The sequence below is a fragment of the Falco cherrug genome, chromosome 8, assembly GCF_023634085.1.
Source record: "Falco cherrug isolate bFalChe1 chromosome 8, bFalChe1.pri, whole genome shotgun sequence".
Taxonomy (NCBI): Eukaryota; Metazoa; Chordata; class Aves; order Falconiformes; family Falconidae; genus Falco; species Falco cherrug.
In genome coordinates this window covers 44,140,943-44,251,635 of record NC_073704.1, presented here as the reverse complement: position 1 = coordinate 44,251,635, position 110,693 = coordinate 44,140,943, and the positions used below count along the sequence as shown (strand labels likewise).

Below are 110,693 nucleotides of genomic sequence, written 5' to 3'. Positions count from 1 at the left end.
TGGTCTTCCTTGCCCGTGCCACCCAGATCCTGCCCAGGATCTGGCTGACCCGAGAAGCATACAGGCCACGCGGGTCCAGTCAAACCAGTACAGCTTGTAACAGCTCGCTGGCAGTTGTGTGAACAGTGTCTGAGAACTTGTGGTCGGTCAGCTTTTGTCTCGTTTTGGGTTTCTTCTGCGTGTTTCGTTGTTTCTGGGGGGGGGTCTTTTTCTTTTCTTAATGCACGTTAATGTATGTTTTAGGACTTGATGAATGATCATAATGAAAGACTAAAATGACTGTAAAGGTTTGTGTGATTTTGCTTCTGGTTTTGCTTTTTGTTTTGATTTACTTTTGGCTTTTTTTAATTATTTTTTTTCCCGGAGGTGCTCGGTGGTACTTTACCAAGGCTCTAATATCTCAGTATTTAAAACCAAGTACAGAAAACCCTGTTCAATGTTGGAAGAAGAAAGGTATATTTGACCATATGTGTTGCTTTAAAAAAAAAAGACAGTATGCTCAAATGTGCCAAGATATCTAATTCCTGAGAAGTATGCCTTATATTTTCCTTGATGATATGCTTTTAAATGTCTTGTAGAATAGGTCCGAGAGCATGATAAAAACTACTTTATAATGACTACATGCAAGAAAACTTGAAATTCATTGCAATACTGACATTATTTTATTTTTAAGGTTAAAGGGACACTGTCAAGTAGTTTACTATTGAAATACAACCGCCCTTTAAGTGGTTTTATGTTAACAGAGAAATGTCCTCCAAAATCAAAGTCCTTATTACTTGTTTTTTTCCCCTTGGTTGGTTGGTGTGGTTTTTTTTTTAAAAAGAAAAAGGTAAAATTGCTCTGTCTCTGCGAAGTTAAAGAAAAAAAAAGAAACGAACCAGCCATTGTTGGTTCCTGCCTCTTCTTTGCAGTCCCTCTGGCAATGCTGTCCAGCGGCAGCCCTCCAGCTGCCCAGGAGCAGGAGGGGACTGGCCGACTGGCCTGGGCACAGCTGCCACACCAGTGGTCAGACACCCAGCTGTGCTGAGCTTTCAGCGAGGCATACCCCTGTGCAGTGGAGAGCTTTTTTGGAAAAGTCAATTTAAAAAAAAAAAAAAAAGAAAAAAAAGAAAAAAAATACTTGACAGTGTCACTTTCTTGCGTATCCCTTGCAGGGGTTGAAATGTGCTCGGTGTAGCGCTAGCTGCTGTAAAGTGCGGAGGGGCTGCCCACAGTGGGCAGTGGGTGTGAGGCAGAGCCCACCCTGGCGGGCCAGGCAGAAGAGCTGCCAGTGATTTTAACCCCTGCTCAGAGCCGACCGATAACTTCTTGGGGTTTGGTTGTTGTTGTTTTTTGGGGGGGAGGGAGTGGGGGGTGGCGGGGGCAATTACTTTGTTGCCTTTAAAAATAGCACTGTAACCACCTTTTTTTATGATTAGCTGTAGTATAACTTTTGTCCCTTCAAACTATGCAAGCTATGAAATGTAAATTAGGTATCAGTTAAAGATAGTTGATTATATTCAATCAGATGGCATTCATGCACTAACTGGAGTATATACAGATAAAGCTATTAGTGACTTGTATGCTAACAGCAAGATATAACATACCTACCTATTCTAAAAAAAAGACTATTAATATTGTATAACAGGACTGTGGGGGTTGGGAGGGGATGTTATCTCTTACCTTCTTAAAAGGGGATTTAAGATTTTTATAACTGTTTTTTCCATCAAACTTTAATATTTTTGTCAAATTTTTAGGTATTTAATTTGTAAAATAGATTTTACTTTGTACTGGCGTACAGAAAATAGGGGTTGATTTCAACTTTTTTGAAGCCAAGTGACAAGTACATTTATAATAAAAAGTCAATGGATCTATATCAGTTGTACTCACTGTTTTCATTTCTTGTACGTTCTAATGCAGTGGCGCTGTATGTCTCCCAAGGAAAAAAAAACGGGGAGGTGGGTGGAAGGAGAAGGCAAAAATGTCAGCATTGACGCTGCATATTGATGCGACTTTACGTATGCAAGTGGCCCATGGTCAGTGGAGATTTGGTAGATACGCATTTTTACTAAAAACACGGTGCACTTTTTCAAGAAGGGTTTATGAAAACCTGGCGGTTTTGCATGTCTTCTCTTCATGCTTCCACCTTGGTGCCCGTAAACTCTAAAGCCACCTTTTGGGAAGTATGTTTCCCTGGCACTTAAGAAAAACAAAACCAAACAAAGCAAAACTGATTTCTTCTAAGGTGGTGAACTATGGCACATTATTATATTTTTGCACCCACACACTTTGTCTCCTTTCCTAAAAGGTCTGCCCCTTTCTTCTTTTCTCTTAAGTTCAACAAGTTAAACTTTTTTTTCCCCTTTTTTTTTTTTGGTAAGTAAAATTTCTGAGTGTTTTGGATTGAAGACTTCAGCAGATCCACCAAGTTTGGATCCAACACTTTGCAGAGCACTGACATAATTATTTTTTGTTTGCTTTAAACCCAGACCTCCCATTTCCCATTCTAGGGCATATACCAAATCTGATTGACTTGTCTGTGGCAGAAGCTGGGGGAGCTAGAAGTGGAGAATCGTGACATTAATGTACAAGAATGCTAAAACAGGTTTACATTTTGGGGGGCTCTTGTGAAACACAAAACCTCAAAGTATAACTAGAACCAACCAGTTCCCTGAGTTTTGCTAGTTGAACAGGTAGAAAATGAGTCTCAGCCGAGTTGAAAAGAAGGCAGCAAAAGCAAATTCCTCCACAACTGTGCAATTTGCTTGTTCAAAAACCTGCTGCTTCTTACCAGCTTTAATTGCTTTTTGAGAGGTAGAGCTCTGCCTAAAGCACTGGAGAGTTTCTCTGTTAAAACAACCGTCGAGATTTTTTTATTTTTAATTGCAAATTTAAAATCCTGGTTTGCACTTCCCCCCTACGCGCCCCCCCACCCCCCTTTTTTTTTTTTTGCGCTTTGCTTTTTGTCAGGCTTGCCCAAACTTTCCTTTTATTTTCTTGCTACCCTCCTTTGCTGGCTGCCTGCTCATTGTTATCTCAGTTTGTGTAATTGGAGGGTCACTGTTCGTGTTGGTGTTTGGACTATCTGGAAAGGGAGTCCGATGTAGCTTTAAGTTCTCATGCTGGGCTTTGTATTTTTTGCACATGCACTTCTCTCCCTGGAAGTTTTACTCTTCTCGGCTTTCTTCTGTAACATGTGAAGATAGGTGAAAGAATCTGAATTTTTGGTAGTAGAACAGAGAAGCGGGCTGTGTGCTAAGTAGTGTCATAATGTTTTGACAAAAATGACAAGGTAAACAAGTGAGTTCCATTTTTATTCTTGATTCCTTCTGCTGTTGCCATCTCCTGTGCCACTTGCAACAATGAAAGATAATTTCAGCCCAGGGCTTTTTTTCAAGCCTGTGGTTCCTTTTACTCTGCACACTTGCACATGATTTAGCTCGCTGGCACTGCGAAACGTTGTGCGTGGGTTGCAAATGTGGCAAGGAGATACATGTATATAGTTTAAGGCTAGTTACGGTTAATCTAAATGGACTTTCAAAATTATAACCATTTTAAAAGCCTGTTTTAACCAGAGCCTTATCTTTGGGCCTGAAGTTCATGGCATTTGGGGTTTTTTGCCCTTAAGTGGGATCTTAAGTGTTGAAATTAGGCGACAGCCTGATGGTACAGGAAGGATGCTCCTCGTGTGGCAGCTGAAGTTCCTCTGCCAGTCAGGCTGCCTGCTCTGCTCCCATCAGCGGTACTGGCTCCCTGCTCCCACACCGTTCATGCCAGATGGCCTTGGAACTGCTCTGGGAGCTTCTTTTAACCTGCCTGTACCTTTGTTTTTTACTTTTTATCTTTTCAAAGCATTTTGGCTCCCAGTGGGACTGTGTTTTAGCAACACTACAGTCTGGAGGCAAGTCAGCCTACCTAGAGTTCCACAATGCATCCTGCTTCTGGTGAAATACAGGTGGGCTGTGAGGCTTTACAGGGCTGTCCATTGCTTGTTAATGCAGGTCTGAACAGCTGTAGATGGCATAGAGAAGTAAATGCCAAGTCATCCATTTTTAGGGGTTCACAGAGTTACTTCTCCCATGGTATACTGGGTATTTTATTGCAGTTTGGACAGTGTAAAAGTTGCTGCTGGAGAAGTACATTGGAAAGGAAAGAATGGGCAGGTTTGCTTTTGGTTGTGCCCTCCTGCTGGCAGGTATGGTGCCGTTGTCACCAATGAAGATGTTTCCTGAGCTGGCGGACTCAGGCAGGTACTAAGCCAGGTGAAACGAGTTTCTCCCAGGGAAGAAGCCCCCAGCAGCCACAGCGGAGGAGGTGGTGTCCATCTGGAGGGTGGGAAAAGGCTGTCAGAGCAAGGCTGGGAGGGCACGGCTGGCAGATGGGGGCAGCTGAGATACGCCTTGGTCACCGACCGGGTGCTTCAGCATCTGAACGGCTGTTGAGGGTGGAGGGTAGGTAGGTGGTGCCGCTTGTGGAGAAGCACCTAAGATCCAGGTGACAGCAGCCCTGGCAGACCCTTTACTGTGGGCAGCCGAGGGGTGTTGGGCAGCTGATCCCAAGGGAGCACTGGGTAGCAGGGGTGGGGGGCTGAGCTCCCCATCTCCCTGCCTGGGGTAGCTCTGCTGGTTCTGCCTCTGCAATTCGATGCCTGTACCTGGCTGAAGCCCAACAAGCAGTTGTGGTTTTTTGGGAGAGTTGGAGCATGTCACACCTGCCTGTATAAAACTAGTAGAGTTGTGTAGCCTGTTTGAGGCAAAGTATCACAGAAGAGGGAGAGATGGATTCATACAGCAAGGAACGAGGCATGTTTCCACAATAAAATGTCAGCTGGAGATTAAATGAGAAAAGATAAAGATAGAGGACTTCTGGCCCCGCTGTCTGTCTTGAGTGTTGACTGATTAAAACAAGACAGTGAATGGCTGGATATCCCTGAACAATGCTTCACTGTCGCTCTGTGGGTTGATACTGCTGGCACTCCTTTGCCTGCAGGAGAAGGGGTTTGGTCCTGAGCCATTTTGCTCTGGAAGGCACCATGTCCAGCTAAGATGGGCCCCTGCTCAAGCTGGCTGTAGGTTTTGCCTGTTTGTGGGTATTGTCTCGTTCTGAGTGACCAGGACCCTGTGCTGGATGTTCCCCGGGCCATGGCAGTGCCTGTGGTAGCTTTGCAGCTCAGGTTGGGCCTGCGCTTCTGCAGCAAAGTGCTCTGCTGTCCCGGCATAGCATACCTTGCTTTTATCATGGAACAGTGTAAGAGCACATGACCTGATTGGTTCTGTGTGTAACTAAGCCAAAAGGCAAGCTCTACCAGCTGGTGGGCATTAGGTCCATCCGACCAAGGTAGAGTTCATGGAAGAGTAAAATCCCTGAAACACAGATAATGTGATGGTCAGATCCTGAGCAGTGACTCCTTTGCTGCAGAACTTGACTCTGCCTGTGATGATGGCTTGTGTAGACATAGCCCTAGATAAAACAGGAGATTGCCTGTGAAGACGGCTGCCCGTATTTGCACCTCATTGTCTTGAGGTTTAGGTTAATGACATGTGGCGTCCTTCAGCTCCTTTCTGGTTCAGCCATCAGCTGGGAGAGCGCTTGCTTTGAATGGGGGTCTTCTGGATATCCCTGATCTTAACTCAGATAATGCCTTGATTTTGCTGGTGATCAGTTGGTTTGCTGTCCATCCTGACATTAGCTTTGCAAAAATACAGACCTTAGCCTTTTCTTTGGCTCAGGCCATGTAGGAGACTGAAGTGAAAAGATGACTGGCTGCAACATGGCAGTGGGAGTTTGTACTGAGCCTTCCTGGCTGTGGCACAGAAGGGTTTTTTTCATGAAACACTATCTTGAAATATGCAGGAAGTGAAGAAAAGCTTCATTCTTTCTTTCACGGATTGGAGAGGGGAGAGGTGTGGAGTTACATCTGCAGCGTGGATGTGCCCTCTTGACTAGCGAGACCTTGGAGGGAGGTGTCTGTTGTGGGAGCCGATCCTCTGTGTGCCAACAGGAAGCCAGAGTGCATGCCTTGGAGAGGTTTAGACAGCTTTTCAGGGAAAAACTTCTACACATTGAAATGTCATCCTGGTCAGCAATGTTGACTTCTACAGAGAGCTGCTCATGAAGGTAGCTTGTAAACAGCATCTGAATCCTGTTGACCCCAATGGATTTTGTACTGGATATGTTGCAGAAACCATGTGGCAGCCCCCATGGGTGACCATCTTGGTGCAAGAGATTGTGTCTCACTGACATGCAGTTTTCACCTGTGAGGTGGCACTGTCATGCTCGCTGGAAGGTCTGGAAGCTGAGCCTGGGGTCTCAGAGACATCTCATCATGCTGCTGGACCAATGCACAGTCGCTCTAGGGTGGGTCAGCACAGGCACTGGTGGCTCTGGGGCTGGCATGCAAGGACACACAAGCTGCAGGGTCTGTGCTGTGGGTTGGACACTCATGGGTGTGTTTGTAGCTCCTCTGTCATCAGCTGTGCTGATGTGGCCAGCGCTGAGATGAAGCTACAGGCTTCACACGGGAGCTGGAGGAGGCTACTTCTGTATGAGATACATGCTTGGGTAATTCATATTGCTGCGTGTTGAGAGTGGAGAAAATGAGCAGTGGTGTTTTTTTCTGTTGCTGGTGAATGTCTTGATGTGCAACTCGAGCTCAAATCACTGGGTGCTCATCCACAGTGCCCTCCAGCTGGTATGTTAGCCCTGGCCAAAGACTGGGGTGGGGTTTGTTCTTCTGACTCTGGGTAGAAAGGCGGCACTGTCATGTGCCGAAGTGCAGGACAGCATTTGTGCATCTTGAGCAGGACCTGTCTGGATAGGACGTTGTGGAGCAGCGCTGTCATTTGAAGGTTAGCCGCATTGGTCTGAGTGTCTTTCTCTCCCCCAGGTTGGGCTTGCGGTAGTATCTCGCTAGGGAGTATGTTTTATTTCTCCGTGCTCTGTCCTGGTTGCGCAATAGTTTGTGAGTGCGATGCAAGCTGCTGGCTTTATTGCCTGTAGTCTCCTGAGGTTTGGAACTTGCTTTTCCTGGGCTTGCCTTTCGCTGAGGCATTTAGCATGAGCAGAGGAGCTCAAACCAGCAGCTCCTTGGGACTGTACATCAGCACACTGGTGTCAGCTGGTCCAGACTCCTCAAGGCTCACCTGGGGGTCAAGAGGTGGGTGCTGGGTTTTCAAGGGCCAGCTCTTCTCTTCTGCCTCAGTCCAGCAGAAGCAGGTCCAGCTGTCCTACTTCTAGGTGAACTCTGACGGCTTGGTGATATGTCAATACTTCAAGAAATGCCGGGACTAGGGAGTGTGGATAAAGGATTTTGTGAAATTGGGTATTTAAACCTCCCACTCAAGTGACGCTGAGGAGAGCTGGCAGTGTAATATTGGCTTATCAGGAGCCATGTGGGAAGGGCAGTTTAAGAAAAATGTTGCATGAGCAGCACCAGGATCTTGTCCTACCACAAGAAGCCAGTGTCTTGTCAGGTACAGAGTTATAAAAGGGGTCAAAATTTCTTTTTTAAAAAAAGATTATTTTATTTCAATAATAAATGATGGTAGAATCACCATTGCCAGGGGCTGCTGAATGGCAACCAGGCAGGTCTTTTTGCAAGATAGGGACTAGAGACTTTGAATTATTTTCTAGCATTAATAATTCTGAATTAAGGACTGCAAATTCATGTAAATGTCATCTCTGCTGTCATGCATGCCAACAGTTTGGTTTCTGGATAGGTCTTTTGACAGTGCTATGTTCAGAGGCTTATTCAATCCTGAAATAAATAAAAAATTTGGCTTCTGAGCAGCAACCGTCAATAAAAGTCCTGGTAAATGAGTCCTTGCAGACTTCTGCAAGGCCATATGTAACTCACCTTGTCCAATGGAAGATTCTTAATTGGTGGTTTAAAGTAATTAAAAAAAGAACCCATTACCAGTCAGTCTGTTTTTAAAGATGGACTTTACGTGGTTGTAAAGTAAAAATTCTAGTTTAATTGTGGGAATCAAAGAACATTGGCTTAATTGCATAGGAACTGCGCACACAAGAGCAGAGAGGACACACTTCATTGGCAATTATCTTCTGGTAAAATACTCTACAGCGCAACAAATGGAGGCACTCCAAGCTCCAGAAGGCGCCTTGAGGCCAAAGTTGCTGAGCTGGTGAAGAGATGGCATTAAATCATCTGCAGATGGCCATGGTCCATCCTCGCCTCAGCACTGGCTGCCCCGCCTCTTATTTGTGGAAGCTTTACTTGCAGCTGGACAGGATTAAAGAGGTGATTTATAATTTCATACTAAAGCCTTGGTTGAGAAGTTGTTCTCGAGATGCCTCCAGAAGCTGGGGAGGGTAGCTCTGGGAGGTTTGCATGGCAGAGGATTTGGTTGTGGGAAGTACAGGCTCTGCTCCTGATGATTAGGAGATCCATCTGATGAGTTGCCTGTTGAGCAGAAAGGCAGATCCTGGAAGATATCAGAGCGCTTGGGGCAAGCCTGGAACTGTCGTCCCTGAAGCTGAGATATTGGGGAAGCTAAATTTCAGTGCCTGGGAAGAAGGCAGAATTTAGGACATGGCAGGGCGTGTTCCCAAAGTCTTAATGCGTTTCTGGGAAAAGGGTGGAAAGGGTATGGCAAGTAGAGGAAGTTAAGAGTCATGACTTCGCAGCACAGGCTGGTTTCGGCTTCAGCCAAAGCATCCCTAGACAGGTAGCATAGAAAGTGGACAGGGGTTTGGGAGGACGGACTGAACACGGTGCTGGTGGACGACTTGAGGCTGTCAGGGCTTGGGCGAAGGCACTGAACTGGAATGCTAGGAGCAAAGACATGTCCCTGTTTCTCCTGGAGGGCCAGGGGTGACTTTTCGGTGCAGGGTAGGAGGAGGTTGAGGGCAGAGCTGTGCGTGCAGGAGGGGCAGCCAGCTGTGGGGTGGCATGCTAGAGTGACAAATGGGCACATGGTCCAAGGAAGAAAAAAAAGTCTGTGTATCAGTGTGGAAACATGAAACAAAAATAGTCATCGTAGGCTGCTCGGTGGTGTAAAAAGACCTTGGCATAGCTGGTCTGATTGAAACGTGGCGGGGAAAGTGGTGAAAATCAGTAAGATACTGCATTGCCTGCGATCAAACTATACTGAGTAGGCATGTGAGGTCATAAAGGTGTGAAGGAACACTAGATCTAAAAAGTTGCTGTAAAATCCGAGAGGAAATTGGAGTAGTTATGACCGCACAGACAAATTTATGTTGGATATTAAAATATCCAACATAATAAAACCCATATTTTAATGACATGGAGGTATAGGAAAATTTTTATTCCAGAAAAGAAGGTGGTTATGGGTTTCACAGGGTTTGGGAGACAACCAGGCTCATGCATCTTCATAAACCTGTAAGAAGAAGTAAATTCAATTATGTTCATGCTATCTCACTGGATTGCTTGCGAAGGAGCTGGCTAACAATTTGGTGAACAAACATCTTGATTTACTCAAATGATCATTTCTTCTAACAGCCTGGTATAGTTAGCCATGATGTAGGAGTAAAATGTAAGAACAGGTTCAAGATATAATTACTGTTGAGTCATTAAATAGCAGTGACCACAGTACAATTACAGATTCAGCATCCTCAGGGGTGGAAGGTGCTGCACTAAAAATGAGTCTTCTGTTATAAAGTATTGCAGGGGAGAAGATCAGAAAAATAAAGTCCTTGGACTTATCAAGGCAGCCCCATAGATACTTGGAAGTGTTACAGATACCCAAGTTAGGCAGAGCTCTGTCATGAAGGAGCTTCAGAGCTGAAGTGGAAATTAGTTAGGAAGTAAAATAGTTATAAAGTTACAAAATAAAATAGTTACAAAGGGAAGGACTTCCCGAGTCCAGCAAGACTTCATCAAAAGACAGAAGTCCAGCTCTTGCAAAGTAGATTGAAAGAGCCATGCTGTATGGCAGACATCCTGTGATCTGGAAAGTAAGGGGTTTAGGACGGGCTTTGAAGAGCCAGGGGGCCTTAGGGAGCAAGTGCTATCTTCAGCATATCAGAGAGAAGGCTGGGGAGAAAATCTGAGTGTGCAGGACTAAAGGCACAGTTAATTTTCTGCACTGCTTCATACTAAAGTGACTTCTCAACGTCATTCTGGAGCACAGGGTATGTTTGAGAGCCTACCTATCCATCACCTAATCCTTTCGGACAGTAAAGATAAGGAGCCTCCATCTGAAACTCGAGTGTTTGAGGCAGAGGTGCTGGAGCAAAGTAGTAAATTCAAGTGGAAGAGCAACAGGTCTGCCTAGGAATTTAAAAAGACCTTGAGACTGAAACACTAAAGTTACTTGCAAAAATAGAGCTGTTAAAAAATAGCTTAGTATTCTCCATGACTAGATAACATCCTAATGTTGGTTTATTATTTTTTTCATTAAAGTATTTAATGGGGCACTGGGAACTGCAGATCAGCAACAGTGGATTCCAGTCTGAGGAGAAACTGAAGTGCTGTAACTCTTCAGTATGTGATAAGTTGAAGGCAATGTACTTTCTGCAAAGAAAGGGGGCTGGACTAGGTGGTCTTTGAAGGTCCCTTGCAACCCCAGCCATCCTGTGATTCTTTGTTCAGTCTTCTTTTCTGGGTAATCTACTGGAATCTTTGAACATGCTGACAAACAGCAGGAGGTGGAGAATCAGCTGATCTTTATTTGGATGTTTTAAAAGTTTTTTATCAAATCCTTCCAGGAAGGTAGTAAAGAATTATGCTTGGAATGAGAAGACAAATATCATGGAGTCCTCCTCTGGTTGCAGCCAATGTTGGTCACTTGAGCAACACAAGGTAGACAAAAGTCTGGTGGGAGATGGTGATCAAAAGCTTCCAGGTCTGCATCTTAAGTAGGTCTTCAGCCTTTGAGCAAATGAGTTTCCCTTGGAGAACACCAATTCACTAAAACCAAAGTTGTCATATGGAGAAGGGTTGATTTTCATTCAGCTTTTCTGGTGAGCACATCTAGGTCCAGGCTGCAAAATCTGGTTGTGTGAAGAGGGGAAACAAGCTCAGAGTACAGGGTAGCATGGCATCTAGTTTTCTCCTGTAATGTTTCACCCCCAATTCGAATTCCTACCCTGAGCTTGACTTGCAGGCCTGCCAGATCCCAGAGCATGCCTCAGCAACTAATGTTGTGGGTATGTTCTCTTTTCTTTTGTTTTTACCAAGAAAAACCTAGAAGGCTTTGGCTTTGAAAATGGGCTGAAAGGGAAGAAGAGGAGAGAAAGGTCTAGTCAGCATTTTCCAGGTCTCGTCTGTCTCTGTTCTTGAGGGAGAACATACACACAGACCTGTGTTACCTCTTTTCCTGAGAGACCTAGGAGGACCTACAGCTAACTGGTGTGAACTAGAGCAACCCTTTGCTGCTCTAGCTTAGTTTTAGGCTTCTTAAAAGTCTAGAAGTCTTGCTTTTCGCACCTTCCCTGTCCCCAGTACATCATGGTACCAAAGAGTAAGTACTTCGGTAAATCATCAGATTTTGCAGTATGAGCAGGTTAACTGCAGGCATCTCAAGGCTTTTGATTAGAGTTAGTGTTTAAATATAAGAATTGGCAATTGAAAGAGCAGAGTGCTTGGTTTATACTAGAGAAGTGACTTCAGCCTGGCCATGACTGGAGAATTCAGAAGAGTGTAATAAGGTCTGGTACTGTGAGCATGCAGTGGTGGGAAATGCAAGACAATAGGTTGCGGGGGGTGGGGGGTGTGATGTATGTGCAGAAATTTAATGCTCCAACAATATTGCTAGGCTTTAAGTGATTTGCTCATTCAGGAAGAACATCTGATTCTGGGTAGCAAAAGCAAATGAAGTGAAGGTGTACGGACTGCTGGATAAAATAACTGCGTATTACAGATTAGGTGCTAAGGTCTGAGAGGCTGCCATGCGTGAACTCTCTCTCCTGTGACACTGTTCACTAGAGCCCCATGGTGTCCCAGTGCTGTTTTCGCTTGGTAATCTGGTGATTGTCACCAGCACAGCCTTTGTCCCCTCCTAGAAATACTAATTTCATTAGATTGCTCACTTCTAGTTAAATTATACCAGCTGACTTTGAAGTACTTAATATAAAAACATTGTGGTATGCTTGCATGATAGTTATTTGATGTAAGGAAAAAAAAAATCTCTTGTGCTCTCTCTTTAGGAATTTGGGCTTTGAGTTTTACTGGGAGTTGTATGTACCCAACTGCACGGGATCAAGCCCATCTCTTTTTAAAAATGTATTTCACATCTGAGATTAGAAACGTTCTAGAAAACAAATCAGAAGACAAAGTTGTCTGTTACGGGCTCAGATGATAATAGCAACTTGTGCTACAGCCTGTCCGTCCCCATAGAAAACTGCACGGCTGCTTCTGTTTTAACTGCTGTCAAAGGTCTGGCATTTTGGTAATAGTATTTTTTTCTAAATGTACTAAGTATACTTGCCTTTAAATCCTGTTAGGTACAGATTATTATCGTTGGTATTCTGTAAATTAGCTCTATACTAGCATTCACATTGGCCTAGATTTAATATTGTGAGTGTCAAAGATGACTTGAAAAAGGAAAATTAATTTATACCCTTTTAATGCAGTTCTACCCTGTATAGGGGCTTGTTTGTAGAACTACCACGAGTGCTACATCTGTCTTCCCCCTTTTACTTTCTGTGATTCTCTTCAGGAGAACACACAGATTTGAATCTATTTTTCCATCCTTTGGAGACACTGAGATATTATTGTGGTAAGGTCCATGGAAGTGTCTTGATAGACCAGGCCATAATGCAGATAATGCATCTTTTCCATGTTTTTTTCTTCTGCTGCCAATCAGGCCTCCGATTTCAATGTAAAAAAGTGAATTTTTTTGTGTAAAAATCACTTCCCCCATCTGTCTGGTGGGACACCCTCTGATACCATAGCTCTGTTCAGGCTGGATTATATGTGGTCTTCCAGAAAAGGTAGACAGAACTGGAATTACTAATGCCAAAAATTGCCCATGGCAAGGGAGGGAAGTCCTTGTTTTGAAGACAAAACCCATCTGGGCCCTTTTCAGAGCCCCACAGCATACCATAGGGTATAAAAATCTACTTTTTCTTTTCCAGGTGATCTTTAAGGCCAGATAACATTGGGCAGGGTCATTGCGTCTGGACAGATAGGACAGGGGTCCTGCCCTGCAGATTTGCCCTGCTTTGGCATCAGACCTGATGGGTTTTTAGGCTGGGCTTTTGTCCTGCAAGCAGAGCTCAGCCCTGGCACAGCCAGCCCTCAGGGTTGCCAGTGCCATTTGGCATCCACGCTGTTTCATGCTCCTTGCATCTTCATGGGTACAAGACCCCTGGCATCCTCACAGGTGATGCTGCCCGCGCATTGCCCAGCTGCTTGGTGTACATTTAGGGAGATACGTGTGGTTGGCCTTCACCGTGTCCTCAATTTTGATCCCCAGGGCAGAAAAATTAGGACTTTCTCAGTTAAAGAGAAAACAAAAAATGAAGCAAAATGTCTGAAGAGTGGTGTTTCCCCACGGTAGTGACAGCCGTTCACCACCCACTTCTGTTCAGCCATGACCCCTGGTTTGGTTCTGCTGGGGTTTTAGCCATCTTGACCTCATGTTTGCAAATATTATTGGTAATATAATGCTCTATGTACAAATGTCTGTGTGGCTCGTGTATGTTTCTGTGGTTCAAGTCAGCCACAGACTTCTGGAATTTCATTGTACTTTGGTTAAATGTTGACTTCTAACTCTTTTACTGTATGGCTTCTTGATTTCTCTTGTCCAGTGTGGACCAACTCTATTTTTGGAAATAAATAAGCATGTAAATAAAATGAATGGGTTTATGCCACTTACAAGAAAATGCTTTATTTAAAATATACACTCAGTCTTGTATATTTTATGGTATCTCAGGGAGCGGGTGAGGCTTAGGCACCAGCAGCCTTGGCGATGAGATACCATATTATGTACAAATTCATTGCCAAGTGGTTTCAGAAGAAGACTTTCCATCTCCTGAGCCAAACCCCCATAGGATCAGCCTTGCGGAGAAGAGGCGGGGGGGGTGGAGGGGGAATCCAGAAAGGAACACATAGTGTTAAGGGGAGTAAAGGAAAGAAACACAACTTTTCTCTCAACACAAGGCTTCTGGTTTGAGGTGCCCGGGTGCCAAAGATGCCACCAAGGGTAGGGATACCATGGGGCAGTTCTCAGCTCCTGCCCAGGAGCATGTGGAGATCAGGAGCACAAGGACTTTTTTTTTAAAAAAAAAAAACTTCTCCATATAAACCAATATTTACCAGTAATCCTGTGTTTCTGTTTTTGTTTTTTGGCAGACTTTTACCAGTAAATATCGGTTTATTCCTGAAACCAGAAGCCCTAAACATACCTTTGTTTATAAGGTCAGTTGTCATTTTGTCTCTCTTGTTCCCCGCTCCCCCCCCAGTACAACCCAGCAGGTGATTGAAAGGTACCGAGTTTTCTTTCTAGTTTTCCTGCTCTGCATCTCTGGGAACTGGAACCCGCAGGACCTAGAGCCTTCTGTTGGTAATGTAGACCCGAGTTTACAAACTATTCTTTTACCATTTTAAAGCCTGCTTTTAAGGACAGAGGTGTTCCTGGCTGCCCACTATGGGAACTGGTAGAAACCCCTGCAAATGCATAAATTGCTTCACCTCTCTGAAGCCTGCAGTCAGGTCTCTCACAAGCATCTTCAGGCTTGGGGCTGAGAAATTAATTTATCCAAAAATATACATTAAAAATGCCATTTCTGTTTTACAGTGAGCAGGACTGGGGGAGGGAGGGGTGGGAAAGGAATTTGAAAATTATTTTTCTCCCCCCATTTTTTTCTAATTTACTGCTAGAAAGAAGGTGTGGTGTGGGGCAGAGGGAGAGGATTTGAACATTGTCCTTCCTAAACTTGTTGTAAACTCTTCCTCCAAGGCTGGGAGAAAGGTCAAGTAAGAGGTCTGATCCTTAAAAGGACATTGCTAGGTGTCTAGGACCCCAGAAGCAGCTGGCACTTTTTAATGACGGGAATCACTTTAGGTAATTTTTTCAGAGTTTTGATTTATACCAAGACAAATTGACTTCGGAGTGTTGAAGCCTCCTTTTTTTTTTTTTTTTTCTTTTCTTTTTTTTTTTTTTTTTTTTTTTCCCCCAAGTGTTTGTTTGTGGCCCAAACACAACAGTGTTATGCTAATACTCAAGAAACAGAGAAGCTGGTGAGGAATAGAAAATGAGTTGACTGCATGGTCCCAGCCAAATTTTTTTCTCCCAAGCAAACAAAATGGAAAAAAAAATCCAGACCCAGCCCGGACCCAAAAAAATCATGCAACCTCCCAAAAAAGCAAGCTAAAGTGGATCTCAAATGCCTGCTTTGATTTTATCGTACGTGGTTGGCGAGAGTGTTTTTGGCATAGCTGCAACCTAACTATGTCCCTTTAAGGAGCACCAGTATTTCCTCCTAATGAACCCAAAAGCTGAGGTTTTTGCAGTTTTTGAGTGCAGGTCAAAGCTCCTGCAGCCTTAGTTGGAGTCCAGAATGAGGGGAGCCCTTCCAGCTGTGCACTCTGAGCTGAAAAATACCTTTCCTCCCCTTTTGCAGCCTGGGTGGTTCTGATTGCTGGCAGTTCTGTAATACAACTTTAATCTGAGCAATTGAGGCTGGTCCTACATTATCTTCAGACGTCTTGCGGAGGACTCCTGTTACCCGTTTGGTACTCAAAAGCCACACGCCACCATCAGAAGTCACTTTTTTTTTTTTTTTTTCCAAAGGCAGTGATAGATTAACCTCTCTAGATCTAATGGAAAAATTATAATTGCAATGCAACTTTCTAATAAATTGTTCATATATTCATAATTCTGTTGCAGTCCCAAATTGGAGAAGAGATCTGTTAAAGGTATATATTAGTCTAGATTTTTTCTTATTGTAAATACTGTAATTTTATAATACTGTCAATATTTTATTAACTTAGAAATATTTAACAGAGTTTAATCTATGGTAGTTGATTTATTTATAGGTTTATGTTGCAGCCAATATTGCATTACATTCTAATGTAAGATTAACTTTCAGCATGTAAACATTGATTTAATATATCATTGGAAATATTAAGAAAGAAAACTCTCATCTTAATCTGTAATATTGATCCCCCTATTTCCACTTTGGAATTATTTAATGAAATATTAGGAAGTTTCAAGAGCTCGTGAATCTAAACAACTGCAGTTGGATTTCAAAACTTGAATTTTGAAATGTACCTGGCTCTTTCACCCTGTGAACAAGTTGGCTTCAATATCTAGTTTATATAGTACAAAAGTCTTTATTTTGAGCAAAGGGACACTGTCAGATCAATTTTAGATTCTTGTTTTAGTCGGGGGGTGGGGGGAAGGGAAGCTGAATGGGGAAGCAAAACTTACCCCCAGTGCATGCGTGTTAATTCCTTTTCAATCACAAGGGGAAAAATCCTTTTCTTGTTGGTTTGGGTATTTGGCTGGAAGCATTCCCGCAGCAGTTTGCATCCCTGCAGCCAGGGCGTGGGATGGGAATCCAGCTGCTACGAGGAGTCTCTCCAGTCCCGGTGAGAGGCGAGATGCCCGGCGGTGCTGCCGCAGTCCTGCCGTCCCTAGCACTGACTGCAGTCGGAGCTCCGTGAGATGGGTAAAAGTGCACAAGGTTTAAAACTTGCCAATTTTTAACCAAAGGTTTTGCTTTTTTAAAAAAAAAAATAAATCTCTCTCTCTCTTTTAGCCTGATGGTGTCCCTTTAACAGCTTAAAGATGTTCACGTTCTCTGAAAAAAACATTAGAAGTTATTTTCTTTTTAAGGCAGGGGAGAATTAGTCTGTAATATGTTTGCAACGTAACTTGCATAAAAATACCAAAAATATATCAAGGGTCTTCACAGGAGTTGGTATTTTTTGAGTGTAAAAGTTAATCTTTATTAGAGATGTGCCAATCTATACTGCTTTATTGTAGTGTTGTTACACTTAGGCATTTCAGTTAACTTACGAATATATACTGTAACAGTATACTTTGTACAGATTTATTTAAAATTTATTTGAAAACTGAAATAAAGTAGGCAGAAAATAAAGATATTTATTTTTCATTTGACTATGTAAGAAGGTATCATTCTTTTGGTTTTAGTGCACTGGTGTACCAAGCCTCAGAACCACTGCTTTCTCCAGCTCATAGGATGCTTTTTCGAGACTGTGGATATGTGTATGTGTACTGCTGTGTTGATAAGTAAATGCCAACGATGGAGTTCGTTGCTTTTATACATCCCAAAGAGAAGTTCCTCACCGTTCATTTTCTGTTTTCTGACCGAAAAGGCGTGTGTTTGTGAACAGTGTTCACGCAAGTTCTGCCATCCCACTCCCACATCAGCTTATACCAATGCCAGGATGGGAGGATTTGCCTGTGTACCTTCCCCAAAACACCCTGGTCCGCAGTGGCATCGTCAGGGAGCAGTTCAAACGTGTCCTTTGGGCTTTGTGTAAAGCAAACGCAGAACAAGAAAAATCGAGATGTTAAATCCATTAGAAAACAAATTCCTTATTGTACAGTAGTATGGAGATCTCTAGTCAACCTGCCATTAATAATAGATTCTTATTTTTTTGAATGATCTATTTAAAAGAACAGCAAGCATTGTATTTGCTAGTAAATCTGAAGTGTTTACATGGAATTACTAAATAAATTATTTGATCTAAGATGGCTCTCAACAGTGCTGATTTTTAATGCTGGAAATTAATTTTGGCAGCTGCTTTTTTAGTTTGTGCTGTTCTTTAAATCTTCCAAAGCAGTTTTTTTCAGTGCATCCTTGTGTTTTAAATTAGCTTCTGAGGAAGGTGCAAAGCATGCCTCTCCCTGAGAGGTCTGACAGGAGTGCTAGCTAATGTTTTCCAACCCCCTTCACATCTGCCCCTTCATATCCCAAACAACTGACTATATTGCTGAGACAGAGCAGGATGCTCTGAACTGGAAGCCCTGCAGCAAATAGTATGGCTTAGCTGCTGTTTTCGCTGATCTGAGTCCTGGTTCATGTAAATATATATAAAATTTTATTTTTTTAGCAGAAAGCATCGGGATAGGAGTAAAACATCATCCTTCAAGGTAACACATTGCCAGACTCGGTTCCAGCACGACTTGGTCCTGCTTTTTGCTGTTACAAGGCTGCAGGAAAGCCCCGTGCTCCTGGCCCCGTGACCCTGCTCGAGGCTCTTGAGTCCACAGGCAGTCATGAGGAGCTGAAGCAGAGGAATGCTTTGGGTCATCATTGAGGCTGAAGGCAAAATTGGAGGACTCTCACCCCAGCCAAACATCGGAGGACTGGGGCTGCTCTCTGATATGGGGAGCAGCTGCCTTCAACAGCTCCCAAAGCCCTCCAGCGCTCCTGGGGGGAGGATGGAGTGGGTGATGCCCTGCCATGAGGCTCCAGCCGGTATGGGGCGAGGGTGGCAGGGTTTCTGGCTGCAGGTGGAAAGCAGCAGGAGTGCAGTTAGTGAGAGGCTGGGTGGAGAAATCCATGTAAAAGGACCAGGCAGGAATGGCAGGCAGCCGTTGCAAATGCAGAGTCTGGCCACACTGTGTCCCCCTCTAAGCACTGCATAGCTTGTTCTTAGGCGTTCCAAACTGGGGGGTGGGGGGGGGTGGGGGTGGGGAAATGAAGCTATAAATAATGCAATCTATCCCTGCATTTCTCATTTCCCAGGCTTTCTTGTACAGCATGCTAAGTCACTTCCTAATGTTTAATTTAATGTTCTCAGTGCTACAGCCCTGGTTAGAAAACCCATTGAACACTTACATTATGCACTATTTGAAATTTTTTTGGGACAAGGATTTCACGCTTCATATTCGGGGCAGGATTCCCATCCTCCCCAAGCATGCTCACACCCTGGCAGCGCTGTGGGCTGCCTGGTGCTTGCAGGAGCTGTGACTCAGCTAGGGAGCAGTGAGCCCAGACCCTGCTCCATGCACACAGCCAGCATCTCCCTCAGCCACCTATGCCCCCTTCCCACTCTTCTACCCTTGCTGGTTTGGAAAGGTCCAAGATTTCCATCCCCTGGCCCTGCGGTGCCATCCCAGCTCTCCCTGAGCCTTTCACCCCCAGCTGCTCGCTGATCACAATGCACTGCACACAGCACTGCTTCCATTGGAAATAATTCCGCTGTCACTTACTCTTCTGAAGAGTGAATGTATACATACCTTTTTCTCGTATGAGAGCTAGCACATGGTTGAGTAGTATATTCCTAGCAATTTGCTTTCTGTTTTGGAGGGAAATTGAGTACACTGATAAAATGGCTACGCTTATCTCAGTAACATCAGGAAACTTATTTGGGACAGATGTTTCTCCAAGCGATACCTACCAGCCCTGGCCAATGGTTAATGCTTCAGAAGAAGTTGGGAACAGCTGCTCTGCACCTTGCCGAGCCATGCAAAGCCCTTATTTTGGAAGAAAATACTCCTCATTAGCTTTATTTCCCACCCTTATGCCCCCTGCTCTCTCTTTAGCATGAGGAATTAGAAACATAGCTCAGGAAATGATTCAACTCATGGCTGAGCCTCACAGCTCTGATAATGCAACCAGAAGAGAACAAGGTAGATGGCTCGACCTGCTCTGGGGATGTGCCTGCAGCTGCAGTGCCACTGCCTCTGCTGGCTCCTCTTTTCATTCCGATACTTAAAGCAAACGCCAAACTGAAACATTAGACAAAAACAATGATCACAAACTTGCTTTTTAGTAATTGCTTGCATTTGTTTGTAACTGATGGGGCAACACTCCAGTAACTCAGATACAGAGCATCTCGAAGCAGCTTTGCCTCATGTAATGGCTTCCAACCAAAGCAACTCCTTCTGCGCTGGCTTGTTTGGCATTTCAGAGAACCTGCTGCCTTCTTTGTAGGTTAACTGAGAAAAAAGAGATGCCATAGGGTGGCATTTTCTGACATAGGAAACCAGAGCAGGTACGTCACCACCACTGCTCGCATGGAAGAGTGACTTGAAAGCCAACGGATAGCTCCCCCAGTACGGCCATGTAGGTGCTGGAGTAGAGACTGCTCTTGATTTCAGGAAATGCATAATTGCAATGAGGAGGCATAGATGTGAACTCGATCCATCTCCAGACAAACAGCTTCCCTTTCAACCCAGCAGAGCATGGTAGCTGTAGAGACATAATCTGAATTACTTCACCCCAGATTTGTTTCTCCAAGTCTAAAATACAGAGATGCTAAAAGTGGGCAAAGAGAGGAGCTTGAAAAGGAGAAGCAATACTGATGATTACATCAAATAGTTGTTCAGATGGGAAACCAACCTAATCCTTTGTTGTAGCCACCCACAGGAGGAGGGGGAGAGTCTTGTCTCCTACTGTATTTCATTTTATAACTCACCCAGCATTTAAGTTGGCCTGGGAATCAAAAGCCATAGTGAAAATGGATGGTGATTTCTGCTGCTGGGCAAGGAAGAAGGTAGTGTGACTCCTGGCAAGCCATTGCTCTGCACTTCCCGCACAAACTGGTGCACAAACATCTCCAGCTGCTCTGGAGTTTGACCAGGGCATTCAGTGGCAGCTGCCTGCTTCTGGGCAGCTGTCAGGCAGACGCTGCTGCAGGAAGTTGATTTCGTGTTGCAGTGCAGCAAAAGCCTATCAGCACTTACACTAAGCGCTTGATGCTGGTAGATGCTCAGAAGACCTTGACACCTGACAAGGATACCCTGGGAGAGCAGAAAGCACTGAGGGGAAGAGGATGAGGATGGTTTTGAACAGCAGAACTTAGCCTAGCCCCACTGCCCATACAATACTTGGTTTCCCTGCGCCTCCTTTCACCCTTCCTCCCAGAAGTGTCTTCTTGAGTAACCTGCACCCATCACACCCGGGCTGCCCCAGAGGGAGGAGAAAATGCTTTGAGGATTGAACAGAAAAACTCGATTGTACTAAACCCAAAAGCAGGAGATCCTCCGAAGTGCTGTCTCTCTACCCTGCCAGGTGAGATGAACAGTAACTATTACTAGACTACAGTAAAGATTAACACTAACCTTCACTGCAGCCCACCACCCACAAAGCATTTCCAGTTGGGGCTGTTCACCTGGGTCATGAAAATGAACCCGCCTCAAGCAACTCTTCCAGGACCAGCCATGGAGAAGGACCTGCCAACACTTTCTGCTGCAGTAGCAGAGGGGCAGAATGGCCTCCCAAAGGTAACAAGGGCAGTCAGAGGCCCTGAGTGCCTGCTGTGCTCCCTGTGAGCACAGGAGGAGCTGCTTTACCCTGAGAGCAAGCAATTCCTGGTGTTACAGGATCTTTGAAGTTTTTCTTGGTGAGGGAGATCAGATTTATCTCCATCAGCCTAGTGATGCTCATGCTCCCTCTCACTTTGCCCAATTAGTAAGCCTATCCCAAGATAATACCATTCAGCCAGAAGATTGTGTCGCTCCTCAACAAAAATCACCTCTAGCAGCAGCAGCAACTTTCTATCTGGTTGGGGTGTCCCCCCCCGACCCTTTGTTTGCTCTGGCTCATGGCAGATGCTGATGTCCCCAAAGACTTTGTGATTAACACATTGTTTTGACTAGTGACTGCAGGGAATTTGAGAGTTTAATGGAGGGTGAAGCAGGGATTGCTGGGGAAAAACGAGCCACCTCCGTTTGTTGAGATATACTGTGTTCGGACTGAGTCACAGTGATGCCTCGTAGGAGTGGCTCAGCCCAGGGCTGCCCAGTACCAGACCCAGCACCCAGGAGCATCCCTGCCTGATCAACTGGGAGCTCAGCACCCAGGTACCTCCCAGGACAGGGCTCTCCCCATCATGACTCCTCCTCTGTATGGAAAACCTTGCAGATGAAGTGTTTGGTGGAGGTGCAATTCAAAGGAGCTGCAGACACACACACGTTTAGCCAGACACTTGTCTAAGCACACTTAAAGTAATGTCATGTGTGGGGTGAGCTGAGTCCCATTGTGGAGAACAGTAGGGGCATAGGGAATTCCTGTGCTCAGCTTCGGTGTGCTCTGGCTCTGCTCTTCTCCTGGCCCTTCCAATGCCCCATGGCACTAAGTGCCCCTAATACTTGCATTTTCTGTCATAGACTTCCCTTAGTTCGTTTTTAGCCTGGAGCTCAATGATTTCTCAGCAAACCTCTGCTTCTCTGAGATGGAATTAGTAACAGTGGATATAGCAATAGCAAATAAATATTCAATAATTAGTAATTAGTAAACTAAATACCAGCTTAATCTGCTTTATGTAGAAAATTATTATTACATTTTGTTACCCCCCTTGCACACCTACTGGCAGCAAAAAATAAATGATTGAGGTTTCTATTATTTTAATAAAAGCTAGCATCCCTTCTGTAAATACCATTCAAGGTATGGCATGTGTGACACACTGGGGAACTTAAGAAGCTTGATGTCTTTAGTGAGAGAGAAAAGCTGACCTAAGCATCTCTCCACGTACCTTCATAGGAGAGGGTTCTGGCAGCAGATGAATCATGCATAAAGTGTAGAAAGAGAGAGTGGCCTGAAGACAACAGCACCAAGGACACTCCTAAGATGACTGAGCAAGTAATATTGGATTGACAGTCACCCAAGACCTTGAAATAGAGAGCAGAGCCCTGCAAGTCAGCCCTGTCGTGTGAAAGGTGTGGGTGGGTGTTTCAACACCCTTTCTGAAGCCAGAGATGGCATGAAACACCGCTAGAAATGATCTGATTTTAAAAATCTGTGGCTCTATCAAGGGCTAAACAATCATGAACCTAAAGAAGCTTCTGAAGCACCACCATTTGAGTAATAGCAAAGCACACCTGGGAGAGGTGAACTACAGATGGGAGCAGCACTGGGTAGTCTTCCCAGTGAGCAAAGGATCCTGGTTGGAGCCAGGACACATACCCTTGAGCCCTGTTCATGTCAGAGCCAGGGGACCACCTGGGTGCCACCTTGGGCCATGGTGTCCCTATCCAAGTGCAGACAGTGCTAGGACATAAGAAACCCTGGCACGGCCTTTGCAGCCCCTGGCTGGAAGAGCAGCTCTTGCTGTGGCTTTTTGGGGAATGGGAGGGATTACCAAGTCCATCCTCCTGAAAGGTCTGTGGGTAGACGGCCATTAGACATAGGTCTACTGGTGGGAACATCTGGCAACCACCACTGCCCATCACAGGACTTTTGTCAGTCTTAAGGCCATCAAACTTTATTGCAAATATGTCAGCATGAACCTGGCACCTCTCTTGGCCACAGCAGGAGATGCCAAGAGGAACAGAACTTCTGAGACCTTCTCAGCACCAACTTATGGTCTTCTCTCAGACCTCTCAGCTCCCAGTGCAATTGAATTGGAAGCGTGTTGGGCAGGCAGGGTCTGCTGAGCTCCACTGTCTTTCATGCAGACTCATTCCCTACAAGCAACATGGTCTTCCACCCTAATTTTGCCTGTAATGGGTAGGGGGATGCCAGGACGGCATGAATAGCCAGCACCTCTGAGCTTCTTGGGAGAGCCCACACGCTAATCAGGCCCCTCTGGAGAGGAGAAAATGAACCTCGGACTGAAGAGCTGGTGGCCTATGTGTCTCGCAGTTGTCCAGCCCCTACAGAAAGAGAGAACTCAGTGTTTCAGCAGTGGGTCAGGAAGCCAGATGAAGGATACATTTTTAGTTCTTTTTTTCACTTAAATCACTAATGTGCCCAGTGAGGCTCCTCATGGATGCCTTGGTGTGATGGCCCAGGTGTCCTTGGCCAGCATCCCAGCTCACCTCTAAGCCCAAGTTTGGCAGCAGCGCAGTCTTGCAAGAACATATGCAATTAAGGTCGCTTGTCAAATGGAAAAACCTGCATCAAACAGCACATTTCAGTCCATACCACAGCTCACCGTGAGCAGAACAGGTGACTGGCCCTGTGTGCTTACCTGTAACCCAAGCTCTCCCTTGCAGTTTGTTGGAAAAGATGCAGCCTGAGCCCTGGCAGTGACAGACAGATCAGTACAGCCCATGGAGGCAGGATCACTGGACCTGAATGAAGGCACCCGAATCACTGTTACTGGGTGAAGTTGGATGCTGTGGGGCAGCTCTCAGTCTCTTTAGGAGAGTGGTACCTGAGGAAGAGGAGGACGGGGAAGGCAGTGCAGTGACGGCCATGCTCCTGCTGGGCCCCTCTGTGGTGCAGAGCTGGGTCAGGGCCCCTAGCTCGGTCAGAGCAGAACTGGCTTGTTGGCTCTTTTGCCTTTCCGTTGTGCACCCTAAGGTAATTCTGCTCAGACAGATCCTTGACATGAAATGAGAATCGGTGATTCAGAAAAATGTAAACCATCTGTTGAGCAATGTAACAGCAGAGACCTCTTGGATCATTCACATATGTGAGCTCTTGAGAGACCTGCTCATTTGGGCAAAGCAGCATTAGCTACAATATTTCACTGCTGTTTTGAAGGGAGTAAACCCTTTGCTTCCTTTGCGTGTCCAGCACGCGTGCTTTGATCTCAAGCAGAATATTGACAGTAATTGTTTACAGCACAGAAATAAAGGCATGCTGCTGCCCCTCCTTCAGCAGCCCCCATCTGGGGTGCTCTGGGAGCTGCTGTGCTGGGAAGGGGCACCCACTGGGATCGGACAAATGCAGCAGGCTCTGCCATGGGGTACACTGCCCTGCCACCTCCACACACTGTATTTTGCCAGCCACAGCTCAGCCAAACCTTTGATCAGCACCTTTTCTTTGCCATAGCCTAAGAGGTCTGTGGGGCTGTCCCAGGCCTAAGGGGACTGTCCCTCCACCAGGATGGAGGAAGACAGTTTTCCTGGGGCACAGAGTGCAGCCCTCCTGCCATGTCCCAGCATCTAACCAAGAAGCTTGGCTACAAAACGCTTTTCTTTCTACTCTAGGAAAGCTGATTTCCTGTTCAAAACAATGTGATTTTCACCTTATGTCCACATGGGAACATTTGGCTTAAATAGCTTTGAAATGAGGTAAAAGTTGTGTTTTCCACTCACTTTAGTAGCTAATCCTGAGCAAATCATGTGCGAAACCAGCATTTCTAACCTCAGCCAGTGGGTGCCCAAGGTGAACTTGGAGAGGAGAAGGAGACCTGCAAGGTGCTCAGCCTGGGTCAGGAGGTAAGAGGAAATTGAGACGACCTGGGGCTTTCAAGCTCAAAAATGTCAAAGATGGGAAAAAGATGCCCTGTGAAGCTTGGTGCGTCCTGCTCTTCAGGCCCTGACAACCTGGAGACTTCCCTGCCCTCACCTCTGCTCCCGGCTGCACTCCTGACCGTGAGCAGCTGGATTTGGCTCTCCTGAGGTGCTTGTGTCTGGTCTGACTCTGCCTTCTTTCATCTTTTCTTTAATCCTTTTCTTTTTCCTGCATTTTAAATCTTTTCCTCCAGTTTCAGCATCTCTAAAGGATGAGTGAAGCTGACCACTGTTAAACAGCTGTTTACTAGGCACCAAACAGCACTATCGTGAGTATTGAAAAAACACCTATCAAAGCTTTTCAGGTCTCTAATCCAGCTGAAGCACAAAGGATTGGAGATTTTGGCAGTTCCTGGGCAGTCCTGAGCTCTTCTTCCGTGCAAAGCCAACACATATGTGCAGAGATCCACCAAAGTAGTGTCTAAACCCAGCAATATCCAAATGAAACTTCATTACCATGACATCCCTGCACCTGTCTCCCTAATACCTCCCAGCAGGAACAGGGCCTCCCTTTTGCTTCCCAACAGCTTTTGGCTGGCATGCAGGTTTTCCACCAGTGCTTGAAGACCACCATACAGTGCAATCACTTCAGCCCTCCCTCCCCCACCAAAATGGCCCCATCCCCACTTTATTTCTGCCTAGATCTTCCACCTAGCCCCAACATTTAATGGTTGTGAGATTAAATAAAATGCTCATCTATTTAAATAATTCCCAGGGAAAAGTACAAATCCATTTACAAGATTTATGTTGGATGCAATCAGGTTCTAAGCCTGGGGAGAAGGAGAGAAAACTTTGCCTTTTAGATTAATCAGCTATAAAATACTGTGGGTTTAGTAGACATCCTTTAGTGGTTGCACTGGCATTCACAAAGTCTTGGGTTCAGCCCCTTTCTCCTGGCAGTCTGATGCAGGAACTTTCAAGAAAATGTGAGAAAGCTGTGATTTACTGGGAGCTATACTGGAGGACCCTGGAGCCGAGGCACTGTTAGACTTTGCTGTAATGTTTTAACCACTGATGTGGCCAACGCCTCCAGCCTGTGCCATTGTGTGGCACAGCAGCCACACTCACGGCTCACCCAGGTTTGCACAGTGTCTGCACGCCCGTGTGCAGGTATGGGCTGGGGTGGACAGCTGCTCGTGGTGCCAAGGCCATGAATGCCCATGGCAGGAAAGCCACCATTGTCCCTCTTGAAGGTAAATTCCTGAAGAAATGAAACATCCCAGGAGGGCTGGATCGACCTGTCCTGTCCTCTGCTCAAGCACCATCCAATGGCAGATCCAGATCTGGGGCAGGCTGTGAACTGAACACATCCAGGCAAGAGGGAGGGAGCAGCTGCAATGAGGGGTAAAGGTTTCCAACTGCACGTTACTTCGTGAATCAGCTTTCCCTGTTGAGTTGTTCAGGTAATCTGGGAGGGTTTCTTACATTCCCGTTCTCCAAAACACTCTGCAGAGCAAATGCTCAAATATGTATGGTTTGCATGTTGGTTTTTCACATCCTTCCCTGTTCGGGGTTCCTCTCTGTTTCTCCTGGGCTTGTCCACAAGGAAGTAGGGGGGTCTTTCCTAAGATCATCCTATACCTCTTGTTGCCACCACAGTTCACTTTCTTCCAGAGAGTAAGACTGCTTTAGTGAACAAGACCCTCTGCTGAGACCACTTGCAACAAGCCCCAGCAGGGTTTAACTTCCTCAGAACCTGCACGGAGGTTTCCCATGGAGCCAGGAGCAGGGGCAGTGCCAGCCACCCTGCTCCCCGAGTCTGCCCTTACCAATTCACCCCATGACAGGGGTCAGGATGGCTCCAGGGGCCAGGAAATGGCAGGGCTGCCCAGCAGTACTCCCCATGGTCCTGTCCTGCCAGCAGCAGTCAAGGAGACCCTGTAACATTGCTCTCAGTACCCTGGCCCTGGGGAAAAGCCAAGAGTACCTGGGCAGTGGGATGGCACACCCAGCACGACAGCTTTGCAGAGCAAAATAAATCAGGGCACCTCCAGGAAAGCTGAGATGCAACAGCCCCCCCCTCCCCTCCCCGCTGAAACCCCAGTGGGTAGGCCCTCCAGGACAACAAGTTGCACCCCCAAAATAACCCTCTGGCTTTTCTGCCAAGACTGGTGGAGGTGCCTCGGGACAAAATGGTGCCCAGCACCCAGTGTGATGTGTCAAGGACAGGACACAGGGAGTAGAGACAAGGCACTGTCAAAAGAGACACTCATTAGTACTAATTGCAAGTAATCAGCCAAACCTAAGACCGTGAAGGAACCTGGCAAAGCCGATAGCTCCAGCTGGAATCAGGAGGGCACTTCCTTGGCAGTTCATGGTGGGAGAACCTCACAAATGGGAACCCCAGACAGTCTCCCCACACCGTCACCCACTCTTCCCATGTCCCATCCAGACAAGTGCCTACATATTGCAGCGCATGTGTGGCTCCCCACAGGCTGCTGTCCCACGTTCCCTGGAACCAACTCCCATAGCTGGAAGGGTTCACATTACCCATCTTGGGGAATCCTGCTGCAAAACCTCGGATGGGCCGCCAGTCCTCCCTAGCCTTCTGGCTACTTGAAATGCAGGAGAATCACTGGGGACATTATCCAAGAAGATGCTGGGAGATGCTACATCACAAAACAGGCCTTGCTTCTGCCTTCCCAGCACTCTGGGCCTAACCAGGTGGGATTCTCAGTGCGCATGGGTGCTCCTGTGAGGCCTTGGGGCCCCTCTTATCTCAACAGGGTCAAACCCATCTTGTCTAGATATTTGAAGATGTCAAATAATAGCATTTCCAACACAGCACCTGCTTTCTGTTATCTGCAGTCTTCTTTTTCCCTCTAGAGACCACACTTCCTTCAGTTCTCAATCACCTACACCTGCAGCACCTTCAGCTTTTGGTGCTTTGGCCGCAGGGTCCTCACGAAGCAATTTTGTGCTCAGAGCAGATCTCCAAGCAGGGCACCAAGACCTGTAGCAGCACTGTGACCCTGGCCATACCATGACATCCCCCTACTGAGCCCCAGGGGACCTCCCTGAGACAAACAGGGGTGATGAACCGGGTGCTCTGGCTTGCTTTCAAAATAAGAATGGAAGTTTTTATCTTTCATCCTTGTAACGTGATTCTCCACTTGCAGCACATGGCTGTCCTCACATCTGCAGACTTTGTTTGGCCACCAGATCCTCATGAGTACTGAGGAGCTCTCAGAATTGGGTTTGAAATCCTACCCAACTCCTTCATTACCCATTACCTGCAATTTCTCCTAGAAGACAGATAATATTTCTATCCCTGCCCAGCTCTGAAATAAAAAGCAGGGCACAGGTGCACCCAGGTAAGCATCACAGCAGGTCCTGAGCTGGGATCCTTGCCAGGGCTGTGACTCTTGTCTCCTCAGCACTTGTGATGAATAACAGACAGGACATATTTATAGTGAGCAGGATGGAGGTATAAAAAAAAAATAATATCTCCTTTCTGTGCCAAGCCCCATGTGTGCTACACAGGTCAAAGCTGAAAGGTGCACTGCTCACCTCACCAGACTGGGCACAGTGGAGACCCACTGGCAGACCGATCTGAAAATGTCTGGAAGACAAGTGCAATCCTCTGCATCTTGCTAGTAAATTCCCATTCATGCATGAGTTCTCAAATGCCTTTTGAGTGCTTTCCTTTGCTCTCTGTGCCAGCAATGAGTCAGGCTTGGATGTGCATTGCCAGGCAATCCAGAGCTGGCCTCTTGCTAGGAAACACCATTTGTTCAGCAAGAGCAATATTTAAGTGCCCTCTGGTGGTAATTCCCTGTGTCATTGCTGGGATTTCCCCCCTCCTTTCTGCTCAGCACGCCCCTGGGATCTTTGCTGGGATAACTGCACCAGTGCCAGGACAGTTCCTGCTCCACTAGCCCCCATGCACTCACAGGCGCTTCACATCCCTCTCCATTGCCAGGTTCTGCAGCATTATCAGCTTGTCCCTGACTTCATTCCTGCTGTGGGCCAGGACAGCCCCAGGAGCTGAGCGCTTGGCCTAGTTTGCTGCCCACGTGTTAGCTCACCTTCCACAGCACAAGCCGATGGCAGAGAGCCACCTCAGCTGAAAATGCTCAGAGTGGGCACTCTCACAGCCCCCTTCTTTCCCCACTAACATTTGTATTTCAGCCAATTTTAGTAAAAATTAGAAAGTATGAGCTATCAGGGTAATTAAGTTCCCCTACGCTGCAGGAAAAGTCGCCAGGCAGGAGAACAAAACCTGAACTTGCTCCTCCAGTATGGAAAGACTGCAGTGAAAGCTCAGCTGCGGTACGAGCCCTCAGAGACACAGCAGGAAACCAGGTTTTATCACACTGCTTTTCCTGGAACTCCTTTTGCAAATCACTGTTCTATTTAATTTCTATAAAATAACTTACAGAGCCATTAACTTTTCTTTAGAAAAAAGCATTAGAGATGCCTGCACAATAGCTTGGACTGCCGTGGAGAAGGGGGATATAACAGAAAATGTGTGCTATGCCCACAGGGGGATCCATCCTGACCATTCACTTAAACATGAAACAGGAATTTTTAACCACAAAGTTGTCCACCCAGCTCCCCTGGCAAGGGACACGCTGACACTGGCTCTTTCTGCTCTGCTCCATGAAAGGGGCAGAAATGGGGAACTGCAAAGTAAGAATGAGTCTAAAGGGGACTGTCCCCCTGGACTGGGATCCCACAGATCCCGGGCAGATGTTGGAGGCATGCCGGTGGGATGCAGCATCCCAGAAGCTCCCTCCTGCTCCAAGGCAAATGTGCACAGTGGAGGTGCAGCCATCACACAGTGATCGACCATGTTTAAACCGCGTGACCCAAACCCTTGTGTGCATCCCTCCTCTCTCACATCGGTCCCCTACAAGGAAATGGTCTCACCACCCTGTAGCACAGCACCGTCTGTGGCAGGGGGTCACCCAAGCTACTGCTTAGGAAGGTGCAGAGCTGTCACCTATGGTTTGCACATTACTAAGGGTTGGCTTGACAGAAAAAGGAGGAGTGACCCTTCATGTCTGGTTGAAACTATGCTTTGCCAAGAGCTTTCATTCTGCAGGAAGGCCTGGGCCGGCTGAAAGCCTTGAAAATTAGGGGCAAGGCTAACAATGTTTCATTTCTGTGTACACTGATCCTGGCACTCAGATGAGATGCTTACATGAAATGTATGTGTGTTAAATACCAGCCCCAGGACTGTGAAATAAAGTTGCCCAAAGCTGACCGCTTTAATTTGTATTTCAACCAGCTCAACAAACAGTCTGTATCTCACAGGAGAAGCTCAGCACACAGCAGTTTTGAAAATTCAAAGTATCTGTATAGCTGTTTAAATATAGACTAAAGAAGATATTTAAGTACTTCCCATTTCTCCTACAATAAATCAGCTTGTCCTGCAAACTTAACTTGCTCTTCCCTGGGTGAGCTCAGCCCAGGTGTTCACTGTCCAAGTGTCAGCCAGGCAATGGAGACAGGTCATTCATATTCACCATAACACCTCGGTGCCCATATGGTGAATGCTTATAGTCAGACATAAGAAATGCACATGAGTGTCCTGACTCAGCACCAAAAAAGGAAAAGTGAGCAGCTCTGCAACTGTCCTGCCTCCAGTGCAGTCAGCACAGGTCAGCAGGGAACCTCTGCAGGTCATCTGTCTGCAAGCTTTGGATGGACACCCAGCAATTCCTACAGCACCAGCCTGCTTTGTCCTGCCCACCCAAAGCGCACCCTGACATATCTGTGCCAAGTCACAGAATCACACAGCTACAGACTGGTTAGGGTTGGCAGGGGCCTCTGTAGGTCATCTGGTCCAACTCCCTGCTCAACCAGGGCCATGCAGCGCCCATTGCCCCTGACTTTGTCCAGATGGCTTTTGAATACCTCCACAGATGGAGACTCCACAACCTCCCTGAACAAGCCATGCCAGTGCTCAGTCACCCTCACGGGGAAAAAGCATTTCCTGGTGTTCAGAGGGACACCTCTGTTTCCATTTGTGCCTGTTGCCTCTTGTCCTGTCACTGGGTACCAGTGAAAAGAAGCTGGCTCCATCCTTTTTGTACCCTCCCTTTAGGTCTTTATAAACATTTATGAGATCCCCCTGAGCCTTCTTCTCCACAGACTGAACAGTCCCAGCTCCCTCAGTCTTTCCTCACAAGAGACACTCCAGTCTCTTCGCCATCTTTGTGGCTCTTCACTGGACTCTCTCCAGTATGTCCATGTCTCTCTTTGTGCTGGGAAGACCAGCACTGGACACAGTACTCCAGGTGTGGCCTTCCATGTGGTGAAGTCATGCTGGCTACTCCTGATGATTTCCTTGTTCTTCATGTGCCTGGAAATGGTTTCCTGCATTAGCTGGTCCCATTCCAGAGATGGAGGTGAGGCTGACCAGCCTGTAGTTCCCTGGATCCTCCTTCTTGCCCTTCTTAAAGAGTGACATTTGCTTTCCTGCAGCCTTTGGGTACTTCTCCCGGTTGCCATGATGGATCAGAGATTATCAAGAGAAGTACTGCAATGGCATTTGCCAGCTCCCTCAGCACTCATGGGTGTATTCCACCAGGGCCTATGGACTTATGTATGTCCAGTTTATTCCCTGACCTGATTGATCCTCTTCCACCAAGAGTGCATCTGCCTTGGTCCAGCTTGTCCCCTTGGTCTCTGGCCCCTGGAATTCCTGAAGGCTGGTTGTGCTAGTAAAAGCTGAGGTGAAGAAGCATTCAGTACCACGGCCTTTCCATGCTCTGTGTAACCAGGTCCCCTGTCTCCTTCAGCAGCAGGCCTGTATTTTCCCTAGCCTTCACTTCATCACCTACACACTTACAGATGCATTTTGTGCTACCTTTGACATCCCCTACCAGATTCCATGCCAGGTGGACTTTAGCTTGCCTAACCTCATCCCATGCTTGTAAAGTGCCATTGTGTTCCTCCCAGGTTACCCCTCTTGGTTACCCCTCTTTTTTTCCACTTTCTGTATGTTTCCTTTTTATGTTTGAGTTTGGCCAGGTGCTCCTCATTCTTCCATGCAGGGCTCCTGACATTTTTGCCTGATATCCTGTTTGTCAGGATGGACTGCTCTTGGAGGTGGTGATCCTTGGAGTATCAACCAGCTTTCCTGGGCCACTCTTCCCTCCAGAGCCTCATCCCATGGGACACTTCCAAGTAGATCTATGAAGATGCCAAAGTATGCTCTCCTGAAGTCCAGGACTGTGAGCTTGGTTTTCATCCTACTTCTTCTCCTCAGGATCCTGAAGTCTACAGTCCCTGTCTCACCCTGTCCTGACCTTCAGAATGAGGCATCTGGTACTCCAGTGTCACCCTCCATCAGTCCTCAGCAGCCAGACAGGGTATTTTTAGTCCAAACTTGTCTAGCCAGCTGTGGACGCTCCACATCTTCTCCCCCTGGAGCCAAAAGGCAGCTGTTTGCAGATATCTCACCCCATGCTGACCAGGCCTGACTCTTCCCTTGTGTCAGTTACTCTGAAGAGACAGCATCTTCACTCTGCTTCTCACTCCATCACACCCTGCAGCCATGCCTGCCTCCCCCCCAGCTAGGCTCTGGCTGCCTTCAGGAGAAGGTGTTCAAAAGTGGACGCTGCTGAGCTCCTTACAAACTGGGATGTGCTCCTAAAAACAGCAAGCTGCTGTTGCCCTGCAGTCAAAGAAAGCTACAAAGCATTCTTGTGAAACACATTCCTAGGCTCTCCAGACAGGGATAAGGTAAAATTAGGCAGACTGAGATTAGTCTGATTAACCAAAACCTGCATATTGAAGTGCTGCACAAACGTCCCATTTCCCAGCTTGTCCTGCGGTTTTGTCTCTCTGAGACAGGCATGTCACTGGAGATCAGGACGCATGTTGTGCTGCTGTTTTATAGGCTGTAAAATCTGTATATTGGGCATCAGGTACATAAATAATTTCTCTTCAACTCTGCAATTCCTGGCAAGCATGAAAGCTCAGCAACCTCCTTCAAAAGGACACTTACAAGGCTCAGACATCCATGCTTCTGGAGGCTCTCAAGTTCCCACACCAGGCTCACCCACCAGCAGACGCATCAGGGACAGCCATGAGCCAGGCTTAGTCTCCTCAGGCTAATCGACATTGTTGTTTCCATCATGACCCAGAGCTCCAGGTCCTCAGTGTTACTGGGACTGCAGGACACCTGCGGCTGCCCATGGGGGGCTTGACTGTAGTCAGACAGGGAGCAGGCTGGGGACAGTCTGACCAGGCAGCAGCGAGCATTAAGGGGCAGGAGACTGTCACCATCTGCCAGAAGCCAGGGAGTTTTTGTCCCTGGTGTCTCTGGGGACATGACCTTCCCAAGGGATGGAACAAAGTATATGGCAATAGTTACACTACATATTAACTAGTACTGATGGACTTTCCCCGCTGGGGTTAGAGCTGCTGCTAGATACCACCACCAGACCAGTGTCTCTGGTGACAGAGGGGACTAATTAGCATCTGCTTCTTCCTATGGTCTTAATGATGGAGATACAAACCATGCTCCAACATCAGCTCAGGTGTAGAATATCTGGGAGTCCTGGGTCAGAAAGGACTAATTGGATCTTGGACTGAAAAGAGCCAGTAGCTAGCAGATATCCCATCACATGGTGTCACTGGCACTAAGCACAACCCAGGGACATGCTGCTTTGGTTGCTGTCAGTGGTATGGGCATGGTGGCTGCCAGACATGCTGCTCTGGGAAAGGCAAGTCCCCAGAAAAGGAAGGAAAACTAGAGGGAAGAAATGCCGGCAGAAGCCTCCTGCCAGGATTTCCCGGGGACAGTGTGAGCTGGACAGTCTGTCCTCAGAGGCCGGACAAGTTGGCTTGCCTGATGGCTGTCCAGAAGCATCAGGGTGCAGGAAAGATGGCACTTGTGCTGATGGTTCCCTCCTAGTATTGTGTCCTGATGCTTTGGGGATGGAGGCAGTGCAGGAGAATGATCACAGCAAGCAGGCAGGGCTCTGCTTCCCAATGGCAGCAGCAGCTGTCTGGTCTCCACCTTGGAACATCTCTGTGTTTAATTAAAATAAAAGCATGTAAAGTCAGGAAGATGAACTTGAGGAATGTTTAGAGCCCACAGGCAAGAGCTGGCTGACATCTGCTGCCTGCCTGGGGGACAGGTGAAGACTATCTTTCCTCTGCCCTGGTCCTGGTGTGGGTGGCACAGCTGTGTCTCTTTGCTGGGGTGGAGGTGATGATTTGAATCCCCAGAGCCCCAGGTTTCACAGAGCCTCTTATGCAGTTGCTGATCTCCGAGTGAAGCCAAGCCCAATGAATGCAACAGGACTCTCCGTGCCTGAGCTCTGCCAAGCCCCCTGGGACCTGCTGTCCTTTCCTCCCAGGTCTGGGGCAGCTTGCTAAAGAGGTGACAGAAGCCGCAGGGGTCAGAAGTCTCTCTGGCATCATGTGAACTGGAGAGCTGCATTCAGCCTCCTCACCAGGACTTGCTGAAACCTCATGCTACTGCAAGGCCATAAAGATTATATATGTGCCCATTCACAACAGAAGTTCTTTGCTCAGTACTTTACACCCCTGCTCATTGCAAAGCAGTATGTGCCTTTCCAGAAAGATAAAATAAAGCTACTGGAAGACAGTCACAAGATTGACTTTCTCTTTCCAAGACTCTCTGCCACGCTGCAATCCACGGGTGATGCATATTCCTTGGTTGTTGTGCTCTGCACTGGTTCTCTCCAGCAAGATGCTGAGAGTTGGACAGCTGAGGAGAGAATACTCAGGGGACTCCCATTACACCTGGGGACTCTTTCCCTGTGTGCCATTTCTGCCCAGGTTACCTGCATCACCTTGGACTCCATGTCAGGGCACAACACCAGTGTCCCGCATCTCTGGGTTTTGCTATGGTTTCCTCTGCTCACCCCCATATGTCCCTTCCAAAGCACCTATGCTGTCACTGTACAAATCAATAGGGTTTTTCTTCGTCCCTTAATTGTTACATTCTTTAATATCAGCTACTGCTTCTTCCATTTCTACCTATTTTTTGACATGAGGTAATGTCTCACAAACCAGTCTAGAACATCATTGAGATTCAGGAGAGATGCAATGCTCCTGGAAAGAATCTTGTAAACCCACTGTTATTTTCTTTCCTAGTTGCAATTTCAGTGACTCATCCCTGGTGCCACACTGCAGTGTGCATCCATTGTGTGCATTTTGACCCAATCTTGAGCAGTCACAATTCACTGCTCAAGTTTTCAGGCCACCCAAGCCATTAGGAAAATAAATGTGAAATAAAAACCTGCTGGTACATTTGGCTGGCTGAGCAGCACAGCCCCTTGGGATAACAACAGAAGTGAAAGGCATTCGTGCTTTCCAAGGCTGCTTGAGTCCAATGTGGCTGAACCAGTGTGAGCTGCCGTCTGAACATGTGCTTCTCTGAACAAGAGCTGACTCTTTCCCATCCCCTTCCTCTCCACATTTCTATCTTAGCCCCATTCTTTCCCCTCCTATCCTACTCCTTCCCCTCCTCACCTCTATCCCAGCCCCTTCCCTTTCCCCTTATCTTTATCCTACTCCCCATCTATATAGAATCACAGACTCATTTAGGTTGGAAAAGACCTTTGAGATCACCAAGTGCAACCGTTAGCCCAGCACTGCCAAGTCCATCACTACATCATGTCCCCAAGCACCACATCTACGCATTTTTAAATACCTCCAGGGATGATGATTCCTCCACCTCCCTGAGCAGCCTGACCACCCTTTCTGTGAATAAATTTTTCCTAATATGCAATCTAAAAATGCAATCTAAACCCATACTCATACCCATTCCATTCCTATCTCATCCTATCTCTATAGTCCTGTTTTTTATAGAGTCCCCACAGTCTTCCCCAACTACAACCACCCATGCCTGCAGGGAGAGGTTTCTGGGGACGTTTCCTGGGAGGACAATAGAGCTGGTCAGCCTGCACAGGAGCTGTTGGAGGGATGCACTGAGACATGCACTGGAGCTTGCTCCCCTGCACTCTGCTGCCTGTCTCAGACACAGGAGGTAAAGGCATCCCTTGGAGCACTTGGCCCTGGCCCTGCTCGTGCTGTCAATTCACTGTTCGAGTCTTGTTGGCCTGTTTGTACAGGGATGCACAATCCTGGGTTTGCCAGAACCATTCCCCAGCTCCTCTCCCTCTCTCCCAGTGGAGGGAGGTAGAAGGATGCTGACTTTGGCCATGAGACTGGCAGGACAGCACTAAGACAAGACCAAACATCATGTCCAGATGTCCAAGTGTCCAAACACACATCCAGGACACCAAAGCCTTTTGTCAGCCTAACGCAACATCCAGGGGAGAGCTGGCTGTATTTGTCCACCCTGTCCCAAAAGAGCTGCTGCCTGCCATTGTGGCAGGTTCTGTCTTTGGTTTTGGCACCTTGATGAGCATGAGAGAACCAATCTTGCTGAGCAAGGCCAGACTCTGCTACTGTGAGGTTAACCCCACAGGGCTTTCATAGCTGTGCTTTAGGGGCTCAGCAGGGCTGGAGCAGCTGGCAGAGGAGCCCAGCCTTCCCCTAATCTGATGTGCAGGACACAGTGCCCTGCTGTGTGTTTCTGAAGCCTGTGCTGGCCACCCAGACCATTGGCCAAAGCACAATGTTACCAAGCAGAAAAATACTGTGGTTATTGTGCAATTCAGTTTCTCATTAGGTTCAGCATGGTTTGGGATGAAGTTGCGCCATCCCATTTCAGCCACACACTCTGGCTTTGTCCCAAAGTTGGCTGGGAAGGAGAGATTGGAGCCTGTGGGAACCAAGCTGGCAAGCTCTCCTGGTGTCTCTGGGGCAGGACAAGTCGGAGCAAAGGGGCTTCCTGAGCTAGCTTGGGCAGCATGGCCAAAACTTGGGGTTACACAACCTGGCGGGAGGCTCACCAGCTCTCCTGTTCCAGTGGTGCAGGGGCAACCACAGCTGGCTTTGCTCCTGGGGCTGAAAGAGAACAGACTCCTTGCTCACAGCACACCTGGCAGCAGCATTGCACAAACACAAACCCCCCTGTTGCCTCACATGGTCCCTGTTTATACCCTGAAAAACTGCAGCACAGGGAGCTGAGGCTTCAGAGCACAGCAGGGCAGAAGAAGGGGGAAGCCAGCTTATCACCCTGCCCCACTGAAGCCTCCAGAATACCTGTGAGCAGCTCACTAGTCAGTGCCAGCACAGTAGAAAGGACTGCAGCTAGGGACTCATGCATCCACTGAATATACATAACCGTGTCATTAGAGGGTGCCAGTGCATCGCAATGCAGAATAAGCTTTCCCCCTTCCCACCCTCACCACCACCACCCCACCACCCCCCACCACGCCCCACCACCTCCCCCGGGGCCCCCGGCCCTCTGCCAACACACACCTGTCCCGACAGTGGCAAAAGGTTTCTCAGGCAGCCAGGGGCAGGGAGGGGTTCTGGGGCTGCATGATGCTGTGAGGACTGCAGATCTAAACTCCTTCTTCAGAAGTTCAAACACCAGAGCCAGCCTGGCTGTGGAGCCACAGGGCTCAAGCAGCAGATGCGAAGGCCTGAGCATCTGGCAGGGGAGCCCAGTACAACACAGCAGTGCTACCAGTGGCAGCTGCAAGGCTGTGCATTGAGCTGAGTGATGCCAGTGGCCCCAGCACCTCTTGCAAAAGTTGTTCAGCCTCATCCATGCTAAGACACCTGCACCACTGCAGCTGTCAGCACACCTGACAGGGCAGGGAGCTCACAAGAGGCATGGAGCAGCTGAGACCTGACCTACCCAGCCCTGCAGCCCTCTCCAAGCTTCCCCATGGCAGTGCAGGCCTGGTCAACCTGATAAACCCCAACCAAAAGGCTTAACCAAAGCTGGGCTTGGGTTTGGGGCTCCAGGACATCACAAACAGGCCTCTGGACAGGCCCAAGGGCTTACACATGTCCCACAACAGAGAGGCCATAGTTTGCTTTCTTTGTGATGATGTTTTAGTGTCAGAACCCCATTAGGAGATGCCTCCAGAGCTCCCAGCAAACACAAATCTGCATTAATCCCCCTGGAAGGGCAGTCCACAGGTTCCAAAATCTACTCAAATGCACTGCAGGCCTTGGCTTGCTGAGCAAGGTAGTGAGCGGCGCTCTAGCCAGGTTTGGGGACCCTGGAGCCACATCAGCCTGGCTATGCCAGTCCATTGGTGCCTGTGACCATGACCCCAACACCTGGAAAGCCTCCTGCAACCTGAGGAGGAAAATTTTCACCCTGTCTCCACTAACCAAACTCCAGCAGGCACCTTGCAGGGACTTTCGTACAAGCCATCACCCCAGTCCCCTTTGCTGCTGGTGACAGTTCTTCAGCATAAAGCAGAGGTCTTTGCTGCTGCTCTTGGCTTTAGCTGATGGTCCCTCTCTCCTTGCACAGGTTCAAGGACTCAAGAGTCATCCCATTAATCCAGGTGAGAGAAGGAGCTCTACAACACAGGACAGGCCCTGTGAAGGACAAAGCATCACAGCAGAGAGAATGCAGGTGTAAGAACAGCGAACAGAGCTGCAAAACCGAGGCTTTCTGCAGGGAACCTCCCAGTCTTGAGTCAGAAGTGTGGACTGGGTGCCCTAAAAGGCCTGGAAACCACAGGGTTCCATCGCAGGGTAGCCACGAGCAGGGAGAGGGACTTCCACAGTTGATGGAGAAAAGAAGTCCATTCCCAACCTGCTCTTTTGGAAAGTCCAGGCACCCAAGCTATGCAGCGGGCCTCAATGAAGTGTTAGCCACTCGAGGAGCAGCTGATCCCTTTGTCACAGTCTCCCAGAGCCCAAGCCAGATCCTCCACACCTAAACAGGCTGGCAGCGAAGATCATTCAGATGGAGCCTTTTCTACACCTGGGATTTTCCCCAGTGATTTAATTCTTCATCTCCCTCCCTCCGTTCCCTTTCTGTGCCAGCATCTTAAGTAGCAGGAGGTTTTCCTGGGCTGAACTGCATGGCAACATAGCAGTGATACTTTTCACACCAGAAAAGTGGAGTTCCTGTGCAGAAGTTGCCATGCCATGCCTCTCCAGCACAGACAAGGCTAAAATGACCTGGGTCCTGCTTCTGGGAGGTGGAAAGCCAATGCTGGAAACAAACCAGAACACCCACAAAGAGAGACATGGGCTTTTGTTGTGCTCTCAAGCTGCTAAATTGCTGTTGAGGCATCTAGAAGTAAGGTCGGTCCACAGCAATGGGGGAGCTGAGCGAACAGGGGCTGGTATAGCCCTTTATTAATAGAGGGTGGCACCTACATGCTGTTCCAGTGTGCAAATGAGATCCACAAGTGCAAGGGAAGGGCCCTGCTAGTAGCCAGGGTACAATTCTGCAAAGGACTGATTTCAGCAGGTCCTGTGGGTCAGGGCTGGCCACGGGGCAGTGCTGGCAGAAGGACTGTAGGCGGATCACGTGGGTGGCCTGTGAAGTTTGGTATCGCTCGAGTCAAAACCCCTTTGTTAGAAGCACAGGGAGCTTCCAACGCTGGTCACAGGGCTCAAAGCAACTCACACATGCAACGTTAGAGCCCTTGGACAGAGGAGGCCTGTTCTCTAGGTATGTGTCATGCCAAGTTCTTCCAGGACCAAGGCCAAAAAACATGATCATTCCAACTACTAATAGAGAAAGACCGGAGAAAATCAAAGTCCGGAGAGGACTGTGGCTGAGATGCAGCCTCCTACCCTGGTGACGGTTGACTATCCCACCAAATGTCCCTGTAGAACTGGGGGTGTCCTAGGGAAATCCCAGCTCAACATTTACTCTGAGTCCCCCAGCGTGGAGCTTAGGACAATTTTTCCTTTTTTGCCCTGCCCATTGGGTCACACCACTGTGGGCCACCCCAGACAGATGAATTTTAGGACTGGTATTTCTGTCTTGCATGGTACTGTTCTGAGGCTTAATTAATTAGGATCTTGCAAAGCACTCAGCATTCTTGGGATAAAATGCTTTGTAGGAACCACAGGGCACTGTTATGAGAGCACCAATGTTGCTGCCTTCTCTCTAATGCTCTTCTGTCTGCCTTCCAGGAGCCAAGGGCTCCTGGATACCACAGCGTACCTGCAACTGGTCTGCTCTGAAGGGTGTTGGTTTGCCTACTAACAGCATGAGACTGCAACCATCAAGATTAATTCCTCCTCTGAAATCTCATCTCTTCCCCCTTTCCAGCTATCATGCAGGACCCTGGTAAAACCCACACTGAAGTCTCCTGTGATCAGTGTCATCTTGCACCACCTCCCCTCCCCAGACTTGCCTGGGTTTGGAGTATTGTGTCCACATGCCATCCTCCACAGACATCACTCTTTGCAGCGACAGCAGTTGACCTATCCAGGCCACCCCAAGAACTGCTGCAGCCTCCTGGCCATGCAAGTAGGTCTCTCTGAAGCAGAGAGCGGGTCATATCCAGCCCATGCTCCTCACTCTTACAGTGCCAGGAGGCAGCAAAGGTCTGCCCGGGGGTCCAGACCCAGCTGGGGTTGCTCTGAGGCTGACTTATGGCTGCTTTGAAGTTTTTTGCACCAGTTCAGCCAAGCAGATCCTGTTTATAGTAAGAGCAGTGCTGGTCTGCCCTAACGTCCTCAAAACACCAGGCCTTTGCCTGCAGCCTCTTAGCTCTGCAGGGGCCAGCATCAGAGCAGTGAAATAGGATCCTGATCAGAGCTACAATCCTGGTCCTTTAGAGGGCTAGATCCACATAACCCTGCCACAAGAGCCTGGACTGTGGCAAGAATAGGCTATCTATCTGTGAAGTCCCTCTTAAAATAGCACCTCTCAGGGACAGGTGCCCTCTACAGGCATTCGCTGCCTGGCCTCCTAGCAGGCAGTATGTTCTGCAGAGCATCAACATCGTGGGCACTAGGTGCTCCAATTATGACAGGTCTACAAATCCTGCATCCACAGCTGAATTCCCCTATTTGTCTGGCTGAGAGCTGCTCTGGCTCTGTGAAGATCATTCAGACCATTCCCATGCCTCCCTCCCCACTCCTTTGCATGAAATGCTTGCAGTGCTGTTGCTCTCCATGCCTCCCTGCAGTCCTAGGCAGCTGGCAGGGCTCCCCAGCATTGCTCAGGGCTCCTGGAGAAAACCACACAGGGGCCCTGTGGCCTAAACAAAGGTAAGATTTCCGCAGCCCGCACTTGCTCTGCCAAGCCTCTATTACCTCCTCTGCTGAATTACAGTCAGGCTGGCCCAGGAATGATGTATTACCTTTGGTTTATTGCTGCTGCTGTCTTGGTTTCCTGTGGCTTAACACCTCTGGAGCAGAGTCAACAGAACGGAAATGTACCCTGCCTCAGTTGCTGCAGAGCGCTCAATCTAACAGGTATTTCCTTATCAGCTCCCTCAGCTCTGATGGCTGTAGGAGCAATGGACTAAACCATTCCCTTGCCTGCCCAACCTCCCGCCGACCCCCACCTGACAGCCCTTGGGAGCGCATGAGCTGGGGAGCAAAGTGATTACATCTGCCTCTTGAGCTTAATCCTGTGGCTCTGCTGCATGCTTTCTCCTGTACAAATGATGCTGTCCTTTGAACAGCACCCAGCCTTGAGTTTCTTCACCTCATTTACAAACGACGCTGAATTGAAATCCACACTTTTGGGGGTAGCCTGCGTTTCAGCCTGCCTTTTCTTGCAGCTAGAAAAACTGAAGTACAGTAAAACGATCTACCAGCCACATAGGAGCGCAGGGAGCATTCATGTATTGTGAGACACATCCCAAGCCTCAAAAAGAGGGAGATGCTGCCAGTAAGACTCCATTTCACCACCAGACAGGGCAACTGAGGCAAGGAGCAGCTGGAAGGTTTTGTAAGTCAGTGGGAAGGCCCACCAGGACCCATCCTGAGGAAGGAGGGGTGAACAAACACTACATCTGTCACAGAGCCAGTTTTTAGAGTACACATCTTAGATTCACCCAGATGAGGCTGGCAAGACATGAAGGGACATTGTATCTGTTCAACAGCATCACGCCAGGAGGGTGTGACTCAGGCTGGACCAGCCAGCAAGGAAGCAACCCACTTCACATGTGGGTTTTGCAGCCTGGCTTGCTGCTGCTTCTCTGCTCAAAGGACCATGGTTTGCCACAAGGAGGACCAGCCCCATCCAATTCCAGATCCAGCAGCGCCCATTTGATTTGGATCAAACACCCAGGCACAGCCCCTGGCAGGGCAGACAAATACCTTCTTCTAAAGCCATCTGTGTCCCTATAAGAAAGTATGGACCTTAACTTTTAAACTGCTAATTTTCATCAAGCAAGTCAGAAAAATTTCCTGATAGTACAGGTGATGGGTAAGAAAGACCTTGGATCCAGGCAGGCCTTGGGATCAAGGCAGATCCACTGACTTTATCCTCCCAGGCAGCATTTTCACTTTGAGGTATTCTATTCAATCCTGGATCTGCCCACAAGGTCCTAAAGGGTATTTTTGTGCAGAGGCACTGGCATGTGGTAGGAACAAACATGCAGGCTGGTGGGAGTGTGGGGATGGACCAGGATCTCTGCAGCTGGCACTGCCACGGAGAAAAGGACGAGGATGCCTCCTTCATGATCCCTTCTGACCCATAGACACCTCTGACAAAACCAATAGCTAGCAAAGCTGCCCTGCCTGCAACCTGTAGTCTCACATGACAGTGGGGTGTTTCACAAGGCTTTTGCAACAGGTTTAACCAAATGACTGTGTTGAAAGACGTGTGAAAGGAGGCAAGAATGGGGGAAGCAACTGTGGCAAGCCTCCTAGGCAATGGTCTTGCACTCTACTCTTCCCCTTACAGTTCAGCTCTTCTCCACATCTTGACCATGCTGTGTAGGTCCAGCTTCTGCATTCGTCCTCTGCAAGGTCAAGTCCTTCCCTCCGGCTTGTATCTTTCAGGCAATCAGAGTGAAGAAAAGTAAACACCAAAGACAAAGGCTGTGATTACAGAGCCACTGAATTTGCCAGGCATGTGGAGGGTTAGGGGAGATAAATGTTGCTAAACCAGAGTTTCCAGGCAGCACAGGTTTCCCAGTAAACAGGATTTACACCTCCTTTCCCATGTTTGCTAATAATGTTAAGTCATATTAGGGAACAGGAGGAAGCAAGGGAGAAAATCACTGGTAAAAGAAAGGTGCAAAGGGGACTGGTTTCGTACGTGCAAAAGCCAGTCTGTTTTCCAGCATCTCAGATGACGTTTTCAAATGATCACATTAGTGTATCTCATGTTTCTTGCCCTTGGTAGCAACTCAATACTGGCCCCATCACACTCACAGGCAAGCGCATTCTGAAACCTGTGTGGGACCCCATGTGAACCCATTAGTTCTACATTTGTAACACCTCCAGGATGCCCCCATGACCTTTCAGCTAACTTCTGGGATGTGCTAACACACCTGAGGGAAACTGGGTGAACGTGCCCTCCACGTGTCCTTGCTCAGTGGGAGATACACCTCTTCTCATCCTGGTGGAGAGCTGCCTTGGCTTCTCTTTGTAGGAGCTAAATCACAATTTATTGTACGGTGTTACATCACAGCCTCATTTCCAGGGTACAGAAAAGACAACTGCACCCAGAAATTAATATATAATTTCTGTTGGAGGGGTGATAAGAGTGATAAAGCCTGGATTGCATTAATATTTGAAGTACATGCAAACTGGGTAATAAGGAGATTTAAGCATCAAGCGTCATTTTAAGATTTTAATGAAGCTAAGCCATGTTTTTCAAGCTGCTTTCTCGGCTAATGGTTAACAAGAAAACAGCATGTGCCCACTGGCACTGGAGTAAAGGACCAAGACAAGTTTAGCGGAACAATGCATGTTGTGTCTGCTGCAAGGTACCTGACCAGGCAGTATCATTTACAAATGCATATGTAAATAATATCACAGGGCAAAGAAAGCTGCCTGTGAGGGAACTGGTGTGCAGCTTCCTCGGGCAGTGGAGCGGCAGCCCCTCCTCGTACCCACATGTGCAGCACTTCCCTCAGCCTCTCTGCACCAGCTCTCCTGTTCCTTACACCCTTTGCATGAGTCTGTTGGACTCACTGGTGTGGCACAAAATGATCCATAGTGGTTTTTTGTTTTGTTCCATTAGTTTTCTCCCATTTTGCAACCTAAGCTGCCTCCTGGGGGGCTCTGCCAAGCGTGAGGAGGGCAGTGTGACTGGGGAAGGGTGGGTTAGTGATTCATGCCCTGTGACTGCGGGTCCACAGGCTGTGCCAGAGCAGCCTGGGAAGGGCTCTCTGATGTCTCCTACACCTCCTGCCAGCCAGGTTTCATTCCCAATGCTCTTAGGGCACTGGGTCCTCCACGCAGAGCAGCGGTAGCTGTGTACCGTGTTTTTCTCTTGCCCAAGAGTACAGCATGTCACATAACTGAATAATTTCTTCCTGGCTGAGCCTCATCAACGACCCTGTGTCACACTAGCCTGATTAGATCTACTAACCAGGAAGGGGAAACAGAAGGCGATTTGGGCAGGCATGGCAGCACAGGAGCAGGATCAGCCCCTCGGCTCCCCGCAGCCCACCGCCATCCCCGGCCGCAGCCCCAGCTCTGGCGCGCCTGCCGGGCACTGACGTCACTCGGCCGGTGGCGACAACAGCGCCGCAGCCAGCGGCCACCACCGAGCCACAGGTCACGTGCGGGGCGCGGGTAAAGCGACACTCCGACCTGCACCCCGCACCCATCTCATCCGGGCAGCGCGAGCGAGCGGAGCCTTCCCGGCCCCGGGGCGGGGGCAAGGCTGCCCCTCCGGCCCTTCCCGGGGCCAACGGGAGGCGACGGGGCGCCCCGCGGACCCACGAGCCCGCCCCGAGTGCCCCCCGCGAACGGGCCCGCGGAGGGGCTGCGGTCCCCGGCCGGGCGGGCTCCCACCGCACGCGGCTCACGGCGCTCCCGCGGCCGGGCGGGCGAGGGCGGCGGTGCCGGGCCACACCCCCGACCCCGCCTGGCCACGCCCCCCGAGGGGGAGCGCGGGGCCCGCGGCTCGTGACGTGCCCGCCCCCTCCTCGTTCCCCTCCCTCCGTGCCGGGCCCCGCCCCCGCTGTCTGACGTCACCACGCGCCGCGCAGTGCGCAGCAGCAGGCGGCGGCGGCGGCGGCGTGCGGCGGGCAGTGACTGCGGTACCGGGGGGTGTCCCTGGGGGTGGGCGTCCCTGAAGGGGGAGCGTTCCTGCGTGGGGGGCGGCCTTGAGGGGCCGGCAGAGCCGGGTGTGGGGCTGGAAGCCCTGCGGGGGTGCGTGAGGGGCTGGGTGCAGGGGTGGCAGCCCCCCCGGGGGCGTGCGGAGGGGCTGTGGGAGCTGGTGTGGGGCCGGCAGCAGCCCGTGCCCCAGCGTGTGTCGGGGCTGCCCCTGCTGTGCGGTGAGGGCTGGTGATCGCGGAGGGCCCCGTGCCGGTGGGAGGGAGCCCGGGAGCTGGGGGAAGAGGGACTGGGGCATGGGCGTGGGGCTCTTGTTACGGGGAGCGTGCTGGTCCGGGTTGCTGTTCTGAGGAGGACGAGGAGGAGGACATCTCGGAGTGAAGAAGGGGAGCTGTCCCACCGCTGTGTGGTGGCTGCCCTGGTGGCAGGGGTCCCCGAGGCATCGGCCCGGGTAGATGCGGTGGCGTGGGGGAGTGGGTTGCCACTGAAGTGCCCCAGTCAGGCCTGGGCCGTGCTGCTGCTGGCCTTGGGGTGGCTCTCCCGGTCTGCTAGCTCTAACGATGCGTTTGTTATCAGAAAGTCGCTTTGACCTCTTTCAGGCTTTCATCGTGTGGAGCAAGGTGCCTGTGAGGTGCTGTGGGGCTTTACAGTCTAGCCCCATGCATCAGAGAGAAAGATCAGTGCTGCCGGGCTGCAGTTGTTTATGCAGTATGGGGGAAGAGGAAGGCTTCTGTGCTGAGAGCAGAAGGGCTTGTTTAATACTAATGGGCTTATTTAGTGTAGAGCAAGAGGTATGCCAGCACCCTCTGAGTAAAAATTATAACACTGCATCGCGTGTTTAAAAGCCATTGTGGTTGTCCTGGATTTATATTTCCTGTTCCTGTAGCTGTTGGAGACCTCATTTGGATAATTAAATGTCATGGTGAATTAAATGTCATGGTGAAATAGGAGAAAAAGGAGAGCACTTGCCTCCTTTCCTCTCCCACAGGGAACTGGTAGACCCTTCTGATAACACCCTCTCAGTCCAGGGCAGCTGCAAGATTTGTCCCAGTCATCCCAGACTCGTGTTTATCTCTGTCTGAAGGTTGGGGAGGGGGGTGGGGGGTGGGGCAGGGGGGATGGGAGTGTGTGCAGGGAATAAAACTGCTTTTTGCTTTTGGTGCTTTCACCTTTACTGTGAGATCTGTCTGAGTAGGTTCAACCTGACTGTCCAAAGAGAGTAAGTTTTGGTAAGGTAGTAAGTGTGGGTGAGTTAAAATGACTGTAAAGAGAGGTGCCTCCTCCTTTGTGCTGTGGTAAATGTAGTGACAAGAGATAAGGTGCAGGAAGTGCTTCTGTGCCAGAAAATGGGTGTTTTTCTTTCAACTGCATCAGTTGCTTTAATAAAAAGATGGACTCTTCCTAGAAAAATAGATTGATAAGAATACTATTACTGTATCAGATTGATTGAGATGGAGCCAGAAAATGCTGAGACTTTTGTCATTTTGACATTTTGGTGATCGTATTTCAGTGCTTTTTCAGGGTAGTCAGGAATTGACGTGTGTGTTGGATAATAATCCTCTGCACTGGACAGAATAGTGTTTTACCAAGTACTGAAGCTTCTTCAGCACTAAGTCTCTTACACTCTGCCTCTTACTCATGTGCTATAGAGGCCGTCTTTGTTAAAATACTGATTTTTCATTCCCCTAACTGTTTGAGAGCAGTAACTGGTAACCTGCAGAGGCTGGTGGGTGTCCTCACTGCAGAGGCTGAAGAGAATGTGCTGTAAACGAGTGGCTCTGACAGGGTGGGGGGCTCCGACATGGGCTGAGCAGACCCTGCAAGGTGGTACCCTGGTGTCAGTTAGAGGAGAGGGCGCTGGTGTTTTGCTGCCATGTGTCCCTCCAGGTCCATATCTAAAACTGGCAGTGGCTTGTTGCTCAAAAAAACAGGTGTTGCTGTAAGCATAAGCAGCGATGTTCATACTTGGCGTTTTGCTGGGATGCTGGAGAGTGACCTAGAGGGCTGTGGCTATGGTAACTGTTTTCAGGGTAGTTCTGTGCATGATCAGATTAATATGTTACTTAGTTTTTTCTAGGAGGGCAGAGCAAGCTTGTGTAACTCTGGATTTTCAACAGACAGGTCTCCGTTTCTCCTGTTACCTGTTTGTGATCTCCTTGTAAGCTGTAGGCTTAGATGGGGGTGGTGAAAACTTCTAGTGGGAGTTGAAGACTTGAATGAGCAGGGTTTGAATGCCTGCCTTCAATATTGATGTTTTCTACTCTCTGCGCTCTCAGTTGTGTATTGTGTCTTTCTCAGCTTCCTGTTTCTGAACTGAAACTATATGGCTCAATAAGTAGAAAATAGCACACTGTCATTTTTGGGAATAGGGGAAGATAGCAAGAAGCCCAAGTCATTCGAACGGATGGTCAGTATTGCCAGGTCTGGCATCCTGCCAGCTGCATCTTGACTTCCCACAAGGCAGCCTGGATGCTTCTGAGGCTGCTCACCCCGGGAGAGGTTGCCTTCTTCAGACTTTGGGATGGAGTGCTTGGTCTCACACCGTGCTGTGGGGCAGGCACGTGTTGTGCTGGCCTCCGCAGCCATATCTTAGGGAGCATTTCCCAGCTGGGACCCGGTTACATGTGTATTCCTGCTGCCTTTGCCACCGCACTGCTTTCTTGGAGATGGAGCTGTGCTGTACCGTCTGCCCACAGCCCACCAGGGTCCCGGGAGCCTTTGGGGAATGCACCTATTTGGAAACCTCTGATCTGTTGTATTCCTTACACCAGGCACCGCCACCACTAAACAAAAGCTGCTGTTTCTTTCACTTGCATATCAGAAAGATGTATTTCCACACTAGTGTTACAATGTATTGTTGAGGTCTTATGAGCTATTGAGGGCAATGCCCTGAACTGTAATAGTATTTCAGACTCTGACAGAGTAAGGCAGAGGCTTTCTTGGTTTCATTACAACTGGTATCAGAGATACTTGCTTGTGCTCTGTGACAGGCAGCCAAGAGGACGTTTGCCTATGTCCTACAGCAGAGCATCATGTTACAGCTGCATGTAGGATGTGGAAAAGCAGAAGTGAGAAAACATGAGGAAAAAAAGTTGTCTCATTCTGCTTTCCAGCCTGTCACAAAAATCTGAGTAATGAGATCTTAGCTGTAGAAAATGCATGTATTTGTGTCTGCATACACTGACTTTACTGTGTCTTAGAAGCTGTATGCTGCCCTTCAGTGGGTTTCCCACTTGAGATTAGTAGAAAATCATCATGCAGTCCGGGTAGTATCTTACAGTAATGGATTTAGCGGATCAGAGCTGGGGAGGTTATTGTGAAAGATTACTGCTGTTTCATTGCTGGGATGCTGCCAGAACACCATCTGAATAACACATGTGAATGTATTATCTGTGCTTATTAATTGTCTTCCCATGCATACTGTTTGTTTCACATTCTGTCCTCAGTTGGACCAACAGAGCTTCTTTATTTTAACTATTATTTGCAGGGTCTAGTTTAGCTTGACAATCAGATGGTTTCATTGATTATTTTTTTTGTTTTGGTATTTGCATCTTGAAACTGTCTTGATGCATACTCTTAAAAGTAAAATATATTTATGTATGTGTGGAGATATCTAATGTGGCACTTCATACAAATACTTCAACAAGAGCAGCACATGCAAAAGCATTCAAAACCTGAAATCAAGATGTTAATGCCCATATCTGCAGTGATTTCTGTGTAAAAGGGCTTTGGTTTTTTGCACTGTTTGCCACAAGCGCTTTGTAACGGGGCAGAGTCACCTGGTGTGTCAGCAACAAGCGTGTTGGCTTGTAACAGTGGAGGGGCTGTGTTGTGGTACTTGCCAGCATTGTAGTTGTTAGTCTCTGGTGTTAAAGCGCATGTCCTTAAAACCTTTCAGCAGATGTCTGAAAAATGTGAATTTTTTTCCCCTTAAGGTGCAGTTCATGTAATAACAGTAGCAGAGCGTTGGATTTGAATATTATTTCTTTCTCACTAACACTTTTATTGTGGGAACTACACAGCTGTTTCAGCTTCATACTTTTCTTCTGCCATGCAGAACATGTAGGTGGACAGTGAACAGCATACTGCAAGCAGGAAAACTAGGCAGTAAGCTGCGAGTAGTATTTCTGAAGAGGTTTTGTATATTCGTAACAAGTGATGAGACATTGAAGCTTGTCTGCAGAAGGAAAATCCCAGCATTCAAACCTGTGTGGGCGTGAGGCTGTATTGTTAGAGTCCTGTGGAGACAGCGGCAAGAATGGATCCTGTGACTGCAAAGCCCTACAAAGGACATTGCATCTGAGGCAAATACTGTCAATGTGACTACAGGTCCTTTAGAGCTGATCAAAACCCTGGGTTTTGAAACCAAAATTGCCTGGAAACATGCATATCAATCATGGTTTTGCCAAGAAGGCAGGACAGATGATGGGACTGGAGGGGTGGGACAGCTTGTAGGGACACAAGTGTCAGCCTCGCATGTTCAGGTGTGCTCTCCGTTTGCACAGGCTGGTGGACTTCAGACCTCTGGAGGGTACTGGGAGGAGTGAATACCTGGCTCAGGAACTCAGAAGGTTAAATGTTTGTTCATCCAAACCAGTGCTGCTCACTCGATGGAGCTGCCTGATGTTGTGGGTTCAGCCACTCATAACAGCAGCTGAGTTTTTTGTGGTCTGGCAGCTCTTGAACAAAGGTGAGGAAATGGACCTCTTCCTAATGACTGGAGTATCCTGTAGCCCCAGACACCCCTTAAGGAAATGGGTTTGAACGAAGTAATGTTTTCCTTTGACAGCACAAAGCTGAGCTTTTCACTTCTGCCTAGACCTGCATTTGGGGAAGTAAACCAGTTTTGAGCAGCTTTTATCAGAAAAGATGGGTGCAGATCTTGTGCAGCTCCCTTTCAGTCGTTACTCTGGGTTGATGATGTTGTTGATGACCACTCTGGTGAAGTGGGTGGGAAAACCTGGGAGGAAGCTTTTCCTGGAAGTGAGCTGAGCAAGAATGGAATCTCTTGTAATTCATTCTTAATGTACCTTTCATGCAGTCACTAAATGGAATTTGCAAAGAAGCCAGTAAGAGGGAAACACAGAACCAGGGCCACTTAAAAAGCCACTTGTGCTCTCTTTCATTTGGATACTGTTCATATGAAATGCAATTTAAATGCTAGGCTGGTTGCCAGGAGCTGGATTGTTGATGTTAAATGTACTTTCCATTAGAGCTCTGTATTGGAAAACAGCTTCTTAGCGCTGCAGGCATTGGAAGGGGTGGGTTACATCAGGGTGTCCTGGTTGCCCTTCTCAGGATCTGTGCCTCTCACCATGCCCTCCATCTGTGCAAAGGCCAGCTGAATCACTATCTGACATGCGCAAAATGTGATTCCTCCTGACCAGAGCAATGTATGAGGTGTAGTACTTGTTCAGCTGTCCTTAAAGCAAACAACTTCTTGCTGTTAAATTCCTAAAATCTGTTAATTGTTGGGGGTGGGGTTGGGGTGTGGGTGTGTGTAGATTGTCTAGGTGTTCCAGACCGCGAGTCTGCTTTGGGTTTTTTAGTTTATTAATGCCCCGTTTGTTTCAGAGGACTATTTCTTGCACTGTTCCCTATGCAACAGAAGGTATTTAACCCAGTTTCAGTACCCAGATTAGATTGTCATCTCCCGCTCACATACACAGCTTTTTATTTTAATTGATTCACTTGCACAGGAGATTGCATTTGAAAGATTTGACTTGCAGGCAGCTGTCTGTAGGGCTTGGTATTTTTTTGCAGGTGGATTAGCAGCTGTGAACACCTACTGTGGAAAAATGCAGGTGGTTGTTCTCTGCATGCGCTTTTCAATTTTGCCAAGATAACAGGTCAGTGCCAACAGGTAGAAGCAGATTCATACTGGTCTCCAGTCACTTTGAAGGCCAGAATTATGCTGACCTCGGAAGAGATGCTTGAGAGCATGAGCCTTATAAGTGGCTTTTTGAAGGAGAGGAAAAGGGTGAAACTGGGTCTTGGCAGGGTGTGAAGGCTCTTTGTTTGGGAACCCCTCAAGAGCATTCCTTCTATTGTGCGAAATTTCCCTTGTTCTTTTCATTCTTGGTTGTTTTCCTGCATCATGTTATCTTCTGACCAAAAAGCCTACCTGTTCAGGCCCTCATGCTGTGCTCTGCAGGGCTGCTCTTGTGAAGTAAGATGGTGGTGGCATACCTACATGAGGCTACCAATTATTTTTTTTCCCCTAGTTCGGGGCAGAGTGGGGGTGAGGGATCCTTCCCAGTGATTCCTAAGCATAGATGGGATAAAGGTAGATCTCACTTGCTTCATAATCCATCATGTAAAAAGATTTGTAAAAAGAGGTAAATGGGCATCAGCTTGTGGATGATGAGGCTTTCCCAGGTTGAAACTTAAGGCTGTTTTCAGAGACTTGTGGAAGAGACTGTGTTTCGGTACTTCGGTGAACAGTGTGTGTGAGAAGGATGGTCCTAGCTGTACATGTGCAGCACTCTACATGAGCTATTCCCACTCAGAAGGATCTTGTAGTTACAGTTAGTACTTGAACGGCTTGAGTTCTGTTTTGGCTTGATGTAAGGCAAGACCTGTCCTGGGAGTGGGCTAGGAAAGGGACATGCAGATGACTGCAGTAGCACTGTGCAGCAGAGCTTCACGCAGCCTGCTTGCTCCCTCTCAGACAAATGGTAAAATTAAAGGCACAGCAATGGGTGGCAAGAATGACCAAGGAATAGAACAGGCTTTGTAGAAGCAGAGAGTCCTCAGCATGGGAGGTTTGCCTGAAGAAAAAAACATAATAAATTCAAGAGTGTGCTGGAAGAGGAGGGTCAGGAGCAGTGACTGACTAGTTCTGTGTGAGGCAGTAAGTTTAAAGCAGTCAGAAAGAAGTAGGTATTTTCAAAGCTTAGTAATTAAATTTGTTTCTCTAACATGTATTGATTGCCAAAATGGACAGGTTAAATACAAAGTGTAGTGTATACAAAGCATCATAGGTCTGTACTTGCCCCTTTTGCTAAGCTGTACTCAAGGAGGTTACAGATGTAGAGGGACTTCCTGGTGGTTCTTGTGTATTGATGTCTGTGTGTGTCTATATATATACAGGCACATATAGTGCCATATGTATTTTCTGTAGGGAATACATATGAAAAAAGAGAAGACAGAGAGGGGACCTTATCAATGTTTACAAATATCTTAAGGGCAAGTGTCAAGAGGATGGGACCAGGCTCTTTCCCGTGGTGCCCAGTGACGGGACAAGGGGCAGCGGGCACAAGCTGCAGCACAGGAAGTTCCATCAGAATGTGAGGAAAAACATCTTTGAAGGTGACAGGGCACTGGAACAGGGTGCCCAGAGAGGCTGTGGGGTCTCCCTCTCTGCAGATGTTCAAAATCTGCCTGGGCACGAGTGTGCAACCTGCTCTAGACAAACCTGCTTTAGCAGGGGGTTGGACTGGATGGTCTCCAGAGGCCCCTTCCAACCCTGACCACTCTGCGATTCTCTAAGATAAGTTGTGTGCATACTCCAGTGATTTATTTTTTGCATACGTTATGGGAGACAGTGCAGCCTTTGGAGATATGGTAAGCTGCTTATTTAGAAATAAAATCTTTCTGTTAGAGTAGGGGAAATGGTGTTTGCTCAGCAGTGTGGAACAAAGGAGTTTGAAGATAGCTTAAGGAAACCTAATGATATATTAATGAACTTACCTTGTAGCAAAAGTACTAAGGTGGGGGGGACGACGACAAGGGTGTGCGACAGGAACGGGAGAGGAATAAGAAGATGTTTTGTCATTTTCTTCAGGTGGCCTAGTAATTTCTCAGTTGTTAACCAGCAACAGATAGGGCAAATGCTTAGTGACAGTCCAGGAAATCTCTTTGCTGGGTTGCTAAATGAAGTTTCGCATTGGGTGGGACTGCGCAGTGCTGTAATGGCTCATCCTGATGGACCTACTGCAGTGCCGTGTAAAACAAAGGGCTTTACTGATGCGTTGGCTTTTTTGAGCTTTGTCTCGGAGAGGTGCTCATTGGGAAACCCACAGATATGAGTCCTGATACAAACTCATAGGAGTTGGTCTTGGTTGCGGCTTACGTGGAATCACTAGTTGGGGTGAGAACCCACAGCAAAGCTTGCCAATACATTTGATTAGGAGCTCAAGTATGTCTGAAAAGTACTTGCTTAATGATTCAGAGCTCTGCCTTGCAAATAGATACCCTGGTGAGCAGGTAGGGCTAGTAAGCATGTAAAATCATGTATGAGATCATGAGAATGAAGAAAATCTAAATATTGTCACAGAGTTCAAAAAGGGGGAAGGGTTTATGCGTGGCAGTAACTGATAGTGGAAGTGGGGGACAAGGAAAAACTCTTCATGAGAATGTAATTGGGGACAAAGGCAACTGTGAAAAGGCTGAGCTTCACAGCTGAGGTGGGGCTGGGAGGGTGTGCCTACTGGTAGTACTTAGGACCTCTGGGGGGCCTAGTTTCCACAACCACCTCCTGGGTTTGCTGAATGCATTGATAAATTCTTCAGGAGTTTTCTCTTCACATTCCTCAAATCTCCAATACATTTGCTGCTGAATCTGTTCTTGCTGGATGCGGTCTTCTTGCCTAATCTCAGTTGTGTCACTTTACCCTCAACTTTGAGGGGAAAAGTAATTTTTGCCTGGGTGGAATATGCCCTTCTTAGTCTCTTTCTTCATCTTTTCCACGGTTCTCTTGTTCTTCTGTGATCTCTGCCTAGGCATGTCTGGATTTTAGTAGACTCTCCAGTTTTCTCAGTCCCCCTGCTGCATTAACAGGCAGAAGCTCAGTTACTAGCTCCACTCCCAACCTGCTTCCTCTTCAGAAACTGTTTTGACTCTGGCTAACACGGAGCTGTTAGACAAAAAGCACTGGTATTTCTTTCCTGTTCCCTATGCCACCATTTTGGTGTTTGCTCAAGTCACTGTCAGACTGGGATTTTTAAACCCTTCTGGTTTCTCACTTTCCTGTGGAGCTGCTGATGTGCAGTTTTCTTTACTCATCCCACACAGTTGTTCATTTTAGCCAGGTGCTCATCTTACCACATTCTTTCTGTGGTTTGTGAGTTTTACCAGGTACAGCCTTGTACAGCTGACATCCATCTCAGACCTTTCTGTAGAGATGTTTTTCTGCCTGTGTGGTTCCACCAGCAGTTGTACCAGCTTTCAAAGGGCTGTTAGTATGGTCCCATGGTGGGTGCTTGTACAGAAACTAGGCAGCCACAGGATGGTGGACAGTCTCCCTGCTTGAGTACCGAAGGGAACAGGAAAGGGAATGACCAGCTCTGACAGTGGAGGATGGCCCCCAGGGTTCCCAGAACAAGTCCTTGTGGCAAGGGAGCAGTGTGATGACCCTGAGTTTGTTATCCACTGCCTGAATCTGAGTTCACAGCCAACTGAAGAATTGCAACATCTTTTAACAGCACTAAACACTAAAATGGCAACAGCACTAAAATGGCAATGATACTGAATGGAGGTAAAAGAACTGATGCATATCAAGGAATGGAAAGGAAGACTGGACTTCACTGAACTTCACTGGAAACAATGAGCTGAGCTGACCACCCTCTTAGGTAGGGGACCTTTGGAAAACCAGAGTAATGAATGTGACTCTTTGGAGCTTGGCAATGATCACCAAAGCAAGCTGAGCCATGGGGGTTCTTAAGAAAAGGCTTATGAACAGAAAACATGATCTGTGCTTTGCTGCCTTTGAATGCCTTGTGTGTATGTGTATATATATATATATATATATATATATATATATACACACACATATAGGTATCTAGGATGCCAACTTATAGCCTGGAGCAGACCTGGAGGGGCTCAGAGAAGAAGGGGGAGCTGGGTGGAGAGGCTGGCTCCTGCCTGAGGAGCAGACAGTGGGCTGGGGCTCTTTGGCCTGGGACAGGAGGCTCACGCATTCTTCCTCCCTGGTTTGGTGAATCCCTAAATTCAGGAGGGTGACCATTGCTTCCTGCCTCCAGCAGTCACTCCAGTGGGACAGGAGGCAGTTTTCCACAAGGCATGCAGCAGAGCTTTGGATCTCCTCACACTAGAATTGGGCGCTGCAGCTGTACACCAGCTCAGGGAGGCCTAACAAACTTGTGAGGGAGTTCACAAGTGTCTGCTGGTTGCCTTGGCCCTATCTGGCTGGGGCACCAAATGGTTACCCTGACATGGGCAATGGTGTGTAGGTACACACACACATTCACTCTGGCCTTGTTCTTCCCTTGGAACTTGCTTTTGGCTGCTATTTTGGGATGGTTTCCTGAGTTTGATGAACATTAGTGATCCATTATATCCAGATTCTGTAGTTTGTTGCATTGAAGTGAGTTGTAGGGCTTGCTGCCTACCTTTCACTGGCTCTCTGAAGGGAGAATTTCCTTGCTACAGACTTGGTAGAGGCGTTGCAATGCAGTAGAGTAGTTATAAAGAGCTGCAAGTTAAATGTATGTTGTGCTTGTCTTTTAAAATGAGCAATTAAGCAGTCTGGCTAGCCTGGCCATGCAAAAAAAATAATAAATCCTGCTGTTGCTTGAACTGTTAAAACTCTTGTTAAAGACATTCAGAAATATGATTTAAAAGGCAACAGCACTGTCTTAGCAGTTAACTGGGACTGTGCCTGGCTTGCACAGCAAGAGGAGCATTAGAATGAATTCAGGTGAATGACAACTGCAGGCAGGCAAGGCCTGGGAAGACTCATCCTGCTGTGACTGAAGGACTTCTCAGTGTTGTCATGGGAGGGACATCAGCCCTGTTCCCTTGGAGTGCACCTCTGAAGTTGTTTCCAGTTGGCAGTGCTCTCCTGGGCATCATATGGGATCAGGCTGGCTGTTACTGCGGGAGTGGGACAGGGCTGTGTGCAGGGGAGAGCCCTGTGGTGCCTGTACAGGAGCGAGCATTGAGCTAGTGATGTTCAGGCAGGATTAATGTGTAAATAAGCAGAGAGCCTAGGGATCCTTCCTTGGGGAGGGACAGTCAGCACTCTCTGAGGTGATGAAATAGCAAGCCATAAACAAACAAAGCTCGCTTCAGACCTGTCAGGGACTGCAGCAGCTAAACATAGCCCCGGAGGCTTGACTAACTTGGCTTCTGCCTGGCAGATGACTGCTCTGGGCTCACTATAGGGTTACAAAGGTGAAATTCTTTCATCCGTGTCATGCCAGAGCTCAGTCTGGATGTGCTAATGGTCTCCTCTCGACTCAAAATCTCCGCATCCCCAAAAGCGGGGGCACAGTACTGAGCATCCAGGTCAGTCTAGCCCAGCTGCTTGCCATTTCCAACACCATCCAAAGAGGAGCCTGCTTGCCAGCCTCTCCTCCATGCCAGCAGCAGGGAGTCTCAGTGGAGACAAATTATGCTCCAGGTGTTTCTCCCTGAAGCCTGTGGTGTGTGGGAGGAGGTCTGCAGCAAAGGGTAAATGGTAATTCTGCACCCTGCAATGGTAAAAGGAAACAGCAGAGTACAGCTACTTCAGTCAGGATGATTCCTGAACACATGGTATTAAGGGCACTTCTGCTTCTCAAACAGGGAGAAGCTTCAGAAACCTAATATAATAAATAGCTTGCTTAGTCATGCTGCTTAGAGGTTAATTAAAGGTGCATTATTGTGACAGTCCTGTCTTTTGATGGCTGTACCACGAGTAATACATTACATAGGTTTTATGAACATCAGCTCTCTGAGGTATCTTTAATGTTGCTTTTTGAATGAGATTGAGCCCAAGATCCTGATTGCCTGTGGCTGCTTAATGATTCAGTTGCATATTACTGGAAGAATACATGATGTCCTGGGTTACAGTGTCATCAGGAAATTATTCATATATGGTCTTGCTCCAGAGTGCTGGTCTAGATGCTTGTAATGATTAGCAGAAGTATAGTGGACATTTGTGTTCACTCTTTCTTCTGTTGAGGCTATCAAACATGTCTGGAACAGGCTGCATTTCTGCATGTTTTTCTTTTTTATTATTGACAGAAACATGAACTAATCACTGCTACTCTCTCTTAAAAGCAATTTAATCATGAGTAGAAGCAGAAGATTTTGCGTTGCAGTTGCAAGACTGTTAAATTTCTTAGGGCAAATAGCCGACGCATGACTGGAAAGCAGCAAATCACTTTGCTGCTGAGCTAAACACATGTCACTTTAAAGAAGCAACTTTGGTTCAGTCTCTGCGCCTGTGATAGGGTTAGAATAAGCTCACTACTTGACCAGGTATTTTGAAGTTTATGTCTCACACTTAATGTAGGGCCCCCTGGAGAGCAGTCTGAAATGGGAATTATATGGTCATGGATGAAGCAGGCAAAAGCAAACCACTTCTGTTTGTTTTCCTTGTTTTCTGCAGGACAGATTCTGCATCCTACATGAACTACGAAAATCCTCCACCCTACCCTGGCCCGGGCCCAACTGCCCCTTACCCACCCTATGCACAGCAACCAGGTGGTCCTCCTGGCCCATACCCAGGCTATCCTCCTGGACCTACTGGGCCGTACCAGCCAGGCCAGCCAGGTTATCAAGGTTATCCCCAGTATGGATGGCAAAATGCACCTCCGCCTCCAGGACCAGTGTATGCAGATGGACCTAAAAACACAGGTATGCCTAGCAGCTGTGGTGCAATGTAACTGTGACCCTTTCTGGCTTGCAAATACATGAGTATATGTTGATCTTGAAGTCATATGGTTACCAGCACCCAGCCCTAATGGGGCTGGGGGAGGTGGAGACTTCTTTGAAGTAGCAATTCTGTTCATAGCCTGTTTTCCTGCTTTATTTTGCTGTTGTGTCTCTTAAGAGTTCTCTGGCTGTTGGAAGATACTGCTGAACATCCTTAATGCTGATCACTCAAGGGAATCCTTATGCTGAGATCGTTATACATGCTTTTTGCTGGCTTTAGATTTGCTACAACTCTAATTCTGCCTGTCTTTTGGTTGATAAGTTTCAACTGAAGGCTGCACGGTTAAAGCTAGTAATATTCAAATGTACAGTTCCTACCAAATTTATGTGCAGCAGTTTTCTTGAGCCCATGAATATCTGTCCAAGTGATCTGATAGTGCCATTGGAATAATTCCCGGGTTTTACTGTTTTCTGAAGCTATTATATTCTGTGGAAAAACACAGCATCCTCCTTCCCTTTCCCAGAAACTTGTAACTTGGCTTGGCAGCTAGCTAGTCCATTTGTGTGCTGCATCCCCTCAGTATGGTACATTGGTTTACTCTGGCACCCATAGCTCTCATGGGGCTCATTACAGTGCTTGGGACAGGCTCCAATTGGCGGAGGAGGGCTGATAAGGTGATTAAGGGAGCAGAGCATCTTTATATGAGGAGAAGCTGAGAGAGGTGGAAGTGTTCAGCATGGAGAAGGCTCAGGGGGTCTATCCATATGTATAAATGCCTGATGGATTGGAATAAAGAGGAGGCAACTGGACTCTTTTCAGTAATGTCCAATGACAGGACTGGAGGAGCACAAACTGAAACATGGGAGGTTCCTTCTGAACACAGGATGACACTTTTCTACTGTTAGGGTGATCAAACAATGGCACAGGTTGCAAACAGAGATTGTGAAGTCTCCATCTGTGGAGATACTCAAAACTTGACTGGACAATGGTCCTGGGCAGCCTGCTGCAGTTGACCCTGCTTGAGCAGGGGATCTGATCTCCAGAGGTCCCTTCCAGCCTCAGCAACTCTGAGGTCCTGGCAAGGTTGGGTGTGGTCCTTTTCCCCATTGGAAAGAGGAGGATTTATCTTGGGGTTTTACCTTGCTGGTAAGGACGCTTGCCTAGAGACCACGTTTATTCTTGTCAGTGTTTCACAGGCTTTGGTTGTAAAATCTCTGTTCATACATCGTGGGGGTGTAGCCACCCTCTCACCATCAGCATGGGGATGCACGCTGTCATGCCAACTCCAGTGCCTTCTTTCAGTCTTATTCAGCGATAAAGATGCTCATCCAGGCTGGGAAGCCAGAAACTATCATCGCCTCTCTTCCTCTATTGCAGTGAGCATCACTAACAGACCTGAACTGCTGAGAAGAGTCTTTAAGTACCTATAGCTTCTGACTGCATTGGAGTGGCAGAGAATGTGGCAAGAGCTACCGAAGGGGATGTTCTGTGGGAGGGAATGTGGGAAGCACTTCTGTAGAGGTGCCGTCCAGGCACTATGCTTTAGGTGGGAGCTGCTCTCAGGAAGGAAAGGAGACTTGGGGTTTGTATGTGCTGGGTCTGGCACGGTCATGGGCAGATTAACCTGGGGTGGAAAGACATGAGGCTAACGTGTACTTCAGATCCAAACCTAAGTCAGTGCTTTACAGCTATGCAAGGCACTAGCACTTTAGATACTACTGCTGTAAAGTGGGTATCAAAGCTGTATCACTTGGAAAATTGACAGGGCCCAGACAATTCCCTGGAGGCCTTTGCCACTATGTGAAGCTGTCTTTGGCCATTGCACATTAAGCTCATTGTCCACTTACTGTTGTTGCCGTGGCTTGGGACAGTGTTTGCTTGCACTTAGGGCCTGCTCAGGACTGAGATCTGTACACATCTGCTGCATTTTGAGATAACTGCCAGTTGTGCCCCTCTACTACTTCATGTTACTCAGCAGCGTGCTGTGACAAAGGTCTTTTCAAAGTGCTCATTTTTTGGGAAGCTGGAACTTGAGAAGTTCCCAGCAAGAGTTTTTGACTGCAGTGAATCCAAAGGAAACTTGACATAGGTGGCTCGACAGGCTGGACTATGGAGAGGACGTTTTCAAGAACTGGGTTTTTTTCGGTATTCTTGGCTAAAATGGACTACTGGACCAATGTATATAAAAGCATCCCTGGATTTATAGGTGATGTAAGATGTCAGGAATATTCTGGTGTCAGTCTGGTCAGAAGACCCCAATATAAGCAGCAAACAATTGGTGTGAGTGAATAAGAACCTGAACGGGTACAAGTCAAGAGTTCCACTTCCCCCGTAGAAGAGTGAAAACCTCAAGGGGGTCTGCCTTTGAGAAGAAGGCAGCAGCATGGTGATGCTTCTCATCCGCGTGGACTTGAAGTGTAATCAGGGTTTTCCCTGGGAAACACATGTAGTTTTGGTGTGGCTAACAGGCATTTCTCAGTACTGGGGGGGTGGAGGTGGGGAGCAGAATTCCTGGTCTCCCATGCAGAATATCTTGTAGCCACGGAAAGGGATATGCAGAAGCTGAAGAGAGAGTGGGTCTGCTGCTTTGGACAGACTGGCTTTGAGCCAGATCTGCTGTCTTGGAGGCTTAAAGGATCTCATATCAGACTGGATCAGGGAACTGATGACAGTGAATGCCCTCTGCTCAGATCAGGTCTCTGCTCTGCTCGCAAATCTGCGAACCAGCACAAAAGAGTAGGCTGGGAAATCAGAAAGGACAAGTGCCTAAGTCTTTCACTGAGATCCCAGGCTTACACTGCAGGAGGCAGTTTTGTTGTTAAATCTAAGCAAACACAATTGCAGTTCTGCAGAAGCAGCACCTAACCCACAAACCAAAATCTTCTGGTAAGTCTTCAAACTGCCTTCCTGTAGCCATGTGTGGTCCCTGAAACCACCTTGGGAGTCTCCGATTTGCATTGCTTTTGCTGAAGTGGATGTAACACACAAAACCATTTATTAATGTGTGTAAAATAAAGTAGGGGTATAACTTGGTGTTTGTCTGCAAAAGCTTTTCCTTTTTCTTTATTCTCCTTGTGTTAAACACCCTTTTTGGTCCTTGCTCCTTTTTGTCCAGTCTGTCAAACTAGAACCTGATCTTTGTTCTGTGATGCTTTAACGGAAGTCTTGTGAGAGCTTTCAATGAGACTTTGTTTAATGATGACCTCCAGGGGTGTCTGACAGAATGGTTGTCCCTAAAAAAGCTTATTTTTAAAAAACCTGTTATGCTATATATATGCTGTGTGGGTGAACCTCATATAAAAAAATGATGTCTAAATTTAATCAAGTCCTTACAGTCTGCCTAGCTGGTCTGGCATGATTTAATGTGGCTTGTCAGTTCTTGTGGTGTTTTCAAGCAGTTATCTGGTAAGAGCTACTGTGTGGGTGCTTTCTTTTCAAGCAGATGTTTTTCTCTCCTAGATGACTTAGCTTAATCTAATGAATTAAGCTGCTCCAAGTAATGCATTAGTATTAGTATTTCTGAACAAATGTGTCCACATTGAAAACTAAGAAATTTGCTGTACTTAAAATAACTTAAAGCATTAAATTTAATGTGTAGGCAAACTGCAGAGTTGGCTCTTCTGTTGTGGATTGTAGGTGGTATGCTTATGTATGGAGGTAATTATGCATCATATTTTGGTCTTGAGTGGATCACACAGATGGAAATAATTACTGTTGAGCTCTCAAAATCTGATGGTAAAGTAGCATTTCATGGTGACAGTGTTTTTTTTAATCTAACAATCTGTGGCCTGTCTGGAGTAGCAATGGACATAGCCTGTCCAGCTGGCCCCTGGAGAAGAAAAAAAACTCGTATGGCTCACTTTCTGTATTAAAAATAAAGCTGCATCTGAGATGTAACAGGAAAACAGCTTAAAGTTAACACTGGTTTTGTCATGCACACTGCAGAAGAGCTTGTGAACCACTGAACCTTGTTTCAGAAGCTGCTGTTGAAGGCTCTTCAGGCTGAGCAGCACTGATGTGAGTTATGCCACTTGTGTGTGGCATGCATGCTGTAGCCATGCTTCTTCCCAGCCACAGTACCTGTTCCTCTGCGTCCTCAGGAGGTGGGAGCTGTAAGCCCAGACTGGAGAGTTTGGTGCCTTTTGTTGGGGTCAGGCTTGGCAAAGGCAGGTAACACCTGGGCTGGAAAGAGAAAGTTATTACTGTTAAGCAAGCAGTGGCTCTACCAGAAATAGGTGAGAGAGGGAGGATATTGTCATCTTTTCAATATGACATTGAATAGGGGGACATATATAAAGGCTTGTTGGAGGAAGGTGCAGTTCAGAGCAATGCTGAACAAGGAGGACAAGTATGTTCTGCTCTAGACTGTCTTGTGTAGCACTAGTTAGCTATGACGACTGTCTGAATTGCAGAAATCAGCTTGCAGTTCATGCGTTAAGACTTAGTGGTGTTGGCCATATGACTTCCACGTATTACAGCACTGTAGAAGAGGGAGAGTGCAGCTGATAATGGCAGCTGTTGGTCCTTTGTCCCTTCTCCTAGAGTAGATGGAGTCTAGTGTGTGCAAGCTTGCACCCCCTTAGAGTCATGCTAGCTACCACAACACTGTTGGGCATGAAAGGCCTTGAAGCATATATTTCTTCTCCAGGTGGAGGAGCAGTGAGCCAGAGAGGCTAGGTGACTTGCTGAGGTGGCACAGAAGACCTCATGGCCATGGTTTTGGGGTTTTGGTTTGGTTTTTTGATACCTGGGTTTTGGGCTTGCACAGGCTACTGGTAGGAAAGTCTCCAAAGAAAGAACATTTCTTGCATCTTGCAAGGGCTAATAACTGACTTGTTCAAGTTGTTTATTTCTAATGAACAACAGCCTTTACCTTTAGAGCTGGTCATTTATGTGCTGAGTCTGAGGGTTGTTATCCCTAAGGGTATCTGATTCAGCTTCTAGCTCTGTGAACTGACGTGCCAATTTCTATCTGCACCTTCCCTACTGTAAAAACTGAGGGCTGTCTTTGTGTCTTGTCCATATGAAGTCTGTCCAGATGTGAGTTCCTGAAATACTGTAGGTCTGCCATTTGATCTCACACCACGCTTTGGGTAACTAGAGGGAAGTCACCTGCACCAGGACAAAGCTGGGAAACGCACACCAATAGGAGTGTGGTGCCTGCATGGAGCACAGTGTAAGGAGCTGGGCCTTCTTGAGCAGCAGGGGCTTGCCTAGGAGGAAGAAAATACCTCATTCCAGAAAATACTTAATTTCCTCACCAGTATTTTCGTTGTAGGATAATTCGTTATCAACTGGCATAAGGAAACCACAGGATCTGCTGACTGGTCAGCAAGTACTTTCTTGTCTATGTAAATTAGAGGTGAAATGGAATACTGTTGATAATGTTGTGCTTTAAAAAGTGGAATGAGCCAAAGTACAAAGTGACATACTAATTTTGAAAGCCCTAGCTGACGTTAGCAATTTGCTCAATTTAATTCCCACCCCCACCGCCCCCGCCTCCCTGGCCCCGTTGATACATGACAATGTAATGGATGAGGCTATTCCATGCTGCGCCAAAGGGAACCAGTCTCTGTCAGCAGCCTTCCTTTCAACCCAAGGCAAACAAAGCTCAGTATTGCATTTGACCTATTGTATGCACAGGGTGGAAATCTTATTTCTGGAAGTTGATTACTTGCAGCAAAGCCGGCTCTGATAAGAGGAACAGTCACAGTGATGCTGCCTGCCTCCTAATGTTTGGCCAGCTGCAAGAACAAACAGGTCACCTAGATATGGTCATTACCTTCTGCTAGAGGGGTGGATTTTTCCTCTTTCTGGGTCTGAGTGTGGAAAGGAGGGGATCCTAATCTCTCTGGTTAGGCTCTCTTGTACCTTTCAGTGGTTACCCTCTTGCTTCTGAAACCATGCGGTGCTGAGCCTTCTCCAGCAGAGGTATATTTGGAGGGCATCAGGTAGCAATTCCTGTTTCCCTCTGTTTGTTGACCCTTTCCAAGCAGTCTGTCCAAGGATTTAGTTTAACTGTTACTGCACGTACCTTCAGGACCTGCAATTCCAGACGGCTGGTGTCCTGCCAGAAAAGAAAAACAGACTTCACGTGGTAGTTTTCCTCTTACCTGCTTCTCATACTGTAGTGTGCATTAAAATCTGGTGTTCTTTCCCCTCCAAGATTGCTGTATCATACCTCCCTCTGTCCCTAGCTCCTGTCAGCTGACTGCACAAACAGTGGGGGCTGTTTGCTGGCAAACAGTACTCTCCTGGGGCTGATATCTGGCCTCACCTTTGCTGCTTTTTACTCCTAAGGAGGGGATAATCTGAGAAAAGCCTGATGCAAAGAAAAGGGTTTCCAAAATCAGGTCCTGTATCTGAAAACAACATGCTTCAGACGAAGTGGCTAAATGAGGCTAAGACTGGTTCCATAGCGGGCTGAAATTAAATGAGGCTGCTGTTCTGGACAGTCCTCGTCAGCTGGACACCTAGCCTGGGTGTCTAAAGCCTTTTTCCTGCGCTGCAAGCGCTACATAGATTGTGGTTCTTGAGCCCCAGGGGGCTCAAGGAGAGGCTTGCTACCCTGAGTGACTAGTCAATGTGGCAATGTCCCTTTGCTTTAAAACTGGAATTTGTCCCTTCTGTGTTACGCACAACACCCTTGTAAAACTCTTATAAGACCGAGTTTTTGCTGTGTAAATCCTTCCAAGCCAGGTCTTATTTAAATCCAGCACTGATGCTGATTTTCAATGAAAACAGACTCAGGCTGAGGAATGTGCTGTTCTTAGCCCTGTAGTTGACTTGGTGGAAAATGCCTCCTTGATTTAACAGTAAAGTAAGATTTCACTGATTAAAAAAAAAATTAATATTGGAGGAAGTTCTCAAATTCTGTAGTTTTGGGAGATGTCTCTGCATCTGTTGCAGTCTAGAAGAAAACTGAAGGGTGTGAAGTCTGTACTTTTGAGCTGAGGGGAAGCTGGTTTCTTACATGGCGTCTCCTGTACACTTTCTAACCTGTGTAACAGGGTTTATAGTGCTTTGGAGAGCTGACTGATACCTGTTGACATCCTGCAGACACTTCAGTACTTGCTACATAAGGCATGCTTTTCTCCTATGACAAGTGCCTGTAGCCCTGCTTTTTAGAGATGTTGAACTCCATAAATGACGTGTGCCCAGGTGAGGAAACTCACCTCTTTCCCAGCCCTGAGCTCAGCTGCAAGAAAGTCTGCACGGTTTATGATCAGACATAACCCATGCTTGGAGCATATACGGTGTCTAAGTGGGGAACAACTTTACCCTTATATGAAATGTGGCTATTGCAGCATTGGCTCTGGCTCACTTGGCATGCCTGTGTGGTAATTTCCCTGAAATACATTGCCTGTTCAGCTCCCTGAAAGCTGAAACAGCTCTCAAGGGTGACCATGAGAGCTTCTCAGACTTGCAGGAACTGAAAGGCAGGAATTTTCCTAACCTGGTGGATATAGTCATGCAGCTATGGAAGAGGGCAGGTCTGATACCAGTGTGGGTGGTTCTAAATCAGTCACTTCTGCTTGAGTCCAGGCTGAAATCTGGGCTGGGTCAGCAGCAACTGTCTGGTGGCAAAGGGCATTCGCACATTGTACGCACTGGCAGCTTCCTTGTTACATGATTTTTTTGCTCAGGTGGCTCTAGGAAGTACAGCTGTTTACATTTGGAGCTGAGGATTGTGAAATTTAGAATCATAGAATTATTTGGGTTGGAAAAGACCTTTAAGAGCAATTCAGCTGTTAACTTTCTCTGAGAGTTTTGCAGCTTTGGAAAGTATTTTTGCTTGGAAGTAGGCTATTGTATTTCCATCTGGCTCTGACTGCTATGTGTTTCAGGAGCATGCTAAGGTATTTCCTGAAATACAAATACGGTGTCAGTAGAGACCGTGTGTACAGTGAAAGCCTCTGGGCAGGAAGGAGCTGGGGGACCAGGGAATGTGATGTGACAGGTTTGAGGCTGTTAAGCATGAGCAAATATCCTCAGAGAGGAAAAAGAGTAATTAAATGCCTTTTGTGGCAAGGGAGTTAGATCTCATCTGTGCCCAGGCTTTGCCCTGGAGATCTTGCCCTGGAGATCCTCTTGGGGAGGAGGCCTGGGGCAGAGAGGAGTTGTGTTGGCAGCTAGTATGAAAGTTTTAGTTGAAGTCCTGGGGTCCATGTTCCCGAGTCATGTAATCTCTTCTTCTGCACTTGCTGCCTGCATGGGATTTACTCCTGGACACGTGGCTGTGTGAGAGGTCAGGGCTGGGCTTCGCTTCGTCTTGCGTTGCTGGGTCTGCAGACCTAGGCACTAAAGAGTGGCTCAGGAAACAGTGATTTCTAGTTGCTGTCACCTCTGCATTCCTTGGCTTTGACTAACACCCTTGTGCTGACTTTTGCTGTTCTGGCCTCCATCCTGAATGGAAAGGCTTTCAATGGGCTTGGGTAAGAATGTTTTCAAGGTAGAACCAGATGCACAGACTGACTTGAATTAGCAATCTGCTGTAGGCAGCGCTTAACCTTGTAAGAAATTATTATTCAAATGGTGTTGCGCAATTTTAAGCAAGACTTCTTGCTTGCTGGCTGGACAAGCAAGAGCAAAGCTCTTGGTGCAGAAGTGGCTTGTGATAAAACCCGTTTCATTCACATGTGGGAAAAGGCTTACTGGTCCCTTTTTTGCTGTGTGCTTCTTCCCAGACAAGAAGATTGTGGTATTAATATTTCTGGTCTGAACAGTTGTTACTATGGTAAACAGATGTTCAAGCAGGTATCATGGGAAGTTTTTGATCTGAAGTAGCAGTGGTTGGTAAACTGCTTGCTGCTGCTTCCTCTTGTGTGTTGCAGGCCTTGGCTAACAGCTTGTAGCAGCTAGGAGTGTAACTTGTTCGCATTCAGAGTGGGTCTGTGTGCTAGCACACAGCTGGAGCTAAAGAAGTAGTAAACTTCAAGACTTGCTGCTTTTCTCATGCTCCTAGCCCTCTGGCTTTAGGAAGAGGAAAGCCCCTGCAGCTGGCTGGTGCTAGACTGGGCTGACCCTGGTGGTGTGTGCACCTTGCTTCTCCCCAGGCAGCTGACTTCTTGACTGAGCCTGCCCCTTGGCTTGCCTGAAGTGAGCTTTTGCTTGCTGTCTGCCTGGAATACCTAGACAAGGGCCATGGCCCCCAGTGACGTGCAGCAAGACTTCTGGGAGGACTTGAAGAGCTCTTGGGTGCTTTCACAGCCTGCTTTCCAGTGGGGGCTCCCCATGTGGGTAAGTCCGTACCTTAACAATGATATCCGTGCCTGGGCCCTGGGACATGATGGGCTGGTTCTGTCATCAAAGCCAGTGCCCTTGTACTGCAGTCCTTGCAGACCCAGTAAAGTGCTGTGATAAGGAGCACTACAGCCTAAGGTCATGATTTTAGTTTATACCAAATGGGGTGAAAAGTACTGCACTGCTTATGCCTTTCCCTCATGGAGCTAATGATTAACATATCAATTAGGTATGAGAAAAAACAAGATGTGTATGCTTAAGATAAAGGCAGACTGTACATGAAATAACAAGGCATTGTAGTATTTTTTTAAAAACAAAGTGGGAGTTATTTGCACTGGATTGTGCAGGCTGGTACTGTGTGATTACAAGGAGTGCTACCATGTTCAGGGTAAGCATGATTCATTGTGATCTGCCTCCTTTAAGGCTGATTAGAAGACGGGAGGGTCTGCTAAGCTTACACTCTCTCCCATCCTGTTTTAGAAAAAACAATGGAAACATCAAAACGAGCCTAAAACCAAGTGCTGCATAGTGCCTCTGAGGGAAATTACCTTTGTTTTTCTGCTCTATCAGACCACCAGTCCCAAAGTGTGTGGGCTTCTGCTCATAGTGGCAAGGACCCTGGCATGCCATAGGAGATCTTTGGCGTGAATGACCTTGGACAAAAGAGAAGCACAAAGCAGCTAATGAAGTCCCCCATAAGGCTCTCCACAGCAAAGTGGGTGCCTTCTGGCTTGGAGGCATTCAGGCTTGTGACAAGAAGTGTAAAAAACAAGCCGTTCCCTTAGTATTTTGAGTTGAGTTTTGTTGGCAAAGCTATTCCAGTAGAGAACCTGATCTTTGTTAATGAAAAAATGCTGGTTTTTTAGTGAATTGGGAAGACATTGGTGGCTTGCATCAGTAATGTGCTGTGCAAGGCTTTCTATGAAAACGATTTTAAGAGGTTTGAGTAAGGTGCTTAGGGTTTTGTTACGTCGTCCCTTACTGTGCTGTTTACAGGGGAACCTTTGCATTTAAAGTAGCGCTAATGCATAGACTGGGAAGAGTGAATAAAGGTGCTACTACGTACTTTGAATTTCCTTGGGTACTTCAGTCACTGTGTTTGTGTTAGTATTTTGAAGCTGGTGTTTGGTTGCACAGTGTCCAAAATGAGAAGATTGGTATAGGATGTCTCTAGCTGAATGGGAGGCTTGGCCGGGAATAGTTTATGTAACTTTCCTTTGAACTGTTCTTTACCCTGTGCACTTTGGTAGCTGTAAGTGAATTCTTGACCGGCCTTCACCTGTTCTGCTGTTGTTCTCTCCTGTATAAGCCCCACACCCAAATGACCAGAAAAAGCTTTTCAGCATTAATGCTGTATGGCTGTTTCTCTGGCAATTTGTCTGGTGACAGTGACAGAGATACAACTTTCCGAAGCATTGATGAAGCTTCAAAGAAAGTGATCATTAAACTCAAACTGTAAAGGAAGAGGTGGTTGTTTTTATTTAGAGTATTGCCCAGATACTCTCTTAGTCTGGAAACTTCCAGTGGCAACTGTATTTCCTCTCAGACTGCGGCAGCAAACACCAGCTCCTGTGGGCTGGCGGTGGCAAGAGAGCTGCCCTCTGGAGTGAGACTCTTGCTTTTGCTGGGAGAGGAACTGTGCAGTGGAAGGCAATGACTTCTCAAATGTGTATTTCAAATGGTTGTCTTTGGGGCTTGCCTTGAACTGGGAAGGTGAATGGGTTTGGTAAAGTACCATAACCCCCTGCATGGCGAAAAACACAGGTTTTTTCTCAGAGAGTTTCTGCAGAAAGGTACTTGTGCCACAATGTGATGCTGGTTTAAATGACTTCCAGCTTTTAGCAGAAGAGAGTAAAAGGACACTGTCCCTTTCCAGTGCTGTTTCACTGTTCCTAACAGAAAGACACGCCTTCCAAAACCCATGGTGAGTCCCAGAAAGGTCTTGATGTGGCTGCTGTCCCTTCTTCTGTCCCAGTCTTGCCCTGAATTGTTTAGCCCCCAGTTGTGCCTGTGTATCAGCCAGGTCAGTGCAGACCTTTCTAGCACAAGCTGCCAGCAGCAGTGCCATGCAGGCAGCTGAGGGTGCTGGCTGGCAGGGGAGGGGTGATGCCCACTGCTGCTGTGACCCACTTGTGCTGAGACACAGCATCCAATGCAAGCCAGCTGAGTGGCTGTGGAGTGAAAGTGCCGATCTCCCACTGTACAGGCCCAAATTTGGAAAAGCAGTTTTGTTTAATATTTCAGCAAGTGTTTCATAATAGCACTTTATACATGCTTTGAACGTGCTTTGTCAGTGTGTCCTCAGCACTTGGCTGTAGTTTGAAACTTCTAATGGATTAATCATAAATACCTCAGGCAAACTCTTCATGTATGCCTGGAGTCATGGACAGTTTATTATAAATTACACAGGGCAGCATCCTTCTCAAGTCTGCTTTGGGGTGTGGAAGGTTACACGAACCCATCCTCAAGTGGAGTATGCACTTAGACTCAATTTCACTGACTTCTTTGCAAGTTGCTGACTAACTAGCAAAATGCTTTACTGGTTTGCATGCTATGATGGAGGACTTGTCAATAGTGTATCATTTGATGGGTTGTATCTTCTGTAGGCTCAAGTATTGCTCCTTGGTGGCTTTGCGCTGAGCTACTAAAAAGCAACATTGCTTTAACTCTAGCAGTAAAAGGTAGTGGTGGTAGAGCTCTTCCCTGGCTGGCGCCTTGGCTGCGGCTACAGATACAGCCACCTTCAACCAGGTTGAAGATGGGCTTGACCGGAGTAGCTGAAACTAATAACTGCCCTCCAGCCCATGGTTTATGTTGCAGGGACATGGCCTCATCTGGTCAGCAGATGCATGCTGGAGGCTGGCCAGAGCAGCTGGCTAGCAAGGTCTACCTGTGCTCTGTTTGAAGTGCCATACCTTAGTGCTCAGAGAAGGTACCCACTATCAGGCCAGGTACTGTCAGACTAAAAGCTCAGTCCATCTCAGCTGCTCCAGCAAGAGAGCTGAGGGTATGCGAGGCACCCCCAAAGGAGCATAACCTTATCCACCAGAGCTATCCACCAGATTTAGGAGTGTCATATGCTGCAGAGCTTTTTCTGGGGCAGGGAAGGGTGTCAGGTTCCCCTGGGTTTCACTCAGTCTGAAGCTGCAAGGACTTTGCTCTGGAGCGAGTTCTGTGGTATCTGTTCTTGCTGGTGTTTTCCAGAGGTCAGAGTCGCCCTGCTGCCTCCAGACCACCAGGAACCAGTGCCTGCCAAAACATCCTCCCAGCCCCCTTCTGCTGTGCAGATCTGGTTGTCTCAGGGCATTGTGGCCCCCTCAGTTCTGGGTATGGCAATGCCCTGGCAGCAGCAATCCAGCTCTCCATGGCTTCGAAGCAGGACAGCTTGGCACCTGGCAGCCACTTAGAAACAAGAGCTGCCTCAAGGCTCCAGCACAGGGAGCTGGTTTGGAAGTTTCCAGAGCAGCCATGGGCAAAGCACTCTGGGCTGTTCACTCTGAGGGATGGCAGGAGCTGGTGAGCATCCTCTCCCAGGTGAACGTGGGCAGGAGAGCATGGCTGGTACCCCACTCTGGTGAGGAGCCCTTGGCGATCTCTGGCTGTTTTATGTGCACTCTGCCCTGCCAAATAACTGCATGTCATCATCTTATACAGGACTCTTGGAGCATTTAGTATGTGTTTTGCCTTCATTTGTTATAACAGGACCTTCTCAGAGGAAACAAAGCCACCAAAGACCTGTTTATTCAGAGCTCCTGGATCCACCAGGGAGAAAAAGCCCTAAGGTTTTTCCCAGCCTGAAACACGACAGTGCCTCCTTCAGTCCTTGCAAGCTGAACTTGTTCTGTACAGCTCTGTCCTGCCGCTCTCCTTCCTGAACGGCTCAGCTGTATGACTGGGTTTGCAAAAAGGCATCGTGTGGTGCCAGGGCTCACTTCTCACTAGGGCTTGATGTGTTGAGCCAGAAAGAAGGGCAGCTCTGTGTGCTGCTGGGAAGAATGCTGCCTAGCTGAGGAGGGTAAATGGATCAAGTGTCGGGGTGTCCAGCTGTTCCCAGCAGTGCCAGTTGAGGAAGGAAAGTAAAACAGTGCGGGCAGCTCTGCTAAGCCAGCTTCTCCCCTGGATGGCAGGGCACGGTTGTCTCCTTTCCTGCTTCTGAGCAGTCAGTGGCTGCTATAGCCCAGTGCTCCAGGGACCTGACCAGCTGCTTGATGACAGCTTGCACTGCACGGTGGTGTACAGGAACAAGCAGACTTGGGTCACCTCACCAGGGAGAGCAGGCAGTGAATAAAGAGGTACAGACATAATGCTGTATGAGGCCAAACACAAGTCTTTTATGCTTTTGAACGTGAAGGCTTTGTAAGTCTTCCATGCATGGTTTTGAGTGCAAGTTTGGGGCTGTGGGCAGGTAACAGGGAAGGGCCTGACCAAAGTCCTGTCAGGCTTGGGACAGGTTCCCCCTTTGGATGGGATGGGTCTGTGGTCCACTCTTTCAAAGGGATGAAACAGACTCTTGGGTTGCAGAAGGCGGCCAGGGTTCTGGGCTTACAAGTCATTCACCTTGTTCTGCACTCCTTGCTGGTATGGCAGAGCTGCAGCCTCCCCCACTGCTGCAGCACTGACAACAGCCCACAGGGGCCCCACCGGCCGCTTTCCAGCCCTCATTAATTTGGGATAATTATCAGATGTCATTAGCAGGGGCGTGCGCCTGCCAGTGCCCCCCAGCCCTGGCACCAGCACCTGCAGCTTTGTTCCCTCTTTTTTTTTGTTATTTTTTCTGGGGGGTGGGGTGGGGGAATGCCCCCCCCCCCCCCCCAGCCCAGGAAGGTTTTGGTGTCTTGATAGAGCTCGGAGCAGGCATGCCTCAGAGAGGAGGGAATTGCCTTCTCCAAACCACTCCCAGGATGATGTTTGCCTGACATCGTGCTGGAGAAGGTGCTGAGCCCTGCTCTGTGCATGGGAGCCAGGTTTCCATTGGATCCAGGTCTGCTCCTACCTGGAGGTGCCTGCTTTAGCTCTGCAGGGGCAGGCCAGGCCAGCAGCTCCTGGGAGAGGAGAGCATGGGAAACCTCTCCTGCTCCAGCACAGCCTGTCACAGCACTGCAGCATGCTGCCACCTCCTTCTGGGGCTGTCTGGAGAAGAGATGTGCTTCAACCCTGACGTTCCTGGAGCAAGGGCACTACACGTGTGACTGCGTGCTCACAGGCAGCTGCAAGGCCTTGGAGGGAAGGATGGATAGCTGTCCTTTGCTAGCGCCATGCAGTGGCTCCTCTGGAGCTGGGCTGTGCCTGCAGAGCAGATGCCTCCTCTCATTATACCTGTTGGTGAGAGGGATGCTGCATGAGGCTGGGCTACAGGCTGTACCTGAGGGCAGATATTTGCAGGGGGTTACTGGGTTATTTCTCTCTCTGCCCTACCCTGATGGTGGCAGGATTTTGGTATCATGTAAACCAGAGCACATTATCTTCCACTCATCACTCTTGAGAGAATTGAAGCAGTGAAGGAGGGCAACGACACACTTTTCTGAGCACAAAGCAAGCCCATGGGAGGACCAGGTTGATGACGTGAGCCGTCTCCTGCCTGTCAACACCACATGTTCAGCCACTTGACTTAAAGCACTAGCTGCCTGCCTGGGTCAAACTCTTGTGTGAGGGCCCATTTCCCATGCAGACCATAACACAGACCCTAGAAAACATTAAGGAGGGTCACCTGCCTGCCTTCAAAAGTGCTGCACTCCTCAGCATGATAGCCCAGGCTCAGTGAGGAGGAACCAAAGTAAACTGCTCATCTGTCCCTGACGGGTTTCAGGGGCTGGCAGAAAGAGCAGGCAGCACACTGGCCTCGGGCAGGAGACCCTGCTGGGAGAGCTCCATCCAAACCTGGGGCTCCCTCCTGTGCTTTCAGACAGCAGGCAATGTGCACTAAATCCCAACAGCCTGCTGGGGGCCTCTGGGCAGCTCAGGAGGGGCAGAGCCTAAATGGTTTCTGTGCATGAGGTGATACCCCAAGCACTTGGGGGTGTGATCCAGGCATCCACCCCTCGGCAGGTGAAGTGCCTGAGGACTGCCACCTCCTAGACTGGTAAGAGCTGGCTGTGTCTCTGGTGCTGAGCAGACAGAGCTGGAAGTCCCCTAGCATGCAAGATGGACACAAAGCTGGAGCAAGGACTGATTCCTGCCCTGACTTCCCAGGGAAGGAGGCAGTTATGTGTGTGATACGGCTAAAGCAGTGTCAGGGAACAGCTAGTTATTAAAGCAAGCTGACTTAGTGGTGCCAGTCTAAACAGACAACAGCCAGACAAACTGCAAGTGCATTTGTAGCTACGGAAGCTGTCATCTCCTGGAAAACTCTGCCCTGGGTGTCTATCCAGCCTCTCCTGCCTGTGGCCCAGCCAGACCTAGCAGCAGGCAGGTTCTTGTCATCTTCACTATGCTAAAACTGTGGTTTTTGATTGTGCATGGAAGTGCCAAAGCAAGAAACCTACCCACTTGTTTTCCAAGTCAGCTTGCTGCTGATTTGGAGCCTGGTGGATGTGGGTACTGTCAGTGTTCCTTGATCTCAGCTGAAGGCTGTGAGAGAAGGACGCTCTGAAGGCGATGCATCCCAGCTCTGCCACAGCCGCCTCCTGCCCACTCTCCTCACAGCGGCCAGGTGGCTTTATAATCAGGTAGGCCCATCAGCCGTAGCTGATCCCTGCTGTTTCCATGGGGCCTGCTGCCTGGGAAGAGCAAGCTCTTCCTAGCACTGAGAAGTGCTGGCTGGTGCAAAAGCATCCTCTGTCCAGTGCCCAAAATGCAGAGCAAGCTTTCTCCAGCCTTGAGGGCAGGAGGGACACTGCTCTGCCACTGAACTCCTCCCCACGGCCATTCAGCCATTTGCACACAAGTAGCTGAATCTTACCTTGAGACCACCTCCTGCCCCCCAGACCTTTGTCCTGCTGTAGGTGGCAAGGCTTTGCACCAGACTTAACCACAGGACACTGCTGAGCATATCGGCAAAGCTGCTGGTGGCTCTGTGAGAACACATTTAAGAAAGGGCAGAAAATGCCAGAGACAGAAGAGGGGACAAAAGAGAACCAGCAGAGGGCTGGAGGAGCAGGAGGCATTTTGGGTGTTCACTGCAACCCGTGGAGGACTATGGAGCCAGGTGGGTGTTTCTAGGACACGTGTTAGAGGAGCCTTTCCCGGCAGGGACCCTACACTGGAGCCCAGGGGCTGTGCCTGTGTTGGAGCTCAGGCCAGCAACAGCCCCCAGCAGCACCTGGTCTGGTGCAGGGCAGCTGCTCCCACTGGTCATGGCAGTGTGCCGAGAGCCTTGAGCTGCCTTCTCCATCACCAGGTACCTAACGATCCCTCCAAAGATTAATGGTGCCCAAGCACAGATTGCGTGGCAGGGCACCATGGGCTCTGCCAAGGCTGCAGGAAGGCTGGCATGCACCATCGCACAGCTCGGCTCTCCCAGGAGGGGCAGCAGAGGGGAGGAGCTGCTGTGCACAGGCCACAGCACCCGCTCTCCATCCCTATGTGCAGTGAGGTGGAGGAGGCAGGAGGGAGACTGGTGGGTTAGTGTTTGTCTTTGTTCCCCACTACCCAAATCTGTTTTAATCGGTGACAAATTAGTTTAGTTTTTCCCAAGTTGAGCCCATTTTTGTCAGTGATGGTATTAGGTGAGCAATCTTCCCATCTATGAGATTTCTTACCCTCTTTTTCCCATCTTGCCCTGCTGAGGAGGGGCAGGGAGTGAGTGGCTGGGTGGAAGTTTGGCCCCTTAGCCACATCTGACCCACCACCCTCCTCACGTACTCCTTCCCCAGCACCCCAGGTGCCATGCAGGGTCCTCTCCAGCACTGCTGCCTGGGCTGGGTACCTCCCAGGACAGGCAGCTGTGTTGGGCCTGGAAGGGCACTGGCTTCAGCTGGGGCACGGTGGGCACCATGCTGCGGGGACCTCCCAGTGGCTGGGGGCTGTGGCAGGGAGGGTTAGGCACAGTGCTCACCAGAGGGCAGCTCGCTGGGAGCAGACGCCTTACAGGCTGAGCTCATTTTCTTACTCAGTAACTGTATGTGACATGGCAGAAGTCTGGTTCTGGCTGACGTGTACTGGCTGCTTGTGTCAAGATTGTAAGGTTGCACAGTCCCACCAGTCTGGGCCCAGCTGCGGAAGGAAGCAGGTCCCCTGGGGGACCCTTTGCATCTGAGGGGTACTGCAGCAATGGGAGGGGTCAGCGGGTCCTTGCAGGATGCTGCTGTGGTGATGAAATTGTGGCTGGAGGGGCTGCAGCACCCAGCATGAGGAGCTCAGCACCTCCCCTCCTGCAGGTGCTTCCTAGTGCACCAGCTTCTCTCCAGCAAGCGTGGGCTGCCCAAACTGAGGACTGGGGTGCGGAGGGGCACTCCAGCTGTACTGAGGCAGCAGATGTGGCTGGCTGCTGTGGGCATTGCTGTGCTGCTCTCTGACTGACCGAGCTCTCCTGTCCCCACAGTGTATGTCGTGGAGGAGCGGCGGAGGGATGACACGGGGGAGAGTGCCTGCCTGACGGCATGCTGGACTGCACTCTGCTGCTGCTGCCTCTGGGACATGCTGACCTGACTCTACTGCAGCTGCCTCCCATACCTCTCACTGAGTGCTATGCAGGCTCCCCACTCCTGTCTCGACTTCCTTCTGTTACTGTAATCAACACTCTGCTTTGCACAGCCAAGAGTTCCTGTCTGTCAGTCCTAGCGCCTTGTTGGGGTGGGGGGTGTGCTCCTTTATTTTAGTAAAGGAAAAATCCCTTTTTAACATTTCTAAGACTTTTGTTGTAACTTTGAAGAATGTGCTAGTGGTGTATTTCAGCCAAAGGCATTCTGATGAAATGTATATTTATCAGTTGAAATTTTCCTAGTCCTAGAAATGGAGACATACGCAATAATTAAAGCCAACAGTTGATTTTCTTTGCTAGGTCCTGACTGTTTCAATAAATCTGTCCCATAGAGGGTGTGCTTCCCTCGTCGCTGTCTGTTCTCAGCCTCCCACAAGCCTGGACTCTGTGGCAGCAATGATGGACTTGGTTTTAAGCAACTTTGCTGCATAAGTTTGTGCCTCAACCCCGGGCTGGGGCTGGTATTGTTTGGCCTTGCTGTTACCAGCATCTGGGGGATTTTCTGCCAGCAACCTGGTGCACAAGTTGTGGAAGTGAAGTGAAATGAGCAGGGGTGGAGCACCCATGTCTGCCACCACTCACTCTCTTGTCCCACATGGGGCAGCTCAGTTGGTTTTTCATCCCCCTGCTTACTCACAGGTGGACATGCAAGTCCCCTTCTGGGACCAGGGGCCTCTCCAGCAGTTCCTGGGATGGCAGAGTTGGGGGGGAGGGGGGGGGCACATGCTGAGCTGCTGCATGTGCACAGCCACAGCTTTTGTGGAAGGACTGATACCACTCAGGGATTTTGAGCAGTGATCCATCATCCAGCTGCTGCAGTGTATGAGCTTGCAGGGCAGTAAATTAATGAGTAAGAAGAAACAAGGCCACAGATTAATTTAGTGTCAAGTTACAACTGAAGCTGTTTCATAGCACAGCCTACCCAGAAAAGGGATAAAAAGCTTTAATCTGCATAGAAGTGGAGAAACCTGCTGCTGGTCAGCAGCTGCCCAGTGCCCTGGTTAGCTGCTGTTCTCCCTGCCTCATGATCAAAACCAGTCCTGGTGGACTGACACACATTGGCATCGTTTATTGCCCAAAGATCACCAAGGGAATCTTGGACCTTTTTGCAGCAGGGTGCTCGCTACTCCTCAGTTTCCAGCCTCCCTGAAAGGCACCAGAATGAAGAGTGGCCCAAGCTCAGCTAAATGAGGGTTGTGCTCATTGGGACCCTAAGGCTGTGCCTCTGCTGCAGCACCTCTGCTTCCCTGCTCCTGCAGGGGCCTGGGTCTGGCATCCAGGCCTGGTGGACCGAAGGTAGGGAGAGGGCTTGGCTGCAAACCACATGGCAGTGCCACAGCTGCCATGCTGTGAGGCTTCCTTAGGCCTCACAAGGCACCTTGCTGGGTTCCTATGCACTTTTTTGTCTGGGAGTTTCCCCGAGTGAGCACATGCCTCCTGTGGTGCAGCCTGGCCCCTCTGTGCCCCTCTACTTGGGTCTCAGAAACTCAGTTTTGTGGCTCGTCTGAGGCATTACGATCTGTTTTCGGTTATTTAGGTTAGTTAATGAGGGCCCCTGGCAGCAGCCTGGCCCCAGGAGCCTTCAAGCCCCTTGCTTGAAGCCCTGTAAGTTCCATTTCAGAAAAGCACGAAAGCCAGGAGTAGGGAAGGAGACCAGGCTGGTGCACTGTGAGCACAAAGCACAGGGTGGCACTGGCCCTCCATGAGCTCACTGCTGCACTGGGGCTCTGCCAGGCCCATCTGTACAAGGAGGGAACCAGGGCCCATCACCACCTGTCACAGACCTGGAAGTGCCTGTGACTCCCAGCCCTGCTCCACCCTGCCTGCCTCTTTTCCCCCACCACAGTTTTGCCAGCCCCACTCCAGCAGAACAAGGCAGCAAACCTTCCCCAGTGCTGAGTGGTGCAACTTCTTTCCAGAAGGCAAGGTCTATGGCTGCTTTAAAGTGAAAAAGGATTCCCTGAAGGGCACTCACCCCAAATCGTACCGCTGCCTCCTTTTTCTGTCAGATTCCTAAGGGGAGAGCAGCTGCTGCAAGGGAGCAGGCAGAGGAAATGAGCTAAGGCTTTGCAGCAGAGTTTTATTGGAACTGCCACAGAACAGAGCTTGTGCAGCCAGGCGGCAGCAAGCAGCATGCAGGCAGAGCTGCCCATAAACCACCCAGCAGGCACAGGGGCAGGCTACTGTGCCCTCCGGGCCATCAGCATTTCGCGAATGTTATCTTCTGCTTCCTTTACACTCCGCTCCAGGTACGACTTCTTCTGCTGCAAGACAGAAAGCAAGAGGAGAGTTAAGGTCCATCTTGGCAATGGCAGCACGTGCCAGAGTGCTGGGGCCAAGAGCTTCCCAGGGCGGCGCTGCAGGCAGCCAGCTGCCGAGAGCACACACAACTCTACAGGCTTCCTGAAGCAAGGACAGCCATTATTCATTTCCAGAGGCATCCTGGAAGCATTAATATTTAGCCTGGGCAACGTTTACATAGACTGAATTTTGTTCCCTCTGAAACCTCCTCAGAGCTACTGGGGCTGTTGCAACAGCAGAGCTGCAAAAAGTGCGACATATTAACCATAGGAAGGAAGGAAATAATATCAGATCCTGCAATACGTGGAGCCCAGAGAGGAATTAATTTGCTGAGGCCTCGTCATAGACACAACAGCAAAATCCTTTCACACTTTGGTAAAAAAGGCTCTCTTTACCAGCTGGACCACTTTTCTAAACCCAGACCCTCCTTTCTATCAGAAATTCCCTGGCATCATCACCAAATACATGTGTTTCCTTAATCATCTTTAATTACGCTAGGCTTGGCAGGGAAGCAGCCCAAAGCTGTGCATCCCAAGATAGGAATTCAGCATGCAGCGTTTTTTCCTGCTAGTCTGGGTGCTCCTAGGTGACTGGAAAAACCAGCACTTGGCTCTTTTGACTATTTTTTCTGGGTTTCCAAACAACAGACACAACAGTCTCTGGTAGACACCAGGCTGGCAGAAGGCGTTGCTGTGTGAATGCAGGCAGCCCTTGCTGCTGGGTGCAGACCTCCTTTGGCGGCAGCAGGGAGAGCACCAGGGAGAGCACTGTCCAAATGCATTTCATTATGGGTTGGGGGGGACCCTCAGGGAGGCTCCCCAGAGCTCTCCATATGGAGAGCCCTTGGGGGCAGATGCGAGGCTCCATGGGTAGTACCTGTTACATGCTAGTTTGGGGATTGTTGTAGTTACAAGGTCCTCTTCTCAGCAAAGCCTGCTGCGGACAGCTGCAGCACACTGCTCCCACACCGAGCACCTTCCCAGGCCTGGGGAGCTCTATAGAGCTTGCTTTCCAGGCCAAGCTAGGTTCCAATAAGCATTGGCAGGTTTGTTATTTAAATTACAGGAGTCTGGGCCTCATCCTAAAGCATCCTATCCTTTTTAGACTCCACCAAAGGCCACCTCAGCCACAGGCAGAGGTGCCCAGTATGCCACAAATGACCTCTGAAGCCCATCAAAACCAAGGACAATTAAAGGGGGACAGCAGAGGTCCTCAGTATTGCTCAGCCATGCAGGGGAGCTGGAGGAAAGAGTAAAAACAGACTGCTCTGGGGTCCTCCCCCAGCTGCTAGCTGGTTGGAGCACAGCAGCACCCACGGGCACAGGCTGCAGTAAAAGCATGCACTGGCCTCCACCAAGCAGCACCTTCCTGCTATGGGGAGCAGGCTGATGGGGCTTGTACATGAGCCAGAGGACACAGCCACTGCCAGCTGTCTACAGGCAAGAACTGTGAAGCTGATGCTCCCCTGACAGCCTCTCCCCGACTCCTGCAAGCCCACAGGGAGCTGCAACCACTAACCCTGAAGGAAAATTCATTAGCACATGGTACAGTCCTGCTGCCATCACTTCCCATCAGCCCCCTTGCAGCAGACCTGTGCTGACGCTTCTGTACACTCAGCTGAAATGCCCATGCCCTGAGGACATCTCTTCCAGCCCTGTTTCTAGATATCAAAGGGCTTTTATTTAAACAGTAAAGGTTGTTAGCAACAGCTAGGGCCGTGGGTACAGTAAAGAGTTCCTTGTGCCTCTCATGCAGTCCCCAAGCACATGGATCCCTCTTGCTTACAAGAGCTGCTTTTGAGGAAACCACTGGGAGAGGAGGTGCAGCGTGGGTTCCCGCTGCCAACAACTTGCTGACGCACAAGCAGGACTTCTGCCACTGCTGTGCTGCACTCACACTGCCTGGACAGACACTGAGGGATTTCACATCTAAGGAACTGAATGCAAAGGCTGCAAGGGGAGACAGGTCCTAGAAAACCTGCGTGGGTCCAAGCTCCACCACGTTCTACCGATTTAGAGAAGGATGGCATCAGCAGAGCTGGCTTTATATATTCATTTACTACTAAAACTTTTTTTTTTTTAATGCAATTAGTCTATGAAACAGTTCTGGCTTTCTGTCCTCCCCACTCCCTCTGGTGCCCATCAAGCAGCAAGAGACATTTCCAGAAGCAGCTCTGGAAGGTTGGCCCCAGCAGTGACCTCAGGAGAGCCAAGCAGCCCTGCCACCACACAGGGAAGCCTCCATGTGCAGCCAGGAGCTGGCAGGCAACAAACAATGGCTCTGTTCTCCTAACACAGTGGGATTTCAAATGTCCCCTGTTAGGAAGCCACACTGGTGATCATTTGGCCCTGACAGTGCAGGAGCATTCATGGCTGTACAGCCCACACAGATCCCCGCCACCCATTCCTGCGCAGTGGCATTATCTACCCTCCCCAGGGGAGCAGGGGTGCTGGAGCTACACGGTTCATGGCAAAGGGACATGGTTTAATGCCATTTCTTTACTTAAGCATCACCTGCAGTCCCAGGCAGGTAAGGATTCATGGAATTTTTATCTCCCTCTCCTTGGTTATGTAGTTTTTGGGGCCAGAGGATCTGGGCTAGCCCTGACACTTTTACTCCTTCCTCCCAAAAGTAGCCTCCAGGGAGACTCCTCCCTGGGCTCAGGGTGATCCTTGAGCATCGAGGGAAACCCTGGACCCACAGCTGGGGGGCTGCAAACTTCCCGAGCTCTCCCGCAGGCCAGCAGCAGGCAGTGCCAGAGCCAGCACAGCAGCTGGCTCCCACTCTAACTAACTGCCTGAATCAAGGGGGAGCAAGGAGCACACAGTCACGGCATTTTCCAAGACGCATGGCAGAAGCAAGGGGTTCCTTCCTGAGGAGCTGTGGCCTGGTTTCTGCTTTAGTAATCACAGGAGAAAAAAGCAGGAGCTTGCATGCAAACCCCTCCTCACCGCAATTACTGGGGTCTAGACAGGAAACTGTCTCTCCCTGGTTCACCTTCCCAGGGAGCAGTGCTGTGAGCAAGCTGGCTGACATATGCACTGCCTAGTTGCATCAGCTCTCTGAGAGCCCAGAGACCGCCTGACAGCACAGCTCTTAAGTCACCCTGGAGGCTGTTCCGGTCCAGCCAGATCTGCCAGGCTGCTGGTACCTGCTCCCTGTGGGAGGAACACTACCGAAGCCTCCCAAACCCCACCTCCAAGCTTTCCTGAACTGCACGCTTTCATTTGCATTTGATGTTGATTTGCAGCCCTAGTTAACCCTATATTCTGGGCTAGGCCATGGCTTCTAGGTTTTAGCTCATCATCCAATAAGTTGCATATATTTTCCTGCAAAGGTGTGTTCACCACTGCAAGTGTTAGTTTAATTCTCTGTTGCCTGTGCCAAAGCAAGTACAGCTAGCAGTAAATTTACAGTACAGTGCCAGAACTGTACTGCTGGTTTTGGTCCTTCATGAAATCAAAGGCTGCTGCTCTCTGCAGCCTCTAATATTATTTTTACACCAGTAGCTCCAGTGCTGGCCAGTCAAAAGACAGGACATGGCAGCACACTGGCCCTGCACGGCAAGCCACTTGACTTCAGAGGCTCCACAACCTATGAGCTGCAGATTCAGAGCTCCTACCTGCTCCCCACACCAGCGGTGCTGTACACTGCCCCCACCCACCCACCCACCCCTGGGTGCCTCCATTCAGACAAGGTGGTTACCCAAACCAGTGAGAGACACCACTGCCTGAGTCATGGAGTCTCAGGGTAGGACTGAGAAAGATTTGCTCTGGGAAGGCGATGGGGTGAAGTTGACACACACCACTCAGCTCCCAGAAAAGTACAAACTCATGGCTTACAAACAGAGCCATGCTCTGCAGTGAAGCCAGGCAGTGCCTTGAGGTGCTGGCATCTCCCCAAGCAGTTACGCAAAGAGCGTGGCAAGGCAGTAAAGGAGGAAACACAGACAGGCACAGCAGGAAGAGGCTGGTTTGTCAGCTGATGGCTCTGGCTGCAGCAAGGGGCTGATTCTCCCTCCTGGTTCACCGCTGCCACATCAACTTGCTAGAAATTTATCTACCACACTGCAAAATACACCTCGAGTGTTATTGAAACTTACTTAAGAGGCACAGCTTCTGAAGGCCCGCTCAGCAAGGGCACTGTGCACACGCACCCCCACCAGCCTCCGCTGCCCTGTGGCTTTCAGAGGTTTCAGAAATGCAGCTTTGTTCCCATGACCCACACACAGCAACTCCCACGTGGAGGAATGACCTGAGGTTGCAGGTCCCATCAGCACGGGAGGAGCGAGAAGCCTCTCCACCGCAGCAGCAAGGAAGGGGAGCCCGAGGCTGCCAGCATGTGGGGAGGTAGAGGATTTGCAGCTACGGATTTCCAGTCAGGCAGCACACTGCACACCAGCTGCCCTGCCCCAGCACAGGACAAGGTCTTGCACACTCACTTGTCCCCACCACAGTTCTCACCCAACCCCTTATTTGCAGTGACAGCTCTTCAGTTCCCCCTCCTGCCCTGCTCTGTCCCCACGCAGGAGGGGTACTGCCTCCTGCACTGAGACATGAGACCAGCACATGGCTACCGCGACAGGCTAGCAAGGTCTGGGCCACATGCAGAACAGCTGATAGGGTGCAAAACTGCAGAAGATGCCCCCAAAAAGCCAGCACAGTCAATGCCTCTCAGCCTGTAGTTTTGTAATTCCTTTAAGCTAATACCGTTGCCAACAACAGTCACCTTCCCTAGCCAGGAAGGGCTGCAACAGCAAAACAAACCACAGCCCTGATGATCCATCTGAAAACTAGCGCAAAAGGAAGTGTTCTCACCCAAATCTGCTTTCTGGAAGTAGGTTTGCCATGTTAAAGGTTTGCCAGATGGAGGGTGAGAAGAGATGGCCATGAACTCTTCTTCAGGCAGCAGAGCCAATCCCACCAGCTGGACCTCCTAGCACCTACCAGCAGATGTGAGGCTCTCCTGCACCTGACCACAGATGGGCACCATCAGCCTGGCCTTTACTCTTCCCTTCCAGCTCCCAGGAGCTTTCTCCACTTTCAAGCCTTCCTGCAGCCCTCCTAAATCAGGTATGTGGGGTGAGGTGAGGAGCTAACCTGTGGGGGTTTCAGTACAGCTATGTAAAGTAAAAGAGCAGTCTCCCATGCGATCAGAGATGCAGCCAAAAACAGGACTGGCGGCTCATGCAGCCCCATCCAACAGGCAATGCAGGCCAATCTCCCAGGAATCCTTCCCAGGAGGAAGAGCAGCTGTGCAGCTGACAGCCCTGTGGAAGGAGCCGCATGGGCTGGCAGGAAGGACACTGCCAGCCCCAATCCTGCCCACAAGGAGGGCAGGGCAGCTGCCTTGCACAGCCCACAGACCCAGCAAGGACAGCAGGCTGCAGTGCCCACTGCCAACACACTCCACTCTCCAGCAGCAGCTCTGGGCAGCTGCTGCCAGCTCCAGTTGCCTCTTCACATCACCTGCGTACAAAGCACAAGCTCTTGGAAGTAGCAGCTTGACTGGCCCCAGCCAGAGGCTATGTACAGCAGCGTCCATAAGCCATCCCTCACTGTTCATGGCTCTTCCTTGCATTTTGCTTGCTGTCACGGCCAACACTTGCTCTCTGACCAGCTCCACACTATTTGCTTTTGGCACCAGCTGTGGAAATACTAGATTTAATGCAAATATAATTACAGTTCACACCCCAAAGAAGAAAAGGACTTGTGGTTAACAGAGGTGGCCCATGGCCTTTTGACACGGTGGGAAATCACCTCCTGCTTGAGCCTCCCACCTCTGTTCCCACTGCATCACGCTGCTACTGAGTACTTCACTGGAGAAGCAGATGACGCACCCAGACCTTACATTCCTAGCAGATTAAAGAGCCAGCATTCACAGATTCCACAGCAAGAAAAAAAACGTATTAATCAGCTCCTCTCAGATGGGCTTTTGATGATCAAAGCAACATATTTCCCCCAGTACTGTGATTCATATGCCTCTGCCTTCAGAGAGAGCTGGTCAGCCACTGGCCAGACCTGTATGTCTGCAGAGCCTTGTTTAGAGCTGGTAGTTTGGCACAGTGTTTCACAGTGTGCATGCTGAATTCCAAAAGCCAAAACAGCACTTCTGCTCTCAAGGAAATCTATACACAGCAGCCACAGTTTATTCATGCTGCATATTATTCCTCATGCTCACAGGCGAATTTCTTGTTTTAAGTATTGGTTTCTCATTCAAAGTCTACTACTTTCACTCCTCAAATTCCACTAATTTCCTCACCTCAGCAAGAGAAAAAGAGCTTCAAGCCCTGACCCATGAACATAAATATATTTAAACCCATACAAAAACACTTCCATGGAAATTTAAGGATCTGGTATTGGAAGACACCTTCTCATCTCAGGTTTGTGGGTTTTTTGGTTTGTTTTTTTTTAAACTATTTTTTTTACAAACTTGTTTTACATCCAACTTGTGAGGATGAAAGAAGCTGGTAGGTTCCTTCCCAGAGGATATATCCTGCCCCATGGCTCGCAGCATGCATGGCTACCAGCTGCTGGCATCTCCCTCTCACACTTAAGCAGCTTCCATTGAGGAATGCTGCAGAGTCTTCAGGCATGATGCAGTACCTCAAATAGGAGGATACAACTCATCTTGTGACACCATCTCCATAAATCTGCTAGCCGAGAGCTTCTGCATCTCCCAAAGTTAACCCAGGGCATTTTTGGCATTCCTCATGGGCTCTGTGTGCACACTCTTGGGAAAGTGATCAGCAGATCCTGGGATAGAGCTAGGAACACATACTTGTCTGGGGAAGGATCTTCCCCTAGAGGAAAGCAAGCTGTGCTGCCTGCATGCTGGGGGCCAGGCAGCAGCAGCAGTGTGAGCTGCCCTCACTCTTGAGGCCACTGCTGCTGTTAGGGTGGTTGAAATTGCCCAAATCTCCCTTGCCTGAGGACAGCACATTGAGCCATTATCACATGCACTGTGGGCAAGGCAAACGTTTTGGTCAGCATGATATTACGGCAGATGATGCGCCTAGGACATGCACTCTGTTTAACAGGACTTCACTTGGAATCCATAAATGGGAAGGAGGTGGACCTGCTGAACAACACCCAACTGCTTCTGCTTCAGGAAAAACTGAAATAGCGGGCATCAGCCATGGGGCGAGGTGGCTCTGCAGGCAGTCCTACACCCTGATGTGTCCACCCAGCACTGGTCCTCACCCAGTGCAACACTGTGGCACATACACACATTGGGAATTACCATGCTACAGCAACCACCAAATATTTAGATACACTTCAAGACTTTCCAAGCAGAGTTACTGCTCTCAGGAAGCTGCCTAGAGTTTGCTCAAGAGTGAATAGGAAGTTTTGCTCAAGTGTAATAGGAAGGGAGCCCAGCTGGTTTCTGACGACAGCTGCTGACAGAAGCACGATGATGCGATTTACCTAAGAGAAGTGATGATTCAGATCCCTGGGTTTTCCCTTAGCCTCTCTTTCCACAAGGTAACGGGGACCCTCTGACACTTCAAAACCATCTGGATTAGAGTGGAGAAGAGAAGACATCAAGCATACAAGTGCACCTGCCAACTCAGCAGGATCTTTAGAAGAACCTGCCTAAAGAACTGCTAGTGCAAATCTACCTTCCTCATGTATTGATCTTAGCTACAGCAAAACCAGCAGGGCTTCCCTCATCACTATTGTAGCACCTTTAAACCCTGAGGAACATACACTGAAAAAGCTAATTTGGAAAAACACCTGCTGCTTTCCACACTTGGGTACCAAGGGACACCACCTTCAAGAGAAGAAGGGGCAACATAAGGGGCAGAAAAACCCACCCGCAGAGCAGCCTTTCTGTCCCCAAGCCCCAGGCCCACTGGGAGCACACTGCACAGAACCTGTCTCAGCCACAGGACAGCATTTTCACTAGAGGCGGAGACAGTTGCTCTCTGTGACCAGGAAATGACGCATTGTTCCAGTGAACTCCTGCACCCTAGCCTGATGGTAACTAGTACAAATGGAAGCCAACTGGGAACCTTCAGTAGGTGGCAGCAGAAATATATTATCAACCTAGAGGATTCCTTTAAGGACACCCCTTATTGGCAAAATTACTCATTTAGAGCAGTTTTCAGAAGTACACTGCTTCAGGTCAGACACTGCACTGGAACCAGGCTTATGACAGCAGAGTCAGGTCAAACACCAAGAACTTTGGGAGGTGGAAACTCACTCATATTCTGAAAATCCCCATGTTTTGCTTTGGCAGAAGTGTCCCTCACCTCTTGCAAAATGTATTAAGTTCCCTAATTTGGTGTTTTGGTTTCTGTGGTCCTGCAGAGTCAGTATGGCTCATTGGAACACCTCCTAGCAATATGACTTTTGCAAAATCATACCACACCTTTCATCTCTTGCAGTTCCGGCCAAACAAGGCCATTTTAAAAGAAAAATTACTTCCATAAATTTCAAACATTGAACAAATCAGCAACAAAAAGATGATGTAAACTCCCAACTAACCAGCATCCCCCCCTAATTCAGACATGCTTGAACTCTGCTGCCTTGCAGGCAGAAAGCAGCCACATCCCCGCCAGGAACACATTTACAGTTCAGAGGAGTGACCCGGGCAGTGGGCCAAGGGAAGTTGTGACTCCCCGCATACCTGGTGAGCAAGGTGTGGCTTTATAAAGCTGACTCAGGGCTGGGTCAGGTCTCCCACATGCAGGAGCATGCTTTCCAAATAATTATTTCCTGTTCTCTCTAGGTGAGATGGAGGAGATGGGGGCAGGATGGCGGTTTATCGGGCACAGATAATCCACCTCCCTGGAGCTGCTTGGCATAAAGGACAATGAGGAGCAACGGCATGGGCCTGGTGACTAAGGCAAGGACAGCAGCACTGGTTTTATGACTAACTATTACTCAAGCAAGGAGGAATTTGGAGAGGGACCCGCATCCAGCTCAGCTCATTGCTTTGGATACTTCTGCAGCCATAAGCACAAAGGAGAGCTTTGACAATGAATCAGACCCTGGTTTAAAATGGCAAAGACAGACTTCTCTACCAACTTTGTGTTAAAATGATTTCAGTGTAATCATAAAAGCAGCTTAATGCTAATCAGAAGAAACAAGCAACGTTTTCAGACCCAGATGACTAAATGTAGGCTCCTGGATGGACAAAACCATTCAGACGCAGCAGCAGAAGTGGCTTTTTATTAATGCATAATGTCCTTCACTTTCCCCTGAATTACAAAGGAATGCGAGCATACTGGCAAAGTTTGCTTGAAAAGCTTTTTCCATTAGTTTTTTTGGTTGTTGTTGGTTGGTTGCAGGGGGTTTGCGGGGTAGGGGGTGTCTGTTGGTTTGTGGTTGGTTTGTTTGGTTTTTTAATTGGAGCACCACCCCCCTACCCCAAAAAGTCTAGAACAAGTGCTGGCATACATTAATTTTGAAAGCATCTCTATAACTAGTTTGTAAAGGATTTAAAAGGAAGAAATCACCACCTATTTAATTATTCTCCTGCTTTTAAAATCTACAATTATCCACCTAAAAATAAAGGTAGAAACAGTGAAAACAGAGTCATCAAATTCCAGGTCTCCCTCCGTGAAGCCTTTGCCCTCTCAGCTAGTTTGTGTGCTTACTTTGCAGTCTGCAGTGCAGGGAAGACTAACAAAGACTTACTAATTAAGCAGTTGCTTGCAAAAATCTGGGAGTTTGAAAACCTGTTGCAGTGAATGATTGCTCCAAATGAAAGATCCAGCTTTGCAAATGCATACCCATACACATAGACATCATTCCACCAAAATCAGCACCACCCACAATGACTCTTAAAGAAAATGTGGTGAGATGTTAAAGTTTTTATAAGCCTCCCAGATCTAAACCAGTGGAAGACCCTTTCAGAGAGCTGGGAATCCCCTCTTAAATGTGATGATTTCAATCTTTCTACGCCTTAAGATTACAATGTCATGTTTTGCAATCAGTGACTTGTGCACTATTTAACATAGGACAAACTTCTTACACAATTTTCAAAGCAACACAATTTTCAAAGCAGAACACATTCTTATTTGATCTTTATCTAACAAATCTACCATAGGAACCAAACATCAAACGCAGTATTTAAAAAATACAACACCTTTCTTGTGATTACTTAAGAGCATTTGTTCCTTCTTAAAGCTGCAAGGTCCTAGTTGCACATGATCAACTTTCATATGTCTAGGATAAGAGATAATTAGACAAACAGCATAAAATACATATCAAGTTAGGCTGTAAGAATACAGTCCTTTTGCTATCCTCAGTTTTAACAAATGACAATAAGACAGACCACTAGGTTTTAAACATAAAGAAATAAGTTAACTCAGTGACTCATCACAGCCTTGAAAGCAAGTAATAAGGCCTGTTATTCATGTCACCATCAGCATAGTCAGTTTAGGAGACAAAAAGAATTAGAGCAGCGTTAGCTACGTCCCACTTCCTCCAGTATTTACTTTACATTTGTATGGCCCCTGTCCAATGTCAGAGGACTTCCCACGAAGACTGATTTTTGTCCTGACAGCGTTACTTTTATGACCATTAGACTCTCAGCCTTCTCACTATTTTATTATTTTAAAGCCTATTTTTCTCATTGCTCAGACTATTTTTCATTACAAAAATCAGGGATGACAATGCAGATTCTCCTCCTTGTAAGACAACCAGATCTATGGGGGGGGGGGGGGGGGGGGAAGTTAGCTTCAGCTACTGCCTTCTTCAAAACAAGCATCTCTGTGGAGGGCAGCCCATCACTGACAGCTCTGCCCATGCAGGCTGTGCTCTACTCTCCTACGGGAGTGCCTGTGGATGCTCCTGAGCTGACAGCAAGCTTAGGCAGGCAGCTGGACCACCTATATCCTCCAAAGCCAAGATAAGCCCCAGCTTTGCAGCCTGAAAAGCAGGAGCAAGCCCTGAGTGAAAACACGGACTCAGGTCTGGATGACAGAAGCCAACAAAGTCAAGATAAAACACATTTCCCAGGAATGTCACCAAGCCCAAATGTCCGTGCTCAGAAGGACCTGCCCAGACACCTGCAGGAGCCTCAGACACTCAAAGCCATGCAAGATGAAGACTACCACCTGGCCCGGTCCTCACAGGGGGCCTGATGAGGCTCTACAGCTCACTTTCACACCAATCTGTAATTTGTGGAGCTCCCACAGCTCTCTCCTAAAAGGTCCATGCAAGCCCAAATGTTAACCCTACATGTTAACTTCACTTCCATACTCCATCTGTCCCCACATCAGGTGTCCAGCCTCCCTCTAAAGCAAGCAGAGGGAGACCACCTCTAGGAACAAGCGACCCTCTGGAAGCACTGTCTTTCTCTTGACTGCGGAGAACACCTGGACTCCTGACTTGTAGATGGCCAGGGAGAGTTAATGAAAATCCAAGGTGTGATTCAGGGACAAGAGAAGAGAGGTATCACCACTCTGAACTCCCAAACACCAGATACTGTAAAGCTGGGCAGGGAAGAGAGAGAAAGTGAAATAAAGAGCACACACAAAAAAGCCCAAAAACCAACCCTAAACCACACCACCTTCCAGGACAAGCAGACTACTTCCCAGCATTGCCCCAAACCTGCAAACAATCTGTGCCAGAGGAGTTATGTACATGCTTGCAAACCTTGATTGCATCTGAGCCCCCAGGTTGCACGGATGGCTCTGGCTTGGCTTCTGTATGAACAACAGCAACAGAAGCACACCAGCCTTCCTTGGAGCAGACCAGGCCATAAAGCCAACAGGGCTGAAACCAAGCCAGGGGCTGACCTCGTCTCTGCACACGCTTAGAAACAAGGGGCACCTTCTGTGACAACATGTGTTTAAAATCATGTCCTCAGTAGGTGCATGCATGCCAGCAATGGCATGAGAGAACAGCACACTCATCCCAAGTAAAACCTGCTCCAGGCTAAAACACAGAGGGCTATTCTTAAGGCTTCCCCCCCCAAAGCAAACAGGAACATTCCTTATTTTCCCGTTTATTTAAAAAGCCCACCACACATTCCTGGGCACTGGCCTATCCTGAGCCAACCATAGGATGAGAACTTCTACACTGTAAATCCCCTAAAGAAATGGATCTAAGCTGGGGACGGCCTAACAATTGCTACCTTCTGATGGTCGCTTAGTGGTCTGCAAAGTGCACCGCAAATCTCAAGAGACTAGTTTTCACATCATTAAAGCCACCCTCAGAATTGGCCTCCACACCGATGGTTTCAGTGTAAAAAAATGAAGGGCTGTCCAGAGACCTGCCACAGAAGCACATCAGAGGCACACAGCCACGCCAAGCAGGTCTGTCCAAGCCATACCTGTGCAGAGAACATGAACTCCCAGGCTCCAGCACTTCCCTGCAGCCCCACCTCGCCTGCTTCAATCTTTGTTCCCACAGGGTACACAAACTGTTGTGGCAACCATTACAGACGCCCTGGTTGACTCATAGAGGTGGGCACCACCATTATGCCTCAGGGCTACAGCAAAGCCATTTTAAAGCTCCTAGAGAAAGATTAGAGAAACAGAAGCCACAGCATGAGCAAGTTTCCATCCCTGGCAGCACCAGGGAAGAAATCTGATGTTACCTGTGATGTCTGGTCACTATAAGGCATTGCAATGCAGTCATTTATTACCTTTACCAGGAAGGAGCCCTGCGACAACATCTAAGCCTTTAAACACGGAGCGCAGCAGTGTTTGACAGCAGCGTTCATTTCTGCACCATGAACAAGAGCAAAGAAGTTTTCTGTGTGGGATATTGGATATAATTGGACATGGCATTTTAGGGATCACACGAAGAATTTCTGAATTAGAAATCAAGCACTAAGGTATGGCTTTCCGGATCATATCTTCTACTCCAATCAGACAGAGAAGAAAACAACCAAGCCTTTATCCCCACAGCAGTAAACTTTCAGTCTCCCATACACGTATGAAAGAATTGTCTAGGAAACAAGCGCATAACAATGTTGTGGTCAGAGTTTAAACCCAAAATCCAGTTCAGCCAGAAAGAAGCAGGTTGCTTTTGCCCTTTTCATGAAGGAGCTAAATTCAGTGGCACACAGTAGACAGAGCTGCCCAGCAGAGCCTCCCCCTTATTTGTTATTTTTAGCAATTTAGTCTGACAACGCCTGACAACTAAACACGCTGAATATAGCGGGAGAGAAGGGGATTATCAGACGTTATCAGAGAAAACACACAGTGATAATCACTTTCTCCACCCCTAATGAAGAATCAATTTTCCATGTCTTTATAACATCATAGAGTTTGTTCTTTTTAAAATGCCACATTTAAAAACAGAATCCATCTAGCCCTACAGTGGAAACGGATAACACTTCCTGAAGCAAAGCATTGTTCCACCCCTCACATATCATGTTTCCTTAAAAACAAGGGAAGAAAAACATTACTTGGTTTTTCTCCTAATACTGCACAAACATTGCTGAGCTAAAAAGAGTTTGTGTTCATCCCTGTAGAATGCTTTCAAAATAGATTTAACATATAACCACTCGTACCATGACACACAACAAGAATTTGATAGTATCTGGACTGGAAAGATCTGATTGCTACTACTAAGCAGGACGCTTCCCATGCCACTATGTAAGTGAGCCTATGCCATCAATCTCTGCAAGATTCACACAGGTTTTTGTAAGCCTCACTGGCACAGACTTTAAGCAGGCATGTACATTTTGCCAGCAAGCCTGGGCAGTCTACTTGGATTCCAAAGGATTATATACAAGTTGTGAAGTTAAGAATGCTACATATGTACATACTCACATTCATACCTTAGCTTTAAGAAGAAGGGTAAAGCTACCTTGCTTTTTCTGCAGAGTAACTGAGAGGCTACACATTTGCCCCCTCCTACACATCCATACCACTCTGATGTTTTCAGGACACAGTTCCTCTCACTAAGTACACCCAATGTGTATTCCAGCCAAGCCTTATTTTCACAGCCTTGTACAAAGGCAGGTCTGGTTCTCCTTGCTGCTTGCCATGTGATGAGCAGCAGGGAGGATCAAACTAGCAGCATCAAATCAATTTTGTGATGCTACCTTGAAAAAGGCAACACACCACTGCCAACAGCAGAGGAACCCAAGTGAGAGGAGTGAGGGAAAGGGAACAACTGCAATCATGCATTGCAGTGGAGACTACCAGAGGAGGGGGAAAAGAAGCTTTCAAACCAGATGCAAAACCCCTCACTGTTTTCAAAGTTCACTCTGACAGCTGTAAACTTTGGAAACCCAGCTCATATCTCTGAAGCAGGTTAAAGCCCACATTTTCACAAATAGTCAGCACGCAGGAGCTCTCCTTGCTACACAGCTGGATGGATTTACAGAAGAGCTCAGAAGTGAGCCCAGCCCTCTGTGCTGCGCTCCTCTGCAAACAGCAGCAAGCTAGCAGCGAGAGCATTTCTGAAACCCAGGCTTGTATCAAAAACACACATTTCACAATACCTTGGCAACAGCATCCTAAAAGCAAGGCATAACTGTCTCAAGCTTGTGCTACATGAGTAACCAGATCAGCCACACCATACAGATACTGGAGGATTACTCTGACCAGCTTGATCTGGCTATGCAAATTGAGAAATGTGAGTAATTAACAAGGCAGTTAACAATGTAAGCTTTAAAATCCTTCCAGTCTTAATAACGGATGGATGGAAGTTTTAACCTATCTTGGTTTGATATTTATTTTACAATGGTGCAGTGGAAGCACAAGGTCACAAAGTTTCACATTCTTTCCTGCTTCTGTCACAACTTCTCTTCAGGACAGAAAAATCCCCTACTCCTATGATAAGTGCTCTCTGACCTGGACTCAGGTATTTCCCTTGAGATCTCAGCTTCCAGCATTGTCCCTCTAAGAGCTTGTCCTCTTCCATTGCAAATCCCAAGCTTAAGGAAAATCCTTTCTACAAAACTGCCAGCCAGCTGGAAGCAGAGTAGTTAAAAGATGGACCTGAATATTCACTTACAACAAACTGTGGAAAGTTTTGTCAATCTGAGCCCTACTATTCATAGTTACAAAGGAAAACCAACCCATGTGGCAACCACCTCTCCAATCCCACCATATTTTGGGACAGTCACTATTGCTGGGAAATTCAATTCAGTGGTCATAACCAGAGACTCAAGCAACAGGGAGTGATGAAGCAGAAAAACACATTTGCAAAGCAGCCAGAGCTGAGGCTTTGTGTAAGAATGGTAAAGGTTGTAATTTGGGGGGAATTCCATCCATTCTGCTGAACTCAGCAATCAGAAAGTTCAGGAGGTAAGATCATTCCCCACCAGGAACAGGAAGAAACTGAGATGCACAGCTGAAGGACACAGTAGCCAAAAAGCTGACCACAGCCCACTAGACCTGGCAGTAAGGGACCCAATGGGCTGTTTGTAAACAGAGGCAGTCAGCCACATTTCAATCACTTCCAAATGCAGACATGCTGCTATGATGTTCTCCAACCCCAATCACAGGGCTGTCTTTGCACAAAGCCACTGGCATCTGGGATGTCTCCAGAGTAGCCAGGATAGATACAATTGCTTTTATCACCTAATCATAAAAATGACTGTGTCTTGTCTGCATTAACATCACCTTAAATATATAGCATATCCATGAAGTACTTGTTTTCCCTGTGCAGAAAAAGTTCTCATGGCCAGAAAGGCAAAACACCTTAATATCTGGCACAGATACTGCACTCCAGGCAATGCAACACACACTGATGTGCTTGCCCTACTGCTCCCCAAGCAAGCTGAGTCTTAAGAAGGAATTAAAAAAAAAAAACCAACCAAAAAACCCTCTACTTCTGCTTTAGTGTAAATAGGAGACAACAGAGACAGAACTGCACAAGTCTGAGCACTGACTTCCTATTCCTCCTTGTCCCTACTAAGCTGGTCTCCACACTCACTTTCTCCAGCACACTAACAGATGAGATAACCAGCTTGACACAATTCAGTCTTTGCTTCCTTTGTCATTCCCCAAAACCCAAGGAACAGGGTTTTGTATTAGTTACATTTTAGGGACATCAAGAAAAAAAATCTATTAACAGCCTTGGAAAAGTACATTTTGAACTTCTCCAAGAACTGTAAGCCACTAGAAGATAGTCAAGACTCACTAGATAACTTGTTTAAACACTGTGAACTTGTGCTACTTTATATTTCCTAGATATTCTTCTCTGCCTTGAAAACTCCAACCAGATAAACATAAGAACACCATAACGTCAAAACAAAGTCCCATCTCCCCCTAGATCCAGTCCTCAACAGCAGCTACAAGTAGATGCCTAGAACAGAGTGTAAAGACAGGGTAGGCATATAAGGTACTTCCTCCTCATACTTTCCCAGCCTTCAGACATTTTTAGCTCAGGGACTTCCCGAGCAGGATGCCATTTCTACATATTTGGTAATTCTCGATGGAGTTCTCTCGCATGTACTTGTGCAATTGTCCTGAGCCAGTGTAAACTTTTAGTATCCACAGCACTGGTAAAGTTTCACATCACCTATCAGCTGCAAATAATCACACAAACATCCATTTGCTAGTTTTAAACCTTGCTCCTACTAATCTCATTTGAATCCCTCACCCCCAGTTTTCATATCAGGACACAGAGCAAACAATCAATCCCTGCTAGGATTGTAGATCTAGAAAAGAAACCAAGTAACATGAATTACCTGTAGGTTACTTGTAACAGATGCAGTGTTTCACCTAGTTACAATCCTTCAGAATGAAAAGTACCAGATAAAGACAAGGGATGTAGCATCTTGTTGACCTTCAAGGTTCTACTTTCATCATCATTACCTGCCAAAAACTTACCTCTAATTCCTTAATTTTCTCTTCAGCTATTCTCTGTTTTTCTAAGAGCTGATTATGAATCACTCCTTTAGACTGAAGAATAAACCTACAAGTGAAAAAGAAGAGACAAGATAACCACTGGATATTTACATCTGTTGTACACCTAGCCACACACCAAGTTACACTATGGTGACCTCTGCAAAGTATTCATCCTCAACCCATGCATTTTGGACAGAGGCAGAAAAAATTGCTATGATACCTCACACAAACCACCAGGCTGGCCTCAAAGGCTTGCTCACTAAATCTCACGTATGACTTGGGAGGAAGAGAATGGATACGCACATATCACCCTCTATCATTCACCGTCCCTGAATGATTTGAAAGCAATTCTTGCACACAGTTAGCAAGGGGAGTCTGTCATCACATTCCCTTCAAAAGGATCTAAATCAGTTGATGGCATATAGTCAGGGAAGCCTCTCACAAGTAAAAGCAACTCACAACCATTTTAGTGGTCACAACCTAAACAAACCTGCACAACAAACCCAAAGCTCTCTACAGAGAAAGGCTGAGAGAGTTGTCATTGTTCAAACTGGAGAAGAGAAGGCTTCAGGGAGACCTTAACTGCAGCTTTTCAATACATAGAAGGGGCTTCTCAGAAAGATGGAGAGAGACTTTTTACCCAGGACTGTCATGACAGGACAAGGACCACTGGTTTTAAACTGCAAAAGGGCAGGTTAGATTGGACATAAGGAAGAAATGTTTTACAATGAGGGTGGCAAGACACTGGAACAGGTTGCCCAGAGAAGTTGTGGATGCTCTGTCCTTGGAAGTGTTCAAAGTCAGGCTGGACAGGGCTTTGAGCCCATGGAAGATGTGCCCGCCCACAGCGGGGGAGCTGGACTGGATGACCTGTGAAGGTCCCTTCCAAACCAAACCATTCTGTGACTTGCTGATACAAAAACAGGTGCTTCCACCAGAAACACAGAGCCATGACAAACTTGCCTTTACTTGAGCTTTCACAGCTCCCACTGTCCAGGGCTTTGCTTTCTAACACACACTCTCACTGAGCTCTAAACTCCCATGCTTTCTACATTCACAATGTTCTTTTGTGGGGTGGGAAATGGTTATTTTCCATTGAAATTGCAACCCCTGATTTCTACTTCTTCTGTTTTTTTAATTGCCAAAGGGATTTGAAAGATACATCCATAACATCTCAGTCACAGCAATCCAGCTTGCCAGCATGCAAAAAGATTTGCACAGAAGAGCCTCTGAAGGAGCACCAACATCCAAACCAGCTCCCCAGCATGTGGCACTGGGATACGACAAAGAGGTAAAGGACAACTAAGTTCAAATGAATTTTAGGAACCCTCCACGGTTGTTTTTCAGCCTTCCAGACATAAAGAATGTACAAGCCGCAGATTTGGCCCTTCCTTACTTAGAAAGTCCCCCAGGGGATTTAGAAGGAGCCTCCACAGGTCATACCAATGAGGTCAAGGTCTCCCTCCAGCACCAACTAGGGTCAATGTCTTCCTGCCAGGTGACAAGAGCTCATGCTTGAACAGTTAAAATGAGCAGCTCTAATCAAGGCAGAATCAGAGCGCATTCCCTGTCCCCTACAGAAAAGTCTGAAATCAGTTTGTAGTGCCATCTCCCATGACAGATGACATTATTAACAAGTTTGTTCAGTGCCTGGGAAACACAAATGCGGATCTGCCACTTGGCTTGAAACCCAGCATCCTCTGCATCAGCAATGCAACAGCCAAAAGGAAAACTACCTGCCACATGCATTCCTGAAATGCATAGGAGCAGAACTGCAGTTAATTATAACAGGTTTCCAATTAAAACTCTCTTCAGTGCTGCTATTAACTGCACTTAGCAATTGCCTCCTCCTCCTCTTTCCACTTCTCTCCCCTGTCCAACTTCACCTCCCCTTTTCTACAGTAACTTCTGCTTTATCTTTCACATTGCATTTTTCTTGAATTTCTCCTTGTTTCTTCCCAGTCTCAGCTCATGCTTATTACTGGTGTCATATTTGTTCTATATCTGCTCCTGTTCTTTACAACACAGCTCACTCATACTTTCTTTGTCCCTCCCCCTCAATCCTCCCTTCCCATTAGATGCACGCACAATCTACTTTTTCATGTTTTCAGGTTGCAGCAGCGTTAAAATAAAATATGGGTTTTGCTCAGTCTTGTGAAAATCAAGTCCACGACCACCCTTCTAGGAAAGAGAAGTCATTTACATTGCTATTAGATGCAAAGCCTGGATCCAGCCAGAAAGGAGGCATTTTTCAGGATCACCAGCAACCACATAATTGTGATGCTTTTACCTTGAGCCTACAATACCAGAAGAAACAAACATTAGCCTTCACACACATACACCCTGTAGATTTTGGGGTGAAGACTAAAATTTTGCCTTGCTTCTGCCATTAGTGAAAAATCAAAGCTGCAAAATACCCTCAATAAACAAAGCCATCAGTCCTTTCCCAAGTCACAGCTTCCCTGAGCCTGTGTGTGTATATGAACATTTCCTTAATTATTTCCATTTTTTGTGGGGGCAGCAAAGGAGAAGAGAATGCCTTCCCATTTGCTTCCCAAAACTGTATAGCAAAATTGATCATTTTGGTTTCACTGATGCTCCTGGCCTAAGAAACAAAGTTAAACACCAATACAGCTTGATCAATTTTTCCCGTGCTGCAGCTGAGAAGGTTCCTGCTGCACTGCAGGCACTAAGCAATCCCAGCTGGCTGAGAACCACTATGGGCACTAAAACCTTTGAACAAACAAGCGGCTGACTTCACTTCTATTCTGCAAATGTCAACAGCAGTCATCAGGGAAAATATCTTCCCTCCCACCCTCCTGCAATGCACTGGCAGACATGCGACAGCAAATTAAAATTGGATGAACGAAGTTAGCACTGACAAGACTTATGTGGGCAGCTGGGCATAAACACAACCACCCCAATTTTATTTGCCATCAAGTAGTGGGCTGGAACCTATATGCATTCACACACTGGCTCAGAAGCAGATCAAATGTCCCTGACTTGGCCAGCAGCATCCTTCAGAAGGTCTCCACCAGTACCAGCTTTGAACCACTCATTTTAATTCCCTGCTGCAAGACCATTGAGCCCTCAGCCTAAAGGATGCACAGGCACTGCTGTGTAAGCTGTTAAAAGCCAGTTTTTTGAAAGCTGAAACTATAAATCCACATACACAGTTAATTATTTAAATCTGTGGCTTCACTTTCCAACATAGGGACTCAAAAAACTCATCAGTGTTTTAGCTTCTGGCTTGGAATACACATATTATGGAGATCTTGGCCAAAGATTTTACCTCAAGAAATAATGTGGTTTATGGCAGCACCTGAAAAAAGCAGAAGCTTGTTCTGCTCACCAGGTAAGAGGTGCTGCAGGGCACTTGTAATAAACCAGAGTTTAAATTTAATCAGGATTTCATTCTTCCAATTACCCTAAGTAAAACACCAGCTTGATGGTATTTTTTTTTTCTCACCAAGCTGGAGAAATAGGGCAGTGTCATTCTGCCACCTGGTTTTAGTTAAATGTGGTTATTTTATTTATGAATTTTTAAGCTTGTGAAAGAACCATGAGAGATTCTGAGGACTTGGTTCTTCCCTGAGTGAGACTGTGAATGAGCCTTTCAAACACATGAACTTCATTCACTGCCTGGAGGTACACCACCAGCTGAGAACTGGTCCCACATTAGAGTCACCACATCACAGAGCTGAGAAGCCACTTTCTGTTCTGTGACATTGAGCTTGGCAGATGACAGAACTAACACCAACTCCTTGGTGCAGATCAGCACTGAAGAACTACCTCCACAGACTGCTCTGCTGGAGTCCACCACAGGATACTCCCAGCTCCAAGAGTTAGTACATTAAAACGGGATGGCTTTTAAGTATTGATAGTCCACAAAAGACAAGCAGCAAACCAAATCCTCTTCCTGGTAAGTTCACTTGTGTCCGTCTTCTCCCAATGAAGTGTCACAGCACACACTAATAGATCTGTCAAAAACAACACCTACACTATCAAAAATGACACAATGGTTCAGAAAAATGTTCAGCACCACAGTGGCAATTACAAAGCTTATTAACAATCACCTCCTCAGACAGGAACATTTTCACTGTTGTTAAATAACACCAGAAATATCTGGGTCAGAACAGACAAGTTCACCACATCTCAGCTGGTCACCCATTTCAAAGGGAAAGGCTAGTAAAAACAGAGCAGGATTTGCCCTATTCCAGATACTTAGATATTTTTCCATGTCCATACATAAAGGTCAAAACTCAGAACAAAACAAAGAAAATTAGAAAAAAAGCTACAACAGAGGCAGGGTTCTCAAGGCCAGCAACATTCAGCCAAACCTACGCTGCCAACAAGAGCAGCTCTGTAATAGAGTGAAGTGTTTATGAATTGGCTGTACCTATGTGCTCCAGTCTCCTGGTGACTGCTGGTTCTCAAGTGCAATACAAGGAACAAAAATAGAGCACAAAGGAACTGAAAGAGAAACCTCACTCTAAATATTCCCACTTGTTTCTATTTTCCTCCCTCTGCTAGCTCCACATCAGGACTTTTGTTTCCCTAAGGCAGAGAAAGTGGTTTATACTCTCAAACTTATTGCTTGTTTCCTTCTGAAGGGATCTCTTACCCCTTCCCAATTATACATTTCTAGATATGATGCCCATTTGTTCAGTGTTTATACAGCACTCCCTTATGCCCTGGTCAAAATGGTCTTCAGGCTCTACTCAAGCTGGTCAGCAATGCTGTCAACTTCATAATCTGTCTGCTCCTTTGTGTCAAACGTACACACCCACAAAGTGATGTTTGTACAGTGTAAGTAATTCCATAACTCAGTCTGTTTGCACCAAAATGTACTGTTTACTTGACTTTTAAGACTTAATATTAAATACTGAAAGATCTGCCTCTTAACGCATGAGGTTATGGAGATGTTTGTGCAGCACATGCCACTCTTCATTACGACATACAAGTCATTAAATTTAAAGGAGGAGTACCAGTGATGCTCATAGTTAAGGTTTTCCATTAAGAACTCATATTCAATTACTTGCAACTGCAACCAACTTCAGCCTTTACGTCTGAAACTTTCAGTGGCAGGCATCTGTCCCAGACATGAACACTGTTTCCTTTTCTTGTTCTGGTTAGGAAACATGGTCCAGGTGTTTCTCCTGCACAGCTTGCCAGTGCAAGAGGCTGTTCATAATAACGTATCAAAACCAAGAGGGAAGGAGCCACACAGCAGGCCATGGGGCTCCCTCCTGCCAGTCTGCAAAGGAACTCTTCCCACTTGGGTCCACACAGATCACTGCAAGAATCTGCATAGGGTACCAGGGGAAGCCTTACCTTTTCTCCTGCCCAGTACTGATATATACTCCTCTGCCTAATTTCAGAGACAGACAATTTTAAAGGTAGGAACATTCCAGTGCTATTTTGCCCGAATACTGATGAATGACAGATCTAAAAAGTCCATTCATCTTGGCTCCCAGTTCACACAAAGGGTCATCATAATTTCAGCTTTACAGCTCCCGTTGCATTTGGGGAACTCTCCAAAAACTTAAGATACTGAAAAGAAAATGATCAACTTTGTACAAAGTCATAACACCATTTTAACATGTTTATTGTATTTCTAAGAAAACTAACATGCTGTGCTATAACACAGCACAGTCCTTTACATAGAATATCCTGCTCCTTGAAACCAAGCGTCTTCATTAGACTACTCCATAAGAAAAGTGGGCTAAGCCCAGTCATGCCCTTATCTATTTAAAGATGTTTTTTAATTCTGAACTTGCACTGCTGTTCAAGCTTTGAGCATACTCAGTAGAGGATTATTGCATTTCAAGTCCTGTTCAAAGCCAATGGAAGAGAGGCTTCCAACAAGCTGATCCCAAGCAATCTAGCTTGATTAAACAGGTGCCAGCTGTGCGCAATTGCAAGCACCCAGTAGTTCCACTCTCCTAGGGTCTGCTTATGCTTCTATAAATGATTCCCTACGCAGTTCATAACAGGCGCTGCTTATATCCCAGCGAATTCCAGTTTTAGTCATCCTAGATGAATTACCCAGTTCCAAACAAGACAAGGAAGCAATATTAAAAAAAAAAAAAAAAAAAGGGAAAAGCATGCCTAATTATAGTTTGTGCTGCCACCCTTCATGTCTAAGGGTTTCACATTTTTCAGTCTGATTTTGAATTTCCCATTCAACAGATCATATGCCTTCACTAGAGCTGTTCAGAAACAGATGGAGTTGAAACTTTTCCTATGTTTGCTTTTATTTTAGTGGTCAATCATCTCACTGGGTCACTCTTGATATAGCTAAACCTAACTATTCCTGCCTCCTCCTGACCAAAGCAGCACATACCTTAAAGCAAAAACAAATCCTGCAGCTTATATTGGGAGGATTATATATGAACACATTCCAAGAGCAGCAATTTATAGTTCATGTGTCATTTTACTACTGCAATCAGAGAGGTGGATACACACCAAGGAGCTGTTTGGGAAGGAGACATCAGTTGAAGCACGCTGGCAGCATCTCGGGTGGGCAGCAGAACCTGTGCAAACTCAGCCTGACATCACTAGAGCACACACAGAGGCCTGGATTAGCAGTACTGGAAGCAGTCCAAATCAAGTCCTATGTAGGCCACAACAAGGGTAACTTTTACTCAGATGATCATTTGTAAGCCATAAACCTATTTACTTTAAGGAGCTAAAGGAAGAGAACAGAAAGTGCCACACTGTTTGCTTCCTCAAACCTCTCCATGGACTGGCCCAGCATGTCCATCCCACCCTGCTGAGGGGCAATAGGGTTTGTTCTACACTTCAGGCCATGTTTACATTGAGTTTTCACTTTTTTTTTTTAATCTGTCAATAGCTACAGCATATTACATTACCTCAAGCCAAGATAGTAACACAGCTTGCAAACAGCAGTTTTTGCATTGCCAGACACTTAACTAGATGGTAGATTTATACCATTGTTCATGCTTGGTTCTTTAAAAAAAGAAAGCTGGAATATACCTCTAAGTGTGTATTAAATATAGCACAACCCAAAATAAAAAAATAGTGCTGTGGTCTGCTTTTAAAGAACACTGATTCTTTTTGAAGGCTCAATTGAAACAGATGGAATTTAAAAAATAATTAAATAAAAAAAAAGAAAGCAAATGCCTCCTCTATACCACACAGGAATTAGTAACATTTGAGATTCAAACCATATGGGGAAAACAGTGCAAACATGACTGCAGTTCATGTAGATGAAACCTTTGTGAGTAATTTTTCCTCACTATATCCCTGGTTTAGTAGTTTTACCTTCTAATTTTGCTTTAATGTAATTTTTTAGCATGTATCAATGATGACCTGTAGCTTGTTTAAACACAGGAAACTCCAATGACTACAGCATGCCTACTAGCAGATGCACTTCAAATAATTTTTTTCCAGTCTAGGTTGTACCATATTTGAAAGTTACAAGCAGCAGAAAACAGAAACCATTTTTCCAATAATGGGAAGTCAAAATCCATTTCCAAAGTCTCCTGTATTTTTAAGAATTTCCCACAAATTCCTAATGAAGAACAATAAAAAAAAAAAAAAAAACCCAAAACCCACACACACACACCGCCCCACAACATCAAATGAACACACACCTAGGGAAACACAAACAAACAACCGTTGGGTGTGAACACCTTGGTCAACCAATCCTAAACTAAATAATTTTCTTCTCTAAAAAAGGTTTTTTTATTGCTAAATCTTCTGTGATCAGAAAGGTGAACTTTACAGTAGTAAATGAAGTGACATGGAGATAGCGCTATACTCTGACAAGCAAACTTACGTTTACCCTTCACTAAGAACCTATACAAGGAAAAAAAAAATATATAAAATCAGGATACACATATTTTGAAAAGAAAATCCATCCACAGTTGCAAGAAAAATTAAAATAAAATAATGCTTTGTGCCTTGTCCAGGAAAAGAACTCTGAAGTCCTAAGTGAGGAACAAGACTCAACTATGAGCTTGTGGTTGTTCAATAGCAAAGCCTTGGCTTTTGCATATCACAAATCCTGCTACAACAAAGCATCAAAGAAAGCAATATAGCAAACATCACAGAAGTGGATGTAAAGATAACACAGTCAAAAGATTTCAAGCATAAGACTGGTACAGAGGTATTTCTGGATGCTAGAGTTAAATTAGCTAGCACTAAAATGATCACACTGTTGTTTCCTGATCAGTAAGAACAAACTTTAGAATCAGCATTTGTGGACTGAAAAGGCTCGATGGTGCTTTGGAAAATTGCTTCTCATAAAGCCTGATAATTTATTATTTTTTTCTAAACTGGCTGAAATATTCTGTTAATTCAGCAAATAGTTTTGGAGAAAACAAAACTAAAAATTCAAGACAGCTGTTGTAGCATTCCCGAGTTCAGCACTTCGGTTATTGCATCTCTGTATTAAACTTGTGTAAAATAGAGATCTCATCCCACAGAATTGGTTTCCTCTTATTTTACTTCAGTTTTTTAATGTAGGGGTCATGAATTAACCCTCCTGCTTTCACACTTTGAACATGCGGCTAGGTCAGAGGATGCTTGGACCTAGACTTCTCATTTGTATTAAGGCTGTTACAAGTAAAATTTAAATATTTTGTTGACATACACGTATGAGACCAGAAACTGATGCTGGGCACCTCCATCCAACAGCTGCGAACCCTGAGTGTTGGGTACCTCATGTCACACCCTGCCCCGCTGGCTAGATATCCATTGACATCACACCTGGAAGGGCATTCCCAAGCCAGACAAGGATATGACAGGGACTTTCCCAGTACTACTTTAGTCCAGTGATTTGGCCATTCTCCTCTGCCACAGGAAAGCCAAATTTAAGTGCTCAGGCTAAACCAGAGAATCAGCCCTATATTCTGAAAGAAGTGCCCTAGAACTCCATATTTCCCCAGGGACCTGGACCTTTGATTCCAATATTTCCTTTAGGAAATGGGGGGGGGAAGACTCAAAATACATTGCTTTAAATCCACTAAATATTGAAATATCGGGAAGTTCCTTGCTGTTTCAGAATATCAGAGTGACATTTTAAGTGCCTGGACAACTTCAGAAATAAGACAGTCATGTTCCATGATTTTTTTGCAAAGTCATCTGGCACAGCAAGCTACAAAAGCAGGAGCAGTTCAAGCTCCCCAAAACATTTAATACTTGTTTCAGCATGTAACCAAAGAGAACTCTGTAGCACTGAAGCAAAAGATGAGTTGCATTTGCAGGAGACCCCAGATTTCCTCCTTCTGGAGGGAGGGACAAAACAAAGGTACCTTACTACAGCCTTCTCTCCCCACAACAGTCTGACCTCCAAACTGCTGCCCTGCAAGTGCAAGACCTCTTGAAGGCTCTGGCATTTGTATGACAGCACATTGCCTGTGGATGACAACAGAGCAGACTGTCTCTCCTAGCAACAACAGCAGTCTGCATGAGTAGTCTGTGTCTGTTCTGACCCGCATCTTCTCAGTTTCGATTTCATCTCCTTTACATTTACCCAGGTAGCTCCTTCCTCTGTGTTAACTAGCAAACAGGCAGGGAAGAAGTCAGGGATAAAGAAAAGACAAATGGAACAGGTTTGTTTGAATGTCATGGTCTTAGTCCTAAAGAGTTAAATGTCTCCAAGCATCAACTAAAAGCTGTATGGTAATCTGCTATCACAATGCCCATGGAGTAGATGAGGGAACTATAACCAAGAGGTTTATTTCAAGTAGGGCTAAGTAAAACATCTATTTTTTAAATTCAACTATTATTCTTATTTTAAGACCCTTTTTTCTGCTGCTTATACATTTGACAAACACTGACTTATCAGATGCATCCACTCTACACCAGTTCTCTGTCCAAAGCTGATTTTTTAAAGAAATACAGCTGTTTCCTGGAACTTGGCAGATCTACACCTTGCCTGCAAGCCATGGAAATCTCTTCTCTGAAGAGATCTTGCATGGAGAAATTATGCAGAGCAGCAGGGCAGGAGAGCTATAACTGGACCAAGATATCCAAGAGATACAAATGAGCAGCCCAGGGCAGCTGGAATAAGATTGAGAACTAAGTGGGGGAAGGGCAGGAGGGAGATGTTTCAGAAATCAGAAGATGGCAAGTTGGAAAAGGAACCTGTGCCCAAGAGAACAAGCTCCCTTTCTTATCTGGAACAGAATCCAGGAGTCCAGACTCCCAGCAGTTTACCACAAAGCTCACTGACTAGCTGTGCTCCTCTCAACCTCCTGATCAGCCAGGAAGAGGATGACAACCAACTGCTGCCCCTTACTTCACTGCTCAAATCAAAGGCACCTGTACAGACTACTACTGCATTATCCCGGCATGCATCTTTTTGATTTTTGCTTTCTGTGACAGTTCTCTGAAAAGATCTTTATAGGCCCACACACACATAACACTGTTGAAGAGCATTGTTCAGGCTGCAACAAAAGAGAGTAGTTCAAAATCAAGAAAAAGCTGAAATGAAAACTAACTGGGTGATGGGAAACCTTATGGCTTATGCACTTGTCATGCCACATAGCCTTTGGTTCCTCACATACCATCTCCCAACAATCTTGTTCAACATACAGCATAAACAGTGGTCAAGTACCAAGCAGTAGACAGAAATTTTGTTTTCTTTGCAGTTCAATGCCTGATTGTACTGACTAGACACACCAGACATTGTGGAAAATAAAATCTTCCCTTTTTCAACAGCTAGACAGAGGAGCTTCAAGTTTACAAACTACATATTGGCCAGAGGCTGACAGCAACACGCTTGTCCCTGGGATTCATTTAAGTATTGCAGCACCTGTCAGCTTCCCAGCAGCTGGACTTCAGCACTGAACTCTGCACCACAAAGCCTTACCCAAGGAGATGGACAACAGAGAAGCCACTCCAATTTCAGAGACCAGACTATACTTAGTAACTGAACCATACAGACTAAACTTTGTATGTCCCTCAGTTCTTTGTGAGTTTTTTGAAATGTCACTGGGAAGCACAATGCAGTTACCATATTCTGCAGTGATCTATACTGGTAGAATTGAACGCCAATCTCATACACACAGAGAGAAAGTAAAAATGCAGGTACAACAGCTGTATGCAGTAGTGATTGATGTCTTCAGGGGTCCGAGGAAAGAGCTTACAGTGATTTATGATGTCTCATTTTCAAACAAAACCAAGAATCACAGTACAAGCAGGAATACTTTTAAGTCCCAGGAATGATCAAAAGTGTTTAATCCTCTCTCAGGTTTCACTTGTGTATGATTCCGAACTGCTCTTAACAAAAAAAAAAAAAAAAAAAAAGAGTCAAAATGATATTATTACAGCTGTCCCCATAAAATTCTAGAGTCACACAAAGTCATTTTATAGGGACAGCTGTAATAATTACTATAATTGCAGAAAACCTTGAACACAAATTTATGCTATATTATTTGCTTGATTTTTACGTTCTTATTTTATTTTTCAAGTGTTCTCCCATCTGTTGTAGAAGTAAACTGATGATAAAGCAAAATCAAAGCAAAACTGACTATCTATTTTGGCATGGCATGAAAAGCTGCAGTGCTTTCTTCACTGTGCCTAGCACAAGTGCCGAACATTTTTATTCTGTAAATAAGGATCTCATCCAGGTTATAAGTTAAAAGAATGTAAAGGGAAAGGTCTGAAATATTCAGACAGAATTCTGAAGCTTAAACTTTCAGCATAGTTTTCAAAGCAATATGATGATATCAGTTCACAAATAGCTTAAGCAGAAGTCCAGCACAGTGGTAGTTGTCTCAGGCTACGTAACAGGCCTTTCAAAAGAGTATGAAGTAACAGAACTGAAATGTATTTGGCAAGATGCCACCATTCAGATGATATCTCAGCCTCACGGATACATACAGTACACTGTAATTCATCATCTCATACTATGTGACACTGACATTTCTTGTGTCAAACCAAAAATAGCTATAGCAAAAGTAAATTGAGCCCCACATGTAAAGGCCAGTAAGGCCTCCATACATTATACACACTACAATGTTTAAAAATAAAAAAAAGGACCAAGCTGAGGAATGAAAAATGGACTTTCACATCTACCAGTGCAGGGAAAGCCTGTCAGGAAGGAAAGAGGCTCAAGACAGGGGTTCAGAGAACAAAAACTGCACAACTCCTTTCCAAGTAGTGCAGAAGCAAGTACCAAACTAGGCAGATTTCCTCCCAGGATGCAGCACATCACCACAGTTAATCAAGCCTTCAAATTCCACAAAGACCTGGAGTATCTTACCCCATGGATGTGTATGTACTAGCCCTCTGCACACACCCCAAACCACCAAAGCTAGAGAAAAACCAGAGAAACTATCAGAAGCTGTATTCTAAGTAGCAGCTTAAATGACATAAAGAAGAAAAATAGAAGGAGGAGGGGGAAAGAAAGTTGAGCGCAGGAATAGGAGCGCAAAACTTACTTCAACTAATTTAGCTATCCCAGAAAGCTGTCAGAAGAGCACCAATAATAGGAGTTAACACTGATGCAGACCTCCACCATTTCTGGATAACTGAAACCCACTAGACCTCTAACATTTGCATGCTAGACTATGCAAAGGAAATTGAGACATCAAATATCACTTTGGTGGCTGAACTCCCACATCTGTGCAAGCCAATGAAGCCAACACATGAAAAAATCTGTAATTCTACTTCAAAGAACATGGCTTATATGTCCAGCAGAACCATAATGACCACCTCCTTTGGTGTCCAGTGGAACACAAGATGCTAGGCTGCCCTTGAATTTTAACTCCTCCTCACGGGCTGCTTTAGCCTGCTTTGCTAAAAGCCCAGATTGCAGCAGTAAATTCTCTGCTAAGGCTCAAGGAAGATCCTCATGTCCTTGGTGCATGTTCTCCATGCTAGGCAGTGACACAGATCATAACGGAGCATTACTGCCAACTGGTAAGGAAGCCTTCAGACCCATGGCCAGAACAGGCAGAGCTCACAAAAATATCATGCCGAGCTAAGGTTGGGGGGTGTGGGAAGAGGGAATGAGTAGCATTCAGAAGAGCACTCTTAATCTATATTTGCACAGCAGCTAGTACAACAAAGCCCATTAAGAGTTCAGCTTTTAAATACTATCATAATGCAAATATTTTTCTGATGGCACCTCTGACATCCCTGAGAAGCGAGAGCTGCCTGCCATACCTAAGCCATCCTGTTTGCTCATGGAAAGGTAAGCAAAAGACGACTCCCCAGAAGATTGTCACTCCCACAGCTGCTGCACACAGAGAAAGTGTAAATGGTTTAGGACACAAAGAAGGTAAGCAACTCCTACTCCTACGTGGAAGGCAGAAGCAGAAAGCAGGACAATGCATTTCAGGCAGTGTGGAAACATCATCTGCTACCCACATCTGATTCATGAGCAGGATTACTTTATGATAAAGACCAATACACTCACATTCTTGAGGGAATTCTCCATATAGGAGAATTATTCTATACTTTCAGATTTTAAAAAAGCTTTTAAAAAACCTGTTGACCACAGAATTATCTTCTACTCTTTGTCTGTCTGCTCTGTGACAAAACCAAACAGAAAAAAAAGCCTTATGAGTCATCTCATGACTACTCCAAACAAAAATATTTGCTACACCTACAGCCCGCCTGGATCAAATCAGTCACCTCTTGCAAGGGACCAAAATCTATCTCCTTGTAAGATACCTGTCACTAGCATCCCCATACAAACCCAGCATTTAATTCACCTACATGGAAAACTTTATTTACTGGGAGCCAAGAAGGGGACTCTGTCACTCTGAACACCTCCATCAGCCTGAAAACCTGCAGCAAAGGGCAAACTGCAAACCACTGCTGGCTTCCCAGTCCTGCCACCTCCCTACAACTCAGTCTGGAGATTGCATGGTCTGATGGATCAGGGCACTTGTAGTCTGACCTAGCTCACTGCTCAGCCCTGCAATCATCCACTTTGACTTGAAGAAGGTGGGGTAAACACAGGGTGCAGAAGAGGTCGATACAATCACCCCTCCTTTTGGCAGCAGTCAGAGCAGATTCAGTGTTTCACAAAACCACATCCCAAGCTGAGCAGAGTCATCACTGTTGTCCAACACACAAGGGAAAAATCAAATCAGAAACACAGAAATCTAGTGTAATATTTATCAAGTAAGCATGTGTTTCAGATTTGAAACCACTTTGTACAGTCTTCCATCAGAGGCTGCTGAAGTCAAATGAAAGTGTGTTGCAGAAGGTAATCAAAACATGTTAGCTCTGGTTTAAGGTGTTTCTTTTGACAGCCATCCAACAGATGGAAGCAGGTCCTTAAGAGTGCACTGGGACTACCCATATGAGCTTTATACTCACTTCCAATGGTTTAAAAAATGCAGGCAATACCTGTTAAATCCATTCCCTGGCATGATATTGCAAAGGTCATTTCTGTAGAACTTTTGTGCAAGCAAAGCCCTGAGCACGTGAACTGTGCACAGGGATTTTTTAAGGAGTCTGATGCAAACTACATTGGAAATGACTGAAGCTGGACTGATTTTTAAGAGCCTTGTCACAAATGCTGTTTGTCATTAGAAAGCTGCTCTGCTAGTCTAGATTACAAACTTCTCAGAGGTACCAGACGAGACCATCATGGCCAGGAGCACAGCCAGCCAGCATGCAAAACAACACAACGCCAGTAGCATTTGTAACAGTCCTCCTTCACAGCAGCTGGTAGCTAACGCCAAAAGATAAAACCCAGTAAGTCTTGCTGCATTGCCAGGCAGATTGCTGGAATTCAAAATTAAAGCCAACGAAACAAATGAACATGCTGAGAGAAAGCTGGCACTTTCTTTGTAAAGGGAAGAACCTCCTGCCCAGGGCAACAGCCTAGAGGCCTCTTACACACAAAGGCTGGGGTGGGTGGGGGTCTCCCTGTGCACGGGGCCACAGTCACTGCCGCACTCTGCTACAGAAGCCAGGTATGCCTAAGCACGGGGTCAGCCGTGCTTGACACAGCAAGGAAGCCCCGGCCAGAGACCAGGCAGGTACTCACATCCTCCCCACGCCCTCGTACATGCGGGTCTCGTCCACCAGCATCATGACCTCCGTGTCAGTGAGGTGGGCGTGCTTCTTCGTCTTGCTCAGCTGCTCGATCTGGATGTCGGCCAGCTTCACCTTCTGCTGCGTGTCTATCACCTTGGCCTGCAGCTCGGTGAAGGCCTGGGGGGGGAAAGCAGCGGCAGTGAGGGGTGACTGTAACAGGCCACGGCCCGCCGGCCCTGAGCTGCTGAGGCCGGACAGCGGGGCGAGAACTGTCTCTGGGCTGCAGGGAAGGGGGGACACTGGACAGCCACCGCCGAGGACACGAAGAGGACACGCCGCCCGCCACGGAGGGGATTGTACCTTCTTCAGCTCCAGGTCCACGGGTGCCGCCATCTTGCCGCCGCAGAGCGCCTGCGCGGTGTGCTGCTGCGCACGCGCCAGGGCGGGACGCGGGCGCCGTCCCCTCCGCGGCGCCGCGCCAGGGGGTCTCCCCACGCGAGGGGGGCGCCTGGCGGGGCCGCTGGGTCTCCTCGCGTGGCCGGGGCACCCGGTTGCGATGGGCGGGACGAGGCCTCCCCGTGGGCCGGTCCCGCGTCCCAGCGCAGCCACCTCAGCGGGAGGCGGCGCCGCGCGGGGGACGAGGCGAGGCCCGTCTGAGGGGGGTGCGCCCAGGCCGAAGCCGGGGGGAGCCCAGCGGGCTCGGCCGGGCCCGGGGGCGGCTCAGGCTCCTGCGCAGCCCTGAGGCGCCGCTGGCGACCTCCTGAGCTCGGTGGGGCCCAGCCGTGGGGGCGCCCGCCCGGCCCGGTCGCCCGCGCTGGCGGAGCGCTGCCAGGCGTTGGGGGCGCGGGGGACACCCCTGCCGCCTCCCTACCCCCCAGCACCCACAGCAGGGCCCGCTGCTGGCCGCAGGAGAGGGCCCCGGAGTCGGAGCACCAGGACAGCCCAAAAGGCAGTAACGGGTGCTTCAAGCGGGGCCGGAGTGGTGATTGTTAATGTCTGGTGCCTCCCCTCCCAGACCTGCAGGTGTGCTGGGGCTGGGGGGGCTGGGTGCCTCGGGCCCGGTGAAGC

General features: G+C 47.5%; 2 protein-coding genes across 8 annotated transcripts; one reads left to right on the top strand and one right to left on the bottom strand.

Annotated features, from left to right (window-relative positions):
• The first annotated feature begins 5,091 nt into the window (after positions 1-5,091).
• CYSTM1 (cysteine rich transmembrane module containing 1) lies at positions 5,092-75,872 on the top strand. Of its 7 annotated transcripts, none has more exons than XM_055719069.1 (3): positions 5,092-5,135; positions 57,433-57,680; positions 75,422-75,872. In XM_055719069.1, the coding sequence occupies exons 1-3, from the start codon at positions 5,107-5,109 to the stop codon at positions 75,526-75,528; spliced, it is 384 nt and encodes a 127-aa protein (XP_055575044.1). In that variant the 5' UTR covers positions 5,092-5,106; the 3' UTR covers positions 75,529-75,872. The 7 variants fall into 7 exon arrangements, with proteins under 7 accessions (XP_055575044.1, XP_055575047.1, XP_055575045.1 ...); XM_055719072.1 differs by lacking the exon at positions 5,092-5,135 and adding an exon at positions 44,569-44,591; XM_055719070.1 differs by lacking the exon at positions 5,092-5,135 and adding an exon at positions 44,976-45,079.
• A 1,768-nt stretch (positions 75,873-77,640) lies between these two features.
• PFDN1 (prefoldin subunit 1) lies at positions 77,641-110,177 on the bottom strand. The gene is made up of 4 exons (XM_055719074.1): positions 109,986-110,177; positions 109,636-109,802; positions 94,635-94,719; positions 77,641-77,844 (listed from the first exon to the last, which is right to left on the bottom strand). Exons 1-4 carry the CDS (start codon positions 110,016-110,018, stop codon positions 77,761-77,763), a joined length of 369 nt encoding a protein of 122 aa, XP_055575049.1. The 5' UTR covers positions 110,019-110,177; the 3' UTR covers positions 77,641-77,760.
• Between the last annotated feature and the right edge of the window lie 516 nt (positions 110,178-110,693).

Bases quoted from the DNA above. Each gene is read 5' to 3' on its own strand.
- PFDN1 (XM_055719074.1), bottom strand. From the start codon at position 110,018: ATGGCGGCACCCGTGGACCTGGAGCTGAAGAAG. The intron at 109,803-109,985 runs GTACAATCCCCT...TTCCCCCCCCAG, and splicing joins TGGACCTGGAGCTGAAGAAG to GCCTTCACCGAGCTGCAGGC. The intron at 77,845-94,634 runs GTAAGTTTTTGG...TCTGTCTTGCAG, and splicing joins AGAAAATTAAGGAATTAGAG to CAGAAGAAGTCGTACCTGGA.
- CYSTM1 (XM_055719069.1), top strand. From the start codon at position 5,107: ATGTTCCCCGGGCCATGGCAGTGCCTGTG. The intron at 5,136-57,432 runs GTAGCTTTGCAG...TGTTTTCTGCAG, and splicing joins GGGCCATGGCAGTGCCTGTG to GACAGATTCTGCATCCTACA. The intron at 57,681-75,421 runs GTATGCCTAGCA...CTGTCCCCACAG, and splicing joins AGATGGACCTAAAAACACAG to TGTATGTCGTGGAGGAGCGG.